The sequence below is a fragment of the Salmo salar genome, chromosome 09 (genome assembly GCF_965601325.2).
Source record: "Salmo salar chromosome 09, fSalSal1, whole genome shotgun sequence".
In the NCBI taxonomy this organism is placed as follows: Eukaryota; Metazoa; Chordata; class Actinopteri; order Salmoniformes; family Salmonidae; genus Salmo; species Salmo salar.
In genome coordinates this window covers 26,665,766-26,787,661 of record NC_138299.1, presented here as the reverse complement: position 1 = coordinate 26,787,661, position 121,896 = coordinate 26,665,766, and the positions used below count along the sequence as shown (strand labels likewise).

Sequence of the window (121,896 nt, the reverse complement as noted above, 5' to 3'; positions counted from 1 at the left end):
GCTGCTGGGTTTTTCAAGCTCAACAGTTTCCCATGAGTATCAATAATAATCCACCAAAGGACATCAAGCCAATTTTACATAACTATGGGTAAGAATGGAGTAAACATGGGCCAGCATCCTTGTAGGATGCTTTCAACACCTTGTAGAGTCCATGCCCTGACGAATTGAGGGAGGGGGGTGCAACTCAATATTAGGAAGGTGTTGCTAATGTTTGGTATTCTCAGTGTATGAATCAACCATGAATATTATTTATTTGTTTTGCATGTAAAATTACATAATCTATCTTAGATACCCCTAATATTTCGCTAGACGGCAGTGTGCCTTCACGACATAATGTAGTGTTAACGAATGAGGAAGTGATTCTATTTCTCCGTGTTTTTCTGCGTTAAAGCAAATAGTATGGGTATACTGACAAGATACATGTCTCTCCGCCCAAACAATGGGAGGGAGAAAGATTTTCCGCTGAGTTGGGCCTCTCTCTTCCCCTCTGCTTAACGTTCCCCTATTTGCACCCCCACACACTAGGTGGCAGAGTGCACTTTTAACATATGTTTGTGCCGTCATGCCACACTATTTATGCGAGCTACAAACAAAATACATTGACACTTTGGTGAGTAACGCCTCTCTTTTAAATGCAGATAAAATTGAAAATGTATTCGGCATGTCAGTTTCTATTTACAACAAGTGTACCAACATTATATGCACTAACGTTAGAGCTTGGCTAGCTAGCTAGCTACTGCTGGTAATGCATACACACGCCTAACTAGTAATGATCAGCCAGCTACTGGCTCTGTATTAAGATGTGTAGTTCTCCTTTTATGTTTACTAAACCCCTGAAAAACACTAACCTTGACCAATTGTTGTAGACAGTAACCGAGCCTGATCACGACTCTCAGTTCACATAGCTCATTGGACGAAGACGTCTTCTGTGGGATTTTGGTTAAGAGCCCCGACACTCAATCTGAACATTAACAGTCGTAGTTTACCCCACGGTAAGGTTTTGGATGTTTAAGGACCTTATCTTTCATATCAGCAAGAAGAAAACAAAGGTTACATTGATACACACTTTGATATGGATAGGGTTCATGTTCCCACTCAGGCCATATCTCAATGTTACAGCGCTTGTTTACAGAAAATAGACAGAAGTCAAGAGGTGACCACTTGTGCTAATTAGCCATCTAGCATGCACCTGGCTGTGTAGTTTTGTTGGATGGAAGCACCCATAGATGTATGGATCTGTGCAAAACTGCTACAGTAAGTGTATCTCTTTTATTTGAAGGATTAATCCTCGCGGATGCAGGATAAGGGCCATATGTTTCGAAAGCTGTATCGCAAGCAATGATTCTTGACGTTTCTAAACGCTAAAACACAGCGTCGGGATTGTAGTTAACGTGAGCCAGCCGTGGGCGAAGTTAATGGCTGAAGACTAGGGAGAAGGCAGATTTATTATTTAACCTTTATTTAACCAGGTAGGCCAGTTGAGAACAAGTTCTCATTTACAACTGCGACCTGGCCAAGATAAAGCAAAGCAGTGCGACAAAAACACAGTTACACATGGGGTAAACAAACGTACAGTCAATTACACAATAGAAAAATCTGTATACAGTGTGTGTAAATGAAGTAAGGAGGTAAGGCAATAAATAGGCCAATAGTGGCGAAGTAATTACAATTTAGCAATTTACACTGGAGTGATAGATGTGCAGATGAGGATGTGCAAGTAGAAATACTGGTGACGAAAGAGCAGAAAAACAAATATGGGTATGAGGTAGTTGGTTGGATGGGCTATTTACAGATGGGCTGTGTACAGCTGCAGCATTGGTAAGCTGCTCTGACAGCTGACGCTTAAAGTTAGTGAGGGAGATATGTCTCCAACTTCAGTGATTTTTGCAATTCGTTCCAATCATTAGCAGCAGAGAACTGGACGGAAAGGCAGCCAAACGAGGTGTTGGCTTTGGGGATGACCAGTGAAATATACCTGCTGGAGCGCGTGCTACGGCTGGGTGTTGCTATGGTGACCAGTGAGCCGAGATAAGGCGGAGCTTTACCTAACAAAGACTTATAGATGACCTGGAGCCAGTGGGTTTGGCGACGAATATGTAGCGAGGACCAGCCAACGAGAGCATACAGGTCGCAGTGGTGGGTAGTATATGGGGCTTTGGTGACAAAATGGACGGCAATGTGATAGACTGCATCCAATTTGCAGAGTAGAGTGTTGGAGGCTAATTTGTAAATGACATCGCCGAAGTCAAGGATCGGTAGGATAGTCAGTTGTACGAGGGTATGTTTGGCAGCATGAGTGAAGGAGGCTTTGTTGCGAAATAGGAAGCCGATTCTAGATTTGGATTGGAGATGCTTAATGTGAGTCTGGAAGGAGAGTTTACAGTCTAGCAAGACACCTAGGTTTTTATAGTTGTCCACATATTCTAAGTCAGAACTATCCAGAGTAGCCACAAATGTGCATGTGTCTGCTCAAACGGTCAGAAACAGACTCCATGAGGGTGGTATGAGGGCCCGACGTCCACAGGTGGGGGTTGTGCTTACAGCCCAACACCGTGCAGGACGTTTGGCATTTGCCAGAGAACACCAAGATTGGCAAATTCGCCACTGGCGCCCAGTGCTCTTCACAGATGAAAGCAGGTTCACACTGAGCACATGTGACATAGTCTGGAGACGCCGTGGAGAACGTTCTGCTGCCTGCAACATCCTCCAGCATGACCGGTTTGGCGGTGGGTCAGTCATGGTGTGGGGTGGCATTTCTTTGGGGGGCCGCACAGCCCTCCATGTGCTCGCCAGAGGTAGCCTGACGGCCATTAGGTACCGAGATGAGATCCTCAGACCCCTTGTGAGACCATATGCTGGTGCGGTTGGCCCTGGGTTCCTCCTAATGCAAGACAATGCTAGACCTCATGTGGCTGGAGTGTGTCAGCAGTTCCTGCAAGTGGAAGGCATTGATGCTATGGACTGGCCCGCCCGTTCCCCAGACCTGAATCCAATTGAGCACATCTGGGACATCATGTCTCGCTCCATCCACCAACGCCACGTTGCACCACAGACTGTCCAGGAGTTGGCGGATGCTTTAGTCCAGTTCTGGGAGGAGATCCCTCAGGAGACCATCCGCCACCTCATCAGGAGCATGCCCAGGCGTTGTAGGGAGGTCATACAGGCACGTGGAGGCCACACACACTACTGAGCCTTATTTTGACTTGTTTTAAGGACATTACATCAAAGTTGGATCAGCCTGTAGTGTGGTTTTCCACTTTAATTTTGAGTGTGACTCCAAATCCAGACCTCCATGGGTTGATAAATTGGATTTCCATTGATTATTTTTTGTGATTTTGTTGTCAGCACATTCAATTATGTAAAGAAAAAAGTATTTAATAAGATTATTTCATTCATTCAGATCTAGGATGTTATTTTAGTGTTCCCTTTATTTTTTGAGCAGTGTATTAACATGCGCGCCGCACACACAGCCTACTTTCAGTGGAATAAATCAAATCACATTTTATTTGTCACATGCGCTGAATACAATAGTTAAAATAAATATATATATACATACACACACAATATTTGGGGGGGGGGGGTGAAAATCTGGAAAACCTTTTGCTGGGCGGGCCATTTGGGAACTTTTTGTCAATTTGAGTATACCCACTGCAACACTGCATAGGACCGATGGAAAGACAGCAGTCATACACACAGTATGATGTTAAAGGATAAGCAGTCCATGAACTCGGACATAATAAGCCAGTAGATCCCAATCATAACAATACAAAAACGCAGCCATTCAAAATGTACAACTATTACTCCCGTTGCATGAAACATTTAGCACACAAAGTAACCAGTGACTTAAAGTGAAACTGACAGCATTTGAACTGCTTTGCAGATATGAAACAAACAGACAATCATAATATCAGTCAAGAGGTTTTAAAAATAGGTTATATTTGACTCCATGACATACGCTAAGGCATTGTTGGCAGAATGGATTAATACAGTTCAATGTATGATTAATATAATTCATCAATACATTTCTTGGTAGTCCAAAAAGTATTGTTATCAGGTTGTAAATTACATCTGGCCTGGTACATTGTTTGCTGCCTCCATTCGGGATGCACTGTTTCAATGACTCAATATTCTGGACAAAAACTGACAAATGTAACCAAGGCTGGGAATGTCAATACATTCAAACTAGCACGGGCAATGATCACAAGTCAGTCATAATGTGGCTAATGGGCTAACGTATCTATTTATGTAGCACGCTAAAAACAAGGAGCCTAATGTTAGCTAGCTAGCTGCTAGGAGAATGACATGCCATTGGAGGAGTGGCTGGGTGAGTGACTGACTTTTTCCTTTATTGTTTTTTGCTGGCTATACACCGCTAGAGAAGCAGGTTTCATTTGGTTAGCTAGCAAGAACTTGTACAACTATTATACAGTTAGCATATCGCTTGCGTTTGCAAATTCACTCTGGCTATCTACTTCAATTTCAGAGCACTCTCGTCTGTGTGCCAGAGCGCAGAACTGATGAATTTACGAACGCGGAACACCTGCTGAATATGAGTAAACGTAGGGTGAAAAAAGTTAGTTAGTCAAGAACGCTGTAGATGACATATAAACAGCCTAACCAGCTCAACTACGCCAAGTAAAATGGTCAGAGTGAGGTGTTCTCATTTGTGTCTGGGAGTAGCTAGCTAGCCAACTTTAGCCAGTTAGCTTGGGTGCTTGGTTGGGACAAGCATGCATTGGCAGGCAAGCTACAGAAGGAAGAGGAGGCTATGGTTTATGGTTTATCAGTGCAATTTTGACAGCCAACTAGCCAAAAAAGTTTGAGTGTTTATCTAATGTTCCTTCATTAGATTTGAGCTTATCTTGCTCTGGCTTGCTCATAACTGATGGAGAGAGAGTCTACCTTTTCATGGTTGTTTGGTCAATAGGACTGTAAAGTTCCAAAATGTAAGAGGACTCCTGTGGTGTTTACTTATTTGCAGAAATCCTTTTGGGTGTATTTTTTGGCGAATGCGTTCTAATGATCTAAAGTCGCGCTGTTTAACTGCCTGTAAACACACAGTCCAGTTCAAAGTGAATGATGGCAGGCCCGGGTGGCAAATGGCTTGTTTGTAAAGGTCTACTGTCGCTCTGATTGGCTACAGCGCAGTGGTCTGAGTGTTTTTATTCGGTTTTTATTTGCTGCAGTGTCTATTAATTGTCCAAATGCATGGCCACTTTCCCACTCTATATTGCTATAGAATTTTCACAAGTGCCTTCCCAAACACTCTAAGAATTTATGAAAATGACTAAGTGGTCGCTTATCAGACCATTTTAAAGTGTCATTCTTTCTGGGGGTGTATATGAACAGATTTGAATAAGGTTTCATATTGCTAAAATGCTGTCCGTTCCACTTTAAATGCAACAATGTTTCACACGCACACAAGTTAATTTCAAAGAGATGGCTAATGGCAAGCATGCTGCAGTAAAAAATCCAGTTCCACTCACCAGATGATGATCATTTGAAACTTAACATCTTGTTGAAAGTTATTCTTGAAAAGGGAGAAGCTGACAAATTAGCAACAACATCCTCTTTGATAACACCTGCTGCAGCCGCTGCAAACTAGTTAGCTAGACCGTGGGAAAACTACTGCTCACTATTGCGCCTTCAAGAAGGCAGAAGTTTCTGATCGTTTTTGTAAAAACGGTCCCACTTAGTCAAAATGTGATTGGTTGATTCCACTGTCACTCCAAAAATGTTCTAATACAGTTGTGTATTTGGCACATGTGACATAACATTTGATTTGATTTGAATGGCAGATGCCTTTTGTCTAGCTTCTGATGGCTTAGCCAATGGCTGACTTGGATAGCTAGATTTATCTCCCCAGAGACCAGCACAGGAAAATGCTGATTGGATTTTTTTTTTCTCTTTAGTGTTAACCCTTTCCTTTCTAACAAAACTAAAGAGATTAAATCAGAACATCATTGAAAATAATAATTATTGTTCCCCGCTGTGTTTGGGTTAGTAATAATTCGATGAGTGGCTCTATTTTCCCTCAGCATGCATTGTTTCACCATTCTGAATGTCTAAAGAATCCATATGTTCTGAAATATGAACACAGAAATACTGGACATTTTCAACTCTTATGGTGCTGATTTGACAATTACAATCATGGTCTTGACTCGGACTCGATTTGCTCCCGAACACAACGCTGGAGAAAATACACACATTTAAAAAAATATTTTTTAGATTATTAAAAAGTATTACATCTTGTGTGGACTTATACACTATGAGACTAAACTCGCCTGTCTGCAAGAGTTGAATATTGTTAGTTTGTGGGATATACTCTCTTTGTCTGACATCTATTTTCTCTTCCTGTAAGATAGCTTGAACAATAAATAGATGTATAATTCTACCAGCCAGGCGTGATCTACGTTCCATCTTTCTGGTCTTCCAACCCACCCCCAGGTACAGTAACAACATGTCTTCCGGCCCACCTCAGTCGCCCGCAGTGGCTAAGACAGAGGTGACTGTCGACGGAGAATGCCCTCTCCTCGCCGCCACCTTTGCCTACTGGGACAACATCCTGGGCCCGCGGGTGCGACACATCTGGGCTCCCAGGTGTGAGCAGTCACTGTTGCTGAGTGACGGTGAAGTCACCTTCCTGGCCAATCACACGCTGAACGGGGAGATTCTGCGCAGTGCCGAGTGTGGAGCGGTGGACGTCAAGTTCTTCGTCCTAGCTGAGAAGGGCGTCATCATTGTCTCGCTGATCTTTGACGGCGAGCTGAAGGGTGACAAGAACACGTGTGCCCTGTCCATTATTCTTCCACAGACAGAGCTGGCCTTCTACCTGCCCCTGCACACTGTCTGTGTGGAGAGGCTCAAACACATAATCCGCAAGGGACGCATCTGGATGCAGAAAGTAAGTGTTCAGATTTTAACTTCCAAGTCTATCCCCTACTAGGCCATCCCCTTAAGGCAGTGTTTCTCAATCCATCACTAGGGAAATTGACTTTATCGTTATAGCCCAGTACTATCACCTGAATCACCTAGCCTGCCATGCCGGTATTTGTCATTGACATACAGGGCTACAACATAATTTCTGTGCTGACATCAGAGATTGTCCACATCATGGAGCTGCTGTCCTCCATGAAGACACACAGTGTCCCAGAGGACATAGACGTGAGTATCAGAAGCCATCGTGCACATTTGGCAACACTTTCAACGTGCAAAAAATACAGTAGAGCTCACTATACTTTGCAGACCCATTTATGTTGCAACTTTGCTTTTAAAAGTTAGTGGGGTCTGAAATTGACAACCTTGATAAAGATTAGCAAAAATGACCTGAATAAAATGAATAATTCAAATACTAAGTATGCTAAAAAAAAAAAGGGAAGTAATTTTTTTACTAATAAAATTTCAGAGATTTTGTTGTCCTCAACTATTGACACCCCTGTCCTCAATACCTCACATTGCAAGGCTAATGGCACTGAGCCTTTTTCTAAAATGCTTTGAGTTGGAGAACACATTGGGATGGATCTTAGACCATTTCTCCTTCCAGATCCTTGATATCCTACATCTTGGCTTATGGACTGTCCTCTTCAATTCTAACCACAGGTTTTCAAGCAGACCTGATGAGTGTGAAATAACACAAGCGTAGACCAAAATGGACCTTTTTCCAGGGAAATGACCCAGGTCTTTTATTCAGGGGACGAAACAACAGAATGCGCCACGGCGCTGGGTAGCAATAAAACCAAACCCTAGCTCGTCTTCCGGTCCCTCTCTGCTACCGGACATCTAAGCTGTTTACCGGCGTATCCAACAAAAGAAAGCAGAAATCCAACAGTATTGTCAGGTCTACAGCCAAGTAACATCCGGTAGGTTCCTGTCCAGTGTGGGTTTGATATCCCTCCCAGTTATTTGTATTTTCTGCATGTCAGCTTTTTTATTTATTGATATTTATTTATAAAAAAAATATATTATTTAATTTACCTTTTTTATTTAACTAGGCAAGTCAGTTAAAACCTCTTACATCTAGGTGTTCCGCTAGTGGAACCCCGTTCCGCCAGCGGAACCCCTAGCCAACAGCCAATGGGATCGCATGGCGTGAAATACAAAAACCTCAAATGCGATAATTTCAATTTTTCAAACATACGACTATTTTACACCATTTTAAAGATAAGACTCTCGTTAATCTAACCACATTGTCCGATTTTCAAAAAGGCTTTACATCGAAAGCAAAACATTAAATTATGTTAGGAGAGTACATAGACAAAAATAATCACACAGCCAATTTCCAAGCACGCATATATGTCACAAAAACCCAAAACACAGCTAAATGAAGCACTAACCTTTTAATCTTCATCAGATGACACTCCTAGGACATTATGTTATACATGCATGTTTTGTTCAATCAAGTTCATATTTATATCCAAAAACAGCTTTTTACATTGGCATGTGATGTTCAGAACATGCATTCCCACCCAAAACTTCTGGTGAATTTACTAAATTACTCATCATAAACGTTGACAAAATGCATAACAATTATTTTAAGAATTATAGATACAGAACTCCTTTATGCAATCGCGGTGTCAGATTTTAAAATAGCTTTTCGGCGAAAGCACATTTTGCAATATTCTGAGTACATAGCTCAGCCATCATGGCTAGCTATTGTGACACCCGCCAAGTTCGGGGCACACTAAACTCAGAATTACTATAAGAAAAATGGTATTACCTTTGCTGATCTTCGTCAGAATGCACTCCCAGGACTGCTACTTCCACAAGAAATGTTATTTTTGTTCCAAATAATTCATAGTTATGTCCAAATACCTCCGTTTTGTTCGTGCGTTCAGGTCACTATCCAAAGGGTAACGCGCGAGCGCATTTCGAGACAAAGAAATTCAAAATGTTCCATTACCGTACTTAGAAGCATGTCAAACGCTGTTTAAAATCAATTTTTATGGTATTTTTCTCGTAAAATAGCGATAATATTCCAACCGGACAATAGTGTATTCATTCAAAGAGGAAAAGAAAAAACAGCGTGCTCACGTGAATGCGCATATGCAATCTCTTTGTCGCTGACAAACTGAGCTGTCTCTCTGCCCAGAGACAGAAGACGCCTCAATCCGCTTTCTGAAGGCTTTAGAGAGCCTTCGAAAGTGCTACGTAACCCCACAGATACTGTAGTTTTGATAGAGAATAAAAATAACTACAAATTCTCAGACAGGCCACTTCCTGCTTGGAATTTTCTCAGGTTTTTGCCTGCCATATGAGTTCTGTTATACTGACAGACACCATTCAAACAGTTTTAGAAAGTTCAGTGTTTTCTATCCAAATCTACTAATAATATGCATATTCTAGTTTCTGGGCAAGAGTAGTAACCAGTTTAAATCGGGTAAATTTTTTTCATCCGGCTGTGAAAATATCCCAGACAGGTTAAGAACAAATTCTTATTTTCAATTTTCAATGACAGTACCCCTGAACAAGGCAGTTTTGGTCTGGAGCAGCAAGGACTGCTGGGGCGGCAGGTAGCCTAGTGGTTAGAGTGTTGGGCCAGTAACCGAAAGGTTGCCGGATTGAATCCCCGAGCTGACAAGGTAAAAATCTGTCGTTGTTCAGGGGCAGAACGACAGATTTTTACCTTGTCAGCTCGGGGATTCGATCCGGCAATCTTTCGGTTACTGGCCCAACGCTCTGACTACCTGCCGCCCCAGCAGCTCTTGCTGCTCTAGACCAAAAAACTGATCTGGCCAGATTAAAACAGCCACCACCCAATCTCCAAGTAGTAGTTTTCTCAGATCTGTATTCAAATAGTTTTAAAAAGTAATACTTTCTGAGATGTGTTTTCAAATAGTTTAAAAAATAAGTTATTTTTGGGGATCTATATGCAAGTAGTTGTTCCCCTGGAAAAATTGTTACTTTCCACAAACCATAGTTAAAACTATAGTTATCTCAGGTCTTGAAAACCCCATGTTTTTAATTGAAGAAGGTAGTTCATACGCGTGGACGTAGGATATCAAGGATCTGGAAGAATTGTGTATGGAGGAATGGTCTAAGATCCCTTCCAATGTGTTCTCCAACTCATAAAACATTTTTTTTTAAATGCTCAGGGATGTTACCCTCGCAAGGTGAGGTATTGAAAACGGGTGTCAATCATTTTTACCCCTACCTTTTTGAGAAAGATTATTACTTGTAAAACAAAATCTCTTCTCTGAGCAATTATGTTAGTCTAAAATAATATTCCCCCTTTTTTTTGAACATACACATTTTTAGCTATATTGTATTTATTTTTTATAGTCATTTTTGCTCATCTTTATCAAAGCTGACAATCATTTCTGACCCCACTGTATGTCCATGAGGAGACGACTATTATGCCTGCAGTTCACTGTCACATTATCACATGGGTATCCAAGAATGATATCCAACTAGTTTCACTGGTATGTTAAGTCTTGCACAGCTTTCATTACCAGGCAAAAACCCCAGTTGAAAATTAAACTAAAACCTCAAAGCCTCCACAATTTCTGTGAAAAAGAAAACTGAAAGTTCTAACCACTGAGGCTCCACTGAAGCTTTAATTATCTTTTTGATGTTCATCAATGAGATGTAAAAATGTATGAAGTCACACACAATTCCACAATAATTTGAGGATTAGACTACTCAAATTCGGGCAATAACTACTCTCTCTGTCTCACTACAGTTACAGTAGGCAAACATTTTTATCTTGTCCTTCATGTTGAGGACTATTTCACCAAAGAACTCTGTTTGTTCCATCTGTGTTAGATCAAGGACACCATCCTAAATGATGATGACATTGGAGACAGCTGCCATGAAGATTTCCTGCATAAGTAAGCACTTTTATTGTAGGCCTATCTGCTTCATTCTGAAAATTGGAAGCATCTGCCTGTAAGTTGTCTACCTTTTTTATTTTTTCTTCTCTTATTTTTTTTTTTTTTTACAGTACCCAAAACCATTCTGTGACTATTTAACCATAGGAAAATTATAAATATTGCAATGCAGTGTTGACTAAATTCAGCTCTGAGACTGATAAGTAATCTCTATTAACTAATGTTGCCAACAAGTGGAAAACCCTGCACATTATCAAGAAACAACCTTGAGTGCCCCTGCTTTTCTTTTTGTGGGATAGTCACAGGGTTAACAAAAAAAATTCACTCTCCTTCAGGTTAACAGCTTTTCTCTCCGTTTTATCCAAACTGGGTTGGTCCATTAGGTGCACATTGCTTACTTTGCACATTATATTTGTGATGAGATTGTAGTTATCAGGGGAATGCAGTTATGCACCACCTGAGAAATCTGTCTAAACATCATTATCTTAACTGCCTGTGGAGATGACAAATACACTGCAAGTCATCATTTCTTTACTCAGCTTTTAAGTGCTCTTGCAGTAGTCAGGAAACACTTATGTCACTTTAGAGACATATATTAAAGTCATATTTTTATGACAAACACGTGGACACATTTTAATACATTTTAATGTTCTCATTATGGTAAATTAATATCAAGTGACTATTCCTCATCTTTGTCATTAATAAAAAAATACACACAAATGAAATTGCCTACGTCTCCCAGGGCAATCAGTTCTCATCTCCAAACGTGTGGCTGCTCCATGGTGGTCGGAAGCAACCCAGAGAAAGTCAACAAGGTACTGACAGGCTGCCAATACTCTGTGCTTAACACATACATACATGCATACATGCATACAGCAGCCAATGTATGCATGTATGTATGTATCAGCATATCCATTCACACTCATGCACACAGTAGTTGTATAAAAATGTTCTATACACAGGTGTGTCTGCATATGTTATTGTGTATCTACAAAAAAATTGCAGCATACAAAATCTGACATTGCAGGTTAACACGCGCACACACCCACACTCTCCTCCAAATCCTCTCTCCCTCACTAAAATGCGGATGTGTTGTGAGGTATTCCACGTTGATATTTATTTGTATTTTCTTGTGCTCCAGATAGTGCGAACACTGAGCCTTTTCCTCACCCCTGCTGAGAGGAAGTGCTCTCGGCTCTGTAAAGCTGACTCCTCTTTCAAGTACGACACAGGACTGTTTGTACAAGGCCTCCTCAAGGTACCATGCCACTCTAAATTACAGTTCTCTAATGCTGGTCCTGGAGAGCCAGTGGATGTGCAGGCAATTTTTGTATATATATTTTTTTGCACTAAAAACGATCTTCGGTCCAATGTGTTCAATGAGGGTTACTTAAATTTGTTTTCTCACATCTTGATTATCCCATTGTAAGTGCATGCAAATTAATAGTCATGCAAAGTAAGTCTTTTATTTCAAACCAAGGCCTCAAAAAATGAACAAAAGGTCATAGCTTAAGACTGCCAGTTTGGCATTGTGATCCCCCTCATTACTCTCCCCCTCCTTCCTCCAAACTAAGGACTCCACAGGCAGCTTCGTCTTGCCCTTCCGCCAGGTGCTGTACTCGCCCTACCCGACCACGCACATCGACGTGGACATCAACACGGTGAAGCAGATGCCACCCTGCCATGAGCACACGTACAACCAGCGCCTCTACATGCGCTCGGAGCTCAGCACGCTCTGGAAGGCGGCCAGCGAGGATGACATCGCCCCCGACGCTGTCATTCACACCGATGAGTCCTTCACCCCCAACCTGTATGCTTTCTTCTCTCCTGTTCTGTTATTCCAATTAGATTGGAATTGCCTGTGTTTATTTAGATGCTTAACAGCATTGATTGATTTATTTCCTATGTATCAAATTTGTATGTCTTGTTTACATTAACGTTCATGAAAGATGTGGATGTTATTCTGTTTTTATGACCACTAAAAGCTCCATTCTTTTCTCAGAAATATTTTTCATGATGTTATGCATAAAGACACTCTGGTGAAGTTATTTATAGATGAGGTAAGACACCAGAAAAAAGGAAGCAACAATATTTGTGGTGCTGAAAAATGGTCTCCTCATATGTCGACCTTTTTGTTGGCTTGTCAGGGCCAACAATAATAGTTGATTCTCGGTTTTGTTCCCAGGTGTTCATGCTGAAGCCAGGCCTCAATCTGCGAAGTACTTACTTAGCACAGTTCTTGCTGATCCTTCACAGGAAGGCTCTCACGCTACTCAAATACATTGAAGATGAAACGTAAGTTACCTCCCGCTATGGAAGAAGATGTAATTGGTTTCAATAGGACTTTTGTCCCAGCACAGCAGGACACCGTGTAATACAACTTTTTCTATGTTTGAATTCCCCACCCACAGGCAAAAGGGAAAGATGCCTTTCCGCTCCTTGCGCAGCTTGAAGACAGACCTCGACCTGATGGTGGAAGGCGACCTGAATATTGTCATGGCTTTTGCTGAGAAGCTGAGGGCTGGACTGCACTCCTTTGTATTTGGGAAGCCATTCTATACCAGTGTACAGGAGCGAGATGTGCTCATGAGTTTTTGACTCTTACTCTTATCCTCATGACTTATGTTTGTTTCTTATCTTTAATTATTTCTTATTATTGTAGCATTGTCAATAAGGAACCTGCAAGTAAGCATTTAATTGGACGGTGTATACCAAGGTTATTATAGTAAACTAAAATTGTAAAAACAATATAGTAAACAAATAAAAACATATGCTGAAATGTATAATTGACTGCAAAACGAACTAAAATAGAAGCCATCATAAATGTTTTTTTTTTTCTCCTTTTAAACAAATCTAATACGATGTAACCATTTTTTCTAATGGGATTTTTGAGCTTCTGAATATGCCGATGTTTCAAATGGGCTTAGTTTGTGCATTGCTATCACTAGCTAACAGGGAAGAAATCTGAGGGTGAGCACAGAGCTGGGCTAAGCTAGAACAGCTTGTAAAGTTGGAGCCGTTCACAATCTACAATGACAAACTTCACTGACAGCCAGTCGCTGTCTGATGTGGTGCCATGCCTTCTCACTTGCAATCTACTACTACTGGGGGAGAGAGCGAGAAAGTCACCTCCGGCAAGGATGGCTGTTTATCCTAAGCTGTGGCACTGGATCTGGTTTCTGCACCTGCATCCCAAGAGTTCGTGGAGAGAATATTCTTTGTCCGTAGACAACTGTCATCAGGCTTGAGAAACCGAACAACCACCTCTCTGGAACGCAGTCTTCTTGAAGATGAACCAGAAACACGCTGGCTGGCTTTGAACTGATAGATTTGTGAATGTGTTGCTTATGTTTTTGCTGTTGCAGCCATTTTTCTTAACCTATTTGAAGGGCTTAGTCATTGATACATGTTTAATGACATCCCCAAAAAAGCAACTATAGACCTACAACACAAATGGCTCCTGGCCTCCTACACACAGGCTGCTTTCTGTCCCTAAATCTAAAAACAATAAATTGTTTTATCAAACAAACTAAATAAAAACTAGTAAACCAAGTCTGATCTAACAAACTAAACTGAATTTCAAATTAAAAACAAACAATAGAAATAACTAATATTAAATCACAAAACTATAATAACCTTGATGTTTACCATGTGTATCCTGTACATAAGACTAATAAAACTTAACTCTATCATGTCTTGAAATGGGTAAGACATTTACATGTGATTTGTCCAAAAGCTGCCTTTTATTAGAGAGGCAATTTCTGTCCACTAAAGTGTTTGAAATGTTCAAAAACAATACAGAATGTCCAAAGGTCCACATTTCAGATGTTGAATTTTTGGAGGATCTCTGTCCCATTTAATTAAAGTCCAAACACTCAATGTCTTATTGAAAGCGTGAGTCTGGTGTCTTCAGTGTCTGTGTGGTACAACAAGCACTTGACGGGACTTCACTTTATTTGTGAAACTTGAATGTTTGGATACCTTTCATATCAATGTTAGCACACTGATTGTACAACATGTTTAATTACATGGGTTAATGTAGTCTTTCTGTTGACTGACAGACCACAACAGCCATGTCTGGGTTATGAACCATAATTGCCCTTTGCAGTGCCAATACTTCACGCTTACATGGTAGCCTACTGTAGAGCTTTAGGTTGGCAAAATGATAATTATAAGAAGGACAACTTCATCTGATGCACGTATGGTCAACACACCCTCTGGTTTTGTTATAATGAACCATTTGCATGAGATATGGTCTGTAGCCTTGAATTTGAGCACATTGCAATTATGGATATGTACTGTAGGTCAGCATGCATGCTGATTGTTGACAAGAGACAGGTTATTTTTAGTAATTGTTTCTAACATGTACATCTTGATGTGTATAGAATGAATTATTAACGTAACTTATGAGGTATGTGATACACCAGGCCATATATCGGTATCACGTCTTGCCATACTTGTCATCATATAGTTGCCATTTGATGACATGATTCTAAATGCATCTTAATGTTTTATTTTATAGCAACTTTGACTCAAGTGGCCTTAACTTATTTTCTCACAAACTTTCATTGGCAGATGTGGTTTATGGCGTATGCCAATTAAACCTTAATGTTGTTCACCCCACAGGCCTTCATGCTGATGCAGTGTTCAAATTTTATTCTAACATTTGTCAATGCATCCATGATGATAATAAATAAATGTGTCAATACAAAATGGTATCCATATTTACTACAATTAGTTTACACATTTACTAGTCTTACAGAATGTGCATAGAAACGATGTCTAAATGATTGACTTTCCATATTTACGTTACAGCCTTATTCTAAAATAGATTTTAAAAAAATAATAAAAATCCTCAATCTACATACAATACCCCATAATGACAAAGGAAAAAACAGGTTTTTAAAAATTGTTGCTAATTTAAAAATAAACATATCACATTTACATAAGATTCAGACCCTTTACTCAGTTCTTTGTTGAAGCACCTTTGGCAGTGATTACAGTCTTGAGTCTTCTTGGGAATGACGCTACAAACTTGGCACACCTGTATTTGGGGAGTTTCTCTAATTCTTTTCTGCCGAGGCTCAAGCTATGTCAGGTTGATTGGGGAGGGTTGCTGCACAGCTATTTTCAGGTCTCTCCAGAGATGTTTGATCGGGTTCAAGTCCGTGCTCTGGCTGGGCCACTCAAGAACATTCAGAGACTTGTCCCGAAGCGACTCCTGCATTGTCTTGGCTGTGTGCTTAGTGTTGTTGTCCTGTTGGAAGGTGAACCTTTGTTCCAGTCTGAGATACTGAGCGCTCTGGAGAAGGTTTTCATCATGGATCTCTCTGTACTTTGCTCCGTTCAGCTTTCTCTCGATCCTGACTAATCTCCTAGTCCCTGCCGCTGAAAAACATCAACACAGCATTTTTAGTCTGATATGACCTGTCAACTGTGGGACCTTATAGACAGGTGTGTGCCTTTCCAAATAATGTCCAGTCAATTGAATTTACCACAGGTGGAGTCCAATCAAGTTGTAGAAACATCAAGAATGGTCAATGGAAACGGGATGCATCTGAGCTCATTTTCAAGTCTCACAGCAAAGGGTCTAAATACTTATGTAGATAAGGCATCCTTTTTATTTTTAATACATTTGCAAAAATGTTTAACCTGTTTTCGCTTTGTTATTATGGGGTATTGTGTGTAGATTGAGGAAAAACATTAGTTTAATCCATTTTAGAATAAGGCTATAATGTAACAAAATGTGAAAAAAGTCAAGGGGTCTGAATACTTTCCAAATGTGCTGTATACAGTACATTACATAAGACAATGTTAAAAGACGTGATTGTACGATCAAACATTTCATACATAAACGCATTAGATCAGGGATCATCAACTAGATTCAGCCGCAGGCCAATTTTTTCTTGAGCAGGGGCCAGATTGACCACAAGAAGCCTAAACATATGTAATATTTGACTAAAACAATAATTTCAAACTTTGATTACATTTGGGGACATTGCCTTGCTTAGGGTGCCGTCTTTTGGATGGGACGTTAAAATCAAATCAAATTTCAAAAATCTAATCAAATGTATTTATATAGCCCTTCTTACATCAGCTGATATATCAAAGTGCTGTACAGAAACCCAGCCTAAAACCCCAAACAGCAAGCAATGCAGGTGTAGAAGCACGGTGGCTAGGAAAAACTCCCTAGAAAGGCCAAAACCTAGGAAGAAACCTAGAGAGGAACCAGGCTATGAGGGGTGGCTAGTCCTCTTCTGGTTGTGCCGGGTGGAGATTATAACAGAACATGGCCAAGATGTTCAAATGTTCATAAATGACCAGCATGGTCAAATAATAATAATCGCAGTGAACAGGTCAGGGTTCCATAGCCGCAGGCAGAACAGTTGAAACTGGAGCAGCAGCACGGCCAGGTGGACTGGGGACAACAAGGAGTCGTCATGCCAGGTAGTCCTGAGGCATGGTTCTAAGGCTCAGGTCCCCTGAGAGAGAGAGAGAGAGAGAGAGAGAGAGAGAAAGAAAGAAAGAAAAAGAGAAAATTAGAGAGAGCATACTTAAATTCACACAGGACACCGGATAAGACTGGAGAAATACTCCAGATATAACAGACTGATCCAAGCCCCCCGACACAAACTACTGCAGCATAAATACTGGAGGCTGAGACAGGAGGGGTCAGAAGACACTGTGGCCCCATCCGATGATACCCCCGGACAGGGCCAAACAGGCAGGATATAACCCCACCCACTTTGCCAAAGCACAGCCCTCACACCACTAGAGGGATATCTTCAACCACCAACTTACCATCCTGAGACAAGACCGAGTATAGCCCACAAAGATCTCCGCCATGGCACAACCCAAGGGGGGGCGCCAACTCAGACAGGAAGACCACGTAAAACAGGTGTCCTGACTCTGGTCATTCAAAATCCCATGGCACTTATTGTAAGTATATGGGTGCCTCGAGAAGTGGGTATAGTTACATTTTGCAGAAAAAAATACAGCTCCCCTGGCAAAGGAAAACATTTTTTTGTAATTATATGAGAAACAGTGACATACACTCTGAATGACCTAAAATGATAAATCTCCTATTGGTCTTTCACCGTCAGTCCAATCCAAGCTGTACTGTGCAGTAGGCTAAAAGTAGGCCAACTATTGAAACAAACTGTTTCAGAAATTCACAGGTTTCTGTTTTCATTCTGAAAGTCACACTTTTTTTTCACAGAAAAACTAAATTGTATTTTTTTAAGCCCATAACAATTCTTTAAACACACCAGGAGACCCGTTTTTGTTGTTGTTGAGTAGTTACCCTTTAATTCAAGCGTGCAGGCACCTAGCACTATTGTTTGATTAGTGGTGTTTCTGTAGCATAAGATGGAGTTTGCAAAAGGAATGGCCACTTGATTGATGCAAATAATCATCATGATATCATTCTGACATGGGCATGGGCTACCATCAAGCAGAAGACGGTTAGGCCTACCGCATCGCTATATTTTTCCTGTTCCTTAATTGTTTGAAACCTGGATGTTTTACTTCATTTTATGAGGCATGTCTTACTTAAAAATAGCCTATAGCCAAAATCACACCATAGAACCGTGGAGGCACTTATTTTTATAAAGACTCATGCGTTCCCCTGTTCTATTGGTTTAATTTCAACTTTATTTCATTGTCTAGCAGCCATAGGCATTATCTTAATCATATTAGCAACCCATGATAGTTGTTGCATCTTTAAATCCCCCTCTCTTTCTAACGGATATTTCCATCTCTGTCCATGAAACCACCTGCATGTGCGGTGCGAATTTTAGAATGGTATTTTCCAGCAAATTGCATTTTGGAACGTTCACGCTTAGGCCTACTGCCGTGTGTACATTTCTGCGCCTAAAATTAAGAAATAATAGTTTATCAACATGTTAAGCTAAACATTCCGATCTGTTCTATCAGCCCTATTGATTGATACGCGTTTTCCTTCACTACTTTGATAAGTATCAGTGGCGACACTGAAAAATAAGCGGGTATACCTGATTATACCTGCCACTACAACATTGGGGTGTTCACCCTTGTGTCATGACTAAATTCCCAACCTAGCCACCTAATCATCCCCCTCATTCCTAATTTACATATATCACTCCTTTACCTCTCCACCTGATAGCTGATGTATGGTGAGCGTTCTGGAACAAAAAATGGTTACCATGCATCACTAAAGTGTGTGCTACACATTGATGGCGGATGAGGGGAGTTTCCCCCTACTATGTAAAGCAATTTGAGTACCTCAGCTGGTAGAAAAGTGCTATATATATACTGCTCAAAAAAATAAAGGGAACACTTAAACAACACAATGTAACTCCAAGTCAATCACACTTCTGTGAAATCAAACTGTCCACTTAGGAAGCAACACTGATTGACAATAAATTTCACATGCTGTTGTGCAAATGGAATAGACAACAGGTGGAAATTATAGGCAATAAGCAAGACACCCCCAATAAAGGAGTGGTTCTGCAGGTGGTGACCACATACCACTTCTCAATTCCTATGCTTCCTGGCTGATGTTTTGGTCACTTTTGAATGCTGGCGGTGCTTTCACTCTAGTGGTAGCATGAGACGGAGTCTACAACCCACACAAGTGGCTCAGGTAGTGCAGCTCATCAAAGATGGCACATCAATGCGAGCTGTGGCAAGAAGGTGTGCTGTGTCTGTCAGCGTAGTGTCCAGAGCATGGAGGCACTACCAGGAGACAGGCCAGTACATCAGGAGACGTGGAGGAGGCCGTAGGAGGGCAACAACCCAGCAGCAGGACCGCTACCTCCGCCTTTGTGCAAGGAGGAGCAGGAGGAGCACTGCCAGAGCCCTGCAAAATGACCTCCAGCAGGCCACAAATGTGCATGTGTCTGCTCAAACGGTCAGAAACAGACTCCATGAGGGTGGTATGAGGGCCCGACGTCCACAGGTGGGGGTTGTGCTTACAGCCCAACACCGTGCAGGACGTTTGGCATTTGCCAGAGAACACCAAGATTGGCAAATTCGCCACTGGCGCCCTGTGCTCTTCACAGATGAAAGCAGGTTCACACTGAGCACATGTGACAGACGTGACAGAGTCTGGAGACACCGTGGAGAACGTTCTGCTGCCTGCAACATCCTCCAGCATGACCGGTTTGGCGGTGGGTCAGTCATGGTGTGGGGTGGCATTTCTTTGGGGGGCCGCACAGCCCTCCATGTGCTCGCCAGAGGTAGCCTGACTGCCATTAGGTACCGAGATGAGATCCTCTGACCCCTTGTGAGACCATATGCTGGTGCGGTTGGCCCTGGGTTCCTCCTAATGCAAGACAATGCTAGACCTCATGTGGCTGGAGTGTGTCAGCAGTTCTTGCAAGAGGAAGGCATTGATGCTATGGACTGGCCCGCCCGTTCCCCAGACCTGAATCCAATTGAGCACATCTGGGACATCATGTCTCGCTCCATCCACCAACGCCACGTTGCACCACAGACTGTCCAGGAGTTGGCGGATGCTTTAGTCCAGGTCTGGGAGGAGATCCCTCAGGAGACCATCCACCACCTCATCAGGAGCATGCCCAGGCATTGTAGGGAGGTCATACAGGCACGTGGAGGCCACACACACTACTGAGCCTCATTTTGACTTGTTTTAAGGACATTACATCAAAGTTGGATCAGCCTGTAGTGTGGTTTTCCACTTTAATTTTGAGTGTGACTCCAAATCCAGACCTCCATGGGTTGATAAATTGGATTTCCATTGATTATTTTTTGTGATTTTGTTGTCAGCACATTCAACTATGTAAAGAAAAAAGTATTTAATACGATTATTTCTTTCATTCAGATCTAGGATGTGTTGTTTAAGTGTTCCCTTTATTTTTTTGAGCAGTGTATATATAAAAATCCAATCAATTATTATTTATATACAATCACATGTCTCTATTATGCCTAGGAATATTTGGGAACATATTTCCTCATTTAAAAATCAATTGGAGCTGATTCTGGGGGTTTTAACAGTATCATATCCAAAAATGATATTCCACAAAAGTTGTATTTTTGTTGATTTTGCGCTCAAAACACCGCGGGACAAATAAAACGACCCGCGGGGCAAATTCGGTTCTTGGGCTGCCAGTTGGGAAACCCTGCATTAGATGGTACTCAGGTCTGGCATAATAATAAAAACATTACAGTTGATACGCTGAAATAAATGTCAATCTTCAAAGTGGGTTGTACTTTGTCAAATTCTTTGTCTTAATTGGTTGATTTATCGCCCACGATTTACCCATTGGTCGAATGTTGGGTTTGGTGTCTGTGAAAGGATGAACTGTCAACTAGTTTGCTGCCATGCAGATATTTTGGAGAGCTGCTAAGGATGTCTAAAAGAACAAAGGAATAGTAATTCCCGAAGAATTGGCGCAAAATGAAATCTAATGTCATACAACGTATATTAAGGTTTGTGGTCTCTTTTTGCCCTTAGACTTTCTATAAGGATAAAGAATACCAAGTTGTTGGTTGCGGCCTGTTGTAACATACTAACGTTACAGTAGCTAGCTATCGTCAGTATCTTACCTGAAGCGGTGGGGAACCACGGCTGTCAAATATGTTACGAGGCAGACATGGCGCAGCAATTGTCTGTCGGTTTACATTACATTTCCCCATATTTATGTATTTTGTTCATAGTTTAAGTTAATGACCTGAGAATACCGCAAATCTCAAATGAATTGTTTGCGGAAGGCCGTACAAGCTAGCGCTCGTGCCCACAACAAACAAATCTAGCTAACATTAGCTACTAGCTAACTAAGTAAATACGTTTTCAGAACGTTCATCACGGGTTAGCCGGGGGGCCTTCACCTGGTCGTTAAATACTATCGATCTGGGGACCCCAGGCTAAACATCGTCGTGAACAGCAGCTAGCTGTATTTATTGCAATCCATGAAAATGGTGATGGAATAAGTCGCTAGTGCAAGGTTAAACGAACCTTGCCTGAGCACCACAGAGTTGATTCAAATAATCAAAGTTCGATAATTTCATTGTTTGAATCAGCTGTGTAGTACTTGGGCAAACACCAAAATGTGCACCCCTTTGGGTCCTCAGAACTTGCAAACAAATAGTCATAAATTTGAGTATTTCTATCACATAATCAGTTGGCTAGCTAGTACAAAACTATTTGTCATGAAGGTTGCTTCACTGATTGTGCTGTTATCAAACATCCAATTTTCTACTGCAACATGTTTGTGCCTGTCTTGAAAGATTCAAAGAATGAATCCTCTTTTGCTGTCTGCGTGAGATGACTTGCTGTCTGTATGACACTGCTTAAGCATACTGGACCAACATGATGAGCCTCACTGACACAAGGAAATAACAACATTGTCACGTGATGTCCTAGGTTGAAAAAGTAGATTTTCAGATAGTGTGCCTGGCAGGACCTAGATAGTGTTCTATTTACGTCATAACTGTTGCTCAGAATCTACTACCATGGCATGCTTCGTATCACTTTACTCAGATCTGATTCATCAACTTCCTGTAGTATTAGGCGTTCGATCACTCTGAACTTGATCAGACAAGCCTGATTCACAGTTCACACATTTACATTTTAGTCATTTAGCAGACGCTCTTATCCAGAGCGACTTACAGTAGTGAATGCATACATTTCATACTTTTTTTTTTTCCCCACACAACCGAACTAACACACAGGAGTGTTTATGAACGGCAGTGCTTTTGTTCTGTGCATTTTTTTCCCCTTCTACACAGCATGATCTAAGGTGGATTAGGTAGGGATTTGCTTGTGTGTGTTCACAATTACTGACCTCTTTTTCTGCGTAACAACTGGACTACACCCACACCATGCTTGTGCGTTGAGCCGTACTCACACACGGGTAGCTAAGAGGTTTCACTCTTGCCCCACTCAACATGACCTGCCTGAGAAACTGGGCCCCATTCAATCCATACTTGGAAGTGTCCAGGTTAAACAATACTCTTCCAGTATTGTTGGAGAGCAAGCTTACGCCTGAACCACAAGGGCTGCAGACTAGGCTATGTCTGGTCAGTTTAGGGTCGTTTCTTCTGATTTCAAACACTTTTTGAACAAATCTTTTGTATACATATTTGCCCATGGTAGAAGAGGTCAGAAAGTAACTTTTTGGACCTGAATGCCAAAACATTTAGGAGAACAAAGTTGAACCATTTTGCACACCCCACCCTATCATGAGACATCCATGTCTTCAACACTGGAAAATATAAACGGTTGAGTTTGATTATCATTTAAAAGCTTACAAACCGGGTTGTCAAACTATTTTGTAATTTCTAGAATTTAAAAATATATAAAATATTTACCTTTTTTAAAGGGTCAATCTGAAGTTGCTACATTTAAAAAAAAAAATGATATATGAATGATGCATTCATTGATTCATGAAAATAACTTCTTATGAAGGTCTCATGAACCCAAAATATAAGCTTGTTTTACTCCAACGCTTGTAAACAAAGACTGTATACCATCAAAACATGGTTAAAACTAATAATTTTGTTATCATGGATGGTCAGTCCTTGCATCCATAGCTCTGTCTATGAATTTGATTTCTCGAGCCCAATCCCTCAGCTTTTTACCTTAACAGTGGCGAGGAGGACACTTTTGTAATTGTTTCAACTGCTAATTTCCGCTTTCACATCAATTATCTAAAAGCGTTTAAAGTCAGATTTTCATTTTTGAATATGTTGTAACTTAGCCTCTGCTGAGTCCCCAGCAACTGGATGTTCCTGTTTTCAGGGGAAATGAAAGGGAGCCTATGACGCTACTTCTACTTTTGGATGTTAACTCTTTACACGTACTCGGGTTGAAAATGGCAGATTTGGGCATTAATAAGCATCTAAATTGGAACGTAGTGGCTGTACAGCAACATGCTATACATGACATCAGCGTTCTGGCTCTGCACTTCACAGCGCATTATGGGGTTTGACTGACAGCCGTTCTGAACTTGAGCACCGCGTGACAAGAAGTTGCCTCCATCCCTCCTAGTAATTGGGCAACTTTTGCAAATGTTTTGTTTTGAGTGAGGGAAATGCTGTAAATTAAGCTGACTTGATGTATTTTTGAAAGATCAGATGTTGAGGATTATAATAATTAACATTTTGATCTCATACAAGTAAGCCAAACACCTGTGAGTCCAAATGTACACTAAACATTTCCAAATCATAAAACTCATGTCATATACATTGTCAACATTTATGATCTCTGTTTTGATGTACAGTTACAAGATTATATGTTTTCACACCCTGGGGTTGTTCTGAACAGAATGAGCATATGTTTGTTTATTGTGAAGAAAATGACCTGCGGCATATGCTCATGAATGCACTCATGACTCCTTTCTATGCGAAAAAATAAAAAAGTTGAATTGCCTTGTGAAAGCTTAACACTGTAAGCTTGTATTTTATAACTTAGCCAGTCATGTTGGCAACAGAACAAGCTTTCAAATCATGCCCATCTTCCCTGGATTGTGATTTTATAATTGGCTGTTTTTGTATTGAGTAAAGAACGACAATAATTGTGTGATGGTGGGAAAGCAGGGTTGTGTTCCAGACTAAACAAATACAAGTGTCCTTGCTGTAGTTCTTCAACAGCTAGGAGAGTTAAATAAAAACATTTTTTATAAAAAAAAAAAAGTATAAAGTATAGTTCAAGACTCATCTTTGAGTCATAAAAGTGCAATCAAATTGCTTAGGAACTGTGTACTTTGAAGAGGTGTGTGGCCACTTAGACACATTTTAGTCTTCTCACTCACAAATTATATTTAAATGATGTACCAGTTAAATTGCAATATTCTGAAGGGATATGTTCACAGAATGAATTATATTTCTATGATTGAAATGACACTGACCTAGGGCTGTTGCTGTGACCTTTTTACTGCCACACCGGCCATGAGTCATGTTGGCAGTCAAAATCCACATGACCGTTTAATCACGTTAATTAGGCTCTCTCCAATCTGATGCTGCTGATGGTCATTAGTAGCCTACCAAACTTGCTAACTGCCTGGTACTCAGCACTCTATTGTCCCTCTAATCACTCTGACATCAATGCAAATGTAATCAAAAATCTAATCAAACACTTCATGAGAGCCCATGAGCTTATGTTGCACAACATTTCTATAGGCTATGCAATTGCGTGAGAACCGAGTAATGGCCTCTACTAAAAAGTGGAGAATCAGCTTTCTATAGGCTAGGCCTACTATATTTTAACTTTCCTAATATTAATCATGTTGCTTATATTTACAACAGGAGGATAGCCTACCTGGCTGGCATGAAAACAAACTACAGGGAAAAGCGTCCTCTATTAGCTATTTAAGTGCATAGATGACATGTATTTTTTTCCCCCGCTGCCCCTGTTTCGATACAGGTGCATGATAGTGGTCCATTTTAAATCAAAACAAATTTCACACACAAACTCAGGAAAAAAAAGAAACGCTCCTCAATGAACCATTAACAATTAATGAACATGCACCTGTGGAACGGTCATTAAAACGCTAACAGCTTACATACTGTAGGCAATTAAGGTCACTGTTAGGAAAACTTAGGGCACTAAAGAGGCCTTTCTACTGAATCTGAAAAACACCAAAAGAAAGATGCCCAGGGTCCCTGCTCATCTGCGTGAACGTGCCTTAGGTATTCTGCAAGGAGGCATGAGGACTGTAGATGTGGCCAGGGCAATAAATTGCAATGTCTGTACTATGAGACGCTTAAGACAGCGCTACGGGGAGACAGGACGGACAGCTGATCGTCCTTGCAGTGGCAGACCACGTGTAACAACACCTGCACAGGATCGGTACATCCGAACATCACACCTGCGGGACAGGTACAGGATGGCAACAACAACTGCCCGAGTTACACCACGAACGCACAATCCCTCCATCAGTGTTCAGACTGTCCGCAATAGGCTGAGAGAGGCTGGACTGAGGGCTTGTAGGCCTGTTGTAAGGCAGGTCCTCACCAGACATCACCGGCAAAAACGTCACTTATGAGCACAAACCCACCGTCGCTGGACCAGACAGGACTGGCAAAAAGTGCTCTTCACTGACGAGTCGCGGTTTTGTCTCACCAGGGGTGATGGTCGGATTCACGTTTATCGTCAGGAATGAGGCCTGTACTCTTGAGCGGGATTGATTTGGAGGTGGAGGGTCCGTCATGGTCTGGGGCGGTGTGTCACATCGGACTGAGCTTGTTGTCATTGCAGGCAATCTCAACGCTGTGCGTTACAGGGAAGACGACCTCCTCCCTCATGTGGTACCCTTCCTGCAGGTTCATCAGACATGACCCTCCAGCATGACAATGCCACCAGCCATACTGCTCGTTCTGTGCGTGATTTCCTGCAAGACAGGAATGTCAGTGTTATGCCATGGCCAGCAAAGAGCCCGGATCTCAATCCCATTGAAGCACGTCTGGGACCTGTTGGATCGGAGGGTGAGGGCTAGGGCCATTCCCCCCCAGAAATGTCTGGGAACTTGCAGGTGCCTTGGTGGAAGAGTGGGGTAACATCTCACAGCAAGAACTGGCAAATCTGGTGCAGTCCGTGAGGAGGAGATGCACTGCAGTATTTAATGCAGCTGGTGGCCACACCAGATACTGACTGTTACTTTTGACGCCCCCTTTGGCAGTTCTATCTTGGCGTAAATGTTATAGTTGGGGATGGAAATTTCAGGGTTTTTGGTAGTCTTCCTGAGCCAGGATTCAGACACGGCTAAGACATCCGGGGTGGCAGAATGTGCTAAAGCATTGAATAAAGCAAACTTAGGGAGTAGGCTTCTAATGTTAACATGCATGAAACCACATGTCTGTGGAACTTGTTCAGTTTATGTCTCAGTTGTTGAATCTTATGTTCATACAAATATTTACACATGTTAAGTTTGCTGAAAATAAACGCAGTTGACAGTGAGAGGATGTTTTATTCGAGTTTATTATTTAGTGTATGTAAAGATAAGATGAAATCAAGAATAGTCTGATGGGTGACGATATTAGCCAATCACCTGTGAATTATATATTGTCGCTTGTGAATGATCCCCAGAATAAGAAACAAATACTTTTTTTTAAGCAAATTTTTCGAATCAAAGTCTCATACTTCATGTGGCCTTGCCCATAGGCCTATATGTTTTGATAAGGTTTGTATGATAACTGAAGTGGCCAAATAACTTCTTATAATGAAGATCATTAATCTGCTTTACAAGGGGTGTAGAGCCTAACAGGCATACATAAGCGGCGTGTGAGTTTGAAGTTTGGGGAAGATAATTTTCACCATAAAAATGCACCTTTTATAATAAAAGCAATACGTGCATCATTTTTTTGCGGTCACTTTTGATAATGGTGTTTCCTGGTAATGGAACATTTGTGCATATAGCCTACTACCATTTTGTGCATTGCTGTGCTTATAATGTGAAGAAATAAACTATTAGGCTATCAATATTTTAGGCTAAACGTTCTGATCTGTTGCTAGTGGTTGTATTAATTTGGGATCTATCGCATCCCACAACTCTCCCAGACTGTTTGTAATATTTATTTCTCGCATAGAATGGAGTAGGTTGACCTTTGTACTATGGGGGATAGTACAGTGACATGGGCTAATGCTTTTGCTGTTTGTTAGGCCTACTCATCTTGTTGGCTGACGAAAAGTAAATGTGGACAGTTCTTCCAATATCTTCAATATGCACCTCGGAATTGGATAAGGACGCATGCAGTTGCATTCCCGATGTGTCTGTCTTCACGTGTAGCCTGTGAGAAAGACCCGATCACGTTATTGAGCGCACAGCACTCAGGGAGAAGGGCACAACGGCTTGTCAAATTGTAAATGAGTGACCGATGAAGTGTGTACAGCCTGGGCAAAAGACAAGTCATCATTAGTTGCATCATGCAGCCTTACAAACATTGGGCTATATGTTTTGATTTTTAATACATTGTATCACAACTAAATTTACATTAAGAACGCTAACTCAAGCATATAGAAGTACCTGTTTCTTTGTTAACCGCTCAACACAGAATACCTGCATGTGCACACTCCCTCAAATCATTTGGAGAAAATATCCTTTATATTTTATTCAGCTTTGTTCAATTGTATTCTTCAAACCATAAAATAATGCCATGGAATTCTAAGCAAATCATGTCTGCCCATAGCCATTTGGCATAGCCAGATCAGGGTTAACCCTAACATAAGGACAACTCAGAGTATGCTATTCTGTTCTTCTGAAATATAGACTACATTTTCTTCACGTTTCTTTAGACCTGTCTAAAATAAATTATGGATTTATTGTGATGGTGTAGACTAGATTACATGGATTTATTAGACTTTAAAATGTAGATGTTCCAAAGGTCTGCATCAGTGGAAGCCAGGAGATTGTGTTTATGTTAATTAACGGTCAATTACCATGAGACCGTCAGTTATTTGCTTGACAATCACCGGCTGATGAAATTTTCTGACCGCCACAGCCCTACACCTACCCTGTATTCAAGAGTATGCTGTGTCTCAACTGATGGCGGGCATAACACAAACACCTCAGAATATGTCAAATTTAGGCTTGGGCGATACCTCGGTATAAATGGTATATTTGAAATACTGACGGTATGGTTTTCAATACCGTTTATTGAAAATTACCACCTCGTGGGGGTGTGTGCTAAGTCACTGCTTATAACTAACTATAGGTTAGTATAACTATGAGAAATCTGAAACGTTTCAAATAAATCCAAATTAAATCCAGCTCAGGGCTCCAGCTATGCATTTGGTTTGTTCACTTGCTAGCTAAGTGGCTATATGTCAAGATCAAGCTTCTTGGTTACAGCAGAGACATTCTAGCCTGAGTACCAGTTTCTTTAGCTAATATTGCACTCCTTGTCATTGCCAAAGAGACTGGACTTTCTGCCATCTTCAAATATGAACATTCTATCATTAATGAGCTCGAGGAGGACAGAGGAGTTGATTCGATAACCCTCACAGCTATCCTCCAATCACAACAATTATCCAAATATTGGAACTTTATACTTCGTTTTTTCTCCACAGAACACGTTTGTATCCAATTGCTAAGCAACTTTTTTGGGGGGGTTTGTCCAGACGAAACCAGTCTGTCAAAAGTTGCTATCTCGTGTCTAAATTCTTAAACCAAATACATATTGCAAATCCAACCACAAAACCTCTTTGCTTTGATTTTAAGCCTCAAAATACAACAACTTGCCTAGCTAACAGCTAAATCTTTGTTTTTGACTTTGTTATAATTTCTAATTCTATTTTTCAGGCTGCACGTGTTGTCATGGAAAATTTTTATGTAATTTCCAACAACCAATGAGCAACTCTGTCGTAAATCCAGCTGCATATTGAACGTTGTGATTGCCGAAAGGCCAGTGTTTGGCAATGACATGGAGTGGAATGTTAGCTAAAAAGACTGGTACCCAGACTAGAGACATTCAAACCCCTCCTGGATCAAGATCCCTGTTGCCTTAATTATTTTGTGCGTCCAAGAAAACCATACATTTATTTTAGAAATAGCGCCCCTTGTGTACACTTCCGGTAATACCATGTACCCCGGTATAGTACAGAAATGGTATGACAATCGGGATACCGCCCAACTCTTGTCAAACTACAACATAATGTGAAAATGAAAACATTTGGATTTTACCTTTTTTTTTTTTTTACAATTTAAATTAAAGGATAAAACAATTTTATATACATTTTTTTTGTTTGCATTTTCCAATTAAGAACATGAAAAACAAAAGTGAAAAGATATTAGACAGCAATACGACAAAGTGACAGTAACAGACGAGCGTAACAAAAAAATTATAATAATAATTGTATATACAAACATACAATAAATAAGTCATAATAAAAAATAATAATGAGACCTTGCCGTAAGGTACATATTATACATTACGTGTGAAACATTATGTGAGGTTTATATAGAGATTCAATCAATGTGTTGTGAGGGGAGATTCTCCATATAGTCAAAAGGTTGCCAAATTATTCCTCAAGCAGTAAGTGATTTTCTCCAGTGGGATACAACTACTAACTTCTGATAGCCACATTGCAACTGGCAGGGGGAATCCAATTTCCATTTCAAGGCAATACATTTCTTGGCAATCGCTAGTAATATTTCTGCTAGCTTTATAGTATGGCTTCGCCTAAGATTGGAGTTAGTAAAGTTACCCAGTAGACAGACCTCCGGGTCTAAAGGGAATGCAACCCCGTGAATTGAGGATATGGTATTGCATACCCCCTGCCAGAAACCATGCAGCTTTGAACACTGCCAAGTGGAATGGAGGAATGTTCCTTCATCTGAGCCACATCTAAAACATAGGGAGGAGATATCAGGGTTGAACTTGTGCAGTCTAGATGGGGTGATATAGAGCTGATGGAGGAAATTAAACTGGATCAGTCTGTATCTGGAGTTCAATGTGGATGTAACACAATCCCTGCATAGGTCACTCCATAGACCCTCATCAAAATCAATACCCAGATCTTGTTCCCATCTAAGTCGGTTTATCTAGCTCAGGCAGTGTTAGTCCTGACATAAGAGCATCGTAAACATGGGAAATGGTCTTGAATAGTGGTTGGTCTGCGTGGCAGAGTTGTTCAATAGGTGACATCTTAGGTAGGTTCCATTGTCCCTTGAGAGTCACCCTAATAAAGTTTCGTAGTTGTAGGTAGCTAAAGAAGTCCCTGTTAGGCAAGTGGTATTTCTGTTTCAGCTCCCTCCTCATAACAATGTTCCAGAAGAGTGATACCCTTATCAGACCATGGTCTAAAGTTACTATTCTGGAAAAACATAGGAATCAATCTATTGTTCCATAAAGAGGTTTTAGGGGAAAGAAATCCCTCTTGTCTCAACAGCTCATGCAGTTTGCACCATGCCAGGACAAAGGGTTGAGGATAAAACATTTTTAATAATAAAATAGTTTGACAACCCTGCTTTTACATTTTATCACACTCAACTGTTTTTCTTATCCAGTGATGAAGACCTGGGATGTGTCATGGGAGCGTGGTGTATGCGAAATGGGTCAACTTAGCACCTCTATCTCCTAAAATGTTTTTGCATTGAAATCCAAAAAGTCACTTTCTGACCATCTCTACCATAGGAAAATATGTATGAAAGTTTCATTCAAATCAAAAGGGGTCCATTCAAAAAGTGATTTAAATCAAATGGAATGACCCTTTACTAACATGTCATGCAAGTCTTTTAACAATGTTGGCAACTAGTTAGGCTTTTTCAATCTGTTACTCAGGGTCCCTCAGCTATTGCACACGTTTGTTCATTTTTGTAGCAGCACACCTAATTCAACCAAGCAAGGGCATTGATAATTAATTGACTAGTAGAATCTGCGTTAGTGCTAGAAGAGATGTGTTATGTCTGGCATTTTCCCAGAGTAATTGATTTTGAAACACTGAGTTATTTGGTGTGATAAATAGTAAACTCATCTTATGATACCATTTGGTCTGTTTCAGTGCTGGTTGTCATACTGAGCCGCAGGTGTAGTCATGGATGCCAAAGCCAACGACAGCACCTTCCCTAGTTTTGGAGACTTAGATGATTTCCTCACCAAGCATGACTCCAATTTTGTGTGGCTACTTGTGGGTAAGTGTTGAGGAAATTTCCTAGACTAAGAGAGGGGGTGGAAAAACACCTGAGTTAGAGAGAGGGCTGGCTGCAGTGAATCGCACCCATTTCTCAAGTTATAGTTGATGAATGGGGAGCACTTAACTCCAAGTATACAGGCGTGAAGCCTCATTTAACACTATCAAAACGATATGAGACATAGTTTAAACCCTCTATGAGTCATTGGTAACCAGGGGTGTAATTCCATTCTTAATGGTAACCCATCTTTCACTTGAGTCATGGCAGGACGTGGACCAGCTATTATGTCATTGTTGTGACAACCTTAATGAAGTCGTTACGACAGTTCGGGAGGAAATGTTTGGTACTAAGGATGGTGGGACATCAGTGACGCTAGCTAACTGTGCTCCGTTTTCTCTTCCAGCCACCATTCTGTCCTGTGGATGGATCATCTACCTGACCTACTACAACTCCCGTAACGTCGGCCTCATCTTAACCCTCCTCGTCAACAAACTCTACAAGAATGGCTACATTCACATTGGTAAGTGTAAATAATGAAATTCAACAAGCTTGCAGATGCGTGAATTATGAACCTTGCCAGAGACTTGCAGACTCAGACTTGGCTACCAGGTGCCCTATTTATGGAATTCAGTGTGAAGAATGTAATATTTGCATGTCTGAAATTCAGTGTGAATCTGTGACCTACTTGGATTAGTTTTAGCATCACTGTTTGTCCTCTCTCTCTCTCCACAGGCTCCTTCTCTTTCTCGGTGCTGTCGGGGAAGGTCATGTTCAGAGATGTGTACTTCATCAACGAAGACATGTCCATCAGGTGCTTACTTTTACAGTGTTATGTATTCTACTCTCTGTACAATACATGCTTATATTCTAATACTATTTTATTCTACCTTCAATGTATTTTGTGTTACAGAATACAAGATGGTTTCCTTATATTCCGCTGGTGGAAAATGTATAACCCTAAGCAGAAACAGCACGGTCAGTGGATTGTACAAGAGACATTGTTTTGATATGGGAAACAAGTCCATAGGTGTAGGAGTGGTGGGAGGCCGCAGTAACTCAAATGACTTGTACTCTTCTTGACCATCATGTCAAAGTTACAGATGATCTTGTTCTTCTCTTCTCCAGACCCCAAGGCTGAGACCAGGCTCTACGTGACCGTAAATGGATTTGAGTTCCACGTTTACAACCGCACAGATCTCTATGCACGGCTACAGGAGACCTTCGGGTTGGACCCCACCCTCATACCTCCCAAAAAAGACGAGGAGAGAGGAAGAGAAGAACGAGAAAAGAGCCTGGACAGTGTTAACATCAAAGCAGAGACTCCAGACCCGTCGTCATCTTGGAGATCCCTCATCCCCGTCATCAAAGTCAACATCAGCACAGTGAGTTTCCCGTTAGCTTAGCTACATCTGAGACGTCACACCCAGACACGCTAGTCAATAGTTAGGTTGTCTGAAAGTGCACTTATGTTTAATTCTCATCACTGTATCGTGTGCATTTCTCTAGGGTCGCTTAGCATTTGGGAACCACCACCTCCCACAGACGATATGTGTGAATTTTGAGGATGCCTTCCTGACCTACGCCACCAAACCCCCCTCCAGCCACCTGGACCAATACATGCACATCGTCAAGGGCTCTCTGGAGAATGTCCGCGTCATGCTCGTACCCAGCCCGCGCTACCTGGGCATGCAGAACGACGAGTAAGTTGACCTTTGACCCTAAACCCTAACCCCCATTACATGGGCCCGCTGAACGATAAGTGAGCTGACCATCGACCCTAAACCCTAGCCTCTTAATCCTAAAGAATACAACCTCTGTTGTCCTCCATAGGCCGCCCAGACTGATGGGAGAAGGATTTGTGGTCATGCAGTCTAATGACGTGGACATCTACTATTACCGGGATGAACCAGGTACGACCATATTGTGTAGAATTCTGGCCTGTTTGCCAGGATCGAAGAGTCCTGAATATTTTTTTTTTTTATACCTGTAAAGTCATTAGTAATTAATGTTCTTGTGTGTGTATTGTCAGGCCTGGTCCCAGAGGAGCAGGAGAGTGGGGATCCAGAGCTGTGTGGAGAGGGCACCAAACTGCAAGATCTGCCTCCCTGCTGGGGTCTGGACATAGTCTGTGGAAAAGGAACTGACTTCAACTATGGACCCTGGGCAGACAGGCAGAGGTACACACACACACACACACACACACTATACTACTACATAAAACATAATTGGCTGTTCAGACTCAGCAGCATTCTCTCCTGTGTGCAGAGACCATAGGAATATAATTACTAATATTTATTTTTCTGTATGCAGGGACTGCCTGTGGAAATTCTTCCTCCCGGCAGACTACCAGTCCTTGGGTGTTACGGAGGTGGCTCAGCCCGGCAAACCCAGACAGATCCTAGCCTTTGAGTTGCGCATGAACATCATCGCAGACGCCACAATAGACCTGCTCTTCACCAAAAACAGGGTACTAGGAAACCAGGCTTCACACTCTCTCTCCTCTCTCATTTTGTTAAAAGCTCCATGTATTAGATAAGGCAGATCTAAATAGCTCTAAACTATTATAATCCATTCCACAATGGGATCATGTGTTTCTCACAATATGCGCTCTGTTGATTTTTCTGCTCTTAGGAAACCAATGCCGTCCATGTGAATGTCGGAGCAGGCTCTTATCTGGAAGTGAATATCCCCATGACTGTGGGGGAGTCTGGTGAGTGGGACACTGAGAGAAACAACTGAGGTTAGAAGAAAGTGTGTGTCTTTAGCAGGGGTGTGCCGACCTGACCATATTCGTAATCGTATCCATAATTAACAGTTGATAGTCGGATCGGATGATATTCGTGATCTGAAAACACGGAAGTGTTTAAATATGCCTAAAGGGATGTTGTCAAAATACCAATCTCCCTGCAAAATAAACTGCAGATTAGGAGCAGTGTGTGTGTCTGACCTCAACTTGCAGGAGGCAGTTTGCTGTCACTCAGTCATCTTTTCTCCCTACCCTCGGCCTGCTTGTTAGATACTATGCACATTGATAGCTTGAGCAAATGTCCTACCCATTTGATTTATCGTAGCAGGAGGCTAACAGAAGGCAGCATCAATAAATTATGAAACCGAAACATGCAAGGGAAAGTGGTCGGGTGAAATACAGCTTCGCTCTATTCAATCAGAGCAGCAGGATCAACGTAGAGCCCGCCCTTCTCTTTACAGACAGGAAAACTAGCCAGTTGAGTTATTTAGACCACGTAGCCTTGTATTTGATTGAAAGTTGCGCACTGGCACCCGAAAATGACTTACTTTCCGATCACAGGTAATAACAAAAAATACTTGGATCATAATCGTATCAGGACAATTGCCCATATCCGTTACAATTCTTGTTTTATCCAACTATTCGGCACACCACTAGTCTTTAGGTCTATGGTTACAGGGTAAGACAGAGGAGGGATGCCGTGAAAGAATGCATTAATCCTGACTCATTAATCAATATTACCATCAATAAAGTTGAAACTTGGACTGTCTGTGAGCATTCGTTCTCTCCTCTCTCTCCCCAGGCTACTCTCCCACAATCAAAGGTCAGCTGCTCCATGTTGACACCACCACCAGCATGCAGTACAGGACCCTGCTGGAGGCTGAGATGCTGGCTGTAAGTACCGTACAATAGGAAGCTGTAGGGGTCCTATTCTACCGCAAGCCATAGCCTGAATTTCCAATACAAGTTTTGTACTGCAAGAGTGATTTTTGGGATTCAAATTCATACCATGGATCATTTCACTATTTGATTTAGAATTTTAGGACCCCTTTAGGTATAAAAAAAATATACAAAAATGTGGCCTTTACTACTATAGCCCATAGAAACACATTTAATAACACGTTCATAAATGGCAAATACAGTCAAAAAATAAATCACACAGCCCATCCAAAAAAAACAATTACCTTTACATGTCCCCTCAGTTCCATGTGATTGCCAGCTATCCCTGTGTATGGAACATGCCCCAGTTCTGGAACTGTGAGATAGAGGTGTACAAGGCCACCTATCACTTCATTTACGCCCAGAAGAACTTCTTCACAGGTAAGACCCCCCTTTCCTCTCAATCAGTCTACAGACAAATGTATTATACACATACAGTCGTGGCCAAAAGTTTTGAATGACACAAATATTAATTTTCAAAGTCTGCTGCCTCAGTTTGTATGATGGCAATTTGCATATACTCTAGAATGTTATGAAGAGTGATTAGATGAATTGCAATTCATTGCAAAGTCCCTATTTGCCATGCAAATGAACTGAATCCCCCCAAAAAACATTTCCACTGCATTTCAGCCCTGCAACAAAAGGACCAGCTGACATCATGTCAGTGATTCTCTCAGTAACACAGGTGTGAGTGTTGACGAGGACAAGGCTGGAGATCACTCTGTCATGCTGATTGAGTTCGAATAACAGACTGGAAGCTTCAAAAGGAGGGTGCTTGGAATCATTGTTCTTCCACTATCAACAATGGTTGCCTGCAAGGAAACAAGTGCCGTCATCATTGCTTTGCACAAAAAGGGCTTCACAGGCAAGGATATTGCTGCCAGTAAGATTGCACCTAAATCCACCATTTATCGGATCATCAAGAACTTCAAGGAGAGCAGTTCAATTGTTGTGAAGAAGGCTACAGGGCGCCCAAGAAAGTCCAGCAAGCGCCAGGACCGTCTCCTAAAGTTGATTCAGCTGCGGGATCGGGGCACCACCAGTACAGAGCTTGCTCAGGAATGGCAGCAGGCAGGTGTGAGTGCATCTGCACGCAAAGTGAGGCGAAGACTTTGAGGATGGCCTGGTGTCAAGAAGGGCAGCAAAGAAGCCACTTCTCTCCAGGAAAAACATCAGGGACAGACTGATATTCTGCAAAAGGTACAGGGATTGGACTGCTGAGGTCTGGGGTAAAGTCATTTTCTCTGATGAATCCCCTTTCCGATTGTTTGGGGCATCCGGAAAAATGCTTGTCCGGAGAAGACAAGGTGAGCGCTACCATCAGTCCTGTGTCATGCCAACAGTAAAGCACCCTGAGACCATTCATGTGTGGGGTTGCTTCTCAGCCAAGGGAGTGGGCTCACTCACAATTTTGCCTAAGAACACCGTCATGAATAAAGAATGGTACCAACACATCCTCCGAGAGTAACTTCTCCAAACCATCCAGGAACAGTTTGGTGACGAACAATGCCTTTTCCAGCATGATGGAGCACCTTGCCATAAGGTAAAAGTTATAACTAAGTGGCTCGAGGAACAAAACATCAATATTTTGGGTCCATGGCCAGGAAACTCTCCAGATCTTAATCCCATTGAGAACTTGTGGCCAATCCTCAAGAGGCGGGTGGACAAACAAAAACCCACAAATTCTGACATACTCCAAGCATTGATTATGCAAGAATGGGCTGCCATCAGTCAGGATGTGGCCCAGAAGTTAATTGACAGCATGCCAGGGTGGATTGCCGAGGTCTTGAAAAAGAAGGGTCAACACTGCAAATATTGACTCTTATCAACTTCATGTTATTGTCAATAAAAGCCTTTGACACTCATGAAATGCTTGTAATTATACTTCAGTATTCCATATTAACATCTGACAATATCTAAAGACACTAAAGCAGCAAACTTTGAAAATTAATATTTGTGTCATTCTCAAAACTTTTGGCCACGACTGTACAGTACCAGCCAAAAGTTTGGACACCTACTAATTCCAGGTTTTTTCATTATTTTTACTATTTTCTACATTGTAGAATAATAGTGAAGACATCAAAACTATGAAATGACACGTATGGAATCATATAGTATGTGTTAAAAATAAAAAACGAAATCACATTTACATAAGTATTCAGACCCTTTACTCAGTACTTTGTTGAAGCACCTTGGCAGTGATAACAGCCTCGAGTGTTCTTGGGTATGACGCTAAAAGCTTGGCATACCTGTAGTTGGGGAGTTTCTCCCATTGTTCTCTGCAGATCCTGTCAAGCTCTCAGGTTGGATGGGGATCGTCGCTGCACAGCTATTTTCAGGTCTCTCCAGAGATGTTCGATTGGGTTCAAGTCCAGGCTCTGGCTGGGCCACTCAAGAACATTCTGAGACTTGTTCTAAAGCCAGTCCTGCGTTGTCGTGGCTGTGTGCTTAGGGTTGTTGTCCTGTTGGAAGATGAACCTTTGTCTGAGGTCCTGAGCGCTCTGGAGCAGGTTTTTATCAAGGGTCTCTCTGTACTTTGCTCCGTTCATCTTTCCCTTGATTCTGACTAGTCTCCCAGTCCTTGCCGCTGAGAAACATCCCCACAGCATGATGCTGCCACCACCATGCTTCACCGTAGGGTGGTGCCAGATTTCCTCCAGAAGTGACGCCTGGCATTCAGGCCAAAGAGTTCAATCTTGGTTTCATCAGACCAGAGAATCTTGTTTCTAATGGTCAGAGTACTTCAGATGGCTTTTAGCACCTGAAGGATATGTGCATTTTACTGAGGAGTGGTTTCCGTCTGGCCACTCTACCATAAAGGCCTGATTGGTGGAGGGCTGCAAAGATGGTTGTCCTTCTGGAACGTTCTCCCATCTCCACAGAGGAACTCTAGAGCTCTGTCACAGTGTCCATCGGGCTCTTGGTCAACTACCTGACCAAGGCCCTTCTCCCCCGATTGCTCAGTTTGGCCGGGCGGTCAGATCTAGGAAGAGTCTTGATGGTTCCAAACTTCTTCCATTTAAGAATGATGGAGGCCACTGTGTTTTTTGGGACCTTCAATGCTGCAGAAATGTTTTGTTACTCTTCCCCAGATCTGTGCGTCGACACAATCTTGTCTCGGAGCTCTACGGACAATTCCTTCGACCTCATGGCTTGGTTTTTGCTCTGACATGCACTGCCAACTGTGGGACCTTATATAGACAGGTGTGTGCCTTCCCGAATCATCATGTCCAATCAATTGCATTTATCACAGGTGGACTCCAATCAAGTTGTAGCAACAGCTCAAGGATGATCAATGAAAACAGGATGCACCTGAGCTCAATTTAGAATCTCATAGCAAAGGGTCTAAATACTTATGTAAATAAGGTATTTATTTTTTCCCCTACATTTTCTAGAATTTCTAAACCTGTTTTCGCGTTGTCATTATGGGGTATTGTGTGTAGATTGAGGATTTTTGATTTATTTCATCCATTTTAGAATAAGGCTAACGTAACAAAATGTGGAAAAAGGCATCTGAATACTTTCTGAATGCACTGGACAGATCTGCCCTTATAGGAATAATCCACTCAAAACCACACATTCCTATGATTTACGTTGTTAAATAACACAACTGAGAACAATATATGTTGTGAAAATGTTTTGCATTTCATGGTTATAGTAAGTTAGGGAGCAAAGTACAAATTGTGTAAATCTGCAGAGCTCGAGTTGACGACAAAAACCACATTGCAAATTCTCTCTAGAAAGGGAGGCTGGCTGGCTAGCTAGGTAGGTAGCTAGCTAGAAAACATAGCTACACACAATAATACCAGTCAATATCAGCATGTGAAGTAGTTGTAAAATCCCTGAAGCTAACTGCACTATCAATTTAGGAGTTACAATCGCACCATGTTCAACCTGGTAGAGTTTGCGTTTCTAGCTCAAAACTGTGTGTCAGGTTGCTCTGGCAACGTGCAAGGGCCCTGCGTACGGGGAGACGGAGGAGAAAAACCACTTTGCGCCATGGAAGGAAGAAAGGATATTAATCTGGCAGCGCACTTAGAGTACATTTGAACAAAATATATACTTTCTTATGACGATACAGACAGATGGATGTGTTCTAGACCAGTGTAGTTCCAGTCGGTATTGGATAGAAGTTGCGGCCCTGCACACCTGTGGGGAAAACAACCTGTGGTTACCTAGGTTACCCATTTTGCTCAAAGCAACAACAAAAAGTTCTCACTACTTAGAAAAGTGTAATATTGTGGGGCTTCCCTCATGCCAAGACCAACAACATGAACAAACAGACTATACAGCTACAAGTAATGAGTGGAGTTACAAATGGACTATAAAAATTAAGTTAAATGTCATACCTGTGATTAAATATTTTACACACACATAGCTATGTGTAGGATTCTTGGACACTGGGTCCCCACATTTCCCACTCTCCCACATATGCCGAGTAGCCTGAAGCCACATGGCTCTTCTTGCAGGCTCTATTTCCCTACGTGGGAGCTTTGCAAACTGTAGGTTGGGATTTTTTACCTTGTTACATGTATATTGAACAACACAGCAGCTTATCAGGGCTCCCGAGTGGCGCAGCGGTCTAAGGCACTGCATCTCAGTGCAAGAGGCGTCACTACAGTCCCTGGTTCGAATCCTGACACTATCACATCCAGCCGTGATTGGGTGTCCCATAGGGCGGTGCGCAATTGGCCCAGCGTCGTCCGGGTTTGGCTGGGGTAGGCCGTCATTGTAAATAACAATTTGTTCTGAACTGACTTGCCTAGTTAAATAAATGTAAAAAAATAAGCAAGTTTTGTTATTTCTGTATAACAAAAAATCTACGGCGAAGTTGGCTCTTTTTTATAATGGGGGTCAATGGGATAGAATGTTTGTCTTTCCCAATTTGTGAGTGTGGTTGAGGAATTCCTTATTGTTTAAATATATAGAATCAGTATGCCCATACCATAATTTCTAGGGTGGATTATCCCTTTGACGTCATGCATTTGGTTTGTTTCTGTCCATGTCCAGACCTGATTGGGGACTGGGCCAGCGACAGCGCCCCAGATATCTACTCATTTGTCCCTTACGCCTGGAAGTTCAAGGTCCTCTTCCATCAGTTTGAGATGATCTGGGCTGCCAATCAGCACAACTGGATCGACTGCTCCACCAAGCAACAGGAGAATGGTGAGAGAGCTGTTGGAATTCAATGATGAACAAACACAATAATTCGCAAGAAGTAAACAAAATAGTTTATTTAGTGAACGTTTACATTTTGGCTGCACTTTTGATATTATCCCTTTGTCTTTCAGTGTACCTGGCTGCTTGTGGGGAGACTCTGATCATTGATTTCACATTGCCTTTTAATGAGTATGTCCCTACCACTTGCAATACAAAGTTCTGTCTGAGGGTGAGTAGTTAATAGCAGATGGGATTTTTCATGATTTTCTGATCATGTGAAGTATGGAATACCCTTACAGCAGGGGTTCTCAAACTTTTTGGCTCATCAAATTTTATTGGTCATATACACATGGTTAGCAGATACATTTACATTTTAGTAATTTAGCAGACGCTCTTATCCAGAGCGACTTACAGTAGTGAATGCATACATTTGATAAAAAAAATGTAATATAAAAAAATGAAAAATTGTACTGGCCCCCCGTGGGAATCGAACCCACATCCCTGGCGTTGCACACACCATGCTGGCGTTGCAAACACCATGATCTACCAACTGAGCCACAGGGAAGCCAGATGTTAATGCGAGTGTAGCGAAATGCTTGTAATACATAAAAAAACGAAATACTGCATAGTTTCCTAATAACGCGAAGCGAGGCGACCATCTCTGTCGGTACCATATCAGTCACTCCTGGGACCCCTTTTGTGATACATTTGCTATCATGGACCCCCTCATAATCAGAACACAAATCGAGTGAGATAAAAATAGCATACAAGGAGACTTCGGCAGTGCATGTCCGGACAAACCAAGTCTCGTGGTCCTAGAACAAGACCTGCCTCTTGGCATCGGACAGAGAATTTTTGAGTTTTCAATCAAATGTCCTGCAATCTACAGATTTATGTAGCTGCGCGATGTTTTGTTGCAGCTTTAAAGCTAATATTCTGCAATTCTGCACATTTGTCCATACGGCAAAGAACTTAGCAGTTTTAAAGCTTAAAATTACACTGCATAAATTACAGCGGTTTTAAAGCGGTTTTAAAGCTTAAAATTACACTGCTTAAATTACAGCGGTATACAAGAAGTATTTGAGTTGAAAAATGTATAATTGGTGGAGTATAGGACTACTGTGGATACCAATATCTCTGTGAGCCTCCCAGACCCATGTTGAACAGGGTTAAGAACAGATATTGCGGACCCCCTGCAGTACCTCTGCGGACCCAACTTTGAGAACCCCTGCCTTAAGGCGTCCGCATGCTCCCAGCCGAAACAGTTCGGAAGAGTTTGTGCATATATTATGGCGACATTTTGTAATGTTTTGGACTTCGGTAAGGGTTTTCTTTTTCAGCCAAAGTTCGGGAGCTGAAGTCTACGCCCATTCGTCTGTGATTGGTGTACTGTAGGATTCTTCAATAAAGTATTTTGTCATTCAATGAGAGATGACTCGTTTTCCTGCAAATTTTTTTTTAATGAGAAATACTGCAATAAACTTCTTAGATGTAAAATTCGTCAAAAACATCAAAATTAATGATTATTATTATTATAAAAAACATTGTTACCCCTTTTTTGCCCCAATTTCGTGGTATCCAATTGTCTCAACGCTGCAACTCCCGTACGGACTCGGGAGAGGTGACGGTCGAGAGCTATGCGTCCAACGAAACACAACCCAACCAAGCTGCACTGCTTCTTGACACTATGCCTACTTAACCCGGGAGCCAACTGCACCAATGTATCAGAGGAAACCCCGTACACCTGGCGACTGTGTCAACGTGCACTGCGCCCGGCCCGCCACATGAGTTGCTAGTGTGCGATGGGACAAGGACATCCCTGCCGGCCAAACCCTTCCCTAACCCGGACGACGCTGGGCCAATTGTGCGCCGCCACATGGGTCTCCCGGTCGACTGCGACAGAGCCTGGACTCAAACCCAGAATCTCTAGTGGCACAGCTAGCACTGCGATGCAGTGCCTTAGACCACTGCACCACTCGGGAGGCCAAATTACCGATTTCTTGAGTTATCTTCGATTAATTCGGACTATTTTGAGTAAGTCTATAATGGCTACGGCATCTCCTGACTAACTTGCCCTCCAAATATACCTCTGCTGTTTTCAATCAGGATCTAAGCGATCACTGCCTCATTGCCTGCATCCGTTATGGGTCCGCGGTCAAACGACCACCCCTCATCACTGTCAAACGCTCCCTAAAACACTTCTGCGAGCAGGTCTTTCTAATCGACCTGGCCCAGATATCCTGGAAGGATATTGACCTCATCCCGTCAGTAGAGGATGCCTGGCTGTTCTTTAAAAGTAATTTCCTCACCAGCTTGAATAAGCATGCCCCTTTCAAAAAATTTAGAACTAAGAACGGATATATAGCCCTTGGTTCTCTCCAGACCTGACTGCCCTCGACTAGCACAAAAACATCCTGTGGCATACTGCACTAGCATCGAATAGTCCCCGCGATATGCAACTTTTCAGGGAAGTTAGGAACAAATACACACAGTCAAGACTAGCTTTTTCAAACAGAAATGTGCATCCTGTAGCTTTAACTCCATAAAGTTCTGGGACACTGTAAAGTCCATGGAGAGTAAGAGCACCTCCTCCCAGCTGCCCACTGCACTGAGGCTAGGAAACACTCTAGACCCAAACTGCTACAGACCTATATCCATCCCGCCCTGCCTTTCTAAAGTCTTCGAAAGCCAAGTTAACAAACAGATCAATGACCATTTCGAATCCCACTGTACCTTCTCCGCTGTGCAATCTGGTTTCCAAGCTGGTCACGGGTGAACCTCAGCCACGCTCAAGGTCCTAAACGATATCATAACCTCCATCGATAAAATACAATACTGTGCAGCCGTCTTCATCGACCTGGCCAAGGCTTTCGACTCTGTCAATCACCGTATTCTTATCGGCAGACTCAAAAGCCTTAGTTTCTCAAATGACTGCCTCTCCTGGTTCACCAACTACTTCTCAGATGGAGTTCAGTGTGTCAAATCGGAGGGCCTGTTGTCCGGACCTCTGGCAGTCTCTATGGGGGTACCACAGGGTTCAATTCTCGGGCCGACTCTCTTTTCTGTATATATCAACAATGTCGCTCTTGCTGCGGGTGATTCCTTGATCCACCTCTACGCAGACAACACCATTCTATATACATCTGGCCCTTCTTTGGACACTGTGTTAACAAACCTCCAAACGAGATTCAACGCCATACAACACTCCTTCCGTGGCCTCCAACTACTTTTAAACGCTAGTAAAATGAAATGCATGCTCTTCAACCGATCGCTGCCCGCACCCGCCCGCCCAACTAGTATCACTACTCTGGACAGTTCTGACTTAGATTATGTGGACCACTATAAATAAATACCTAGCTGTCTGGCTAGACTGTAAACTCTCCTTTCAGACTCATATTAAGCATCTCCAATCCAAAATTAAATCTAGAATTGGCTTCCTATTTCGCAACAAAGCCTCCTTCACTCATGCTGCCAAACTTACCCTCGTAAAACTGACTGTCCTACCAATCCTCGACTTCGGCAATGTCATTTACAAAATAGCCTCCAACACTCTACTCATCAAATTTGATGCAGTCTATCACAGTGCCATTCGTTTTGTCACCAAAGCCCCATATACCACCCACCACTGCGACCTGTATGCTCTCGTTGGCTGGCCCTCGCTACATATTTGCCAGGCCCACTGGTTCCAGGTCATCTATAAGTCTTTGCTAGGTAAAGCCCCACCTTATCTCAGCTCACTGGTCACCATAACACCCACTCGTAGCATGCGCTCCAGCAGGTATATCTCACTGGTCATCCCCAATGCCAATTCCTCCTTTGGCTGCCTTTCCTTCCAGTTCTCTGCTGCCAATGACTGGAATGAATTGCAAAAATCGCTCAAGTTGGAGACTTATCTCCCTCACTAACTTTAAGCTTCAGCTAACTGAGCAGCTTACCGATCGCTGCAGCTGTACACAGCCCATCTGTAAATAGCCCATCCAACTACCTACCTCATCCCCATATTGTTTTTATTTACTTTTTTTGCTCTTTTGCACACTAGTATATCTACTTGCACATCATCATCTGCACATATATTATTCGTGTTCATTTGATAAATTGTAATTACTTTGCTACTATGGCCTATGTATTGCCTTACCTCCTTACGCCATTTCCACACACTGTATATAGATTTATCTATTTTGTTATTGACTGTACTTTTGATTATCCCACGTGTAACTCTGTTGTCGTTTTTTTTGTTGCACTGCTTTGCTTTATCTTGGCCGTGTCGCAGTTGTAAATGAGAACTAATAAATGTTTTATTCATTAAAATCTCAAAATGGGCAAACCAGTACTCTTACTGTTTTTTTTTTGTTGCGTTTTTAAGGGAGTCCGTGAGCACACTCAGTCGGTTCGCCTAGCCGCCAGCCTAACTGAAGCAAGCTGACGCATTTACTGTACTTAACCCATGTGGGCACTCATAAGTCTGCGTCTCTGTGTAAACCCCAGGCTGAAGACACAGACCTGAGGCTGTCCCTGCCAGACTGCCACCCCAGCAGGTACCCGCTGCTCACCCTGGCCAAGGACTACCAGAACAGCAAGTTGCCCCCTGACATGTGCATGCCTGTGGAGAGCCAGGGTCAGAGCCATAGCGGCCCGTCCAAACTCAACAAGTCCCGCTGGAGGAACATCACCCATGCAGAGTGAGTTAGACCCACGAGCTCTTTTATTTTACAGTATTCCACCAGTATTTACCCATCATTTACTAACAAATTGTGTGGTTGTGCCTTGTGGTGCTTGTTTAATTGAGAAATAAGTAAATCATTTGTTTCTTGTTCTCCAGGGCTGGCTGGGTGGACTGTTGGACTGTCCCAAACTTCCTGCTCATCATTGATTACACCTGGCACCCTATCTATCCTCAGAAAGCAGACGAACAGCTCAAGCAGTCCTGTAAACAGATGCCTCCTATGTTTTAAGTTCCTGTCTGTGTTAATACGTGTATACTGTTCATATGTCTGTTTATATCTGTGGTCACCAAACCTTTCTGAACCAAGATTATTTTCTGAGTCTACCGCTGAGCCGAGATCTACTGCTCAGAATGTTTTAAAAACATAACTTAAAACACGTATGCCTATGCAACATGAACCTATTAAAACCAGTTCTGTAGCAATGAGGTTTGTGCAGTAGGCTATAGGCCCAGTTCATTATCACTGCATATTGGCTATGCTTGAATTGCCCTGCCAATGTTAATCTTCTTAGGCCATTTTAAAATGATATTTCAAAACTTGAAGTATATGATCACACTGGTAATATATCATCATTTGTTGTATTACTTGTGAGGCACAGCTGAGTGAGCATGAATTTAAACAATTTGCTTTCTTTATTTTACTGGATTGATGGTGCCTGCATCTGATGGTCAGTCTCAGTGGAGGGAGAGCATCAAGAGGGTCTGCCTCTCATGATCTGATCGTCCCTCAGCTCTCCCCCTTCACTAAGACTGACCAAAAGGGGACACCGTCTTCCAGCTGATGGCAAGGCTTTATCGTCAGGTTTTTTTAAAGAAATGTTTTGTGATCGACTAGGAATGCCTTGGAGATAGACCAGTCAATCGCGATCCACTGTTTGGTGACCACTGGTTTATATGGTCTTAATCTGTGCTTATGTATGCGAGTGTTTCTCCTTCCCTGCAGTGTCGGAGATGGAGGATGCCATGCTGTCGTCCTTGCGCCCCCCTGAGCACTCGTCTGTACCCCAACCTCCTCCGCCTCGCCGCTCTGCCCCTAACAGCAGAGTGATCACAGACCCCTCAGAGCTGACCCCTGACAGGCTCCACGTGGAGATGGAGATGTCCCCCGACTCCCAGATCATCCTCTACGGGCCTCTGCTCAAGGCCCTCGTCTCCATCAAGGTACAGTCAGGGACACAACACACAGACTCCAGTGACTCATCCTAAAACCTTCCCAGGGATGGTAAATGGGGAAATTTGAGTAAATCTGAGGGATGAGTCATAAGATTGATCCATCCACCCTTCCCTCCTCCTTTCTGCAGGAGAACTACTTTGGCGAGGACGACATGTACACAGACTTTGAGGAGGCGGTGTCCAGCCCTGTGCTGTCCTACCTGTCCACCTCCTCCATCCTGGGCTGGTCTCCACTGGGCCTGGACAATGACGGGAGGGTTGTTGCCACCCTTCACCCCCTGGCCCTGCGTCCCTGGGACATCACCGTCCTCATCAACCTCTACAAGGTGCATGGACGCCTGCCCATGGTAAGTCCACCCCCACCCACCCATCCAATAACCAGCCATTTTTATCAACAAATAACACATTATGGGTCTACCAGCACCACTTTGTGTCAGTTCTAGGGCTGGAGATACCCCTAAACCCACCCATTCTTCTAACTCTTTCCACGTGTCTGGACAGCACTGCGGCAGCGACAGTCCTGAGGGCCCCTCTGGGTTCTTAGAGAGGCTCTGTTTTGAAATGAAGAAGGGCTATAAGGAGACCATGCTCCAGCTTGTGCTCTCCCCGGCTCATATCTTCATCAGTGACAACTACCAGGTGAGTCGACCACAATCGATGGGACCATATTTAGGGATGCATTCATACAGGAACCCTCCACCTTCTCTCCAAAGGGTGCACTTGTTCATTTTCACAAGGATTTAAAAGCATTGGATTGGTGTAGATATGACGCAGTACATGGTTTATGATTGTATGCTTAAGCAGTAGCCCTGGGTTTGTTATTACAGGAGCCTCAGAGCTAAGAGCTTAGAGCTTTACCTGAAATGCCCTGGTAATCTCTTCCCTCATGCAATGACCTTCAGAACTGACTTCTGCTGAGGATAATAGACAGCTGAGTTTTGTTGTTGCTCAGTGTTTTGAGAGCACAGTGAATGTCGATCAACTGGCAAAAAATTTGAATGGCACAGAAGCACGTTGCACAATACTACCATCTGACAGTCAAACTGCAGAAAATAGCCATTCTAAGAGGTATTTTTGTGGTGTCTGCATGTGATGGGTGTATGATAAATGTACAGGTAACTGCCAAAATAAAGTAAACACCAACATAGTGTCTTAATAGGGCGTTGGGCAACAGAACAGCTTCAACGCTCCTTGGCATAGATTCTACAGGTGTCTGGAACTCTATTGGAGGGATGTGACACCATTCTTCCATGAGAATTGCCATCGTTGTTTTGTTAATGGTGGTGGAAAACACTGTCTCAGGCGCCACTCCAGAATCTCCCATAAGTGTTCAATTGGGTTGAGATCTGGTGACTGAGACACACAAATACATACATACACACACCCCATTTAAACCCCCTATGCTCCTTTGAGAGCCCTCTTTCAAAGTCACTGAGATCTCTTCGAGCCATGGTAAGCAAAATAATTGGCAACTGAGCATGAAGGGATGTTAATTGCTTTATTAACTTAGGAACCACACCAGTGTGGAAGCACCTGCTTTCAATATACTTTGTATCCCTCATTTACTCAAGTGTTTCCTTTATTTTGTTACCTGTACATGTGCATGCATAATGTAGAACCACAAAATGTTTGTTTCTGTGATGCGTATATATGCATATTTGAAGCTAATTCCATATGTCTTCACACTGCAAAAAAGTTATTATTAATATTATTACCTGTGTCCACACAGCGGCCCACATCTGATGGTGTTCTGAGGGACGGCCACCTGAGTCTGTCTGGCCTGCAGATGCGTGCCCACGCCATGTTCTCAGCTCAGGGGCTGCCTCTAGGCACAGACACCCTGGAGTACGCCTGGCTCATAGACATGCAGGCTGGGGCACTCACGGGGAGAGTCACCGTGCCACAGGTCTGTGTGTACTACTGCTGTGTGTGTGTGTACGCTTTTTCTATTTTGTGTATATCTACTGAATGTGTTGTTCCTCAGCTGGCCAGTGTGATGGAGTGGGGTGAGACGTACATGTTCCACGTCTTCTCCCGGGAGTTCCAGCTGGAGCAGCCCAAGCCCTCTGTCATCTGCCAGCACGGGGTGGACCGCCGTGTGTGTGACTCCAAGGTAATACGTTCCCACTTTTTCTGCGCATGGAAATCACACACTTGAAAATCTGTAGTTTGTCAAATCTACTGGTTTTGTATATTTGTTTAAAAATGTGAGTCTGACCTCCGAAGGCAATAATTAACCATTGTAACTATTCTGTTCTCTACTTTCGTAGATGTCCTGCCTGCCTGGACACTGTCGGACGTCTGAGGAGCTCAAGTACACCATGACCCGTCTGGCTGTGGATGGGGCTGACCTCTTCATAGTGGAGCACAGCTGTGCAGCCAACATCAAGGTAACACAAGTCTTCCACACTAGAACAAAAATGTGTAATGTAGCTACTCTTCCTGGGGTCCAGCAAAATGAAGGCAGTTTATACCATTTTAAAGCATTACAATACATTCACAGATTTCACAACACACTGTGTGCCCTCAGGCCCCTACTCCACCACTACCACATCTACAGTACTAAATCCATGTGTGTGTGTGTGTGTGTGTGTGTGTATGCATGTGTCTGTGCCAATGTTTGTGTTGCTTCACAGTCCCCGCTGTCCCATAAGGTGTTTTTATTTTTATTTTATTTTTTTAATCAAATTTTACTGCTTGCGTCAGTTACTTGATGTGGAATAGAGTTCCATGTAGTCATGGCTCTATGTAGTACTGTTTGCCTCCCATAGTCTGTTCTGGACTTGGACTGTGAAGAGACCTCTTATGGCATGTCTTGTGGAGTATGCATGGGTGTCCGAGCTGTGTGCCAGTAGTTTAGACAGACAGCTCGGTGCATTCAACATGTCAATACCTCTCATAAATAAAAGTAGTGATGAAGTCAATCTCTCCTCCACTTTCAGCCAGGAGAGATTGACATGCATATTATTAATATTAGCTCTCTGTGTATATCCAAGGGCCAGCCGTGCTTGCCTGTTCTGAGCCAATTGCAATTTTCATAAGTCCTTTTTTGTGGCACCTGACCACACGACTAAACAGTAGTCAAGGTGCGACAAAACTAGGGCCTGTTGTTAAGAAGGCAGAGCATCGCTTTATTATAGACAGACTTCTCCCCATCTTAGCTACTACTGCATCAATATGTTTTGACCATGATAGTTTACAATCTAGGGTTACTCCAAGCAGGTTAGTCATCTCAATTTGCTCAATTTCCACATTTATTTATTACAAGATTTAGTTCAGGTTTAGGGTTTAGTGAGTGTTTTGTTCCAAATATAATGCTTTTAGTTTTATAAATATTTAGGGCTAACTTATTCCTTGCCACCCACTCTGAGACTAACTGCAGCACTTTGTTGAGTGTTTGGATAAAATGGCGCTGGAAGAAATGGCAGCAGTTTTACAGGCGCCCAACCAATATTGCTATTATGTGGGGGGGTTTTCGCGTTATTTGTAACTTATTTTATACATAATGTTCATGCAACCGTATCTTACGGCAAAAAAGAGCTTCTGGATATCAGGACAGCGATCACTCACCTCGGATTAGACGCAGATTTTTTCTACAACCAAGCAGGACGCACAAGATATTCTCCAAACACCCCACAGGGCCGACATCCCCGTTATTTGCAAGAGGAAGCAACGCAGGTACAGAGGACAAAGAGCCGGATGCCTGGTCAGGACCCGGAGAAGGCGAGTGGGAAAGCTGCCGTTACCGTCAATACTACTCGCCAACGTGCAATCATTGGACAATAAATTAGACGAGGTATGATCACGAATATCCTACCAACGGGACATCAAAAACTGTAATATATTATGTTTCACGGAATCGTGGCTGAATGACAACATGGATATTCAGCTAGCGGGATATACGTTGCACCGGCAAGATGGAACAGCACACTCCGGGAAGACGATGGGGGGCGGTCTGTGCACATTTGTAAACAACAGCTGGTGCACGAAATCTAAGGAAGTCTCTAGATTTTGCTCGCCTGAAGTAGAGTATATTGTGATAAATTGCAGGCCACACTACTTGCCTACAGAGTTTTCAGCTATACTTTTTGTGGCTGTTTATTTACCACCACAGACAGATGCTGGCACTAAGACCGCACTGTCAGCTGTATAAGGAAATAAGCAAACAGGAGTCCACTCACCCAGAGGCAGCGCTCCTAGTGGCCAGAGACTTTAATGCAGGGAAACTTAAATCAGTAATACCAAATTTCTATCAACATGTTAAATGTGCAACCAGAGGGAAAATAAATTCTAGATCACCTGTACTCCACACAGAGACGCGTACAAAGCTATCCCTCGCCCTCCGTTTGGTAAATATGACCATAATGCTATCCTCCTGATTCCTGCTTACAAGGAAAAATTAAAGCAGGAAGCACCAGTGACTCGGTCTATAAAAAAGTGGTCAGATGAAGCAGATGCTAAACGACAGGACTGTTTTGCTATCACAGACTGGAACATGTTCCGGGATTCTTCCGATGGCATCGAGGACGTAGTCCCCACAGTGACTGTACGTACATACCCCAACCAGAAACCATGGATTACAGGCAACATTCGCACTGAGCTAAAGGGTAGGGCTGCCACTTTCAAGGTGCGGGACTCTAACCCGGAAGCTTACAAGAAATCCTGCTATGCCCTGCGACGAACCATCAAACAGGCAAAGCGTCAATACAGGACTAAGATTGAATCATACTACACCGGCTCCGACGCTCGTCTTATGTGGCAAGGCTTGCAAACTATTACAGACTACAAAGGGAAGCACAGCCGCGAGCTGCCTAGTGACACGAGCCTACCAGACGAGTTAAATCACTTCTATGCTCGCTTCGAGGCAAGCAACACTGAGGCATGCATGAGAGCATCAGCTGTTCCGGACGACTGTGTGATCTCGCTCTCCGAAGTCGACGTGAGTAAGACCTTTAAACCGGTCAACATACACAAGGCTGCGGGGCCAGACGGATTACCAGGACGTGTGCTCTGGGCATGTGCTGACCAACTGGCAGGTGTCTTCACTGACATTTTCAACATGTCCCTGATGGAGTCTGTAATACCAACTTGTTTCAAGCAGACCACCATAGTCCCTGTGCCCAAGAACCCAAAGAACCCACCTGCCTAAATGACTACATACCCATAGCACTCACGTCCGTAGCCATGAAGTGCTTTGAAAGGTTGGTAATGGCTCACATCAACACCATTATCCTAGACCCACTCCAATTTGCATACCGCCCAAACAGATCCACAGAATCTCTATTGCACTCCACACTGTCCTTTCCCACCTGGACAAAAGGAACACTTATGTGAGAATGCTATTCATTTACTACAGCTCAGCGTTCAACACCATAGTACCCTCAAAGCTCATCACTAAGCTAAGGATCCTGGGACTAAACACCTCCCTCTGCAACTGGATCCTGGACTTCCTGACAGGCCGCCCCCAGGTGGTGAGGGTAGGTAGCAACACATCTGCCACGCTGATGCTCAACACTGGAGCTCCTCAGGGCTGCGTGCTCAGTCCCCTTCTATACTCCCTGTTCACCCACGACTGCATGGCCAGGCACGACTCCAACACCATCATTAAGTTTGCAGACGACACAACAGTGGTAGGCCTGATCACTGACAACGACGAGACAGCCTATAGGGAGGAGGTCAGAGACCTGGCTGGGTGGTGCCAGAATAACAACCTATCCCTCAACGTAACCAAGACTAAGGAGATGATTGTGGACTACAGGAAAAGGAGGACCGAGCACGCCCCCATTCTCATCGATGGGGCTGTAGTGGAGCAGGTTGAGAGCTTCAAGTTCCTTGGTGTCCACATCAACAACAAACTAGAATGGTCCAAACACACCAAGACAGTCGTGAAGAGGGCACGACAAAGCCTATTCCCCCTCGGGAAACTAAAAAGATTTGGCATGGGTCCTGAGATCCTCAAAAGGTTCTACAGCTGCAACATCGAGAGCATCCTGACTGGTTGCGTCACTGCCTGGTACGGCAATTGCTCGGCCTCTGACCACAAGGCACTACAGAGGGTAGTGCGTACAGCCCAGTTAAGCTGCCTGCCATCCAGGACCTCTACACCAGGCGGCGTCAGAGGAAGGCCCTAAAAATTGTCAAAGACCCCAGCCACCCCAGTCATAGACTGTTCTCTCTACTACTGCATGGCAAGCGGTACCGGAGTGCCAAGTCTAGGACAAAAAGGCTTCTCAACAGTTTTTACCCCCAAGCCACAAGACTCCTGAACAGGTAATCAAATGGCTACCCGGACTATTTGCATTGTGTGCCCCCCCCCCCCCCCCCAACCCCCCTTTTTACGCAGCTGCTACTCTCTATTTATCATATATGCATAGTCACTTTAACTATACATTCATGTACATACTACCGCAATTGGGCTGACCAACCAGTGCTCCCGCACATTGGCTAACCGGGCTATCTGCATTGTGTCCCGCCACCCGCCAACCCCTCTTTTACGCTACTGCTACTCTCTGTTCATCATATATGCATAGTCACTTTATCCATAGCTACATGTACATACTACCTCAATCAGCCCGACTAACCGGTGTCTGTATGTAGCCTCGCTACTGTATATAGCCTGTCTTTTTTACTGTTTTATTTCTTTACTTACCTTTTGTTCACCTAATACCTTTTTTGCACTATTGGTTAGAGCCTGTAAGTAAGCATTTCACTGTAAGGTGTTGTATTCGGCGCACGTGACAAATAAACTTTGATTTGAGTGTTGCAGTCGTTTCAGTCGCTGTATGTGGCTGACGTGTATAGTGTTGAGTCATCCGCATACATAGAAACTCTGGCTTTACTGAAAGTCAGTGGCATGTCGTTAATAAAAATTTAAAAAAGCAAGGGGTCTAAACAGCTACCCTGGGAAATTCCTGATTCTAACTGGATTATAATTGATAGGGTTCTATTAAAGGACACCCTCTGTGTTCTGTTAGACAAGTAACTCTTTATCCACATTATAGCAGGGGGTGTAAAGCCATAACATGTACATTTTAACAGCAGCAGACTATGAACTGTAATGTCAAATGCTGCACTGAAGTCTAACAAGGCAGAACCCACAATCATTTTATCATCAATTTCTCTCAGCAATCATCAGTCATTTGTGTAAGTGCTGTGCTTGTTGAGTGTCCTTCGCTATAAGCATGCTGAAATTCTGTTGTCAATTTGTTTACTGTAAAATAGCATTGTATCTGGTCAAACACCATTTTTGCAGAACTTTACTAAGGGTTGGTCGGCTATTTGAGCCAGTAAGGGGGCTTTACTATTCTTGGGTAGCGGAATGACTTTAGCTTCCCTCCAGGCCTGAGGACAGGAGTTGAGAAACACTGCTCCAATTCTGTCTTTACCTAGACGGGTGCCATCCGACTGGCCAACTGCAACCTGCACAACCAGGCAGTGGGAGAAGGGATCAGTGCTGTGGTGCAGGATGTCCATATCCACCAGTACATCGAACAGCAGCAGCCCCAGTCAGACGGGGTCCGACCAGGACCCTCTCCAGGTCAGGGCTTAGGGCTGGGCCAGCCCGCTGTACTGCGGAGATCCTTCTGGTTGGAGGCTGGCTCAGTCAACTTCGCCCTGATCACAGCTGACGTGGCACTGGCTGCGGACCACCCGGCCAAGTACGAGGTGCAGAGGCAATTCCTGGAGCTCCATGATGCTCACACCAAGAGGTGGGAATGGAGGAAGGAAGGAATGAATACACTTTATTGATCCCAAAGAAATTTGGGAGAAATGGATCCCTAGAGAAAATTGGTCTTGCCACCACCAGTAGCAATCACAGACATAGACTAGACAGACACACATGCATACATCAGAGAACAGAGACATGAGTGCTCTCTCTCTCTCTCTCCCGCTTTCTTTTCTTCCCAGGCTATGGTTTCTGTGGCCAGATGAGACTGGTCACAACAAGCGCAGCAGGAACAAGTGTGGTTGCCTGGGGGGCTGTCGTTTCTACGGGGGCACCAACACGGGCCTGGACTTCTTCCATCTGGAGGAGATGACCCCCTCCTGCAGCTTGGCCTTCTCCTCCTCTAGTGTTGAGTCAGACATGTGCTACGGCCAATCACTGCTGCAGCCTGGAGAGTGGATCGTTACCAAGGAGACGCCCAAGCTGTCTAACGGTACGAGTGTTTCAATGTATTTATCCAAATAAATAAAACATTTTCACTGGGATTGTAGACTGACACAGAGGTCATATCTGGGTTCACTGTGAAAGTTGTGTTAAATGATAGGGTTGCTGGTCTGTTCCATTTTAGCTTTGATCTGTGTATCTGGAACACACCCAACCTACAGTACTGTGACATACTGTGTATTCCCTCTTGTAGGTAAGGGTGTGGGGGTGAAGGGAGACACCTGTACCCCCAGTCCGGCCCCAGAGCTCGGAATACGGGGCCAACACCTGAACCTGCAGGTGCCTCCGCGCTCCCACAGTTCGGCCTCCTCTTCCGAGGAAAATAGTTCCTCCAGCGCTGCATTGCCCCTACTGGCCGGGGAGAGGGACAGCCCGTCTCCTAGCACTGAGGAACGCATGTTCCCCATGAACGGCAAGAGCACTGCAGAGTGAGTAGCAGATGAGTGCAGCACGAGTGCAACATGCATACAGTGTTTACACACATTCACAATTCGCCAACAGCCCATATACTAGTGAAGTAGCAGACCAAAGTGCATTATCTTGGTATTCTCAACCCCTCCTTCTCTCCTCACAGTACTCTTACAGAACTCCCTGAGGGCACCCCAGTGTCCCCCAACAGTGCCCAGGAGCACTCCTCTCTCCGCTCACCCCTCAAGCGCCAGTCCTCCGTGCAATCTGGCCGGCTGGGCAGCACCAAGAGCCTGTCGGCGGCAGTCTTCACCGACAAGCCCCCACCGCCCCTTTCTGGCGTCCAGTTCAGCAGTGAGGTCTCTCGTAGCGACGAGAACGTCCTGGACTCTCCTCGCCAGCGCCGGAGCTACAGCTCCTTCCCGTTCACGCCGTCCGCAGACTCCAGCACCTTCCACCAGTATCGCTCAGCAGACTCCAGCATGTCGGTGGCAGACAGCGAGGCTTACTTTTCAGCAACAGAGGACTTTGAGCCCATCAGCAGTGCAGACGAAGGTCCAGGCACCTACCCTGGCAGGAAGAAGAAGAGGAGGCAGCAGCAGATGCAGTATCAGCCCCAGCAGCAGCCCTACCACATGGACCACTACAGGTTGGACCTGTACCTGCTAAATGACTGCCCCTCCAGTCCGACACTTCCCCCTCTTACCTAACCTTTTTCTTTCTTAGTAAAATAAAGGGAAACAATGCATGATTACTGTAGTTAAACCAATCTGTTGTGAATCTGATTCCAGCCGAAATTCCATCTACCACAGTGTGGAGGGACCTCTCACCTATGTGTTGAACGGGGATCTCATCACAGAGCCCAGGCCCCTGCCCATGCCCCCCCTGCTGCCCCCGCTGCCAGCCCACCCAATCCCCGGCCATCAGTCGCAGGCCTCCTTTGTGTCAGCCATGGGGTTGGAGGAGGAGGGCTCAGTGGAGGTGGAGAAGAGTCCAGAGCCAGGCCTGGTGACTCGACAGCCCCATGTCATGGCCTGCTACCAGAGCTACCTGGCCCACTACCAGGTAAGGCGGGTACACAATAGTGTATTATCCCTGAACTAATTATTATTATATGATTTGATCAGAAAATTAAGACGTATCGTACGGCAACGTGACAACCCTGTATGATTGTCTGTCAGGTAGAATAGGGAATCATGTCTGCTCTATTCATTATATCTTCAACCTTCTGACCGTTTGTCCTTCTGAATACACCTCAGGTGTCCAACTGGTCTCAGAAGCAGCCCACCAATAAGAGGACCTCCAAGTCCTCACTGCACCGCCCCCTGGACCTGGACACGCCCACCAGTGAGGAGAGCTCCACCTCCTTCGACCAGCTCTCTGTTCCCAGCTTTAAAGTAAGAAACACACACTATATAGATCAGGGGTATTCAATTACTATTTGAGAAGGTTCGGTCAGGCAAATTTCCTAGGTTGCAAGGGTCCGGATGGATATTGTCATTTTTCGGCATAGTAACAAACCCCCACCTTGCAAAGCATTTTACCACAAACTGCTCACACCCGACTTGTGGGAGACGGAACATTTTGCAGTTTTAAAGCACATTTCCTGCAATCCTACACACCCTACACAGTGACTCAACAGAATCTTTATGGGCCCCCTTGGGGTCGAGGCCCCTGGGCACATAATCTGGCCATGATAACAACAAGATTTAGATAGGGTAAGATAGGCTAACCAGCTACCTAGCTAACATGCTCTAGTTGATCAACTGGACATTTCTGACAAGGTCTGTCAGTGAATGACATGAGGAAAACGGCCCATGCTCTACCACATTTAGAAATTCCTCCTTGTGCCTTCTACTTTTACAGCTATCAAGAGCAGTAAGTTAAAAGCCTGACTGATTTTCCTTTAAAAAAAAATAATCATACATACATACATACATACATACATACATACATACATGCATACATACTTCCGTTCAAAAAGTTTGGGGTCACTTAGAAATGTCCTTGTTTGTGAAAGAAAAGCAATTTTTTTTGTCCATTTAAAATAACATCAAATTGATCAGAAATACAGTGTAAATGTTGTAAATGACTATCGTAGCTGGAAACGGCTGATTTTTAATGGAATATCTACATGGGTCGTACAGAGGCCCATTATCAGCAACCATCACTCCTGTGTTCCAATGGCACGTTGTGTTAGCTAATCCAAGTTGATCATTTTAAAAGGCTAATTGATCATTAGAAAACCATTTTGCAATTGTTAGCACAGCTGAAAACTGTTGTCCTGATTAAAGGAGCAATAAAACTGTCCTTTAGACTAGTTGTGTATCTAGAGCATCAGCATTTGTGGGTTTGATTACAGGCTCAAAATGGCCAGAAACAAAACTTTATTCTGAAACTCATCAGTCTATTCATGTTCTGAGAAATGAAGGCTATTCCATGCGAGAAATTGCCAAGAAACTGAAGATCTTGTACAACGCTGTGTACTACTCCCTTCACAGAACAAACTGGCTCTAACCAGAATAGAAAGAGTGGAGGCCCCGGTGCACCACTGAGCAAGAGGACAAGTACATTAGAGTGTCTAGTTTGAGAAACAGATGCCTCAGAAGTCCTCAACTTGCAGCTTCATTAAATAGTACCCGCAAAACACCAGTGAAGAGGAGACTCCGGGATGCTGGCCTTCTTAGGCAGAGTTGCAAAGAAAAAGCCATATCTCAGACTGGCCAATAAAAAGAAGAGATTAAGACACAGGACAGAGGAACTCTGCCTCGAAGGCCAGCATCCCGGAGCCGCCTCTTCACTGTTGACATTGAGACTGGTGTTTTGTGGGTACTATTTAATGAAGCTGCCAGTTGAGGACTTGTGAGGCGTCTTCTAAGTGACCCCAAACTTTTGAAATGTTATTGACATACATACATGCATGCATGCATGCATACAGTTGGAAGTTTACATACACTTAGGTTGTAGTCATTAAAATTTGTTTTTCAACCACTCCACAAATGTCTTGTTAACAAACTATAGTTTTAGCAAGTCGGTTAGGACGTCTACTTTGTGCATGACACAAGTAATTTTTCCAACAATTGTTTACAGACAGATTATTTTACTTATAATTCACTATCACAATTCCAGTGGGTCAGAAGTTTACATAGAGTAAGTTGACTGTGCCTTTAAACAGCTTGGAAAATTCCAGAATAGGATGTCATGGCTTTAGAAGCTTCTGACAGGCTAATTGACATAATTTGAGTCAATTGGAGGTGTACCTGTGGATGTATTTCAAGGCCTACCTTCAAACTCAGTGCCTCTTTGCTTGACATCATGGGAAAATCAAAAGGAATCTGCCAAGACCTCAGAAAAAAATTGTTGACCACAAGTCTGGTTCATCCTTGGGTGCAATTTCCAAACGCCTGAAGGTACCATGTTCATCTGTTCAAACAATAGTACGCAAGTATAAACACCATGGGACCACGCAGCCGTTATACTGCTCAGGAAGGAGACACGTTCTGTTTCCTAGAGATTAACATACTTTGGTGCGAAAAGTACAAATCAATCACAGAACAACAGCAAAGGACCTTGTGAAGATGCTGGAGGAAACGGGTACAAAAGTGTCTATCAAGAGTAAAACGAGTCCTATATCGATATAATCTGAAAGGCCGCTCAGCAAGGAAGAAGCCACTGCTCCAAAACCGGCATAAAAAAGCCAGACTACGGTTTGCAACTGCACATGGGGACAAAGATCGTACTTTTTGGAGAAATGTCCTCTGGTCTGATGAAACAAAAAATAATGACCATCGTTATGTTTGAAGGAAAAAGGGGGATGCTTGCAAGCCGAAGAACACCATCCCAACTGTGAAGCACCGGGGTGGCAGCATCATGTTGTGGGGGTGCTTTGCTGCAGGAGGGACTGGTGCACTTCACCAAATAGATGGCATCATGAGGCTGGAAAATTATGTGGAAATATTGAAGCAACATCTCAAGACATCAGTCAGGAAGTTAAAGCTTGGTTGCAAATGGGTCTTCCAAATGGATAATGACCCCAAGCATACTTCCAAATTTGTGGTAAAATGGCTTAAGGACAACAAAGTCAAGGTATTGGAGTGGCCATCACAAAGCTGACCTCAATCCTATAGAAAATTTGTGGGCAGAACTGAAAAAGTGTATGCGAGCAAGGAGGCCTACAAACCTGACTCAGTTACACCAGCTCTGTCAAGAGGAATGGGCCACAATTCACCCAACTTATTGTGGGAAGCTTGTGGAAGGCTACCCGAAACGTTTGACCCGAGTTAAACAAGGCAATGCTACCAAATACTAATTGAGTGTATGTAAACTTCTGACCCACTGGGAATGTGATGAAAGAAATAAAAGCTGAAATTAATCATTCTTTCTACTATTATTCTGACATTTCACATTCTTAAAATAAAGTGGTGATCCTAACTGACCTAAAACAGGGAATTTTTACTAGGATTAAATGTCAGGAATTGTGAAAATCTTAGTTTAAATGTATTTGGCTAAGGTGTATGTAAACTTCAGACTTCAACTGTATATATACTGTATACACACAGTACCAGTCAAAACTTTGGACACCTACTCATTCAGGGATTTTTCTTTATATTTACTATTTTATCATTGTAGAATAATGGTGAAGACATCAGAACTATGAAATAACACATGGAACCAAAAAAGTGTTAAACAAATCAAAATATATTTTTGATTTTAGATTCTTCAAAGTAGGCACCATTTGCCTTGAGAGCTCTGCACACTTGGCATTCTCTCAACCAGCTTCACCTGGAATGCTTTTCCAAATGTCTTGGAGTTCCCACGTTTGCTGAGCACGTGTTGGCTGCTTTTCCTTCACTCTGCATTCCAACTCATCCCAAACCATCTCAATTGGGTTGAGGTCGGGTGATTGTGGAGGCCAGGTCATCTGATGCAGCACCATCACTCTCCTTGGTCAAATAGCCCTTACAGAGCCTGGAGGTAGGTTGGGTCATTGTCCTATTGAAAAACAAATGAGAGTCCCACTAAGCTCAGACCAGATGGGATGGCGTATCGCTGCAGAATACTGTGGTAGCCATGCTGTTAAGTGTGCCTTGAATTCTAAGTAAATCACAGACAGTGTCACCAGCTAAGCACCAGCACACCTCAATGCTTCACGGTGGGAACCACACATGCAGAGATCATCCTTTCACCTACACTGCGTCTCACACAGACATGGCAGTTGGAACCAAAAATCTAAGATTTGGCCTCATCAGACCAAAGGACAGATTTCCACTGGTCTGATGTCCATTGCTTGTGTTTCTTGGCCCAAGCAAGTCTCTTCTTCTTATTGGTGTCCTTTAGTAGGGGTGTCTTTGCAGAAATTCAACCATGAAGGCCTGATTCACACAGTCTCCTCTGAACAGTTGATGTTGATGTCTGTTGAACTCTGAAGCATTTATTTGGGCTGCAATTTCTGAGGCAGGTAACTCTAATAAACTTATCCTCTGCAGCAGAGGTAACTCTGGGTCCTCCTTTCCTGTGGCGGTCCTCATGAGAGCCAGTTTCATCGTAGCGCTTGATGGCTTTTGCGACTGCGTTTGAAGAAACTTTCAAAGTTTTTGACATTTTCCGTATTGACTGACCATGTCTTAGAGTAATGAGGGACTGTTGTTTTTTTTCTTTGCTTATTTGAGTTGTTCTTGCCCTAATATGGACTTGGTCTTTTACCAAATAGAGCTATCTTTTGTATACCTCCCCTACCTTGTCACAACACAACTGATTGGCTCAAACGCTTTGAGAAGGAAAGAAATTCCACAAATTAACTTTAAACAAGGCACACCTGTTAATTGAAATGCATTCCAGGTGACTAACTCATGAAGCTGGTTGAGAGAATGCCAAGAGTGTACAAAGCTGTCATCAAGGCAAAGGGTGGCTACTTTGATCAATCTCAAATATGAAATGTATTTTGAACACTTTTTGTTTTCTACATGATTCCGTAGGTGTTATTTCATAGTTTTGATGTCTTCACCATTATTCAACAATGTAGTAGATAGTTAAAATAATACAAATAAAAATCCTTGAATGAGTAGGTGTGTCCAAACTTTTGACTTGTACTGTATAAATCGACCTGCGGTATGTATTGATCCTGTTCTGTGTCAGACCGCAGTCCGGATCCAGTCTGAGTATGGCAGATTTTATAGACTGTGTGTGTCTGTTCATCCATGGTGTACCCTAAAGTCATAACCCTTCATCTTATGTTGTAGGTGGTGAAACAAGGCCTCTCTGCCAGCTCTCTACTTGACAGAGGCCTTTCGTTGATGGGAGACACAAACAAGTATTTAGAATTTATTTAGCTTAACTTGGATCTCTATGGTCTGCTCGACATGTTTCACACACACATCTGTAACCGCATCTCTCGCTATGTGACTATAGCCAACCCTACACGCCTCTGGATAAGAAGGCTATGGAGAACGACACCGCCACTGAGGACTGGACCATGGAGCAGCCCCTCTCCCAGACCAGAACCACCGCCATCGTGGAGGTGAAGGGGGCCATCAATGTGGTGCTCACCCCTCTGGTGGCTGAAGCTCTGGACAGGTAACAGCTACTGGGTTAATACTAAATTCTAGTATGCCATAGCCACAAGGCTTTTGTGGAAATACCCTTATAGGTAATGTTATAAAACAGCTCCTCATAGAAAATACTAGCTTTCCATGTTAGCTTTCCATCTGCAATCAGTGTCTCACCACTGCAACTGTGCCCAACCACTCTCCTTGGCATATTGCAGGAATAGTATATTGCTCAAGTCAGTGACAATGTATGGGATGTTCTTTCAGATACATTGAGTCCATGGTCCATTACGTCAGTGTCCGTCACCCTGCAGCCATTCTGGATGACCTGCATGGGAAGGTCCTCAATGAAGCCTATCAGATCAGCAAATCCACAGTAACTGAATCCGTAGGTGAACCTCACCAATTGGCAAATCTGTCCAGAAGTAGCGCTATAAAGAGAATAGAGTGTGATTTTAGATTAACCCTAAGTTTGTCCTGTTTTAACATTTTTCCCCCCACTATAGAGCTCAACCAAGCAGGAGAACAAGCTATCAAAGACGGAGGGTACCACAGGCTCCCTCAACACGCCCCATGGCCAAACGGACCTGACGGTCAAACCAGACAACGTGAAGATCAAGGGCCTGCAAGCTAACGTGTCAATTCCCAAGGTAGGAATTGTGCCATGGAATTGTGTCATTGTGCCAAGAAAATTGTATTGTGCTTAAACAGAGTTCGCACTAATTTGAAGTGAACTTATCAGGAGTCGACAGCAGTCCAATGCTGACCTCCTTTCCTGAGTTGCATTTCAAAAGTCCAACACATCTTTGTCTCGGACTGTACAGGTGAACCTGTGTCTGCTCCAGGCCTCGGTAGAAGAGTGTTCTCCCTCCAACTCCAGTAAGAGCCACATCACACACGTCTCCCTGGTTGCTCTGTGCTTCGACAGGATCGCCACACAGTTTCGCATGAACAGGTAAACTCACTTCCACCAGCCTGCACGGGTCTCCTTACGACAAACAAACACACAGTTACACCGCACCTGCGGGCGGCAGGTAGTCATCATGGGTCCGTAACTGAAAGGTTGCTAGTTCGAATCCCTGAGCTGAAAAATCTCTGTGCCCTTAAGCAAGGTAATTAAACCTAATTAGAAACTGGGTAGTTCAATCCCTGAATGCTGATTGTCTGACAGCCATGGTATATCAGACCGTATACCACAGGTATGACGAATAATTTATTTTTACTGCTCTAATTACATTGGTAACCAGTTTATAATAGCAATAAGGCACCTCGGGGGTTTGTGGTATATGGCCAATATACCACGGCTAAGGCCTGTGTCCAGACACTCCGCATTGCGTCGTGCATAAGAACAGCCCTTAGCCGTGGTATATTGGCCATATACCACACCCCCTCGGCTTTATTGCTTAATTTCTCCAGGGTCGCTGTTGATAATGGCAGACCCTGGCCGTCACCCCACTCCGATGTTGTCTTAGGGGCAGTTGGGCTATAAAAAACAATGAAATAGGACAAATTATAAGCACCCACCAAATTATTATTATTACACGTGCATACCCTACTGTCTGTCTTCATAGGGGCATCGTGGAGGAGACGCCCAACACAGCAGAGCATGGCCGTCCCTCCGTCAACTTGGAAAAGTACGCATCGGCCACCAAGATGCAGCCGCAGTCCTCAGGCTCATTGCGCTCCAACGCTGGCATCGAGAAGGGCAAGGAGATCGCTGCCAAGCTTAACATCCACCGCATCCACAGCCAACTACGAGGCCTGGATTCCACAGGTAAGAATTTGCTATTTTAAATGTTATGCTCTACAGTTTTTTTCTTTCTACATGTGCTAGGCTGGAACACCATCCTTCACACCCAGCAGGCTGTCCATGACTGGAGTTGAAGACCCCTGCCCTAATATAATATTACGTGTTAGACAGTTGTGAAACAGAACTTTCATATTTTCTCCCTTTTCCTGTCCTGTGGTTTAGACATAGGAACATGTGCAATCACAGCCATCCCCTTTGAGAAGTCCAAAGTACTGTTCAGCCTGGAGGAAATGGATGAGTTTTCCCTGGTGGATGAGACAGAGAACCAGGTGGCTGCAGACCTGGCCCGGACCGGCGCATCCTTGGAGAAGTGGGGCTGGATCATGTTTGAGTGTGGCATCGAGAACCTCACTGTCAAAGGTAATATTTGGCAATGACACATATGTACACTTGCCTACATACAGTACCCCATAATGTCAGTGGAATTATGTTTTTAGAAATGTTTACCTTTTAGCTTTTATTAATAAAAAATAAAAATAAAAGTATTCAACCCCTTTTATGTCAAGCCTAAATAAGTTCAGGAGTAAAATGGTGCTTAATTTGAGCATGTTGAAGTTCTTAGTTACACTTTGGATGGTGTATCAATACAGTCACTACAAAGATACAGGCGTCCTTCCTAACTCAGTTGCCAGAGAGGAAGGAAACCGCTCCGGGAATTCACCATGAGGCCAGTGGTGGCTTTAAAACAGAGTTGAAAGGCTGTGATGGATCAACAACATTGTAGTTACTCCACAATACTAACCTAATTCACAGAGTGAAAAGAAGGAAGTCTGTACAGAATAAAAGTATTCCAAAATATGCCTCTTGTTTGCAACAAAGCACTAAATTAGTACTGCAAAACATGGGGCAAGCAATTCACTTTTTGTCGTCAATACAAAGTCTTATGTTTGGGGCAAATACAACACATTACTGAGATCCACTCTTCATTATTTTCAAGCATAGTGCTGACTGCCTCATGTTACCAAGAAGACAGTGAATGTTCTTGAGTGGCCGAGTTACAGTTCTGACCTAAATCTACTTGAAAATCAATGGCAAGACCTGAATGGTTGTCTGGCAATGATCAACAATCAATTTGACTTTTGAAAAGAATAATGAGAAGATGTTGCACAATCCAGCTGTAATCACTGCCAAAGGTGCTTCTATAAAGTATTGACTCAGGGGTGTGAGTACTTATGTAAATGAGATATTTCTATATTTCATTTTCAATAAATTTGCAAACATTTCTACAAACATGTTTTCACATTGCCATTTTGGGGTATTGTGTGTAGATGGGTGAGAATAATTGTCTTTTTTTTATTCAGGCTGTAACACAACAAAATGTGAAATAAGTCAAGGGGTATGAATACTTTCTGAAGGCACTGTATATAGACATTGGCATTTATATTCACTTTGAATTAACTGAATTTAATTTGAATTTAATAAATTCATGTTATTAACCCCGTCACTGAACACTTTTGCCTGATTGTGTGCCGGTCTGTGTGCAGGTGGGCGTCAGTCGGGTGCAGTGCTGTACAGTGCGTTTGGCATCATGGGACAGTTGGGTACGGGCGTGAAGACTGGCATGTCCAAATCTAATGGCTCGTCGTGTTCTCAGACGGGCAGCGGCTACAGCACCGATGTATCTGATGACAATCTTCCTAACGACGCGACAAGACCCAACTCTGATGCCAACAGAAACTCAGACTCTGACGATCAGGTAACTCATCACTGTCCGTCACTTTGAACTGTTGTACAAGTACTTGATACAACCTCGTTTCAGTAACAGACAGCGTTTACACCAAAAATATAGACATGCTTCTCTCTCTTGCTCCCGTTCTCTCATTGGCTTATGCTGTGTGGATTGCTCTTGCAGGATGAAGGGGTGGAGTCTGACGACCTGAAGAAGGACCTCCTCCTCATGCCCCCGCCCCCTGACTCCAGCAGCATGAAGCTCACCATCAAGGAGATCTGGTTCAGCTTCGCTGCCCCCACCAACGTACGCTCCCCCTCACAGGCCATCTCCAGGCAGCTGAATCTCCTAAGCACAGCGACGCCAGCGATTGGCGCCTGGTTGGTCCCCATCGACCAGCTCAAGTCTTCTCTACGTAAGCTGGACATGGAGGGCACTTTGAGAGTGTGTGCTGTCATGGGCTGCATCATGACTGAAGCCTTGGAGGTCAGTACTGCACAGATTGAGGGTTCCAATGTCTTTTATCAATTAATTGTTCTATATTTCCACGTATTGTGTATATACTCTATGGTGATTGTGTATATTCCTCTGGCTATATTTTGTCTGTATATTTTGTCTATTGCTGTCAGCACCATTTCACCAGGTGAAATGGAGGGTACATGTAAATGTCCTTGGCAAATAACGGTGATTCTTATTCTATATGAGACACATTTCCTTTTCTTTCCTTTGTTCTGTACAGAAAAAGAGTATCCACATCCCCTTTCGGAGCAAATACAACAGGGTGACCAAGCGAGCACGCTACCTCCACGAGAACCCCTCCTGTCTGCTGTGTAACATCCTGCATCGCTACCTACAGCAGGCTAACTACTCTGTGATAGAGGAGGCCACCATGGTGAGACGTGTTTGTGTTTAGAGGCTTGAGAACTTCAGTCTGAACCATGATTGACTGAATAGTTCTTATGGATCTACCTTAAGTTACCTCCTAATTAACCATTAAACCCATCTGATCTTGTCCTCACTAGAATGACGGGCTGCCTGCCCTGGTGACCCTGAAGAAGGGGCTGGTGGCTCTGGCCCGGCAGTGGATGAAGTTTATTGTGGTGACCCAGGGCTTCAAGGCCATCGGCCTGATGAGGCCCAACCAGCTGCCCAAACCCAAGGAGACCCCCCAGCAGCAGACCTTCCAGGACCAGAGCCAGGGCCTGGACAACGGAGCTGCGCTGCAGAGTGACACCAGCGCTGACGGGGCCGAGTTTGAGTTTGACGCAGGTAGGAACGTATGGTGTTTAAAAAAAAAAAATGTTATTATTTTTTTCCCGGACGATGACATTTCTGGTAAATTAATACATGACAGATACTTTTTTTTAAACCAATTGTACTGAAAAGTCCCCCCACATGTTAATGAATTTGATAATGATGACGGCAATAATGCATGCAGTATGTTGTTCCAATGGGTTGTAACTGCTGTCCAGCCACAGTGAGTGAACACACCATGCTGCTGGAGGGAGCATGCAGCCACCCCCTGCCCACAGGAGACAAATCTGGACCAGTTAGCGGGGTGGAGATCATGAGGAAGCTGTCCAAGTCCCACACACACAGTGAATCTGCCCTCAAAATAAAGGTAAAGGTATGTCTATCCACCCATCTGTCTGCATTGTCTACTTTAACTTATATTATAATTATATTATAATTATAATTATATGTGTGGACAGGGGCGACAGGGCGGTACCACTTGCCATTAGTATACCATAGGAATGCATTTGTTTTCACACTAATGATATTGGTGTGTGTTCTTCAGGGCTCCCACCCATACCAGTCCCTCAGCTACACCAGCGGGGACACAGCGGCTGACTCTCCTGCCCATGTGAGTCGCGTGGGCATGACTGCCAAGGACAGTCCCCGTAAGGAGAGTCTGCTGAGCTACCTGACAGGCAGCTTCCCCAGCCTGCACAACTTGCTGGAGGGCAATCCCCAGAGGAATGAAACCGCCACCAAGAGCACAGGTACGCTCACATTATCCTGGTTCTGACTTGGTTTGGGTTCCAATTCCATACCCTCATTCCCGAAAGTGTGAACATTCTCCTAAAGCATGGGTTATAGGGAATTTCCACCATATTTTTATAGTACTTTGATTCCTTTTCAAGCAATCATGATGGAGAATTGGTATAGAATTGGACTGCAACATGACATTATGTTTGCTCCTCCCTTTAGGTAACAGTGTGGGCCCAGATGTGGTGACGGAACACCCCCTGCTGTCTGAGCCCTCCTCCGTCAGCTTCTACAACTGGATGTCCAACGCTGTGGGCAACCGGGGCGGAGGGAACGCTGTACCCCAGGAGTCCCCGGTCAACCGCTCCCAGCACAATATCCTGCAGACAGGTAGGGGGAATGTTGTGAGAATCTTCAGTGAATGTTGGGGGAAAGTTGGTGACGTAACCAACCCTGAAAGCTCACAGTAAAATAATTGTAAAAATAAGGTCACCCTAAGTGTCTTTCTGTTGCTCCTCAGGCATCACCTGTAACCTCCACACCATCCCATCAGCGTCAGACTTCAACACGGTGCTGTCCAGCGACCAGAACACTCTTGATGGAACACAGTCTCAGCACTCTCAGCACAGCACCAGCCAAGATGACATAATGATGGCCGACATTGAGGAGGGCAACCAGTGTCCCGCCGCCGTTCAGCTAGCAGACGCCCAGGTAATCTAGTGTGTGAGTGAGTGAGTGTGTGTTATAATTCTGATGATTCTCTCTCCCCTCCCTCAAAACACACAGGTTGTGTTCAAGCCTCTGCTGAGTCACACAGGGATCCAGGCCCAGGACACCACTCCTCTCAGCTACAAGATGTACTTCGGGGAGCACCTCTCCTTCTCTGGCACCTTGGAGTGTCTCAGAGCAGACATTGTGGACTCTGACACATCCAAAGAGAGGAAAAATAAACGGTTGAAAAGGTAAATTAACCAAGTATCTAAAATAAATCATGTTTAGCGAGTCCCAATAGTCTTAAAGGTGCAATCTCTAAGACCGGTTTCCCCAGCTGGTGGCCCTCGGGATGAATTTGGCCCAGGGGTGGTTTTATTTGGCCCCCAAGTTTTCTGAGCTAAAAAAATATACAGTGCATTCGGAAAGTTTTCAGACCCCTTGACTTTTTCCACATTTTATTACGTTACAGCCTTATTCTAAAATCCATATCAATCTACACACAGTACCCCATAATGACAAAGCCAAAACAGGTTTTTAAAAATTTTAGCAAATGTATTACAATTTTTAAACAGAGGAACCTTATTTACATAAATATTCAGACTATTTGCAATGAGACTTGAAATTGAGCTCAGGTGCATCCTGTTTCCATTGATCATCATCTGTTTCTATAACTTGATTGGAGTCCACCTGTGGTAAATTCAATTGATTGGACATGATTTAGAAATGTGCACACCTGTCTAGATAAGGTCTTACTGTTGACATTCCATGTCAGAGCAAAAACCAAGCCATGAGGTTGAAGGAATTGTCCGTAGATCTCCGAGACTGGATTGTGTCAAGCAACAGATCTGGGGAATGCTACCAAAAAAATTCTGCATACCTGAAACCACACCTCTTTAAGGAATACCTGGGATAGGATAAAGTAATCCTTCTAACCCCCCCCCCCCCCCCCCAAAAAAAAAAGATTTAGATGTACTATTGTAAAGTGGTTGTTCCACTGGATATCATAAGGTGAATGCACCAATTTGTAAGTCGGTCTGGATAAGAGCGTCTGCTAAATGACGTAAATGTAAATGAAGGTCCCCAAGAATACAGACATTTGGAACCACCAAGACTCTTCCTAGAGCTGACTGCCCAGCCAAACTGAGCAATTGGGGGAGAAGCGCCTTGGTCAGTGAGGTGACCAAGAACCCGATGGTCACTCTGACAGAGCTTCAGAGTTCCTCTGTATAGGTATGAGAACCTTCCAGAAGGACAACCATCTCTGCAGCACTCCACCAATCATGCCTTTATGGTAGAGCTGCCAGACGGAAGCCACTCCTCAGTAAAATGCACATGACAGCCCACTTTGAGTTTGCCAAAAGGACTCTGACCATGAGAAACAAGATTCTCTGGTCTGATGAAACCAAGATTGAACTATTTGTCCTTAATGCCAAGCATCACATCTGGAGGAAACCTGGCACCAATCCCTACGGTGAAGTATGGTGGTGGCAGCAGCATGCTGTGTGTCAGTTTTTCAGCGGCAGAGACCGGGTGACTAGTCAGGATCGAGGGAAAGATGATCGGAGCAAAGTACAGACCTGCTTCAGAGCACTCAGGACCTTAGACTGGGTCAAAGGTTCACCTTCCAACAGGACAGCAACCCTAAGCACACAGCCAAAACAACGAAAGAGGGGCTTCGGGACAAGTCTCTGAATGTCCTTGAGTGGCCCGGACTTGAACGCGATCGAACATCTCTGGAGAGACCTGAAAATAGCTGTGCAGCGACGCTCCCCATCCAACCTGACAGAGCTTGAGAGGATCTGCAGAGAAGAATGGGAGAAACTCCCCAAATACAGGTTTGCCAAGCTTTTAGCGTCATACCCAAGAAGACTCGAGGCAAATGTAAATGTGATATTTCCGGGGGGGGTTCTAATTTTTTCCCCGCATAATAGAGAGACGTGATCGTATACAAGTAATTAATAATAATTTATTGGTTGTACGTAGCGCTTTTCTGCCATCTGAGGTTCTCAAGGCACTTTACATAGTGTAGTAGGGGGAAACTGAGTGATGCACCCACCTCAGGGATGCACAGCGACCATTTTTGTGCCAGACCGCTCACCACATCAGCTATCAGGTGGAGAGGTGAGGAGGGATATACGCCAATTAGGAATGAGGGGGATTATTTGGTGGCCATGATGGAATGTGTCCAGGTTGGGAATTTAGCCATGACACCGGGGTGAACACCCCTACTCTTACGATAAGCCATGGGATTTTGACTGACCACAGAGTCAGGACACCCATTTTAACGTCTCATCCGAAAGACCGCACCCTACGCTGGGCAATGTCCCCATATGTAATCAATGTTTTATAATGATTATGTTTTAGACAAATATTATATATTTTTGTGCTTATTGCGGTCAATTTGCAGTCAAAATGTATTTTTAGTATGTTCCGACTGAAGAAAAACTTGCCCCGTGGCTGAATCTCGTTAATGATCCCTGCTCTAAGATATCCTGCCATGTAAAGGTAATCTTCTCTCTCCCTCCCTCTCCAGACAGGGCATGCCAAACCTCCCTCTGCTGGAGTTCAAGCCTGCCCTGCTGATCGAGACGTTCAGCCTGAACGCTGTGGTGATGGAGAAGTCTACCAGCACTGGCCCGCCTAACTCCACGGCTGCCGCTGCTCCCCTCGCCTTTCACGACCTGAATCGTCGCCACTACAACACCTTCCACTGCGACTTCACCATCGCCTGCCAGGCCATCAGCCAGCGCGTGGACATGGCCCTGGTGCGCCTCATCCACCAGTTCAGCACCATGGTGGACGACATCAAGGCCACACAGACAGACATCAAGCTCAGCCGCTACACCGCCGGCTCTGCCTCCCCCACACCCACCTTTAAGGTGCGGCCCTACCGCCACTTCCGCTCCTCTGACTTTAGCCGCAGCTCGCGGGGAAGCGTCAACGGAGCCGGGCGGAGTGGGGCTGGCGGTGGCGGAAACACTGCTCAGAAGAGCAAGCGGGGGGGAGGTGGAGGGGGGGGTCAACCGCCCAACGGCCCCCAGTCAGGACTGGACACGCTGGGCAGGAGGGAGCCCCGGGGACGCAACCCGCTTGGTCGCTCGGAGCGCCGTACCTCCAAGGTACACCAACCAGTATGTATCTTTATTTTACAATAATCATATAGACTGTATATTTCTAAGTGACCTATCAAATGATGTATGCTCTGTTTTAATTGGTATCTAATAAATTCAATCAATCAATTGATCAAGGTGTCGCGGAAGGGCTCTCGGGATGTGGCGGACCACATGACCATCCAGATGGACGACTCAGACTCCATCACAGTGTCAGAGCAGAGCGAGCCCTCTGCAGAGTGCTGGCAGAACATGTACAAGCTGCTCAACTTTTACTCCCTCATCTCTGACCCCACCGGTATCCTGGAGAAGAGCTCCCCTGAGAACTGCCTCTCGGGTAAGGCTCTCTCTCTCTCCCTCCACTTAGCCACTTCTAGCCCCTAACCCCTAGGCTCTTGTGTAGAAATAGGAAAGCCTCACACTCATCGTTCGATCATTTGTGTGTGCGTTATGTGTGCTGTACAGACGGTGGCCGCAGCCCCTCGGAGCCCCTGTGCAGGGTGATGTTTGAGAATGAGCAGCAGGACCCCACCAACAAGCCTCCGGCCGGGCTCGGAGCAGGGGGTCGACGGCGTAGCTTGGTAAGCTGTGAGCCACAGCACGTCACCCTCATCGTGTTTGGCATCGGCATTGTGAACCGCACCCACCTGGAGGCAGACATCGGGGGCCTGACCATGGAGGCAGAGCTAAAGAAGATCCACGGCAGCTTCACACTTAAGGAGAAGATGAAGGGTGAGGCTCTTAGCTCTTGGGTTATGTCACTAGTTCAATACACCTCCTCTTTGTATTACATTATTCAGTGCCATATCTGGATTATAATTCACAAATCTGTTTTTCAGACATACTGCACCAGAAGATGACAGAGACTTGTGCATCAGCCCACATAGGAGGAGTTAACATTGTGCTCCTGGAGGGTATAACCCCAGACATTCAGTAAGGATTGCTCCAATTTAAGTTGATAACGGTTTAATTTGTATTGCCACATTGAGGATTGACGTTTGATACTGTGCATTAGGTCTGTTCATTAATTATAAGACCTAAAATACACTCCGTTTCTAGTTGGTTTGCCTGTCATTTTGGTAACCAGTAAGATTAATTATGAACGTTTGAGTTTCCTACCCCACTGTGTCTGTAGCTATGTTTCGATTTAACTTGTCCAGTGATTTTGTGTCGACATTTAACATTTGTCTCGATATAGAAAATAGATGCGACAATTGCCTGCTAGGGTGCTTTTCCATTTAACCATCTTGGGTGCGTTCGTAAAGCCAATGTGGAGTGCCAGAGTGAGCTCAGAGTGCCCTCTGGGCTTTCGTAAATTCAGAGCATTCAGAGCGCACACTGGACGCTCTGGCCGAGGAGTAGGGTTGATCCGAGCGTTCTAACCTCACAACGACAGTCATGCACCCAAGCTAACTGGCTAATGTTGGCTAGCTTTCCCGCTACAAAAATGAGAGAACGTCTCACTCTGACCATTTTACTCGCCCTACCAGAGCTGGTTATCCAGAGCATTTGTGACTGTAACTGATGCTGGTAACAATTTAATTACGCTGTTTTGTCAACGTTTACTGAACGTATATGGCCATATTCAACGGGTGTTGAGCGTTCGTAAATTCGTCAGTTATTCTGCACACTCAGACGAGAGTGCTCTGAAATCGGAGTAGATAGCCAGAGCGAATTTACGAATGCACTCCTTGTGTCAATAAAAACAGCTGGACGTAATGCCGTCAGACCAATCCGTTTCATGTCTCAAATAGCCCGCGAAAGTCAGCGTGGATAGAATGCAGAAATGGACTAATATATGACATATTCTAATAATTCTCATGCCAAAGTATCGCCACAATCTGTCCCATGGTGAAACTTGAAGTCCTGTAGATCTAAAATAATTGGATAGTGAAACTTGCCAGCCAACCAGAGAAGAAGCGAAGTTAAGTGTTTCGTCAGGACAATCCCTATCCTGCAAAGAAACATCATTTTTTTTTATAGTTGAACATTTTGATTTTGCCAGCAGTAAAAATGTAGAATTAAAGTGCCGCTTTATAGTTGCGTGATCACATCACGTGCCCATCACATTCACCCCATCTAATAGATAAAAATGTTGTCGGTCTTTAGAAATGTCTTATATCTACCGTTTCCATTACACATGTCGCAGTGATTTATGTTTTGCGACATTTGCGTTTGTCAAATAAATATTTTTCAATGGAAACCTGCATACTTATTGCATGTCAACCTACTGTGTGAATAGTTCCTACAGTTACTTCACTCTAAACAAATCCTAGAAATATTCAAAGGACTGCACATTTTCGGCTGGCAACACTGGAAATATTTTTGGCAGTTGAAGGATGGTGAATAAGTATTCTAATCTAGTCTGTTGTCTGCATATATCTCTGCGTGAATAGTCTATCTCATTTGCTCTCTTTTTTTTGTACTTTCCCTGGCTTTCTCTTCCATCGTCTTGAATAGACTGGAGGATTTCCCTACATCTCCTACCAGCACTGCCAAACAAGAGTTTCTGTATGTGTTTATAACTACTGCACCTTGGCACATCATAGCAATGCCACAGTACTGTAGTACTAAGTTTAGGCACAGCTTTCATTTTGTCTCAAGTCTGTGGTACCCCAGTGTTTCGTCAGTGTACAGCTTTAGTTATGTTATTCTCCCTCTTCATGTTAGTCTGATAATCACCCACTCCTTTTCTCCTCTGTTTCTATGTTCCTTTATGTGTATGGCGGGTAGATCATCTTTATAGATCAGCCATATGACAGCGATTCCTCCTGTAATCGTGATCAATATTATTATTTTGTTTGCCTAAATTATCAACAAAAAACAATGTAATGCAAGGTTATATAGAACCCTGTAGTTCTTATGCCCCCATAACATAGATGTCGTTGTGTGCCTGTTTATGTTTAGTGTGCTTGTTGTCTAACAAAAATGACCCAAACAAGCATTTTTGTACATTTTTTGTTGTTCTATCGACGTTGTCATGTGTTAACCTGGAGTCAAACAGTCATATTTGGAACGCTGACACTCTGCTCTACCATTCCAGAACAGTTGTGAAATGCAGCATAGCGAAGTCCCAGGCCCTGTACAGCGCCCAGCGGGGCCTGAAGAACAATAACGCCGCTGTGTTCAAGGTGGGCGCCATCATGATCAACATCCCCCAGCACCCAGCAACGCTGCACAGCATGATGGTCCGCAGCTCCCACCAGCTCTCCAAGCAGATCTCCGACCTCATCCGCCAGCCATCCAACGTGTGAGTCTCAGGGAGGAAATATTTGGATTATTCATAAATTGTATTACAGTGGGGGGGGAAGTATTTGATCCCCTGCTGATTTTGTACATTTTCCCACTGATAAAGAAAGGATCAGTCTATAATTTTAATGGTAGGTTTATTTGAACAGTGAGAGACAGAATAACAACGCATGTCAAAAATGTTATAAATTGATTTGCATTTTAATGAGGGAAATAAGTATTTGACCCCCTCGCAATCAGAAAGATTTCTGGCTCCCAGGTGTCTTTTTATACAGGTACGAGCTGAGATTAGGAGCACACTTTTAAATGGAGTGCTCCTAATCTCAGCTTGTTACCTGTAAAAAAGACACCTGTCCACAGAAGCAATCAATCAATCAGATTCCAAACTCTCCACCATGGCCAAGACCAAAGAGCTCTCCAAGGATGTCGGGGACAAGATTGTAGACCTACACAAGGCTGGAATGGGCTACAAGACCATCGCCAAGTAGCTTGGTGAGAAGGTGACAACATTTGGTGCGATTATTCGCAAATGGAAGAAACACAAAAGAACTGTCAATATCCCTCGGCCTGGGGCTCCATGCAATATCTCACCTCGTGGGGTTGCAATGATCATGAGAACGGTGAGGAATCAGCCCAGAACTACACGGGAGGATCTTGTCAATGATCTCAAGGCAGCTGGGACCATAGTCACCAAGAAAACAATTGGTAACACACTACACCGTGAAGGACTGAAATCCTGCAGCGCCCGCAAGGTCCCCCTGCTCAAGAATACATATACATGCCCGTCCGAAGTTTGCCAATGAACATCTGAATGATTGAGGACAACTGGTGAAAGTGTTGTGGTCAGATGAGACCAAAATGGAGCTCTTTGGCATCAACTCAACTCGCCGTGTTTGGAGGAGGAGGAATGCTGCCTATGACCCCAAGAACACCATCCCCACCGTCAAACATGGAGGTGGAAACATTATGCTTTGGGGGTGTTTTTCTGCTAAGGGGACAGGACAACTTCACTGCATCAAAGGGACGATGGATGGGGCCATGTACTGTCAAATCCTGGGTGAGAACCTCCTTCCCTCAGCCAGGGCATTGAAAATGGGTCGTGGATGGGTATTCCAGCATGACAATGACCCAAAACACACGGCCAAGGCAACAAAGGAGTGGCTCAAGAAGAAGCACATTAAGGTCCTGGAGTGGCCTAGCCAGTCTCCAGACCTTAATCCCATAGAAAATCTGTGGAGGGAGCTAAAGGTACAAGTTGCCAAACATCAGCCTCAAAACCTTAATGACTTGGAGAAGATCTGCAAAGAGGAGTGGGACAAAATCCCTCCTGAGATGTGTGCAAACCTGGTGGCCAACTACAAGAAACATCTGACCGCTGTGATTGCCAACAAGGGTTTTGCCACCAAGTACTAAATCCTGTTTTGCAGAGGGGTCAAATACTTATTTCCCTCATTAAAATGCAAATCATTTTATAACATTTTTGACATGCGTTTTTCTGGATTCTGTTCAAATAAACCTACTATTAAAATTATAGTTGATCATTTCTTTGTAAGTGGGCAAACGTACAAAATCAGCAGGGGATCAAAATACTTTTTTCCCTCACTGTGTATATATATACTTTGAGTCCCATTTGAAATCTATAGGTATCTCCTTGGGGCGCCCCGGCCATGAATTGGGGCTGAGTAGGCAGAACTGCTTGCTCAGTGTGGTCCTCACCAAAAGGATCTTGTATGAGAGGAAAGCACTTCAGTGAATCGTAACATTTAGAGAAGAAACCATAATTTCCTTTCCTCTGTATCTCCTTCATGGACTAAGCAATTACTTGTCTTCATTCCGAACTATGTTCCTTTCTCTGTAGGCCACCCTCCAACAGGGAGGACACTCCCACCCCTCAACCCTCTGACAAGGCGTCCAGCATCAACCAGACTCCTGTGGAGGCCAACGAGTTCCCCCAGCTGCCGGAGGGGCTGGAGAAGAAGCCCATCGTCCTCAAGTTCAGTGCCATGATGGACGGCATCACCATAGGAGCGGCCCTGCTGCCCTCCCTCAAGGCTGAGTACAAGATGGGCCGCATGAAGAGCCACGGCATGACAGGTAGCGTAGCACCAACTGACTTAGGTAATGTGATATTGTATTTGTATTACTGTGTATGTACATGATGTTATGTTTGTGATATGGCAATGTTTTCTTAATTTCCTCTGAGTTGATTGATAAAGTTATTGACTTCAATTGGACTTCCTCATCCTTGTTTGTTCTCTGTGCAGGAGCCCAGACAAGGTTCACGTTTGAGCTGCCCAACCACAAGCTATGTTTTCAGTCCAAGGTGTCTCCGGTGGACACCATGTCCGCCATGCCCCCCTCGGCCAGCCTCAACCTCCCGCCAGTCACCATGTCCGGAGAGTACATCATGGAGGACCACGAGGGCCACTCGGACTTCACTGACGACTTCCCAATCCCCATGAAGCAGGGCAACTACCTCCAGGGGAATTACCTGCGCTGTGTGGCTGAGGTGAGGCTGCCACAGTCAAGTAGAGTAGCTCCAGTATTGCTGACTATACCTGACTATACTTTTTATACATACATACATACATACATACATACATACTGTACCGTTCAAAAGTTTGGAGTCGCATAGAAATGTCCTTGTTTTTGAAAGAAAAGCAAAAGAAATTGTCCATTTAAAATAACATCAAATTGATCAGAAATACAGAGTAGACATTGTTAATGTTGTAAATGACTATTGTAACTGGAAATGGCTGATTTTTAATGAAATATCTACATAGGTCGTACAGAGGCCGATTATCATTAACCATCACTCCTGTGTTCTAATGGCACGTTGTGTTAGCTAATCCAAGTTGATCATTTTAAAAGGGTAATTGATCATTAGAAAACCCTTTTGCAATTGTTAGCACAGCTGAAAACTGTTGTCCTGATTAAAGAAGCAATAAAACTGGCCTTCTTTAGACTAAAAACTCGTCAGTCTATTCTTGTTCTGAGAAATGAAGGCTATTCCATGCGAGAAATGGCCAAGAAACTGAAGATCTCGTACAACGCTGTGTACTACTCCCTTCACAGAACAGCGCAAACTGGCTCTAACCAGAATAGAAAGAGGACTGAAAGGCCCCGGTGCACAACTGAGCAAGAGGACAAGTACATTAGTGTCTAGTTTGAGAAACAGACACCTCACAAGTCCTCAACTGGCAGCTTCATTAAATAGTACCCGCAAAACACCAGTCTAAATGTCAACAGTGAAGAGGCAACTCCGGGATGCTGGCCATCTAGGCTTCGTTCTTCTGTCCAGTGTCTGTGTTCTTTTGCCCATCTTGATCTTTTATTTTTATTGGCAAGTCTGACATATGGCTTTTTCTTTGCAACTCTGTATGTTGTACGTACATGCATACATACAGTGGAAGTCGGAAGTTTACATACACTTAGGTTAGTCATTAAAACTCGTTTTTCAACCAATCCACAAATTTCTTGTTAACAAACTATAGTTTTGGCAAGTCGGCTAGGACATCTACTTTGTGCATGACACAAGTAATTTTTTCAACAATTGTTTACAGGCAGATTATTTCACTTATAATTCACTATCACAATTCCAGTGGGTCAGAAGTTTACATACACTAAGTTGACTGCCTTTAAACAGCTTGGAAAATTCCAGAAAATGAAGTCATGGCTTTAGAAGCTTCTATTAGGCTAATTGACATAATTTGAGTTAATTGGAGGTGTACCTGTGGATGTATTTCAAGGCCTACCTTCCAACTCAGTGCCTCTTTGCTTGACATCATGGGAAAATCAAAAGAAATCAGCCAAGACCTCTGAAAATAAATTGTAGACTTCCACAAGTCTGGTTCATCCTTAGAAACAATTTCCAAACGCCTGAAGGTACCACGTTCATCTGTACAAACAATAGTGCGCAAGTATAAACACCATGGAACCACGCAGCCGTCATACCGCTCAGGAAGGAGACGCGTTCTGTCTCCTAGAGATGAACGTACTTTGGTGTGAAAAGTACAAATCAACCTTGCGAAGATGCTGGAGGAAACGGGTACAAAAGTATCTATATACACAGTAAAATGAGTCCTATATCAACATAGCCTGAAAGGCCGCTCAGCAAGGAAGAAGCCACTGCTCCAAAACCGCCATAAAAAAAAAAAAAAACATTTTCAAACTTTTTTATTTTTTTAAAGGCACACTTAAACAACATGGCTACCACAGCATTCTGCAGCGATACGCCATCCCATCTGGTTTGCGCTTAGAGGGATTATCATTTGTTTTTCAACAGGACAATGACCCAACACACCTCCAGGCTGTGTAGCGGCTATTTGTCCAAGAAGGAATGATGGCGTGCTGCATCACATGACCTGGCCTCTAAAATCACCCGACCTCAACCCAATTGAGATGGTTTGGGATGAGTTGGACCACAGAGTGAAGGAAAAGCAGCCAACAAGTGCTCAGCATATGTGGGAACTCCTTCAAGACTGTTGGAAAAGCATTCCAGGTGAAGCTGGTTGAGAGAATGCCAAGAGTGCAAAGCTCTCAAGGCAAAGGGTGGCTACTTTGAAGAATCACCTAACAGAGTTGCAGTTCTTGACACCCGTGTTCTTAATGTTTTGTATACTCAGTGTATTTGGAGTGGTGAGCACTCAGTCCGTTTGACCTGACGAAGATCCTTGTGGATCGAAACATTGTCAATAAAGCCAGGGCTCTAAGCTGACCTTTTTTTACAAGGAGCACGTGTGCACCTAAGTTGAAGAATGTAGGCCCACACAAAGAAATTTTGGAGAACAATTACAAATATTTGCGGTAATAAAGCTAGAATCCTTCATTTTTCTAGGTACACTTTTTCCTAAATAAAAATGTCAGGTCGCACAGCAAAATATTTAGGCGCATATGTGAGTAAAATGGTCACACTGTAGAGCCCTGAAATGTGGTTATTGTGAGCATATTCAATTTGCAGGCCTTTGTGTTATTTTCATTGATTTCAATCCCCCTTCACCTAGATTGGTTCTTTTGAGCACAACCTCACAACGGACCTCCTCAACCACCTGGTGTTCCTGCAGAAGGTTTTCATGAAGGAAGTCAACGAGGTCATCCAGAAAGTATCAGGTCTGTCCCGCTGTATAACACAAGAACACTGAAAGTTGTTGATGTTGTGTTTCAGTATTTTGCTTAGACACTTTAGGTAAATGCTTGTTTGTGTCTATGCAGGAGGAGAGCAGCCCATCCCTCTGTGGAATGAGCACGACATCTCGACAGACGCTGACAAGCCCAAGATTCTGCTTTACTCACTCAGTCTGATGTTTAAGGTACCAGTATGAGAAACAAGAAAAGTCCTGCAGCATGCATATATACCCACCTATCGTCACGTGTCCTAATCATTTGAAAATGAAATAAATTGACTTTCCTGAACACTTGTGGTTTGCAGGGGATCCAGATGACGGCCACCACTCCGTCCATGAGAGCGGTGCGCTTCGAGACAGGGCTGATAGAGCTGGAGCTCTCCAACAGGATCCAGTGTAAAGCCCAGGCCGGTGGCAGCAGCAGCTATCTCAAACTGTTTGGGAAGTGCCAAGTGGATCTGAACCTCGCCCTGGGCCAGATAGTCAAACACCAGGTAGGCTACAGCAAATCAATATAGGTTGTGTTGGTTTCTATTGGCTGCTGCAATCAGGTTTTGTTAGATATAACCCTTTTTTTTCCCACAGGTTTATGAGGAGGCAGGTTCAGACTTTCACCAGGTGGCCTACTTCCGCACTCGTATTGGCTTACGGAACGCCCTTCAGGAGGAGATTAGTGGCTCCTCAGACAAAGAGGCGGTCCTCATTACACTCAACCGGCCAATCGTCTTTGCTCAGCCTGTGGCTTTTGACAGAGGTCAGGCCTTGATAATAGACTACGTTTTCTAATTCTCGAAATAAAAATGTCTAAATCGTATAACCTCCAACAAAATTGTCGAAAGTGGGAGTTATAGTGAAACATCATCCCTGTTTCCCTTATCATTGCAGCTGTACTCTTCTGGCTGAACTACAAGGCGGCCTATGACAACTGGAATGAGCAGCGTCTGGCACTGAACAAAGACATACACATGGCCACCAAGGAGGTGGTGGACAAGCTGCCGGGCATCCAGCAGACCTCTGCCCAGGCCTTCAGCACCCTGTTCCTGCAGCTCACCGTCAACGACCTGGGAATCTGTCTGCCCATCACCAACACCTCACTGGTAGGAGGAGAATGATGATCTGAACAATGATTTTTGCAACCAAAGATTGCATATATGTTTTAAGGAGAAAACCTTTGCAATGCGGCATGTTAAAATGGTGTGAGATTTTTTTTTACCCCAACCCTCTACACTTAGACCCATTTTGTCTTAGATCAATTCTGTTTCAGACCCTGTCCTAGAACTGTTTGTATGTTTATATTGATATGAGCTAAATTGTAACAAATATGCTTGTCTGAAAGTGGCACTCTCTGTGAGTAGTCATCAAATCATAGGTAATTTAATTCCCAAAAGAACTGATCCAAATTGTCTTGTTTTTTTCTCAACCATTCTCACAATGCTTAATTTGAATCATAACCAATTATAAAAACACGAAAGGTAAAATAATGAATATAGACTAGAAGTAATTTGTGGAATTTTATGAGCTTCGTTTATTTTCTTTAAATATAGTTAGCTATACTGAATAAAAATATAAACGCAACAATTTCAACGATTGTACTGAGTTAGTCTAAATAAGGAAATCAGTCAATTTAAATAAATTCATTAGACCCTAACCTATGGATTTCACATTACTGGGCAGGGGGCCATCCATGGGTGGGGTTAGGAAGGCATTGGCACAACAGTCAGTATGAGTTTTTCCCCACGAAAGTGCTTTATTACAGATGGAAATACTCCTCGGTTTCATCAGCTGTCCGGGTGGCTGGTCTGAGACGATCCCTCAGGTGACGAAGCCGGATGTGGTCCTAGGCTGGTGTGGTTACAGGTGGTGTGCAGTTGTGAGGCTGGTTGGGCGTGCTGCCAAATTCTCAAAAACGATGTTGGAGGCAGCTTATGGTAGAGATATGAACATTCAATTCTATTGCAACAGCTCTGGTGGAGATTCCTGCAGTCAGCCAATTGCACGCTGCCTCAAAACTTGAGACTTCTGTGGCATTGTGTTGTGTGACAAAACTGCACATTCTAGAGTGGCCACATGGTGCACCTGTGTAATGATCATGCTGTTTATTCAGCTTCTTGATACGCCACACCTTTCAGGTGGATGGATTATCTTGGCAAAGGGGAAATGCTCACTAACAGGGATGTAAACAAATTAGTGCCCAAAATTTGAGAGAAAAAAGCTTTTTGTGCGTATGGAACATTTCTGGGATCTTTTATTTCCGCTCATGAAACCAAGACTTTACATGTTGCGTTTATATTTTTGTTCAGTGTGTGTATATATATAGCTCTCTGCAGTAGTATGTAGCTGTATATATGTAATTAGACCTACCTTGATAAACTTGGAAATGTAGCAAACATGGGAATGTTGGGGAAAGGTTTGTCAGTACAGTGACCTTTGCATTAGCAGCAAATTACAAAATGTATCCAAGGTAAATGTCTTCATAAATGCTAAAGATTGCATTTGTGACTTGGTGAATGTCCTATCTATCTATCTATCTATCTATCTATCTATCTATCTATCTATCTATCTATCTATCTATCTATCTATCTATCTATCTATCTATCTATCTATCTATCTATCTATCTATCTATCTATCTATCTATCTATCTATCTATCTATCTATCTATCTTATCTATCTTATCTATCTTATCTATCTTATCTATCTAAATCGTTATTGGGGCTTAATCAAAGTTAGAATTTGATGACTACATCCACTGTCCCTGGTGAGTTCTCCTACCAGTTAGTTAAAGTTATCATTTTATCCCTTATCTCCATAGAAAGGACATACACCAGGTTTCGAAGGCATCCGCTCTGAAGCTGGGGCCAGCCGATCTGTAGGCCAGAAAAAATATGCACGAAAAGTAACCTACAACCTATTCAATCTCTTCTGAACGCTTGTGTGATGTTATTCAGTGGTCTTACTGCTTAACTTGTAACAACCTGTCATTAGTGTTTATGATGCAGTCTTGACACAATGCTGACATAACAGGTTATGGCAGTTCACAACCAACCATTTTATTGATACTACTGGGATAACTTCATTTAAACTTGAAATGGTTTGACTGGTTTAACGTCTCACCGTTTCAAGAATCTTAAATCGTTATGGTCAATTGGCACAGATATTCTATTGTTTTCATGTATCATGGAGTGTTATGGCACACACAATGTCACACTTGCATCAACTATGCATCATTTTATAACAGGCTGCAACTAAATGGGTGTTTCCAAGGAGCAATGTGTTTTTCAACATTACACACAGGAACGTTTCCTTTTCTCAGTAACCTACTTTATTTGAGGGTCTGCCAATAAACAATTATTACATTGTTTTTAACCATTTGTAAACCATTATATTATTAAGGGGGTTTGTGCATTTTTAAACACCTTTTAACTGCCATTTCCTGCAATCTAAATAAATAAAAAAAATACTGTTAGGGTGTGGTGCCTGGCCTTGATAACAAATATAACAAATAAAGTAATTTATTTTTATTTAATACATTTTTTACATAGTGGTGTAGCCGAACAACAAGGTGGCGCAACGCCCCTCTTACATTATTTGGGGTGAACCCTGTGTGTGTGTGTGTGTGTGTGTGTGTGTGTGTGTGTGTGTGTGTGTGTGTGTGTGGGGACTTCATTTAATTGTTAACAAACTATTTAATAGTGTTTATAGGCAGACCGTCAAATAAAATGTTACCATTAAGCCTTTAACTATTTCCAACAAACGACTGACACTTCAGCCTAAATATTATCCCTGTGTTAGACTTATCTGATGGCCTAACTGTAACATCTTACTCCACCTTTAAACCTCCATTCTTACAGGCAAACCACAGCATTGACTTTGACACGGGCTCGGCCCTGGTGCTAACCATCGAGAGCACGCTGATCACCGCTTGCTCCTCTGAGTCGCTGGTCAGCAAGGGCCACTTCAAGAACTTCTGCATCCGCTTCGCCGAGGGCTTTGAGACGTCCTGGGACGACTGGAAGCCTGAGATCCGAGGAGACATGATCATGAACGCCTGTGAGTGATTGGACCGCGAGATGTTGACTTTTACATGCAGGCTGGGATTGAAAAAAGCATGAAAATAGGTTTGTCTATATTTAGAGCTGGGCCTGGGAAAGCTGAGTTTTGAAGTTTAAGAATAAGTAGATAAAATTACATTGGTTGAAGCTGAAGACCTTCCCTAATATTGTGTATCAAACGGACCAATACCTTTTGATATTCCACCCTAATTAAGGTCTACTTGTGCCCTACTTCTTGCAGTGTGGTCCCCTACACTGTGCTGTTCCCCTTTTTGATGTAATGTTGTTTGTCTTGCTGTTGTAGGTGTTGTTCCTGATGGCACATATGAAGTGTGCTCCAGAACCACAGGCCAGCCGTCAGCAGGTAAGTACTGCACTGATGATGAACATCGAACCTTGTGTTTATTATGAAAGGGGTCAGTGTGAACATTGTCAAGCTGTTATCCAAGACACAGCACAGCTGTTTTATACTTCTCTGTGAACAAGATCTTTGTATTGTATTGAGTGATAGATGGATTTAGTGTAGAGTAATATTCTCTCTCCCTCTACGACCCTCAGAAAGCAGCAGTGCGGGCACCTGGGCACTGAACGTGCTGTGGAAGATGTGTGGTATCGATGTCCACATGGACCCCAACATCGGCAAGCGGCTCAACGCCCTGGGCAACACGCTGACCTCGCTGACGGGCGAGGAGGACGTGGACGACATCGCTGACCTCAACTCCATCAACATGGTGGACTCTGATGAGGATGAGGCCGACACCATGTCGCCCACCATCCATATGGTCAGTCTTTGCCTAAACATGATAACCATGCTGAATATTTGTATAAATCACTTTGAACATGTGAATTGTACACTGAACAAAAATATAAACACAACATGTAAAGTGTTGGTCCCATGTTTCATGAGCTGAAATGGAAGATCCCAGACATTTTCCATACACACAAAAAGTTTATTTCTCAAATTATGTGCACAAATTTCTTTACATCCCTGTTTGTGAGCATTTCTCCTTTGCCAAGATAATCCATCTACCTGACAGGTGTGGCATATCAAGAAGCTGATTAAACAGCATGATCATTACATAGGTACACCTTCTGCTGGGGACAATAAAAGGCCACTCTAAAATAAGCAGTTTTGTCACACAACACAATGCCACAGATGTCTCAAGTTTTGAGGGAGCGTGCCATTTCCATGCTGACTGCAGGTATGTCCACCAGAGCTGTCGCCAGAGAATTGAATGTTCATTGCACTACCATAAGCCTCATCCAACATAGTTTTATAGAATTTGTCAGTACGTCCAACCAGCCTCACAACCGCAGACCATGTGTAACCATGCCAACCCAGGACCTCCACATCCAGCTTCTTCACCTGCAAGATCATCTGAGACCAGCCACCCGGACAGCTAATGAAACTATGAGTTTGCACAACCAAAGAATTTCTGCAAAAACTGTCAGAAACCATATCAGGGATGCTCATCTACATGCTCGTCGTCCTCACCGGGGTCTTGACCTGACTGCAGTTCAGTGTCGTAACTGACTTCAGTGGGCATATACTCACCTTCGATGGCCACTGGAAAAGTGTGCTCGTCACGGATGAATCCTGGTTTCAACTGTAGCGGGCAGATGGCAGACAGCGTAGTGTGTGCGAGTGGTTTGCTGATGTCAACTTTGAACAGAGTTCCCCATGGTGGGGTTATGGTATGGACAAGCTTAAGCTACGGACAATGAACACAATTGAATTTTATCGATGTCAATTTGACTGTACAGTGACGAGATCCTGAGGCCCATTGTTATGCCATTCATCCGCTGCCATCACTTCATGTTTCAGCATGATAATGCACGGCCCCATGTCGCAAGGATTTGTACACAATTCCTGGAAGCTAAAAATGTCCCAGTTCTTCCATGGCCTGCATACTCACCAGACATGTCACCCATTCAGCATGTTTGGGATGCTCTGGATCGATGTGTTGGATAGCGTGTTCCAGTTCCTGCCAATATCCAGAAACTTCGCACAGCCATTGAAGAGGACTGGGACAACATTCCACAGGCCACAATCAACAGCCTGATCAACTCTATGCGAATGAGATGTCGCGCTGCTTTGAGGCAAATGGTGGTCACACCAGATACTGACTGGTTTTCTGATCCACGCCCCAACTTCTTTTTTTAAGGTACAATTACTTCACCAAAAGTATGTGGACACCTGCTCGTCAAACATCTCATTCCAAAATCATGGGCATTAATATGAAGTTGGTCCCCCCTTTGCTGCTATAACAGCCTCCACTCTTCTGGGAAAGCTTTTCACTAGATGTTGGAACATTGCTGCGGGGACATGCTTCCATTCAGCCACAAGAACATTAGTGAGGTCGGGCACTGATGTTGGGCGATTAGGCCTGGCTCGCAGTCGGCGTTCCAATTCATCCGAAAGGTGTTCAATGGGGTTGAGGTCAGGGCTCTATGCAGGCCAGTCAAATTCTTCCACACCGATTTCGAAAAACCATTTCTGTATGGACCTCGCTTTGTGCACGGGGGCATTGTCATGCTGAAACAGGAAATGGCCTTCTCCAAACTTGCCACAAAATTGTCAAGAATGTCATTGTATGCTGTAGCGTTAAGATTTCCATTCACTGGAACTAAGGGGCCTAGTCCGAACCATGGAAGAAAAAAAAGCCCCAGACCATTATTCCTCCTCCGACCAAACTTTACAAATGCATTGGGGCAGGTAGTGTTCTCCTGACATCAGCCAAATCCATTCGTCTGTCGGACTGCCAGATGGTGAATCACTCCAGAGAACGCGTTTCCACTGTTCCAGAGTCCAATGGCGGTGAGCTTTACACCACTCCAGCCGATGCTTGGCATTGCGCATGGTGATCTTAGGCTTGTTTGCGACTGCTCGGCCATGGAAAACCATTTCATGAAACTCCTGACATTGCTTCCAGAAGCAGTTTGGAACTCGGTAGTGAGTCTTGCAACCGAGGACAGAAGATTTGTACGCGCTTCAGCACTTGCCGGTCCAGTTCTGTGAGCTTGTGTGGCCTACCACTTTGCGGCTGAGCTGTTGTTGCGCCTAGACTTTTCCACTTCACCATAAAAGCACTTACAGGTGACCAGGGCAGCTCTAGCAGGACAGAAATTTGACAAACTGACTCGTTGGAAAGATGGCATCCTATGACAGTGCCACGTTGAATGTCACTGAGCTCTTCAGTAAGGCCATTCTACTGTCAATGTTTGTTTATGGAGATTGCATGGCTGTGTACTCGATTATACTTCTGTCAGCAACAGGTGTGCCTGAAATGGCCAAATCCACCAATTTGAAGGGGTGTCTACATACTTTTGTATATATAGTGTATCTGTGACCAACAGATGCATATCTGTATTCCAATCATGAAATCCATGGTTTAATTTATTTATTTCAATTGACTGATTTTGCTTATATGAACTGTAACTCCGTAAAATCGTTGGAATTGTTGCATAATTCTGAGTGTGTTAATACCCTGTTAGAGTTTGCTAATACCTGTGATTCTATTGCAGTACAACCACGAGACGGTTTAGAAGACTGTTTGTGTAAGAGATTATTGTAGCTCTGTGTGGGTGTAGAAACCCTAAGTCTGTGTCAAAAATGTAAAAATGCACTGTGAGTGTTAAGGCTTTGTATATCTGTTCAAGCCACGTCAACCCCTTCCAGCCACTGTGACAGCGCTAAAAGCTATCCAAGCTGCCTAAGTCCATGCACCCAGTTGAACCTTGCCTTGGGTGTATCCTTACCATTGCTTACAGGGGAGCACTGAGGGAGAGTGCAGCAGCCCAAGGCTCAGTCCCAGGCTCACGTTCAGGAAGCGGCTAGTAAACACCATCCTGGGCCTGAAAAGCCCCAGTGTCCAGAGCGTCTCGGTACCAGCTGACTACCTAAGCGACTATTCTCCTCCCCAGTCCAGAGGGAACAGGGCCAGGGCTCCCAGACCCATATCCTGGGGATGTGTATGTACTGTAGCCCATTCTCAACTGCCCTACCCTCTAGTCTCCTATCTACTGGGCCCCACAATCACGTTTAGGGTGGCATTAAGTGTCTGTCGTCCATGTTTCAAGCTGCAGAATAGATTTCAATTGCTAAGTTACACCATGAAATGTGGTAATCTCAGAGGGCAAACAAAATTCTATCACTTAGCAATTGACTTTGTGGGGTTTAAGCACTTATGGTTCCCTTGTCACCTGGTTACACATGTTGTGATTTACTTCCTTATCTGAGAATTGGGTCATCAATTGGTCTCAAGGATTATGGTGATGGTGACTTCCATTTTGTGTATTTCTCTGCTGTTTATGTGTGTGTATAACTTGATTATTGGTGTGAGTATAAAATGTGGATTCGGTGGTGAGCTATGTAACTTCGGTGTAATAATTCATGCTTGGTTTAATACTTTTTTTTGTGGTGTAATACAGTAACCCAGGTTGGTGGAGGTGTAATCTAATTCAGGTTATTTCATGTTAGTGTAATCTAGGTTATATAAATAACCAAACATTCTGTGGTGTAATATGTGAATTACAGGGTGTCATTTGTCCTCTATACTCCACAGGAGACCATAGACCTCAGGCGGCAGGCGGCAGTGGGCAACCAGATCTTGGATCCCAGAAGGGGGAAGTTAAACAAAAGAATAGTGGACATCAGAGAGCTGAATGAGCAGGCCAAAGTCATTGATGACCTCAAGTAAGAGTTCTTCCTGTCAAATGCAATTATAACCTCATGTTGTATATTTTATCACCTTAAACAAGGATCAATCATGTTTTCCTTCCCCACCCTTCAACAGGAAACTGGGAGCGAGTGAAGGCACAATCAACCAGGAGATCCAGCGCTACCAGCAGCTGGAGTCTGTGGCCGTCAACGACATCAGGAGAGACGTGCGCAAGAAACTACGACGCTCCAGCATGAGGGTGAGTCAACGCATTTAATACCACCCTTTATTCAACTGGCATTTTCCGGTGTAAAATGTAATTAACCTGAGCTGAAATGGAAAGGACACCATGACTGATGAGCCCTGATCTTGCTTCTCTACCAGGCTGCGTCTCTGAAGGACAAGTGGGGTCTGGGATACAAACCCAGCTATAACCGTTCCAAGAGCATCTCTACAGCAGCAGGGAGGCCTCCACTCAAAAGGATTGAACGCCAAAGGTACTGGAAGAGAAATCCTCGCTTGCAGCCGGAACCTAGCAGTCGTGGGGTCAATCAGGAATTCAAGAAGTGAATTGAATTTCCAATGGGTTGGATTGTTATTATTCTTATTTCCCTTTCAGTTCCAGAATAGGAGATGTTGATGACTTACCGGACATCAGAGTTGATGCGTCCTCCCCAGGACCGAGAGTCACCTTCAACATCCAGGACATGGTAGTGTATAGAAAGACCACAATAGTCTTCATGGTAGCTATTACCATGTAGACCCTGAGATAGGGCTGTAAACAGTAGGATTCTCCAAGATGGCAGTTGTACAGCAGCTGAAGAGAACTGGAGATGTGCATCCCTGAGTTATGGCATCATTTAATCCTCCATGTCCTTGTTTGTTTGTCACTGTGACAGGCCTCTTGACTGTGTGTGTGTCTAAACATTGTGGAAACGCTCTATGTCAGCGGAAGCTAGCTTTTTCGCTTGCTTGTACCTTGAGGGAGAGTTAAGTGTGCCTTTTTGAGCGCAAAATCCCATCCTGAACATGCCATACTTTCATTTTCTGGATGGATTCTATTGTTCTCTTTCTGTTCAACTGAAGATTAATAATCAGGACTCTACAAACCGACCGGTCAGTCCAGGAGAAGTCTTCAAGGTATTTGTAAAACCCCCCAAAAACTATCCCGAACAAATTAAAATCCCAAAATAACCAGATTTATTTTTCTCCTTTCTTCTAATAAATTGGTTAAAACTGAAAACGTGGACATTCCAAACAGGATGGTGAGATATAGGCTAGAACTATCAATCAATGCTTGATTGTCATATCTTGGTTTGAGTCATTCCTTGCCATCTATAATAGCTAGAGATGAGCTAGTCAAGTTAACTTTAGTTAATAATTTTACGCATTCAAAATACAACTCTAATAGCAACTGTAGGGAATAATATGCTCGGAATAACAAGGCTTTCAACAAGCCGTTGCCTCTGGTTATGTGTTACAAAGAAAATGATTTATTCACTGCATTGCTACAGCTACGTCATTGACAATATTTTGCTGCTACGTAGATATGGATAGACTATGCATGTGCGTGGTAGTATACATGCATCGTATGCCATGCATGTAGGTACTAAGTGGTTAAAATTATATTTGAATATTACAATTGATTCACACCTTCCCATCCTGTAATGGAATTCCATGTTGTTCCTAATCAACTTCCTTCAACCACAGATGTCTTTTCCTAACCACAGCAGCTATGCATGGCCAACTTCAAAACCTTAGGTTGTATAGTTTGAGCCTAAAACTGTAAACCTTTAGGTTGGCCAACCTCTTAATAAGTGTGCATCAAAGCCGTGACTAGAGGTGGCATTGAGTTTTCTTTCTGTCTTAGTTGGTTGTTTATGACTAATACTGTCTTTTGTGAGGGCTTGTAATGTCTTCTGTTTTGGGAGTTTGTCAGTTTTATCCACTGTCCTGAAACCAGATGTTGTTCTGCAGCTTCACCTGCACCTGCAGGTGTCTTCATCCTAACATCCTCATCTTCATCCTCTTTATCTCTCACTCTGTATCTCTCTCCTATGTCCTCTCCCAGAGCATTGCACGATCTCTGAGCCTCCTGTGGGGAGAAAAACGTAACGCACATAGCAACCTGTATTACAGGACATTGTATCCCCTAGTAATATATATTACATCTAGCAATAGCCATGACATTGGCCATGTTTGTGTGTGTGCGTGCGGTACCAGTCAAATGTTTGGACACACCTACTCATTCCAGGGTTTCTTTATTTTTTTTACAATTTTCTACATTGTAGAATAATAGTGAAGACATGAAATACTATGAAACTATGAAATGACACATATGGACTCATGTAGTAACCAAAAAAGTGTATATTTGAGGTTCTTCAAAGTAGCCACCCTTTGCCTTGACAGCTTTGCACACTCTTTGCATTCTCTCAAAGAATGCATTTCAATTAACAGGTGTGCCTTGTTAAAAGGTAATTTGTGGAATTTCTTTCCTTCCTAATGCGTTTGAGCCAATCAGTTGTGTTGTGACAAGGTAGGGTTGGTATATAGAAGATAGACCTATTTGGTAAAATACCAAGTCCATATTATGGCAATAACGGCTCAAAAAAGCAAGACATAAAGGTCAGTCAATCTGGAAAATTTCAAGAACTTTAAGTGTCTTCAGTCGCAAAAAACATCAAGCGCTATGATGAAACTGGCTCTCATGAGGACCGCCATCAGAAAGGAAGACCCAGAGTTACCTCTGCCACAGAGGATAAGTTCATTAGAGTTAACTGCACCTCAGATTGCAGCCCAAATAATTGCTTCGGAGTTCAAGTAACAGACACATCTCAACAGCAACTGTTCAGAGGAGACTGCGTGAATCAGGCCTTCATGGTTGAATTAATGCAAAGAAATCACTACAAAAGGACACCAATAATAATAAGAGACTTGCTTGGGCCAAGAAACACAGGCAATGGACATTAGACCGGTGGAAATCTGTCCTTTTGTCTGTGGCCAAATTTGAGTTTTTTGGTTCCAACCGCCTTGTCTTTGTGAGACGCAGAGTAGGTGAACGGATGATCTCCGCATGTGTGATTCCCACTGTGAAGCATGGAGGAGGAGGTGTGGGGGTGCTTTGCTGTTGACACTGTCAGTGATTTTTATTTAGAATTCAAGGCACACTTAACCAGCATGGCTACCACAGCATACTGCAGTGATACTTCATCCCATCTGATTTGCGCTTAGTGGGACTATCATTTGTTTATCAACAGGACAATGACCCAGAACACACCTCCAGGCTGTGTAAGGGGAGTGATGGTGCTGCATCAGATGACCTGGCCCCCACAATCACCCGACCTCAATCCAATTGAGATGGTTTGGGATGAGTTGGCACGCAGAGTGAAGGAAAAGCAGCCAACAAGTGCTTAGCATATGTGGGAACTCCTTCAAGACTGTTGGAAAAGCATTCCAGGTGAAGCTGGTTGAGAGAATGCCAAGAGTGTGCAAAGTGTGGCGACTTTGAAGAATATCATATATATATATATATATTTATTTATTTATTTAACACTTTTTTGGTTACTACATGAGTCCATATGTGTTATTTCCTAGTTTTGATGTCTTCACAATTATTCTACAATGAAGAAAATAGTCAAAATAAAGAAAAACCCTTGAATGAGTGTGTGTCCAAACACTTGACTGGTACTGTATGTATATATGCTAAGTTAGAGTAGATTGGTTATGACAATTTTCTATCCACAATCCTGATAAATTAATTAGTACTACACGTGCATACAGTTCCTTTGAGCAGGATGCTATCTGCTACAGAGTTTATATCACCGAAAAATGTTGAGTCTAACTGTCCCCCTCTCAACACCTCCCATCTGTCCTCTGCTGAAGTTTCCGGAGGAGACAGAAATGGATCTGTTGTCTATCACCATTGATGAGCGACCCCATCCTCATCTTCATCACCTTCATAATTTCCCATCCATTAGCGAAGGGCCCCACTCAGTGTTCAGCGCCCCTGCCACCCCTGCCGTCTTTTCACCTGGCATTCCCTTCCAGCACGACGACATGCGCCGCGACGAGCTCTCCTCCTCTTCCTCAGAGGATTCAGACAAGGAAGAAGAGTTTGACCGCGAGAGGCCTTCCTGCTACTACAGGAGGCCTGTGTGAGTCCTCTCTCATTACTGTTTATTTGGCCTGTTTCTTGGACCCAGGTTAAGCCAACTCTTGGACTAAAAAGCATGCTCAATGGAGGATAATAATTCAAACTATTAATTATTTTATTCCTTCTGTTTTTGTGCCTGCTGAACCCCTAATGACCCTGCTTTCCTCTCTGTTTCACAGCCAACCACCACACAGGAAACCATCGGGCTTCGCCGCCGTCAGCCAGCTGTTCAGCGAGCGCTGGCCCAGCACGCCCACCAACCGCAGCCTCATGAGCTCGGTCACCGAGAGGAACATCGACTTTGAGCTGGACGTGCGCGTGGAGATTGACAGCGGCAAGTGTGTCCTGCACCCCACTACCCAGCAACCGGAGAACGAGGATGTCTCCTTCAGAAGGTACGGCACCTGAACCCTAGGGATCTTCTAACTATTTTGATATATAGAGAGACCTATGCCTTATTATAATCTAGTCAAGTTATAAAGCATTATACCTGCAGGCTTTAAGTAAAGTGTTACCAAAGTTTCTTAGTCAAAGAATGCTATGTAACCAAAGTGTTCCTACTCCTCCTGTACTGTAGGAGTTGTGACCGCAGCTCCAGGAGTCTGGACCAGGAATCTCCACCCAAGAAGAAGAAGCTCCAGCCCGCCTATACCTCCACCACCCACCTCCTGGCCGGGAAGAAGGTGCCCTCCTCTCTGCAGACCAAATCCAGTGACCTGGAGACCACTGTCTTTTACATTCCGGGAGTAGATGTCAAGGTCAGTTATTTTGCTTTCAGGCCAATACTGTTTTGTTTCCCTCTATCTATGGAATGGTGTAAATAATGAGTTTAAACGATGACCCATCAATTGGATTCATTAAATGGTAGGAACTATATTGCCGTTGATGACCTAAGAGTTCAACTATTCTCATGCAAAACCATTTTTCAATTTCCTCCAACCCCAGTTGCACTACAACTCCAAGACCATAAAGACTGAGTCGCCTGATGCCTCGCGCGGATCCTCCCTCCCCCGCACCCTCTCCAAAGAATCCAAGCTGTATGGTATGAATGATAGCGGCCCTCACAACCCTCCCAATGCTGGCCAAAGCAAGACTAACTCGCTCCTTCCTCCCCCATCCCCACCTCTACCATCAGGTACTGAGAGCTCTCATCATTACCTGCATGCCCTTTCGCCTTCTGTGTTGACCCGCAGTAGAGCGCCACGTCTCCATCGTGCCCATAGGCATCCTTAATCAACCCACCCATTAAAATCTAATGCATGCTCAATCAGTCTTTCCAAGGCTTTGATCTGTGAATGTTGAAGACGCTGGTGATTTCTGTGTTGGAATGTTTTAAGATCCGGTTTGATTTCATTCCGTTTCAAACACTTAGTGGGTGGGTGGATAGACGCAGAGTGGCTGTTTTACTAAACACTGTTGCAAAGTTATTCTCCAGAGGAAAGAAAACATACAGTGGCAAGAAAAAGTATGTGAACCCTTTGGGATTACCTGGATTTCTGAATAAATTGGTCATCAAATTTTATCTAATCTTTTAGCTAAGTCACAACAATAGACAAACATAGTGTGCTTAAACTACTAACACACAAATTATTGTATTTGTCTTGTCTATATTGAATACATAATTTAACTTACATCTAGACGTTCCGCTAGCGGAACACCTGCTCCAATATCCAATGATAGGCGTGGTGCGAATTACAAATTCCTCAAAAATACAAAAACTTCAATTTTTCAAACATATGACTATTTCACAGCATTTTAAAGACAAGACTCTCCTTTATCTAACCACACTGTCCGATTTCAAAAAGGCTTTACAGCGAAAGCAAAACATTAGATTATGTCAGCAGAGTACCAAGCCAGAAATAATCAGACACCCATTTTTCAAGCTAGCATATAATGTCACAAAAACCCAGAAGACAGCTAAATGCAGCACTAACCTTTTGATGATCTTCATCAGATGACACTCCTAGGACATTATGTTATACAATACATGCATGTTTTGTTCAATCAAGTTCATATTTATATCAAAAAACAGCTTTTTACATTAGCATGTGACGTTCAGAACTAGCATACCCCCCGCAAACTTCCGGGGAATTTGCTAACAATTTACTCAATTACTCACGATAAACGTTCACAAAAAGCATAACAATTATTTAAAGAATTATAGATACAGAACTCCTCTATGCACTCTATGTCCGATTTTAAAATAGCTTTTTGGTGAAAGCACATTTTGCAATATTCTAAGTACATAGCCCAGCCATCACGGGCTAGCTATTTAGACACCCGGCAAGTTTAGCACTCACCAATATCAGATTTACTATTATAAAAGTTTGATTACCTTTTGTTGTCTTTGTCAGAATGCACTCCCAGGACTGCTACTTCAATAACAAATGTTGGTTTGGTCCAAAATAATCCATCGTTATATCCGAATAGCGGCGTTTTGTTCGTGCGTCCCAGACACTATCCGAAATGGTAAATCAGGGTTGTGCGCATGGCGCAATTCGTGACAAAAAAATTCTAAATATTCCATTACCGTACTTCGAAGCATGTCAACCGCTGTTTAAAATCAATTTTTATGCAATTTATCTCGTAAAAAAGCGATAATATTCCGACCGGGAATCTCCTTTTCGGCAAACAGAGGAAAAATCACAAAGACGGGGGCGGCCAGGGCACGCGCCTAAGCCCACAGTCCCTTGATCGGCCACTTGAGAAAGGCGATAATGTGTTTCAGCCTGGGGCTGGGATGACGACATTCTGTTTTTTCCCGGGCTCTGAGCGTCTATGGAAGACGTAGGAAGTGTCACGTTAGAGCAGAGATCCTTTGTAAAAGATAGAGATGGCAAAGAAGTTCAAGAAATGGTCAGACAGGCCACTTCCTGTAAAGGAATCTCTCAGGTTTTGACCTGTCATTTGAGTTCTGTTATACTCACAGACACCATTCAAACAGTTTTAGAAACTTTGGAGTGTTTTCTATCCAAAGCCAATAATTATATGCATATTCTATTTACTGGGCAGGAGTAGTAACCAGATTAAATCGGGTACGTTTTTTATCCAGCCGTGAAAATGCTGCCCCCTAGCCATAACAGGTTAAACATTCACGGTGTAGGTTGGGAAAAGTATGTGAACCCCTAGGCTAATGACTTTTCCAAAAGCTAACTGGAGTCAGCTGACCTGGAGTCCAATCAATGAGACGTGATGGGAACCATGCCTCGAACAAAAGACATCTCAGAAGACTTAAGAATTGTTGACTTGCATAAAGCTGAAAAGGGTTACAAAAGTATCTCAAAGTCTTGATGTTCATCAGTCCACAGTAAAACAAATTGTCTATAAATGGAGAAAGTTCAGTACTGTTGCTATTCTCCCTAGGAGTGGCCGTCCTGCAAAGATGACTGCAAGAGCACAACGCAGAATGCTCAATGAGGTTAATCTCTAATCCTAGAGTGTCAGCTAAAGACTTACAGGAAAAAAAGGCACAGCACACTAACATCAAAACCTCATCCCAACTGTAAAGTATGGTGGCGGGAGCATCATGGTTTGGGCTGCTTTGCTGCCTCAGGGCCTGGACAGCTTGCTATTATCAACAGAAAAATGAATTCCCAAGTTTATCGAGACATTTTGCAGGAGGATGTTAGGCTATCTGTCCTCCAATTGAAGCTCAACAGAAGTTGGGTGAGGCAACAGGACAATGACCCAAAACACAAAAGTAAATCAACAACAGAATGGCTTCAACAGAAGAAAATACTCCTTCTGGAGTGGCCCAGTCAGAGTCCTGACCTCAATCCGATTGAGATGTTGTGGCATGACCTCGAGAGCAGTTCACACCAGACATCCCAAGAATATTGCTGAACTGAAACAGTTTTGTAAAGAGGAATGATCCAAAATTGTTCCTGACCATTTTGCAGGTCTGACCCGCAACTACAGAAAACGTTTGGTTGAGGTTATTGTTGCCAATGGAGGGTCAACCAGTTATTAAATCCAAGGGTTCACATACTTTTCCCACCCTGCACTGTGACTGTTTACACTGTGTGTTCAATAAAGACATGAAAACGTATAATTGTTTTTTGTTAGTTTAAGCAGACTGTTTGTATATTGTTGTGACCTAGATGAAGATCAGATCAAAATGTATGACCAATTTATGCAGAAATCCAGGTATTTCCAAAGGGTTCACATACTTTTTCTTGACACTGTAACATGTAGACCCAAAAAGTAAATGAAAGCACAAGGTCTTATTTCTTACCTTTTTTTTGTTTCATTTCCTTGGGAGTGGAAAAACATTTGTTAAATCTGTCCCAATATATCTGTTTCACTTTGTTTTCACTCTCTTACCAATGTTGGTGGGTGTAGTGAAGCCTTGTGTGACCCTGTCCAAACTCCGATCATGTCTCCCCTGCAGCCAAAGGCAAGGGCAGTTGTGGGGTGAAGACAGCCAAGCTGTATGCCTGGGTGGCCCTCCAGACCCTCCCAGAAGAGATGGTCATAAGCCCTTGTCTTCTGGACTTCCTGGAGAAAGCCTTGGAGACCATTCCCATCACACCGGTGGAAAGGAACTATACTGGTATGTTGGGTCATTCCATTGCAAATACATCACCTGTTCACCTCACCTCTTTGGATTTTAATTGTACAAAAAATCCATAAATGTTTGCTGGACCTGAAACATCAACAACTTACAAAACCGTTGCTCAAAGCTGACCCCTTTTTGTCTCTGTGTGTCTCAGATCTGAACTCCCAGGAGGAGGACTTAGGCCAGTTTGATCCAGTGGAGCCCCTGGAGGAGTCCACCACATCCCTGGTGTCCTCATCCACCTCTGCCTACTCCTCCTTTCCTGTGGACGTGGTGGTTTATGTCAGAGTACAGGTAACCTACCTCCGTCTGCCCACCTTACTGTGGCCCCCATAGCTCAGTTCATGTCACTCTGTTCTCTATTGTACAATATGAGTATGTTTTGCTGTCATAATGTCCAATCCCTGAGACACCACACTCAATGTAATGACGTTTTCAAAATTCTATTCTAATCTGACTCAATGTCTCTAGCCCTCTCAGATCCGCTTCAGCTGCTTGCCCATGTCCAGAGTGGAGTGTATGCTGAAACTGCCATCTCTAGACCTGGTATTCTCCTCTAATCGCGGTGAACTGGAGATCCCATCCAGCACCCAACCTACCGACGGCCCACATACACCCTCCTCCACCCCCCCGAGCCAACACATCCTCAAACCACCCCCTGGCAAAGGAGGTATAGATAGCAACACTCCAATGCACCTGTAAAGCACCTTCTAGGTGTGTGAGTGGATGAATGTTGTTTTCTCAGCCTATCTGGTCCATAATAAAACCTCTTTGATCTAACCTCCAGGTCCCTCTCCATCTCTGGGTAGCCCTCTGGGCCGGACCCATCACAGCAGCAGCCAGTCAGACCTCACCACCCCCCCCAGCAACTCCTCAGGGCTCAGCTTCACTGCCTGCATGTCAGACTTCTCCCTCTACGTGTTCCACCCTTACGGGGCAGGGAAACAGAAATCTGCTGTCACAGGGCAGGCACCAGGCCCAGGACCTCTAGGTATGGAAAAGTGTAGCGGAAAGTTTCTGAACTTTAACATTTCTCATGTATATTCTAATATTCTATAGCAATTTGAATGTTTTTTGGGGGGAGGGGGTTTGGATTGGATGGCCGGGTTTCCTTATTTATTCATGGTAATACTTGGGAACAGATTTTTTTTAATGAAACTTTCTTAACTGAATTCCTAGTGATTTTTATTATTTATTTACCTAAAACTAAAATCCCCCAAAAATATAGACAGTGCCTTCAGAAAGTATCCACACCCCTTGACTTTGTCCACATTTTGTTGTTACAGCCTAAATTTAAAATTAATCAAATTGAGATTTTGTGTCACTGGCCTACACACAATACCCAAGAATTTCAGTGGAAATATGTTTTTAGAATTTTTTTAGAATTCATAAAAAATGAAAAGCACAAATGTCTTGAGTCAATAAGTATTCAACCCCTTTGTTATGGCAAGCATAAATAACTTCAGGAGTAAAAAATGTGCTTAACAAGTCACATAATAAGTTACACTCTGTGTAAGTTACTCACTCTGTGTGCAATAATAGTGTTTAACATGCTTTTTGACTACAGCATCTATGTACCCCACACATACAATTATCTGTAAGGTCCCTCAGTCGAGCAGTGACTTTCAAACACAAATTCAACCACAAAGACCAGGCAGGTTTTGCAATGCCTTGCAAAGGAGGCAACCTATTCGTAGATAAATAAAAGACATTAAATATCCCTTTAAGCATGGTGAAGTTATTAATTACTCTTTGGTTGATGTATCAATACATCCAGTCACTACAAAGACACAGGCATCCTTCCTAACTCAGTTGCCGGAGAGGAAGGAAACCGCTCAGGGATTTCACCATGATGCCAATGGTGGCTTTAAAACAGTTAGAGTTGAAAGGCTGTGATGGGAGAAAATTGAGGATGGATCAACAACATTGTAGTTACTCTACACTACTAACCTAAATGACAGAGTGAAAAGAAGGAACCATGTACAGAATGAAAAAAAAAAATCTAAAACACGCATCCTGTTTGCAATAAAGTAAAACTACAACAACAAAATAATCTAAATAAATGAACTTTATGTCCTGAGTACAAACTCTTATGTTTGGGGCCAATCCAACATAACACATTACTGAGTGCCACTCTTCATATTTTCAAGCATGGTGGTGGCTGCATCATGTTATGGGTATGCTTGTCATCGGCAAGGACTAGGGAGTTTTTTTAAGATAAAAAGAAACGGAATAGATCTAAGCTCAGGCAAAATCCTAGAGGAAAACCTGGTTCAGTCTGCTTTCCAACACACTGGGAGACAAATTCACATTGGAGTTGCTTACCAAGATGACATTGACTTTTCCTGTGGCCTAGTTACATTTTTGACTTAAATCGTCTTGGAAATCAATGGCAAGTCTTGAAAATGGCTGTCTAGCAAGGATCAACAACCAACTTGACAGAGCTGGAAGAATACATTAAAAAAAAAATGCAAATATTGTACAATCCAGGTGTGCAAAGCTCTTTAGAGACTTACCCAGAAAGACTCTCAGCTGTATGTCGCCACCAAAGGTGATTCTAACATGTATTGACTCAGTGGTGAGAATGAGCCATTTCTGTATTTCTTTTTCAATAAATTAGCCAAACTTTGGTGTGTAGATGGGTGAGAACTTAAAACATTTTTTTTTAAACATTTTAAATTCAGGCTGTAACACAACAAATGTGGAATAAGTCAAGGGATATGAATACTTTCTGAAGACACTGTAATTATCATCATAAAATCCCCATAAAAATCTGTCAGTTTAAACTAGAGATATCTATATATTTTTTGCATTGGATACGGGTGTCTCAATCCACCGCATCCGCCGATGTTGCACTTCTGCGTCTGTGGTGACAGAGCTAGAGCAGTGTTTGTCAGATCATGAGACATCCCGAAAATCTGTCTTCTCTCAAAATCGTCTGTAGCGTCCGAACGGTTTGGCCTACAAACTATTATGGACCCTATGGAAAGATGAGACTCTCACGAACACAATAGTTCATTTTGCTGTACGACCCCCACAAGCATCTTGAGACTTGTCTGAACTCGGTACAGTCGGCTGCCTTATCCCCTGTTCTATAGCCTATGTTTAGTCCTGTGCATTATATTGCAGTGAAGACTACCAACTACGCTGTACAGCATGCCTTATAGTGATAGTGTACTTTCACAGCAGGCTTGTTCAGTCTTCCATCAGTTCAATGTGTAGCATTATAACAGCGCCATGAAGTGTCACTTCATAGCTGTTTTTTCCTTTAAGGTACAGTGGATGAGGAGCCGTCCTCTGTGACTGGGAGGAAGGATTCCCTCAGCATCAACCTGGAGTTTGTCAAGGTCAGCCTGTCCAGAATGAGACGCACCGGAGGACCAACCTTTATCGAGAGTTTTATACCCGGCAAGGGGGGCAAGATGGACACCACCCTCATCAATATCTCAGGTGCCTTATCTGCTCTTGGAACGGGGTTAATGGTTGGGACACTGTCTCTAACCTGAGCTCAATATTTGGTCTTCAAAATGGGAATGTCATGTATATCTTGACAATGAAGCTGATCCATTTTGACATTTCAATTCCCCTGCCAAGATGGTTGAATCCACAGACACTGGTATTCCTGGCCAACTTTGAATGTTTTCTCTCTCTCGCTCTTAGCTGTGTGTGACATCGGCTCTGCCTCCTTCAAGTATGACATGCGGAGGCTGAGTGAAATCCTGGCCTTCCCCAGAGCCTGGTACCGCCGCAGCATCGCCCGACGCCTCTTCCTAGGAGACCAGACCATCAACATGCCAACAGGTAGAAACACAACTCCTCGATAGGCCTTTGAGCCCTGAGAGTGTAATTTTCCTTGTGTAATAAATTGTCAACATTTTTACTTCTGACTGGGTTTATTTCCTAGATACTCTGTTTTCTCTCACTCTCTGAATCTGTTAACCTCTTACCTCTAGATGTTCCGCTAGCGGAACACCGCTCCAATATCCAATGATAGGGCGTGGCGCGAATTACAAACTCCTCAAAAATCCAAATACTTCCATTTTTCAAACATAAGACTATTTTACACCATTTTAAAGACAAGACTCTCCTTTATCTAACCACATTGTCCGATTTCAAAAAGGGTTTACAACGAAAGCAAAACATTAGATTATGTCAGGAGAGTACCCAGCCAGAAATAATCACACACCCATTTTTCAAGCTAACATATAATGTCACAAAAAACAAAACCACAGCTAAATGCAGCACTAACCTTTGATGATCTTCATCAGATGACACTCCTAGGACATTATGTTATACAATACATGCATGTTTTGTTCAATCAAGTTCATATTTATATCAAAAACCAGCTTTTTACATTAGCATGTGACGTTCAGAACTAGCATACCCACCGAAACTTCCGGTGAATTTAAATTGCTCACGATAAACGTTCACAAAAAACATAACAATTATTTTAAGAATTATAGATACAGAACTCCTTTATGCAATCGCGGTGTCAGATTTTAAAATAGCTTTTCGGTGAAAGCACATTTTGCAATATTCTGAGTAGATAGCCGGCCATCATGGCTAGCTATTTTGACACCCACCAAGTTTGGCACTCACCAAACTCAGATTTACTATAAGAAAAATTGGATTACCTTTGCTGTTCTTCGTCAGAATGCACTCCCAGGACTTCTAGTTTACACCCAATGTTGTTTTGGTTCCAAATAATCCATAGTTATATCCAAATAGCGGCGTTTTGTTCTTGCGTTCAAGACACTATCCGAAGGGTGACGCGCCGGCGCGTATCGTGACAAAAAAATTCCAAATATTCCATTACTGTACTTCGAAGCATGTCAAACGCTGTTTAAAATCAATTTTGATGCGATTTTTCACGTAAAATAGCGATAATATTCCGACCGGGAGACGTCGTTTTCATTCAAAGACTGAAAATGTAAAATGGACTCTTCACGTGCACGCGTGCACCCGTTTCATTGTTCTCAGATCGACCACTAACCAAATGCGCTACTGTTTTTCAGCCAGGGACTGCAGAGTCATCATTCCCCGTTCTGGCGCCTTCTGAGAGCCTATGGGAGCCTTAGAAAATGTCACGTTACAGCAGAGATCCTCTATTTTCCATAAAGAGTCTATAGAAGGCCAAGAAATGGTCAGAGAGGGCACTTCCTGTATGCAATCTTCTCATGTTTTGGCCTGCCATATGAGTTCTGTTATACTCACAGACACCATTCAAACAGTTTTAGAAACTTTAGGGTGTTTTCTATCCAAATCAAATTATATGCATATTCTAGTTTCTGGGCAGGAGTAATAACCAGATTAAATCGGGTATGTTTTTTATCCGTCCGTGAAAATACTGCCCCCTATCCTAAACGGGTTAATGTCAGTCCCTTTAAAACCGTAGGGATGTTTTCCCCAAACCTGTGTTGATTTCAAAACATGCCCTTTACCTGAACCTGCTTCTCTCCTCCAGCCTCGGGTCCAGCCACCCCAGACTCTGTAGAGAACATGGCCCAACACCTGTCACCAGAGTCCAGCCGTAAAGCCTACTGGAGGACCTGGGACGGTAGCACTGGGCAGCACATGCCCCAGTCCCCCAACGTGTTCTCAGACCACTCCACTGGGAGCAACATGTCCCCCGGGGGCCTGTCCTCCCACCTCAAGTCCCCGGCCCCCGGACGCACCAGGAGTGTCTCCGATTCCTCTGCCCCCAGAAGAGGTACCAACTCAAAAATGAGTGCTCAGCACCATCAAGGAACACTATAAATGCAGTTAGAATGATGAATGAATACTATATCCCTCATTAAGACTGGGAATAACTTTTCCCGCAAAACACCAGTCTCAACGTCAACACTGAAGAGGCATCTCCGGAATGCTGGCCTTCTTGGCAGAGATCCTCTGTCCAGTGTCTGTTCTTTTGCCCATCTTAATATTTCTTGTTATTGGCCAGTCTTAGATATATGGCTTTTTCTTTGCAACTCTGCCTAAGAAGGCCAGCATCCCGGAGTCGCCTCTTCACTGTTGACGTTGAGACTGGTGTTTTGCAGGTACTATTTAATGAAGCTGCCAGTTGAGGACTTGTGAGGCGTCTGTTTCTCAAACTAGACACTAATGTACTTGTCCTCTTGCTCAGTTGTGCACCGGGGCCTCCCACTCCTCTTTCTATTCTGGTTAGCGCCAGTTTGCGCTGTTCTTATGAAGGGAGTAGTACACAGCGTTGTACGAGATCTTCAGTTTCTTGGCAATTTCTCGCATGGAATAGCCTTCATTTCTCAGAACAAGAATAGACTGACGAGTTTCAGAAGAAAGTCCTTTGTTTCTGGCCATTTTGAGTCTGTAATCGAACCCACAAATGCTGATGCTCCAGATACTCAACTAGTCTAAAGAAGGCCAGTTTTATTGCTTCTTTAATCAGTACAACAGTTTTCAGCTGTGCTAACATAATTGCAAAAGGGCTTTCTAATGATCAATTAGCCTTTTAAAATGATCAACTTGGATTAGCAAACACAACGTGCCATTGGAACACAGGAGTGATGGTTAATGATAATGGGCCTCTGTATGCCTATGTAGATATTCCATTCAAAATCAGCCATTTCCAGCTATAATAGTCATATCCAACATTAACAATGTCTACACTGTATTTCTGATCAATTTGATGTTATTTTAATGGACAAAAAAATTTGCTTTTATTTCAAAAACAAGGACATTTCTAAGTGACCCCAAACTTTTGAACGGTAATGTATTTCCCTCCCATGCAGATTCTGTGACCAAGACGTCCACGCCATCGTTCAATAAGAGCGGCAAGGCAGCCGGCCCCCAGGGTACCCCGTGGGAGACACTAGTGGTGTTCGCCATCAACCTGAAGCAGCTCAACGTCCAGATGAACATGAGCAATGTCATGGGCAACAACACGTATGTCTTCCTTTTACCCCTCCCACTCAACACACTATACTCTACACACTAGGAGCCAGTTTCCCAGACACAGATTTAAGTCTATTCCTTAGAATTCATATCAGCATATTACTTAATGTCTATATCTGACTACCTATAAAAACATAACACAATCCGACATATAACCCTTACCATAAGTATGATTATTAACATGGAAATATTTCTGTTGAAACAAACCATGCCTCATAGAAAGCAGATGTTGGTTATTCATGAGGAGGTGGGTGGAACTAACCTTTTCCCCTTTGCTCTTGTTTACCTCTAGTTGGACCACCAGTGGGCTGAAGAGTCAGGGTCGTCTGTCAGTGGGTAGTAACAGAGACAGAGAAATCAGCATGTCCGTGGGTCTGGGCCGCTCCAAACTGGACTCTAAAGGCGGCGTGGTGGGGGGCAATATAGATGTAAACACCCTGGAGATGGTCTGTAAGTACAGGGATGGAGAATCATGTATCATGCCACTGGCATGTACTGTTTTTGTGCGATTCCAAAACACATTGTTATGGATGTCAAAGATTGAACTCTGGCCTCAGTGTTTTTAAATGATAAATGCATCCAGCTCTAACTTAAATATCCCTGTCAAACAAGTAGAATTTTAAATCCCTCTGCCGATCCTAACAACACATGTTTGTTGAAGCCCACATCTCGGAGCACCCCAACCAGCAGCCCAGCCATAACATCCAGATCACCATGGGTTCCACGGAGGCCCGTGTGGACTACATGGGCTCCAGCATCCTCATGGGCGTCTTCAGCAACGCAGACCTGAAGCTTAAGGATGAGTGGAAGGTCAACCTGTGCACTGTGGAGACAAGCCTATCAGAGAAAAGGTAAATAAGCTATCCTAGCCTACCAGAGAAAATGTATAGCTATAACCCCTCTGGAAGCTACATTCTTGTATGTTCTCATTCTCTCTCATTTGTGGCCCCTTTCTCCCTCTGTCCCTTCCCCCTCTTCTCATATTCTTTTTTTCCTCTTTTTTTTACCTCTATCTACCTATCCCTCCCTCTCTCCAGTAAGATATTTGTCCAAGGGGACTTGCAGTGGGATATCTTCCAGGTGATCATCTCGCGCTCCACTACCCCCGACCTCATCAAGATTGGGATGAAGCTGCAGGAGTTTTTCACCCAGCAGTTTGACACAAGCAAACGAGCATTGTCCACATGGGGTCCAGTCCCCTACCTGCCCCCCAAGGCGCCGGTCATCAACATTGAGAAAGGTGCTGCAGAGCTGTGTAAGTATCCATTATGATTGGGTTCCCGGGTTCATCAAGTAAATGGACTGGTTTTGATCTAAATGCTCATCCACTCTTTCCGTCCCTTTCCCCCTCTATTGTCATTACACCTTCCGGCTCTCTCCCTTCCTCTCTCCTAGACATGGATGCGGCCCACCATCGACACTGGCCTGGAGTTTTGAAGGTGATCGCCGGGTGCCACATCTCCCTCTTCCAGATGCCTCTTCCAGAAGACGCAGTGCAACTGGGTGGCTCCATTAGTCTCCATGGCAACCACATGACCCTGGCCTGCTTCCACGGGCCCAACTTCCGCTCCAAGTCCTGGGCCTTATTCCACCTGGAGGAGCCCAACATAGCTTTTTTGACTGAGGCTCAGAAGATATTGGAGGACGGTAAGGCATTCAAGAGACTGAGAGGAGGGATGGGGAATTTGGATTTATTTGGGTAAAAAACTATACAACAATATGTACAGTGTCTTCCCAGAGGATAGGACTTAAGTGTTTTAATTGATACTTTTGTTTCCAAAGTGGTCCTCAATGGTAAAAACGAATCAAACGTCTAATGATCAAAGACTAGAAAAAATGATGAAAACCACATTACATTCATATAGGCATACAAAACAACGTGGCACGTCATCCCTAAGCAAGCTGCCCTAAATACGTCTAACCTCAACCTATTTTCTATCCAATCAGGCTCCACTGATGAGTCCACCTACATCGTGCAGACGTTGGCTTTTAATCTGGGTCACAACACTATGGAAACTAAACCCTGCGGGGCGCTAGAGAGCCCCATGGCCACCATCACCAAAATCACCCGTCGCCGGCACGAAAACCCGCCTCACGGAGTAGCCACGGTCAAAGAGTGGTTCAACTACGTGACTGCCATGAGGAATGAGGGTAAAGTGTACTAAATACTACCAATGTCAAATTCAAGGTCTATTGTTTCCTTTGACCCAATGTTATTCAAGACTCCTGCCTCATTCTGATGTATCCTGTTCCCCAGAACTGAACCTCTTGCGCAACGTACACGCCAACAACCCAGAGAGCGGGGCGGCCGCCAAGAGTTCAAGCCTGCTCAGCAGCTTCAGCGGCTCTTCCAGCTACAACCACGAGACGGAGACAATCTTCGCCCTTCCCAGAATGCAGCTGAACTTCAGCTCCAAAAACTTTCAGGATCCCGACGAACCCTCCTTGACCGGTAGGCTCAGTTGATTGTACAAAACATTGAGTTGCTGCACCCCCCCCCCACCCCACCCTCCTTTGCCCTCAGAACAACCTACATTTGTCAGGGAATTGACTCTACAAGGTGTCGAAAGAGTTCCACAGGGATGCTGGCCAATGTTGATGCCAATGCTTCCCACAGTAGTTGTGTAAAGTTGGCTTGATGTTGTTTGGGTGGTGGCCCATTCATGATACACACGGTAAACTGTTGAGTGTAAAACCAAGCACCGTTGCAGTCCTTCACACACTCAAACCGGTGTGCCACATACTACCATACCCTGTTCAAAGGCACTTAACCCATAAGAGTCTAAGTCGAGGGGGGGGGGGGTCTACTAAGCTATATGGAATTGTTTTAAGAAGGTCATCCCAAGGATCATTTAGCTATTTGATTTTGAATTTTAATACCCCTTGAAAATTTATGAAAAATTATGTTTGGCCTTTATTAGCCCATACAAACATATTGAATAACAGATTCACTGCATGGAACAACACAGAGTCCCCAAAACATCTAAAGGAAGTTTGTTCTGAAGTGTCTGACCTATATCTGAGAGACACTACATGACCAAAAGTATATGTGGACACCTGCCCATCGTACATCACATTCCAAAATAATGGGAATTAATAATGAGTTGGTCCCCCCTTTGCTGCTATAACAGCCTCTACTCTTGTGGGAAGGCTTTCAACTAGATGTTGGAACATTGCTGCGGGAACTTGCTTCCATTCAGCCACAAGCATTAGTGAGGTCGGGCACTGATTTTGGCCGATCAGGCCTGGTTCGCAGTCAGCATTCCAATTCCTCCCAAAGGTGTTCGATTGTCATGCTGAAACAGGAAAGGGCCTTCCCCAAACTGTTGCCACAAAGTTGGAAGTAAAGAATTGTCTAGAATGTCATTGTATGCTGTAGCGTTAAGATTTCCCTTCACTGGAACTAAGGGGCCTAGTCCAAACAATGAAAAACAGCCCCAGACCATTATTCCTCCTCCACCAGACTTTACATTGGCACTATGCATTCGGGCAGGTAGTGTACTCCAGGCATCCACCAAACCCAGATTCATCCATCAGACTGCCAGATGGTGAAGCGAGATTCATCACTCCAGAGAACGTGTTTCCACTGCTCCAGAGTCCAATGGCAGTGAGCTTTACACCACTCCAGCTGAACCTTGGCGTTGTGCATGGTGATCTTAGGCTTGTGTGCAACTGCACCTGACGAACAGTTGTGCTGACGTTGCTTCCAGAGGCAGTTTGGAACTCGTTAGTGAGTGTTGCAACCGAGGACAGCACCCGGCGGTCCCGTTCTGTGAGCTTGTGTGGCCTACCACTTTGCGGCTGAGCCGTTGTTGCTCCTTGACATTTACACTTCACAAAAAAATAACAGCACTTACAGGTGACCAGGGCAGCTCTAGCAGGGCAGAAATTTGACAAACTGACTTGTTGGAAAGGTGGCATCCTATGACGGCGCCACGTTGAAAGTCACTGAGCTCTTCAGTAAGGCCATTCTGCTGCCAATGTTTGTCTATGGCGATTGCATGGCTGGGTGCTCAATTTTATACACCTGTCAGCAACCAGTGTGGCTGAAATTGCAGAATCCACAAATTTGAAGGTGTCCACATACTTTTGTGTATCTATCTTTCTTTTTTTTCTTTTGTTTGTTTGTTTGTTTGTTTGTTTGTTTGTTGGAAAGCAAGGTAACGACACTTGTTTCGCGTCCGTTTCAGACTCCAACAGTAAGCCTAAGGTGGAGTGCAGCCTGGTGACTGAATTCACCGACCACATCTGTGTCACCATGGACGCAGAGCTCATCATGTTCCTGCATGACCTGGTCTCTGCCTACCTGAAGGAGAAAGAGAAGGGTGAGAGCACCTGAAATGTCAACAGCAGTAGCACACTACACTGCGCAACCTAGAACAATTAACTGTACTTTACATTAGATAAATAGCACTGAACTTTATATAGAAAATAAGAGCAACAAAGGTACAACTAAAATAGAATTTCAGTTGAAGGTGCTGTTTGATTTCGGAACTAGTAGTCAAAATTAAGGAGAACCAAGGCACTCTTGATAGTTTCTCTCCCTCTCTCGCTTCCCTGGTCTGAAGCCCTTTTCAACCCCCGGATGTTTTCCACTCGGCCTGGCCAGAAGAGCCCAACGGCCCTTAATGATGAGAACTCCACAGACAAGGAGGATGGCATCAACTATACTACGGTGGACTGGAGAGAATTCATGTGCAACACCTGGCAGCTGGAGCCCACGCTCAGGTAAACCAGACCCCTTCCCTCAGACCCAATATATGCCACTATGTAGACACTTTTATCCAAACTAACAGTACAGTAAGTGCATACATTTGTAGTATGTGATCCCTGTGTTTGACTCCTTAACCCCTCACCTGAGCATTTCAACTACTCCATAAGCCCACTTTTAGGCCTATATACTAACCCTAAACCCTTTTGTCATACATCTCTATGAGGTTTCTTGACGCAGTCTTAATAATTCATTTCCACAGGCTCATCTCCTGGACTGGACGGAAGATCGATCCTGTCGGCGTGGACTACATTCTCCAGAAGCTAGGCTTCCACCACGCAAGGACTACAATTCCCAAATGGCTCCAGAGGGGAGTGATGGACCCCCTGGACAAGGTCCTCTCTGTCCTCATCAAAAAACTGGGCACGGCTCTGCAGGACGAGAAAGAGAAGAAGGAGAAGATAGGACGAGACAAGGAAGAGCACTAACACCAACATCCATACCTTCTAACACAACACTTTAAAAACTGGAGGTCAGACAGTAAATCGTCAACAAACAAAACACTGGATAACTGGAAAACACTGGATAGTTCCTTGACTTGCTGTACAGTGGATAGCGTCATAGGCAGATTTGCCTCTAAGCCGTGTGAATTTCAACATAGATGTTTACTGTGGTGCATGCCACTATGGGTTTTGACAGAAAAATGTGCACTGTTTTTGTGTATATTTTGAACAAAATAGTAAGTCTTATTTGGCAGCTTAAAATAATAACCCTGAAAAACCCCAACATGAATTATATGATATACATGCTTTATATGGTTGTTGTCAGAACAAACACGTTGAAGTCATCATTTATGATACTTCTTTTATGGTTCATTACCTTTTTTCTGATGAGTGGGGGTTACTTCTAAATCATTGCCTTTTCTTTGTTTCCAATGGTAAAGTTGGAATGAGGAATCTCATTTTAAGTGTCAGTTTTTCGAAAATGTTCCTATGAACTAAAAAGTATTGGATGGTTTAAATCCACGTATATAATGTATTGTAATGCTAAACCATGGTTAATTCTCTTTTTTTTTGTATCTTAATTTAATGGGGATCAGAAATGTATAGTCTAAAACCCATGTGAGCTGGGTGTCAAGCCTGTTTTTTTTTATATGTGCAATAGATCAGTGTATATAAAATGACTGTGAATTTCTTAAGTGTTGATTTCTTAATATAATAAAATCATTGCCATCCAATTTTACATCTGACTTTGTTGTCATATACAATGAGTGTACAAAACCTTATGAACACCTCTTTCCATGACCATAGATTTCACCTGGTTCAGTCTATGATCCCTTATTGATGTCACTTTTTAAATCTACTTCCATCAGTGTAGATGAAGGGGAGGAGACAGGTTAAAGAAGGATTTTTAAGCCTTGAGATAATTGAGACATGGATTGTGTATGTGTGCCATTCAGAGGGTGAATGGGCAAGACAAAATATTTAACTGCCTTTAAACGGGGTAAGGTAGTCGGTGCGCCTGTGTCAAGAACTGCGACACTGCTGGGTTTTTCATACTCAACAGTTTCCCGTGTGTATCGAGAATGGTCCACCACCCAAAGAACATCCAGCCAACTTGACACAACTGTGGGAAGCATTGGAGTCAACATGGGCCAGCATCCCTGTGGAACGCTTTCAACACCTTGTAGAGTCCATGTCCTGACGAATTGAGGATGTTCTGAGGGAAAAAGGTTGAGTTGTAACTCAATATTGGGAAGATGTTCTTAATGTTTTGTACACTGTATAGCCTACTGTTATTTATCAGATTTTCTAGATTTAAGTCAAGTGACAGTTGTGTGTTTCTCAACAAAGAAAAAGCTTTAACCTGGTCGCTGTGTGTGCGAGCAATGGGAAGGTTACTGTACTCCAGACCTCTTGTGTTCAGACTATCCTGCAGATATTTTAGCTACAGTTATGCACTATGTGCAGTGAACCGTCAGTACGAATGGGAAAATCCCATTCCAAATGTTTGATTGGGTTATGGTGAACCAAATGTTTGTGGCCAGAAGATGGAGACCAAATGTCGCTGTTTAAGTGGAATGCAACGGGAGAAGCTATAAAGTCACTTCTGACCTGTAAAACGGCTTACCAAAATCTAAAACTGACCTTTACCTTAACCCCAACCTAATTTTAGCCAATTCTGATTATATTTTTAATAAGCCTCAGATACAGTCCCAAAAATGTTTTGCATGACAGCAGTCAAGTTTTCAAGATATTTGTCTTTCAAGAAGCAAAGTGTGACAAAATTATGTGGCAAGTGACACTGCTTTTTGACAGACCACAATATTTTTCTGAAATTTTCAAAATAAAATACAAATCAAAATAATTTCTTCACAAAACTTGGCCTTTACTAGTCTTGATATAGCCATCAGTAGCGCAGGTAAAACATTTATTCAGCATTGTCGGAGACTGCTGAAGGAGAGCAGCCGCTGGTGAGACTGCTGAAGGAGAGCAGCCGCTGGTGAGACTGCTGAAGGAGAGCAGCCGCTGGTGAGACTGCTGAAGGAGAGCAGCCGGGTGTATGACCTGCTAGAGCTCAGCATGCAACACATACCCCTGACCACCGGGGGGAAGCCTTCATGCACCCTGACATCACAATTCTGAGGTATATTTAAGATCCAAGATGTCGGACCGTTGTTTTCAAGGTAATTTACTCATGTTCGCATATACTGATTCATAGACCGTCTATATTCGGGTTGCATCCGGTTTATACGGACCAACGTCACATGCACACTATCACTCAGTGTGCACAGAGTGCAACGCGAGCAGCGACGAAGTCATCCAGAAACATGGCAGACATTGGATGAATATAAAATGTTCATATGTTCGGCTGTTAATATCTTTGAGTGATTTTTAAAAAATGGCCTCAGCTACAATTATTTGAATAATTCAATGGATGTGTTGTGCACGAAGGTGATGATTAAAGTGTCTTTTCAAATCTGACTTCTCTTTGTGGACATCTGTGGAAATTGTCTTTCTGGGCTGTGCAACAGTTAAACTGCAGTACCGAAACAAAACTGTAGGATCAGTCGAAACTATGATTCTAGAATGGAATCCTGACCCTTTGCAGCCTCACACACACAAACCCAAGATTAGGTAAGAGGATCTGCCAAAATGCCTAGGTTACACACACAAACAATAAAACAAAACAAAAATGTAATTGGTAAAAAAAAGTATATATGAACAATATTGAAACTGTCAGTCCTGATGCATTTGTGTTATTATGGGGCACTGTTATCATATATTTTCATAAGCTTATTTGAAACTGGTTACTAATATTGCACTTTAGTAACCAACGATGTATCGTAAAAAAACATTGAATTTGGGAAACCCAGCCAAGATGTCTGCATTCAGAAACACACCAGTTATCTAACAGTCCACAGGACCACCTTTCAAAGCAGAGCACCAAGTGTCACATCAATTAAAATCACATACATTCCCACTTCTAAAAAACAGTTCTTATTTTAATCTCAAGTGAGCAGTACATCTTCCTCTCTCCCTCGGTCCAATTTAATATAAAGCTTTATTCGCATTATGAAATATGCAAATATCGATATTGCATAAGAGTCCCTGTAGCCAGTAGACTAGTGTGGTTTGTATCTGATACACATTAGGAAAAACATGGAGAAATAGGAGAATTGATTATAGAACAAATTACAACTGATTACCTCTCCCCCCCTCTCTCCATCTCTCTTTCCTTCACAGACCACATTACCAGACTCCCCTTCAGCCACCCTGGGATGGTAGTCATGGCAACATAGAGGCTCATCTCCAGTGGACACAGAAAGAGAGAGGGAGAAAATGAAAGAGTGAAGAGGCTGGTTTGTGCTTTATCCCTCCCTCGTCCCCCTCTTCTTAAATCCTTATAATTGCTCCTCCCCTACCCCCTCACTATCTCTCCCATCTCCCACCCCCTCTTCCTTCCTCTCTCCCTCTATCTCCATCTCTTCGCCCCTCTCCTTCCTCTCTCCCTCTCTATTTCCATCTCTTCTCCCCTCTCCTTCCTCTGGCAGGGCTCACGCACACACACACACATATGTTCTGGGTGATTAGGCTGGCTGAGCTATTGGCCTGAAGCCTGCTGAGGGAGAGAAGAGAGGGGGGTTGGGAGAGAGAGTGTATGTACAGATGTGCAGATGTTGTGTCTAGTCTTGCCGCTAGGAGGCGGAGTGTGTGTGAGTGCGTTCTGACCTGAGCTGAGCAGCGCAGAGGGCTCAAGCAGTGAGGTGGAGCGGACAGCTCATAGGCTGCTGTGGTGTATGTGTGACAGGTTGAGAGACAGGCTGGGGAAGGCTGAAACGCTACCACAGCTCCGCATGGATGAGGATTAATTCACTGGCTTTTCACACACTCATGTCTCAGCACACACACACACACGTCTCTTAGCTGGGAGATGCTGCATTACGTCATAACAAGCCACTGTCTCCCTAGATGACCGTGGTGAGAACAGCCATGTAGAAGATGCAGAGGGAGCGAGAGACTGGGAGATGAAGAGAGGCTGGAGGAGGAGAGGAATAGGAACGGATTCAACCGCTGCCACTGGTCGCAAGGAGCGCCTGGTAGGAGAGGGGATAGAGTGTTTCCTAGAGAGGAGGAAGGGAGAGGGGATAGAGTGTTTCCTAGAGAGGAGGAAGGGAGAGGAGGAGGAGGGAGAGGGGCAGCCGCCTTCGTGCGGTGACCTGCTCTGATGGCTCCCCGGGAGAGTCAGAGACAGAAACACCGCGGCTGGGGAGGGACAGGAGGTATTTGGGAAGTGACGTGGGATCAGAGGAGGGTGTGTTTTGGTTCAGGACGAGAGGAAAGGGGAGGAACATGGCAGCACAGTCTGATGGAAGGGGAGGGGGAGAAACGGAGGAAGGAGTGGGGGAGGGGGTGTTTGATGGAGACCCAGAGGAAGACTGTCAGCCTCTGGACTCTGCAGCTATCCACATCTGTCTCTGCTGTCACTCTGCTGTCTGCTACTGGGGCTGTCACTCCAACTGCCTGGGAAACCTGCTGGGGAAACACACTACTGGGTAAGAGTGTGTGTGTGTGCGTGCGTGCGTGTTATGATAATTGTCTCTGCTATTCTCATTTTGAGCCTTTTACCATTATTATTATGATCATTATTATAGAAGGATTGGGGGGACCGGAGTTGGCGGTGGTAGGAGTTTGAGGGAGACTCGCTGCCCGCCAGAGGAGGGACTGTGGCTGGACTGTCTCTGGTTGATCCTGGCTCTCCTCGTCTTCTTCTGGGATGTGGGAACAGACCTACTTCTCGCTGCGGACTACTATGCCAGACAGGACTATTTGTGGTTTGGCCTGACACTCTTCCTGGTGCTGGTGCCGTCCATTGTAGTTCAGATACTGAGCTTCCGCTGGTTCGTCCAGGACTACAGCGGAGAGTGTCTGACCACCTGGCTGGGGACGGTGGACTGCAGCAGGGGAGGAGAGAGAGAAAAGCTGACCAGGCAAGGGCCAGCCGGCCACAGAGGGGTTTATCCTGGAACAGACCGGATCAAAGTGGCCTCAGTGTGGCTGTGGCAGATCACCATACACATTCTACAGCTGGGACAGGTCTGGAGGTAAGGACAGATCACCATACACATTCTACAGCTGGGACAGGTCTGGAGGTAAGGACAGATCACCATACACATTCTACAGCTGGGACAGGTCTGGAGGTAAGGACAGATCACCATACACATTCTACAGCTGGGACAGGTCTGGAGGTAAGGACAAATCACCATACACATTCTACAGCTGGGACAGGTCTGGAGGTAAGGACAGATCACCATTCACATTCTACAGCTGGGACAGGTCTGGAGGTAAGGACAGATCACCATACACATTCTACAGCTGGGACAGGTCTGGAGGTAAGGACAGATCACCATGCACATTCTACAGCTGGGACAGGTCTGGAGGTAAGGACAGAGCATGCCCCCCGTTCTCTCCTCCCCTCTCTTCTTCAATCAATCAAATTTAAATCAAATGTATTTTATAAAGCACTTTTTACATCAGCAGTTGCCACAAAGTGCTTATACCATATTGGGTAGGACACATTTGCCTTGCCACCCAATATGTCCTACCCAATATTCAGAATAGGTTGATTCATTCCTCCCAATAATTTCTTTCAAATACTTTATTTTTATTTTTGATTGGGTCGTGGGGCCCCCAGATAGCATATGAACATGTCAAAAAGCAATGCCAAAATTTGTAGAATTGCAGGATATTAGCTTTAACTGTGAACTTTGAGCACAAAAAACTTTCCAACTCCTCTTTCTCAAGTTTCAAACACAAAATGGGGTTTGCCGTTGGTGGTGAATGATGTAGCTACTTCGTTAGCTATACTAGCCACTTGTAGCTAGTTAGTAACTCCTCCACTATGTGTTGACGTCATTTCACAGGATATGATTTTGGACGTAAGCTGTAGAGATCGGTACGAAATGCCACTTCTGTAGCCAAAATCTTATTCAGCAATTTTTTTAAGCCTTAAATGACCTGGTGTGATGGTGCATTGATCAGTTATACAGTTTAAAGGAATTATTTTTGTGTTTTTGCCCAAAGTCTAACTGTCCAGTGTTTCCAGATTTCTATGAAATATGACCTAGAATGAATTACAATATGAGTTTTTAAAAAATTTGGAAGGAAAATGAAGTATGTTAAAACACATCTTTTCTGCGTTGGAATGGTGTTGGTGTACCCCAACAACAGAATGGTGTGGGCATATACCAGTCATTAAAAATGTTCATGCAAGTAGACCGCTGATTGGCCAGCTCATCCTCCTCAGGAGGATGACATCATCATCTATGAGGAAATAGGAATTATTTTTGAAAAGGTCTGTTTGAGATACAAGTGTGAGATGGGTTTTTTTTTAAGTGTTTTTTCTCCAATTTATGCTTTGGCCACAAATCCAAGTATAGGATGAGTCAACAACATTATTTGGGTATGAGTTATTAACTTTTAAAAGTGAGATTTACACTGGACAAGTTACTTTAAAACTGCAACATTTTTTCTCTGCCTCATGTCAAAATGTGAAGAATACCATGAGATAAGCTATAAAACAGCACATTTTTCTCTCTGCCACATGGAAGGATTTGTAGAATTGCAGGAAATTTGCTTTAAAACTGCTAAATGTTCTCAGACTCATGAGAAAATGTGTAGAATAGCATTATAAAACTGCACGTTTCTCTCTCTGCCCCATGACAAAAGGTGTTGAAATGCAGGAAGTTAGCTGGTTTCCTAAAAATATATTTATATCTATATTTTATTTTTTGGGGGGGTTGGGTGGCCTTCTACTTATCCTTCCACTTGTGCTGTGTTTTCAAAATACCACTCAAGAGAGGCATAATAAGTCATTTCAAACTGTGTAGAATTGCAGGGAATGCGTTTTAAAATGTCAAAAAGAAAATCCGGGGTGGACCACCAGGACCACCCCGTCTACTGTTCATCCCCCAATATCTACACCACAATTTACCCCTTGGCTTATACAGATACCCAGCCTAAAACTCCAAAGAGCAAGCAATGCGGAAGCACAGTGGCTAGGAAATACTCCCCAGAAAGGCCGGAACCTAGGAAGAAACCTAGAGAGGAACCAGGCGGTGAGCGGTGGCCAGTCCTCTTCTGGCTGTGCAGGGTGGAGATTACAGGACTACATGGCCATTTAGGTCATTCTCCTCACTTCTCCTCTTCTCTCCTCCCTTCTCCTCTCCCATTCTCTATTCTCTACTATCTAATGAAGTCCATGTACTAGATCATGTGTTAACCTCACCGTGTGTGTACAGGTGGAGAACAAAGAAGAAAGAGTATCTGCCGCTGACACACAAACACACACAAAAAAATGCACGCACACATTGGAAGTCAGTGAAGGAGGTGATATTTAGGATGTGATTGGCTGTAAGTATTAGCTAGGCTACTCAAACCATACACTAAATGGCTTATATAATTAGCAAGGAAGGGCACATATGCAGAACCAGCACTGACCTGAATAAAGCAACAACAAAAAAATCACTTGGTAAAAACAGTTTGAACCTATTTGGGCTCAATCGATTTCCATCTTCTCTTGTGGTTTCTCTACACTCCCACTGTCTGTGTCTGACATAGCTAGATAATTAGCTGGATAGCTAACTAGCTAGCAGAGCTGATAGTCACAAGACTAGTTAGCCATCAAACTGGAAAAACACTACATCAAAACATCCTGACTAAACACCAAAGGTCAAAGGCATGCCACTCCACTCGGATATCCTGTGTGTACCCCCCCCCCCCCCTTCTCTCTCCTTCTCTCTCTCCCTCTCTCTGTCGGACTAATCTTTCATGGCCTAGGTGCCTGAGGGAGATGTTGAGTGGGCTTAAGAGCTAGTGTGTGTGTACGTTTGTAACAATCTCCCTAATAGAGTCTTTCCCAAAGAGTGGTGTGTGTGGAATGGTTCAGTCTGATTGAGTTAGATCCCTGTGAGATGGAGGGAGGGAGTAGAATGGACAGAAACACGCATAACAGAAGTGAAGGGGGGAGGGGAATGAGGGAATGATGGATAGCGACATACCATTTTTTACCAAATTAAACTCTCTGTTGTGATGCGGCATCTTGCAGGTTTATCTGGTGAAATGTGTGCGTGCGTGCATGTGTTTCTACTGTATGTGGCCAGTGAATTATTGATGTGGTATGAAATTAGCTCATATGATGCAGCCCAGATGGTTGTATGAGCATGTCTACGCACATGCTCACACATACACAAACACACAAGAGAAACACAGACAAACACACACACACCCCACAAGCACAGCCTGGGGCACTCAGTGTTTAATCTGATTCATTCTACACAAACCGTCTCTCTCTCTCTCTCTCTCTGCCATGATTATTGACCTCTGACCCCCAGGTATATCCGTACGTTATATCTGGGTATCCAGTCCCACCGTATGAAGGAGCATAAGGAGGCACAGAGGAGGTTCTACTGGGCCATGATGTTTGAGTACGCAGACGTCAACATGCTGCGGCTACTGGAGACCTTCCTGGAGTCAGCTCCTCAACTGGTACTGCAGCTCTGTATTATGATACAGCAGAACCGGGCTGAGACTCTACAGTGTACGTATACACACAGTTCACACACACACTCACTGGTCAACTAGTATTACAGCTATCAAGATGAGTCACTCCATCTCTCTCCCTAGGTATATCTAGTCTAGGCTCTCTTCTGTCTCTATCCTGGGTGTTGGCCTCGTACCACAAGCTCCTGCGCGACTCCAGAGACGACCAGCGCAGTCTGAGCTACCGCGGTGCCCTCCTCCACCTTCTCTGGCGCCTCCTCACCATCTCCTCCCGCGTTCTCTCTCTCGCCCTCTTCGCCTCCCTCTTCCACCTGTACTTTGGCATCTTCGTGGTGCTCCACTGGTGTGGCATGGCCCTGTGGGTGGTGCATGGAGGAACAGACTTCTGTATGTCTCGCTGGGAGGAGGTGCTGTTTAACATGGTGGTTGGCATCGTCTACATCTTCTGTTGGTTCAACGTCAAGGAGGGACACACCAGGGGACGCATGGTGGCTTACTACTCTGTGGTACTGGCTGAGAACACACTGCTCACTGGACTGTGGTATGTAGACAGACAGATAGACAGCCATACACCTACAGTATGTGTTTTATCTTCGAATAGGTGTATCTCTCATGATTGTACAGAGACAAATGTGTGTGCGTGGATATCATAACAGCTGTGTGTGTGTGTGTGTGTGTGTGTGTGTGTGTGTGTGTGTGTGTGTGTGTGTGTGTGTGTGTGTGTGTGTGTGTGTGTGTGTGTGTGTGTGTGTGTGTGTGTGTGTGTGTGTGTGTGTGTGTGTGTGTGTGTGTGTGTGTGTGTTTGTTTGTTTGTTTGTTTGTTTGTTTGTTTGTTTGTTTGTTTGTTTGTTTGTTTGTTTGTTTGTTTGTTACAGGTATGTGTATCGTGACCATGAAGAGACAGACAGCTACGCAGTTCCAGCGTTGTGTGGTGTCTACCTGTCCTTTGCGGGTGGAGTACTGGTGATGCTTCTGTACTACGGCCTTCTTCACCCCTCGCACACACACCCCACCCCGGCATCGACCTGGTGGGATGAGCTGCTGTGGGGTAACCCCTTGCCCCCCTCAGCTCCGCCCACCCCAGTCCACCTGGCTGCCCCGTTTCACAGTGATGACATCATCGCAGAAAGCTGTCTGCCGGTGTTCCAGGTGCGTTTGGAGCCCCCCACCTCGAGGCGTTTCGAAGGTCCTCTGATAAAGATTGACATGCCCAGGAAACGTTACCCGGCCTGGGATGCTCACTACGTGGACAGACGGCTGCGAAGGACCATCAACCTACTACAGTACCTGACGCCTGCAGCCGCAGGCATACGATACAGGGACAGACCTCTGCTCTATGAACTACTGCAGTACGAGTCTTCTTTCTGACACGTACACACATAGACAAACACACATATTTACAAGTGTGCACATGTAACCGATGTGAAATGGCTAGCTATTTAGTGGTGCTCGCTAGTAGTGTTCAACCGGTGACCTCACCCGCTCTGACCTAGAAGTAGTTGTTTCACAGCCTTTGTGGAGTGACAGGTAACGATGCTTCGTGGGTGATGGTTGTCCATCTGTTCAGAGGGTCCCTGGTTCGAGCTCAGGTTGGGGCAAGGAGAGGGACGGAAGCGACACTGATACACACAAATGTGACTCTTATCTCTGTTTTTATCTCTTCATCTCTGTTTTGTATTTCTCACTCTGCTGAGAAGACTGGATAGTGACAGAAGACAGCATGTCATGTTATTTTCACGTCTTCATGAATAATACTAAAAGATAATATGAAATTAGAAAAAATGTGAATGTAATATAAACAGCGGCCTGAAAGCTGTATCCTAGCTGGGAGTTTATTATCTTTAGTTTGGTTAACTGGGAGTTTATTATCTTTAGTTTGTTTAACTGGGTGTGTATTCTCTTTAGTTTGGTTAGCTGGGAGTTTATTATCTTTAGTTTGGTTAGCTGGGAGTTTATTATCTTTAGTTTGGTTAGCTGGGAGTTTATTATCTTTAGTTTGGTTAACTGGGTGTGTATTATCTTTAGTTTGGTTAGCTGGGAGTTTATTATCTTTAGTTTGGTTAACTGGGTGTGTATTATCTTTAGTTTGGTTAGCTGGGAGTTTATTATCTTTAGTTTGGTTAGCTGGGAGTTTATTATCTTTAGTTTGGTTAGCTAGGAGTTTATTATCTTTAGTTTGGTTAACTGGGTGTGTATTATCTTTAGTTTGGTTAGCTGGGAGTTTATTATCTTTAGTTTGGTTAACTGGGTGTGTATTATCTTTAGTTTGGTCAACTGGGTGTGTATTCTCTTTAGTTTGGTTAACTGGGTGTGTATTATCTTTAGTTTGGTTAGCTGGGTGTGTATTCTCTTTAGTTTGGTTAACTGGGTGTGTATTATCTTTAGTTTGGTCAACTGGGTGTGTATTCTCTTTAGTTTGGTTAACTGGGTGTGTATTATCTTTAGTTTGGTTAACTGGGTGTGTATTATCTTTAGTTTGGTTAACTGGGTGTGTGTGATCTCTTTAGTTTGGTTAACTGGGTGTGTATTATCTTTAGTTCGGTCAACTGGGTGTGTATTCTCTTTAGTTTGGTTAACTGGGTGTGTATTATCTTTAGTTTGGTTAACTGGGTGTGTATTATCTTTAGTTTGGTTAACTGGGTGTGTATTATCTTTAGTTTGGTTAACTGGGTGTGTATTATCTTTAGTTTGGTTAACTGGGTGTGTATTATCTTTAGTTTGGTTAACTGGGTGTGTATTATCTTTAGTTTGGTTAACTGGGTGTGTATTCTCTTTAGTTTGGTTAACTGGGTGTGTATTATCTTTAGTTTGGTTAACTGAGTGTGTATTATCTTTAGTTTGGTTAGCTGGGTGTGTATTCTCTTTAGTTTGGTTAACTGGGTGTGTATTATCTTTAGTTTGGTTAACTGGGTGTGTATTATCTTTAGTTTGGTTAACTGGGTGTGTATTCTCTTTAGTTTGGTTAACTGGGTGTGTATTATCTTTAGTTTGGTTAACTGGGTGTGTATTATCTTTAGTTTGGTTAACTGAGTGTGTATTATCTTTAGTTTGGTTAGCTGGGTGTGTATTCTCTTTAGTTTGGTTAACTGGGTGTGTATTCTCTTTAGTTTGGTTAACTGGGTGTGTATTATCTTTAGTTTGGTTAACTGGGTGTGTATTCTCTTTAGTTTGGTTAACTGGGTGTGTATTCTCTTTAGTTTGGTTAACTGGGTGTGTATTCTCTTTAGTTTGGTTAACTGGGTGTGTGATCTCTTTAGTTTGGTTAGCTGGGTGTGTGTGATCTCTTTAGTTTGGTTAGCTGGGTGTGTGTGATCTCTTTAGTTTGGTTAACTGGGTGTGTATTATCTTTAGTTCGGTCAACTGGGTGTGTATTCTCTTTAGTTTGGTTAACTGGGTGTGTATTATCTTTAGTTTGGTTAACTGGGTGTGTATTATCTTTAGTTTGGTTAACTGGGTGTGTATTATCTTTAGTTTGGTTAACTGGGTGTGTATTATCTTTAGTTTGGTTAACTGGGTGTGTATTATCTTTAGTTTGGTTAACTGGGTGTGTATTATCTTTAGTTTGGTTAACTGAGTGTGTATTATCTGTAGTTTGGTTAGCTGGGTGTGTATTCTCTTTAGTTTAGTTAACTGGGTGTGTATTATCTTTAGTTTGGTCAACTGGGTGTGTATTCTCTTCAGTTTGGTTAACTGGGTGTGTATTATCTTTAGTTTGGTTAACTGGGTGTGTATTATCTTTAGTTTGGTTAACTGGGTGTGTATTATCTTTAGTTTGGTTAACTGGGTGTGTATTATCTTTAGTTTGGTTAACTGGGTGTGTATTATCTTTAGTTTGGTTAACTGGGTGTGTATTCTCTTTAGTTTGGTTAACTGGGTGTGTATTATCTTTAGTTTGGTTAACTGGGAGTGTATTCTCTTTAGTTTGGTTAACTGGGTGTGTATTCTCTTTAGTTTGGTTAACTGGGTGTGTGTGATCTCTTTAGTTTGGTTAGCTGGGTGTGTATTCTCTTTAGTTTGGTTAACTGGGTGTGTGTGATCTCTTTAGTTTGGTTAACTGGGTGTGTATTCTCTTTAGTTTGGTTAACTGGGTGTGTATTATCTTTAGTTTGGTTAACTGGGTGTGTATTCTCTTTAGTTTGGTTAACTGGGTGTGTATTATCTTTAGTTTGGTTAACTGGGTGTGTATTATCTTTAGTTTGGTCAACTGGGTGTGTATTCTCTTTAGTTTGGTTAACTGGGTGTGTATTATCTTTAGTTTGGTTAACTGGGTGTGTATTATCTTTAGTTTGGTTAACTGGGTGTGTATTATCTTTAGTTTGGTTAACTGGGTGTGCATTATCTTTAGTTTGGTTAACTGGGTGTGTATTATCTTTAGTTTGGTTAACTGGGTGTGTGTGATCTCTTTAGTTTGGTTAGCTGGGTGTGTATTCTCTTTAGTTTGGTTAACTGGGTGTGTGTGATCTCTTTAGTTTGGTTAACTGGGTGTGTATTATCTTTAGTTTGGTTAACTGGGTGTGTATTCTCTTTAGTTTGGTTAACTGGGTGTGTGTGATCTCTTTAGTTTGGTTAGCTGGGTGTGTATTCTCTTTAGTTTGGTTAACTGGGTGTGTGTGATCTCTTTAGTTTGGTTAACTGGGTGTGTATTATCTTTAGTTTGGTTAACTGGGTGTGTATTCTCTTTAGTTTGGTTAACTGGGTGTGTATTATCTTTAGTTTGGTTAACTGGGTGTGTATTATCTTTAGTTTGGTTAACTGGGTGTGTGTGATCTCTTTAGTTTGGTTAACTGGGTGTGTATTATCTTTAGTTTGGTCAACTGGGTGTGTATTATCTTTAGTTTGGTTAACTGGGTGTGTATTCTCTTTAG

The 121,896-nt window shown here is 43.5% G+C and overlaps 3 protein-coding genes and 1 long non-coding RNA gene across 27 annotated transcripts; 3 read left to right on the top strand and 1 right to left on the bottom strand.

Annotated features, from left to right (window-relative positions):
- The first annotated feature begins 483 nt into the window (after positions 1-483).
- LOC106610941 (guanine nucleotide exchange factor C9orf72) lies at positions 484-14,718 on the top strand. 4 transcript variants are annotated; one of them, XM_014210633.3, is made up of 11 exons: positions 592-610; positions 867-992; positions 6,448-6,904; positions 7,069-7,164; positions 10,762-10,826; positions 11,569-11,641; positions 11,968-12,084; positions 12,401-12,636; positions 12,829-12,886; positions 13,012-13,121; positions 13,238-14,718. In XM_014210633.3, the coding sequence occupies exons 3-11, from the start codon at positions 6,461-6,463 to the stop codon at positions 13,422-13,424; spliced, it is 1,386 nt and encodes a 461-aa protein (XP_014066108.1). In that variant the 5' UTR covers positions 592-610; positions 867-992; positions 6,448-6,460; the 3' UTR covers positions 13,425-14,718. The 4 variants fall into 4 exon arrangements, with proteins under 4 accessions (XP_014066105.1, XP_014066108.1, XP_014066107.1 ...); XM_014210630.3 differs by lacking the exon at positions 867-992 and having other exon boundaries at positions 484-610; XM_014210632.3 differs by lacking the exon at positions 592-610 and having other exon boundaries at positions 651-992.
- Positions 14,719-15,459: 741 nt separating this feature from the next.
- LOC145858006 (uncharacterized) lies at positions 15,460-23,743 on the bottom strand. 2 transcript variants are annotated; one of them, XR_014378732.1, is made up of 2 exons: positions 23,139-23,743; positions 15,460-17,308 (listed from the first exon to the last, which is right to left on the bottom strand). It is a non-coding gene; the product is annotated as an uncharacterized LOC145858006 (long non-coding RNA). The 2 variants fall into 2 exon arrangements; XR_014378731.1 differs by lacking the exon at positions 23,139-23,743 and adding an exon at positions 21,375-21,594.
- LOC106610942 (bridge-like lipid transfer protein family member 1) lies at positions 21,096-109,211 on the top strand. Of its 20 annotated transcripts, none has more exons than XM_014210638.3 (89): positions 21,096-21,257; positions 31,267-31,396; positions 31,800-31,916; positions 32,129-32,207; positions 32,307-32,371; positions 32,522-32,778; positions 32,903-33,096; positions 33,227-33,306; positions 33,426-33,573; positions 33,707-33,863; positions 34,028-34,106; positions 34,945-35,036; positions 35,345-35,462; positions 40,092-40,247; positions 40,373-40,470; positions 44,727-44,920; positions 45,061-45,167; positions 45,908-46,125; positions 46,266-46,484; positions 46,639-46,776; positions 47,867-48,043; positions 48,122-48,250; positions 48,408-48,527; positions 53,527-53,846; positions 54,046-54,296; positions 54,501-54,735; positions 54,882-55,364; positions 55,528-55,780; positions 55,975-56,112; positions 60,955-61,025; positions 61,124-61,288; positions 61,528-61,648; positions 61,767-61,910; positions 62,085-62,215; positions 62,832-63,034; positions 63,233-63,430; positions 64,555-64,766; positions 64,923-65,225; positions 65,479-65,631; positions 65,762-66,008; positions 66,212-66,366; positions 66,538-66,742; positions 66,951-67,118; positions 67,249-67,439; positions 67,515-67,690; positions 69,976-70,573; positions 70,691-70,889; positions 71,018-71,284; positions 71,392-71,485; positions 73,013-73,063; positions 73,596-73,802; positions 75,660-75,895; positions 76,066-76,310; positions 78,805-78,910; positions 79,013-79,110; positions 79,230-79,418; positions 79,510-79,678; positions 79,810-80,021; positions 81,735-81,818; positions 82,774-82,972; positions 83,279-83,338; positions 83,533-83,756; positions 86,746-86,946; positions 87,540-87,670; positions 87,771-87,894; positions 88,020-88,132; positions 88,255-88,345; positions 88,722-88,775; positions 91,518-91,789; positions 91,968-92,183; positions 92,366-92,546; positions 92,734-92,923; positions 96,179-96,340; positions 96,501-96,640; positions 96,818-97,016; positions 97,134-97,337; positions 99,620-99,796; positions 100,007-100,147; positions 101,811-102,056; positions 103,096-103,249; positions 103,551-103,708; positions 103,920-104,109; positions 104,296-104,513; positions 104,654-104,905; positions 105,206-105,409; positions 105,516-105,710; positions 107,449-107,583; positions 107,827-107,986; positions 108,232-109,211. In XM_014210638.3, the coding sequence occupies exons 2-89, from the start codon at positions 31,300-31,302 to the stop codon at positions 108,455-108,457; spliced, it is 15,534 nt and encodes a 5,177-aa protein (XP_014066113.3). In that variant the 5' UTR covers positions 21,096-21,257; positions 31,267-31,299; the 3' UTR covers positions 108,458-109,211. The 20 variants fall into 20 exon arrangements, with proteins under 20 accessions (XP_014066113.3, XP_014066110.3, XP_014066112.3 ...); XM_014210635.3 differs by having other exon boundaries at positions 55,507-55,780; positions 66,212-66,360; XM_014210637.3 differs by having other exon boundaries at positions 55,507-55,780; positions 69,976-70,561.
- A 2,502-nt stretch (positions 109,212-111,713) lies between these two features.
- Positions 111,714-118,847, top strand: LOC106610943 (XK-related protein 6). The gene is made up of 6 exons (XM_014210649.3): positions 111,714-111,831; positions 112,442-113,025; positions 113,125-113,574; positions 116,863-117,068; positions 117,155-117,572; positions 117,907-118,847. Exons 2-6 carry the CDS (start codon positions 112,823-112,825, stop codon positions 118,397-118,399), a joined length of 1,770 nt encoding a protein of 589 aa, XP_014066124.2. The 5' UTR covers positions 111,714-111,831; positions 112,442-112,822; the 3' UTR covers positions 118,400-118,847.
- Positions 118,848-121,896: the final 3,049 nt, after the last annotated feature.

Excerpts from the sequence above, each read along its gene's own strand:
- LOC106610941 (XM_014210630.3), top strand. The coding sequence starts at position 549 with ATGTTTGTGCCGTCATGCCACACTATTTATGCGAGCTACAAACAAAAT. Across the intron at positions 12,085-12,400 it reads TTGTACAAGGCCTCCTCAAG|GACTCCACAGGCAGCTTCGT; the intron begins GTACCATGCCAC and ends CTCCAAACTAAG. Across the intron at positions 12,887-13,011 it reads TGAAGTTATTTATAGATGAG|GTGTTCATGCTGAAGCCAGG; the intron begins GTAAGACACCAG and ends TTTTGTTCCCAG.
- LOC106610942 (XM_014210634.3), top strand. The coding sequence starts at position 31,300 with ATGGATGCCAAAGCCAACGACAGCACCTTCCCTAGTTTTGGAGACTTA. Across the intron at positions 31,917-32,128 it reads GAATGGCTACATTCACATTG|GCTCCTTCTCTTTCTCGGTG; the intron begins GTAAGTGTAAAT and ends CTCTCTCCACAG. Across the intron at positions 92,924-96,178 it reads ATCCCCACCTCTACCATCAG|CCAAAGGCAAGGGCAGTTGT; the intron begins GTACTGAGAGCT and ends TCTCCCCTGCAG.
- LOC106610943 (XM_014210649.3), top strand. The coding sequence starts at position 112,823 with ATGGCAGCACAGTCTGATGGAAGGGGAGGGGGAGAAACGGAGGAAGGA. Across the intron at positions 113,026-113,124 it reads CTGGGGAAACACACTACTGG|AAGGATTGGGGGGACCGGAG; the intron begins GTAAGAGTGTGT and ends TCATTATTATAG. Across the intron at positions 117,069-117,154 it reads CCGGGCTGAGACTCTACAGT|GTATATCTAGTCTAGGCTCT; the intron begins GTACGTATACAC and ends CTCTCTCCCTAG.